Raw genomic sequence first — 142247 nt, 5'->3', positions numbered from 1 at the left:
TGCTTGTGGATGGCTGGATGGCTACAATCCGCTCCCAAAGTGTCTCAGGCAGTACCACCTCTCCTGCAGGTACAGATCTACTTTTCTTTTTGGCATCAAAGTATCCTATAGGCATCAGATTTAAAGACTTTCTATATGTCTTTTTTAGATAAGAAAAAGAAGAAAGAGGAGACTAAGGTGCCTGTGCGTGACATGAAGGAAAAAGGTGGAGATGAGGAGAAGAAGGACAAACCCAAAGCTCATGCACCCAGCCACACTAAGATTCGCTCCATAGGTAAAGGTGGAGAGCTGTTTGGCTCTTTCTCCAATAGTGTGTCTTGTCCTGTCTCTTCGTCTTTCTTTGCCTCCCTCTGCTTTTGTCGTTTCCCTCACCAACTTTGCCCCTCCTTGAGCCTGGTTCGCCTAAGAGAATCTTCCTGTTAAAAGGGAGTTTATTCTTACCACTGTTGCCAAATGATTGCTCATAAATGTCTGTGTTATTGTTGGGGTTCTTTCTAAAACTGGGTTTCCTTACAGTATAAAGCACCTTAAGGGGACTGTTGTTCTGAAGTTGTGCTAAATAAATAAAATGGAATTGTTTAAGTTCTTTGTGAGCATCAGTGTTTTATGTTACTTAGGACTGGAAATCGGAGACCCTCCCAACCCAGCCCCTCCTAAGAAGACGCCAGCTGCCCCACAGCTGGGTAGCAAGTACAACATCAAGCCTCCAGTCCTCAAACGACACAGGTATTGCACCTCCACAACAGCCTGTTCTGTGAGAAAAGCATCATAGTCTTGTAGCTTTCTCACTGGTGCCCTCAGGTGGTACTAACACTGCAGTACTGACATTCTTCTTCTTGTGTTCATTTTTTCATCTACAGCTCTGGCTCAGGAGATGCTCCACCTCAGGAGAAAAAGTATAAACCTCTAAATACACCCTCCAATTCTGCCAAGGAGATCAAAGTCAAAATCATTCCCGCACAACGTGAGTTCACATATACCCACCGAAGAACTTTTGCTCTTAAATACAAGGACATGATGGTGACGTATCAGTAATCTTGTTTCTTTTCTTATTTTCTTCCTGCAGCAATGGAGTGCACTGGCTTCTTAGATGCTCTGAACTCTGCCCCAGTTCCCGGGATCAAGATCAAGAAAAAGAAACCTAGTGCTAACACTACAGCTAGTACCAAGGTGGTCTCCCCCACAACTAACAAGGTAGTGATGGATCTCAGGACAGTCTGACCTCAGATTTTATTCAAGATTTTGTTTCCTTGTTGTTGTTCTTCTTAATTAATTTAGTAATTTTGTCATTTTTAAAATTATTGTTGTATTTTATGTAAATGTCCCCAGAATTAGTCCGTTTTTGCTTGACAGAAAATTATAGACATTGTTTTGCTGTATTTCTGTTAAATTGTATAGAATTCTTTAGTCTGTTGTTGTGTGAGACACGGAAACTGTCCAGAATCGTTGGTTTTCTCACCAGATACTCACCACTGTTGCCTTCTCTCCTTTAGGCAAGCCCATTCGACAGCAAACCTGTATATTCTGCATCTTCTACAAAACCAGCATCTCCAGAAAGTGCTGCTTCCAGCACTCCTGCAGATGAAAACCAGGAACCTGAGCAGCCTGGGACCCCTGTTCCCTCTGAGGACCCAGAGCCCTCTGACAATGGTTAGTTATTGAAGATGATGATGAGGATGATGATTTGTAATGAGCACATGTTGCCTCCAGGGTGTTTTCTTGTTTTGTTGGAAACGAGCATAAAATATTTTCCTTGTTGGGTCTTGTTTACAGGCGAGAAACCAAATGCACTGGCAGAGCCACGTGGAGAAGAAGAAAGCTTGACCAAGAAAGGCAAGAAGAAGAAGACGGTTCACTGGGCTGAAGAGGAGCAGCTCAAACACTATTTTTACTTTGATCTGGATGAGACAGAAAGAGGTAAAGCTGGAGGGTTCAAATACCAAAGTGTTTGAGTTGACTTTTTACAGTTGGTCTGTAAATCATCAAAACAAACAACAACTATTAATGCTATTATACTTCATTCACAGTCAATGTCAACAAAATTAAGGACTTCGGTGAGGCGGCAAAACGAGAGCTAATGATGGACCGGCAGACATTTGAAATGGCTCGTCGGCTTTCCCATGATACCATGGAAGAAAGAGTCCCCTGGACACCCCCAAGACCCCTGACGCTGGCTGGCAGTCTTGTTACTTCAGGTGCAAACAGCACAGAGAAACTCACCCAAAGAGACCGTGAAATGGGCATTCTGCAAGAGATCTTTCTCAGCAAAGAGAGGTAGGGCATATGTATCCGTGGTGGTTAGTAAGTGCATTTTTCCAGGATCAAGCTGTGCATTACAGATGCCAAAAATGTAGAAGAAGACATTTAAACAGTATGTGTGCTGCTACGCCCTCAGTTGTGTGCCTGAGATTACCATTTCAAGCATTATTTACATACATTTCTTCATATTAGAAGCTTTGGTCTTGCTTAGTATGGGCATCCACCATTGTTGTGGTCTGAGAGAAAATGAGGAAAAGCCACTTTAGGTCACTCTAAGAAATGAGTCTTACCATGTTCATACCAAAAAACTAAATTATCCTTTTATTAAAACCAGAATTTGGTGTTTACAGTTTTCTATCCTTTCTCATCATCAGTGTGCCTGACAGTCCACACGAACCAGATCCAGAGCCGTATGAACCCATGCCCCCCCGTCTCATCCCACTCGATGAGGTTGGCTCACTAAAACACACACACACTCTCTACAGTTCTATTTCTTGTCATTTACATATTCTACATGTGTACTACCAGCCTACTAAGCTGTCAGTCTGATTTCCAATCCAGGACTCGTCAATGCAGGATGACGGCTACGTAGAACCTATGGACACGACGTCACAACCAGGCTCTGGCGAGAGCGCCAAACTGCCGCCTGTCTTGGCCAATCTCATTGGTAACCTGAACAACAGTTCCCGCAGCCCACAAGCCTCCAACATTGTCAGCAACACTGTGCCTCCCTCTGTCAATATACAGGAGCTGCTGTCATCCATAATGGTAAATATAGGACAATAATCACAAAGTAGCATCTTTTCTAATTATGGAACGTCTAAATCAGGTTTAATTATGGTAGTTTTTGTAAAATATCTCTGCACTTGGTTTAAGTTTTCTTTTTGTTGTTACTGGCAAGTGTAACTAATGACAACTGTCTATCATCAGGGGCCCTCTGGTAACCAGTCTACTGAAGAATTGATAAAGCAACCAGACTTCTCAGATAAAATTAAACAGCTGCTGGGCTCCCTCCAGCAGACTCAGAATCAGAACCAGAACCAGAGTGGACCTCCACCAGGTGAATTAACTGAATTAATTTTCATCTTTAACTGTTAAATTGTTATATTAAATATGTTACCGTAGGGTCATGTCCACTCACCTGATTTTGTTTCTTACTTCTTCTTCTTTTTCTCTGCAGTCAACCAGGGTCTGCTGGGACATGGTCCAGGCATGAACAGCATGAACACCATGCACATGCAGATGCCCATGAATGGTGGCTACCCGCCCAACAGTTCACCCGGTGGTCCTCGGTTTAACCACCCCCCGCCCCCTCACAACCACGGACCACCTTTCAGTGGCGGTGGAGGCCCACGCATGATGGGACCACCGCCAGGTCAGGGGAGAGGAGACGGCAACTACTGGGGAGATGACTCGATGAGAGGAGGGCCCCACAGAGGGGGGCACTTTCACCGAGGAGGCCGTGGTCGGGGGGGAGGGGACCCAGGATTTAGAGGCAGAGGGCGAGGAGGTCCCAGAGGAGGAGGACACAACAATATGAATGGTACCTTATTTTCAAGTCTTATTTTAAATGTGTTTGTATTCTGCAAAGTTTGCAGACTGTGCAGAAGTATTTAGAGTATGTTTCACTCAAATGTACTGACCTTGAATACAAGAGTCACCTTCTTTGTTTCACATACTTCACCCTTAAATCTATCATCCGTTTAATGCTGTTTTCTCCTGGCAGACATGTCCAAGAGGCCTGTTTGTCGTCACTTCATGATGAAAGGAAGCTGCAGGTATGAGGGCAGCTGTGCTTTCTACCACCCTGGTGTTAATGGACCACCACTGCCCCCCAAATACCCCGCTAACAACCAACATAATCAGCACCCACAGCATGGCCACTAGGTGATGTTGCCATCAGCCCGGGAATAACTGAAAGACACTAGAGTAGCCGTTAACGGCGATCCAATTAATGCAGGACTTCTGTCTTTAGACAATTATGGAAAGACCAGGATGGTCTGTCCTGAGCAGTAAGCTTGCTGCTGGTAACTGAAGAGTCTGTGACAGAACAAGAAGAGAGAAGACAAGAGATTGTAAATGAATGACTGGAAGGCTGTGAGATGATCACTGATGTGACTTTGTTTTTATCGTGTTCATTTTTAACAGTGAGATTGAGCTACCATGTGTCCCCACTACGTCTGAATTGCTGCAGCTCGGTGCCTGTCTGCTTTGTCACTTTCCAAATCATTAAGAGTTGGCCAAATGAAAACGTCCAACTCAGCACACCACTTCGTTTCCTTCTTATAGTGTTGCTCTCTAGTTTTGTTGCACCATCAGTAAGATTTGTACAGAAGAATTGGAAATGTTTTCCCTTCCTGCATGAGACAAAACTTTAGAAAACCAGCTGAACTTGGCTTCATCTATGATTTTTGAAAACTGGGCCTGTAAAGAAACATAACACTTAAACCGCCTGAGTTTGCCTACCCCTGAGAAAACTGCTGCTATGAACTCTGCTGATCTGAGTAGATCCTTTGCTTTGCTTTTGCTTTTCTCCAACAGCAGTGTGTCATATGTAAGCGCGTGGTGGGGCAATCACAACATGCTATGCTATTGTCAGAAGAGCCGCTGCCTGTCACCTCTGTACTCATCTAAATCCAGGAGGGGTTTGTGTTGTCAGTGTTAAAGATGGGAATGATGAGTCCCTCTGTGGGTCGCCTATATTATGTGTTTTCTGTGAAAACAGTCATTTGTGTCTCTTGTGGGACTGTAAGAGGTTTTTGTTTGTTTTTGTTTTTTAACTTTTCACCCTCTACATTTTTTTTATATAAATTTGACAGTGTGGTTCAGGATTTTTTTTGGTTTTGTTGTCTTTTTTTTTTTTTCGTGAAGGTATGAACTGTATGAATAAATTCATACACATTCATTTTCAGTTGAATTCTTTTGTACACAGTGTATTAAATAAATGTTTAAATACTGAGCAAGTGTTGCTGTGTTTTCCCTTGAAGGGTGACTGATGTGAGCAACAAGCAGTTTGAGTGAAATGTGCGTCTGTACTGCACAGAATGATGAACAACACCTTGGGAATATTTGTCAGTTTAGGTGTTTCATTTTAAATCAGGAAAACACATCCTGTTCAGGCAGGTCTATCCTCTGTGCGTGTGGAGACAGCTGACGTCAGATCCGTGTTATCAGGGCAGGGCTGAGTGCATCTGGTGAGTGAAGTGTTACGAGGAGTGGCCTTTAACCCTGCCCTTTAGTGCAAATATTGACCGTGGTGTATAGACCACACAAAGATAGAAAGACATAGGAGTGAAAGGCAATAGAGGGAGCTGAAGTAAGGACACCTCATCACTAAGCTGCTTCCACATCCTGTTGCAAGAAACACAGAAACATTTATTTAGTGCTGTGTCAAGGAACAGAAAATTTCAACAGGAAATTGCAGTCAGGGTAAAAGCAAAGAACAACACTGTAAACGAATGACGACCTCTCATGCAAGTGGAGTGTCACATAAAACAAAGCTGCAAAGCAGTAAAGGTGAATCAAAAGCTGAGTGACACTAAAGCATAAGAGCAATGCTTTTGAGGACAGCTTTAGCAGATAATCCTAGAAAACATGTTTGAGACAAAACTGAGGGAAACGAGGTCACAGTTTTCAGAAATGTACAACTTATAAATGACTATGTGGGAGCTATCATAATTAAAGACAGTTGGTGAATTTGGATTTGCGTTAGTGTTTATTTTCTAAACACTAATGCAATGTTGCACTTTCTGAAGTATCTACAGATCTGTATTTTGGGTCTATATTTGGAAATGTGGTCTGTGGGTCTACTTCCCTTCTTTCACTAAACTCACTTCCATGTATACTTTAATCAAGCCCTCTTTTTGTGTTATGTGACCTGGGTGGCTGTGGCTACAATGTAGCTGCCATCACCAGTGTGTGAATGTGTGGATGACTGAATGTGTAAAGCGCTTTGGGGTCCTTAGGGACTAGTAAAGCGCTATACAAATACAGGCCATTTACCCTGATTCCCTGTGCCTGAGGTCCTTGACCTGTCTTTAACTTGCCACCAACCTCACCCAGCTCCAATTCTACTCTGCCTCCAGCATCCTCACTTTTCTCACCCTTTCAACAACTGGTTCTCTTCACCACACTGTGCAGAGCCCATGTGGCTTAGTTCAGGCCATCTGCCTTGTCAAAGCACTTTCTACACCATCTGTCATTTACAGATTTTCTTTTCTGTGCTTTCTGTCTAACCTTCATACTCTGATGGATGCACCAGAGAGCAACTTGGGGTTAGTATCATGCCCGTATTTGGCATGCAGACTGGAGCAGCCAGGGATCGAACTGCCAACCTTCTGATCAGTAGATGATCTGAACTACCACCAGAGACTGAGAACACTGACACCGATAAGCTTGTTTGCTTCTGGATTGGGTGTCATAGGTCACATCAGTGAAGCCAAAGCATAGCTGAAGTTGACATTCCTTTTGTAATTTCATCCCTGTTTTGCAATATTACTTTCCCATCACTACATACTACTCCAATAGTTTACACTGTACTTACTTTGCAGCCACAGCAAGATTATTATGAACCAACCAATGGATTATTCATTTAACTGCATGCCTTAAAATTGTATGATTTAGCTGATCATTGCTATGATAATATACAAAGCGCAAAATAATCTCTGCCCAAAATGTATTCAGAGGTTGTTTGAAATTCAATAGACATAAGAAAAGGTGAGTTCAAAAAGCAGGGTCAGATATTTAAAAAAGAGGGAATCTTCTAAATGAGGGAAACATCTGGAATAGTGACGACAATGTATGTAAAAGTTAAAAAATTGTCAATTTTTGAGGCAAATCAATACAAAATGGAGGTATTTTCTCATATATTTCAGTTCTTCTCTCTATTTAATATTTATTCTTAATTAATAATTTTCTTTGGTCTTTGTTTTAGTGAAATCTCGTTAGATTGTTATTGCCATACGCTGTATGTTCAAAGGATAGTTGTCTGCACCTTTTCAGTCACTGATATGTGTTTTATCCCCTTTTAATTCAGTTCTTTGTTTTTCTTGTTGTCATTTTCAAAAACAAAATAAACAAATAACAAGAAAATGTTAAAAATGACCAAAAGGAAAAAAAAAATTAACTGTAGAAGACGTGGACAGAGAAATCAAATGGATGAAACCAGAACAAAGGTTTGAGTAGCCACCAAGGCCTTAAAATATCTGGCATTTAATATGTGGAAGGAATTTATATGTCTTCAGTATTTGTGTTGGGATCTAAGATGTGGAATTATTTAACCTACAATATAAAAGCCCCTTGAGGTGACTGTTGTCAGTACTATATTAATAAAAATGAATTGAATTTTATGAACTGAATATATGGAATGTATTTTGTGGAAATAGGCCCTGTTCACTTCTGGCATTACATCTGTCTTTGGTGAGTTGATGCAACTGGAAAGCTCTAAACTAGCATCCATTTCAATACAACAGATATGATGGTTTAAATGGGAAACTGAGGAACTGGAGTTTTTAGAAGATACTATGGCAAAAAAGCCATGATGATGATTATGAGGTTCAACTGGTCACAAAAAGAAATGTTAGTCTTTCTCACATTGGTGTGGTGAGAAAGGTGCAGGTCATGGACCTGAGGCACAGGGAAACAAGGAGTTACGAAAAAAGGTCGAATAACACGAAGAACCTCAGAGCGGCCAGAATGAGCCATTGTGTTAGTTCAATGGGTGGACTGGACAATGGAGCTGGAGAGCTAAGCTGAGACAGATGCTGCAGGTCACGATTAGCTGATGAGTCTCAGGTGTCCAGGTGAGTTGGCTGAAGGAGCAGAAAAGGAGCACCACACCCAGACAGAAGAACACACACAACAAAGACTGACACAAAGTGCACCAGCAACAAGAGACACCAGGGAAAACAGGGAAAACGTCAATTTCCTTTTCTTAATCACACCAAAAGTTGATGTACGTTACCAATAAAATCTGTTTGGTCAGTTCCTGTGTCATCTGTTGTTTTACCCCATTACAAAACAAACAAATAACTAAGTGTGTACATGTACATGTTATCGTGTAATGATTACAATTGTCAGTGCAGCGGGTCAGTGGGTCCTGATTGAATAAAGAGCACATCCTGGTAGAAGAGGATATTCATAAACCTGGAAACCCGTGAACTGTGTCTATTAATGACTTATGAATGTTATTAGCTTAGATAGAAACCATTTGTTTTAAGCTACACAAAAGCTGCTTAGATAAAAAGTTCCTGTGAGTGGAAAAGTTTTAGTATTCAGTATTTTGAAAAAAAAAACAAATATGTCTGTTACTGGAATATACAAATGTAAATTCAAATTTTCTCATATTATCTCATATCATATTATGATATGTTAGTGCCCATAAAGAAAAATGTTGCTCAACTCAAATGAATGTTTTACTCTACTTCCTGGAACTGAGCAGAGGAGAGCAAGTGTGTGTGGACTGTTAGAAACTGCAGGCAGATATGTGGTGAAAGGGCTGATTCAATCATAGAGGTAGAATGGCTGGAGCCTGAACAAAGCTGCTATTGACAGCAGCTAGGTGACCATGAGACCCCCGCTGCAGTGCTCTGAGATAAAAACCAGGCAGGATACAAACCTCTGTGCATCGTGAATTAGTTCTTGTCTGCTAACAAGTCCTAGTTTTGAAAAACTAAAGTCTCAGGTCATCATTTTGTTCATGCAAAGCATCATTCATGCTCTGCATGACTATAACAGCAGTGTACTTTGCAGCAAAGAGGATATCAAGTTGCTGCTTTGTGCTCTGAACCAATCACATGCAGACCAATCATCATTCAGTCTCTGATCGCTTTCCTACGTTTAATGCTGACTTGGCCATGGATCGAAGCCAAACAGCCCTCATCCTGATCACACCTGTGCAAAATGTGCATCAAACTAATTATTACTGTAGTAGCCAAACGAAACACAATAATTCAATTCAGTTTTTATTTAAATGCACCAAATTATGCCTTTATATTGTAAGGTAAAGACCCTACAACGATAACACAAACCGTGATTTGACAATAACTGAATCCCTATATCGTCTAGAAAATTCAGATATTGCTTACTGACAAATATGGCTACATGAATATCTTTTTTAATCTTAATTTGTAAATAGTTTCTCTTATTCCTTTTCAAATTATGATTTAATATTATTTAAAAAGGTGCTGCTCCATCAAGTTCTCTTCTGGTTGACAAGGGTGTGTTGAGTCCCAACATAAAATGTTTAAATCATGATCTTACAACAGGATGTCTTTGTTCATACACACGGAAAATGCAAATTATCCACTTTCACTATGCAGTTGGTTGGCAAACAAACTTTTGCGTCACTCTGGCATTCCTGCACAGAGAAGTGGGGGAGGGAAGAAGGTGGGCTCTCAGCCAACAGGTACTTAAATACAGGACAGGTGAAGCTAGAGACAGTGCAAGTCCACGATCTGCCCACATTTTCTACCTGACTATTCGGGAACAGGTAAGCTAAAGAACTTGTCGCCATAGCTTTGTACCTTTTTGTGTGTGAATACTCTACTATGTGAAATAATTCCATGTCATAGCTAAAACGTTACTGAGGAATGTTCATTACAGGAAAAGAAAAAGCACAAAAGTATCTGGATTTTTGTTAAAATAGTCTTCTCTATAAAAGTGTCTCTTCAGTTTTGCTTCCCTTTCTGTTACTGCAAGTTTTAACGGCTCATGTGCTGATAGAAGTGTGAATGCAGTTCCTTTAGCAAAAAGCTGATGCTTCAAGTCTAAAACTGGTTTGCATTTGTAGCTGGTTTGTGTTTGCTGTTTCAGGAAAACTCTAAAGATGGTTAAATCAGCGCTGTCTGTGCTCTTGGTCCTGGTAGCCATTTCCTCTACCTTTGCTGCAAAATATATCCCCAAGAGTGGGAAGAGGGTCCCACAGACTCTGTCCAGAGGTATTTGAGTCATTTCATTCACACATTAAGCCCAGTATTACTGAGGTAAAGGACGCACTTATCTCTAATGGTGTCTTTGTCTGTGCAGGATGGGGTGATCAGCTGATATGGGCTCAGACTTATGAGGAGGGTCTTTACTGGTCCAGGTCAAAGTAAGACATAGTTTCAAAATAAAAGTCCAAATTTTGGCTTAACTCTAAAATTTGCTGAAGCTTATGATGGGCTGGTTGGTATTTTAGGAACAAGCCCCTGTTGGTCATCTTTCACCTTGAAGACTGCCCACACAGCCAGGGTGAGTAGCTGCTATTGTTTCACTTATTAAGTTACTCACTGTGTTTGTTCGAGCGAGAAGTCTGTTCTGTTTGAAGACTGAGCCCTTGTGTGTTTGTTCATATGTGATGTCACCTTGGTCATCCTGGTGCTCTTCTCTACACACCCGAGTTATAAAACTTAAAGTCAATTTTCTCCCACAGCGCTGAAGAAAGTCTTCTCCGAGGATAACGAGGTCCAAAAAATCCTTGATGAGGACTTTATCGTCCTTAATCTGGTGGTAGGTTATAACACCTGACAAAATGAAGTATTTTAAGTCTGTATTACATTTTAAGGCACACTTAACATTATTACATTTTGTGGTTCAGCACTGGCGCGTAGGTTCATGGTGCCTGTAAAAAAACTGTTCTTTTGCTTCTCCTACAGTATGAAACCACAGACAAACATCTGTCCCCTGATGGCCAGTATGTTCCCAGGCTCCTTTTTGTTGGTAAGAGCTTGAGATTAGGACATATCTTTTATGTAGACTGGTAACTAGTATCACATCTATCAGTGTGTTTTATTGCACTGAATCCTTTTAATGTTTCTCAAGGAAATTACATTAACTATAATTAGCTGTATTGTATATCAGTTACAACCATGTCTCCAAAATATTGGTGCTGTGGAAAATCCTCACCCATCCTAACCTGTTATGTAAATGAATATACTACAGAGACAACAAATCAAATGTTAAAAATCTGATATTTTATAGCGAAATATTATGAAATTATAGTTTGATGCACACAACTGGCGTTTTTTCACTTACCCAGCGCCAATTTCTCCACAGACCCCTCAATGACAGTGAGGGCTGACGTCACTGGTCGCTACGCCAACCGCATGTATGCCTATGAACCAAGTGACATCAAACTCTGTAAGTGCTGCAGCCCATACGCTGTGACGCGTACTTGTATCACGATGCAGTTTTTGTCTGCTTGCATCCATTTACACTGTGTAATTAAACATTTCCTGTCTCTTCTTCAGTGGTTAGCAACATGCAGAAAGCTAAGAAGCTTCTGAAGTCTGAGCTGTGAGCACCAGGAAGACACACTGATGCTGATCCACAGCTGCTTTCTCCACAGTTTACATATGAGAAACAACGCACTGGAAAAATTCTTCTTTTCACCTTCACTTGAAATGTTTTCTCCCTGAATTCCGTCCTGATGCTTGTTATTATTACTGTACGACAGGAATATTGAGTAAATAAATGAAGCTGTTCTCACTCCTGCCTTCTTATTTGCCAGACTGTGTGGAATCAAATCTTTATGTTTAATCCATGTGTAATCATACTAACAACAAAATAATGAAATGACTGTTAACTTCAGTGCCTGCATCAGGTCTCCACTCACCCAGCTGTTAAATGTTTAACTTTTAAAGGCTGTGTGGGAGGGCTAGAAAAAAGCAGTTTTTACTGCATTCGGCCTGTATTGACCATAATGACCACTTTGTTATTTGTATCTATCTCAAAAGGCCAAAAGGTTTGTGCGGTCATTTTTCTCTTACACCACTATAGGAGGTTTTTTAAAATGTGATGGAAGTGCAGACTTTCACCTTTAATTATAGTAGATCAATAAAAGCGTGGCATTAAAAGTTTAATAATTACAGACATTTTTGCCCACAATTTTCCCAGCATTTAGTTTGCACACTAACCAGAGTTTAGTGTGTTCAAGTTTATGACAGTGCAATTAGAAAAACACAAATTACAAATATGTACTTCTAGAGACGTGTCAGGAGACAGACTCTTGTCTCTGAAAAGAACACGCAAAGTTCACTTATGAACAACTGATAAGATTGTTGAATCAGACCAAAGTGGTAATATCTGACCATAACACCCAGCACAGAGGCAGCCGTGGCCAAGGAGGCAGAGCAGGTCGTCTGCTAACCACAAGCTCGGTAATATAAACCCCGGCTCCTCCAACCTGCATATCAAACTTTCCTCTGGCAGGATACTGAACCTAAATGCATCAGTTGGAGTCTGTGAGTGTCAGGTTAAGCACTTGTGAACTGGAAAGTGCTGGTACTTTCAATCAGTGGATTTGGGGTCAGCTAATGTTTCTGTCACAACTCTGATTCAGTGATGTGCTGGTGACAATCAGCATGCAGAGACTGGCATGATTTGCTTACTCTGTTTGATAACAAGAAATAATCATAAATTATTATAAATTACTGAACTTCAATAACTTAGTGAAACTTAAAAGAGTGTGTTTAATATATAAAGTCTTACACTCCCTTGCTCCACCACCACTAAAGCAGTTCATTAGGCATAAAGAAAGCTCAGACAGGACCACTCGAGCTTCAATCCGAGGAGACTTGTTTATACCCCACAGACGGACAGCATTTGGGCAGAACGTCCTCTCTGTCAAGGGAGGCCATCTGTGGAACAGTCTTCCTCAACCCATTAGAGAATGCTCTACACTCAATTTGTTTAAGGCAAAGGTTAAAAACTGGTTATGGACAAATCAAGTGTGTGATCATGTATGAGTTGTATAGTTTTAATGTTTTATTTGGGAACAGAATGGTGTGTATGTGTAAGTTTGGTGATGGAGTTTTTATTATGAATGAATGATGAATTTTTATGTCTATTTTTTATGCTTAAGGACAACAGATGGAAATTAGCCCTTGGCTATAATCTGGTATGTTTACATTCATGTGATTTTTTTTTTACATTTATGTTCATTAACATGCACTGTCCTAAATAAATAAATAAATATAATGACCCCTGATCTGCAATCTGTAAGCACGATGTCTGTCAGTCAGACAGTTTCAGGTAAGGAATCGACTCAAGAAGTCTGTGTATTCAGTAAAGTTGAATTCTGGGTGGGCGGGTCCACACTGCCAGCACTGAAAGCTTTTTTGTGTTGCTGGGTAACCCAGTCTCAAGTCTTTTCAATTACAAAGAACCGGCGATGTTTGGAACCTGCAGATGTTTTGCATATTTGAAAGTTTGTGTGTGTATGTGTGTGCGCTGCGTACGGCTCAACAGAGTCAATCAGGCTTATCATGTTTTTTGTTAAGTCTGATTTTGTCCCTTCCTGACCTCTTACAGGAGGAAGCTGACTCAGAGGGTTTACCCCCCCATAACAAAAAACAAACAAAAAACACTCCCAGACCCTGAGGAGGTGCCACTTTTTTAGGGATTTAATGACTTGTGGGCTTGGTTATATTGAAGGAGCAAACCATGCCACTCCTAATTTAACTAGAACCAGACAGGCAAAGGAGGAATTAGAGAAGTCATTTAATATTCTGATCAGGTTGTGGTTGGTGCTCGGACAAAGAATTAATATGTCAGTCAATGAATGAATGAAAGAAGCAAAACAATTGCTATGAAGCTATGTTTGTACGTTTGTTTGACCAGGTGAGTTTGTTGTAGAGTTACAGACTATAAAGGAGATAAATATGTCTCCTAGCAGGCAGATAGATGTGAGGTATGTATTCAAATATGAAAAGAATCTATTAGTTTGAATGTAAGTGCTGAAACAGACTATATTTATGGCAATTTAAAAATCATGTTTATAATGCCTACAACATGAATAAATGTAAAAAGTTAGCCATGATTCCCTGTGATTGTACTAGTTTGGACTGCACATACTGTCAAATGCAGCTTCATCAGTTCATCATCTGATGTGTCGAGAAAAGGTGGGCGGAGAGAGATCGAAGCCCCCCCCCCCCCCCGGGTTTCTCCTGTCATCTCAACAAGAAAGGGTAAGAGAAGAGCTTAGAGAAGGTCTTCAGTGCTATAACAGAGCTTTTCCATTTTTTGCTAATAGTAAATCATCTTCATTTTTAATCAAAGATATAATCAAAAGACAAGTTTAATCAATATGTTAAATGAAAATATCTTTTCTAATGTCTACATTTCGTATGCAGAGACTTGAGCCAGCTTGGTTGGTCATCGGGTGATTAAATGTCAACAACTTGACTGGATGTCACCATTGGTGAGGCCAGATGTGACGTCCAGTAGGAGAGAGGGGAGAAAGAGAGAACAGGTGTAAAAAAGAGATTCAGGGTTCTTCCCTTTTGTCTTCTGGGAGACGAGCAGCTAAGAGGGACCTCAGACTTTCACAGTAGAAAATTCCAGCAGAGACACCAGGGGGATCAGTTGCTGCCCAGACTGTGAACCTGCATGTTGGTGTTTTTGTGGCTTTTTCTCTGCTCGTTTTTGTCGTGTTAGATTATAGAATCAAGAAGATTTGTATTTCCAGTCAGGACACAGAGATAAGTGCATCCTCGGATTCAGCCCCAACCTTTCTCTTCCCAAAGATAAGAATAAAACAGCATTAGCTCAGAATAGGTTAATTAGAGTTTAACCCACATAACCCTTTGCTCTTTATTAAATTTTCTGCAAAAAGTCTAAATTGTGGACATTTCCTTTTTCGCCCTTGGGAAACAGTACTGGTACAAATATGAGTATTAACCCATTTTAGGGTATATAGCTCTTTCAAGATACTCCAGCCCCGTTGAAACCTACTGCCCACAGCCCTCATCAACCCAAATATTCCAAGTGTTTTGATCTAGAGGGGAGAATCAGAGAGCCAACCCAGACGTCCTTCATTAGGCTGCTGGTCCTGCAGATCGGCAGATGAATATCAGCATCAACATACTTTGCAGTGGTGCATCGCTACTTATAGTTTTATGTATCAGACACAGAAAGCATGTGATGAAGACACTGATTCTCTTTATTAGATTAGTATCATAGTGTGGTTTCCAGTACAAAGGCTCAGAGGAACTGCTTACAGACTCATTGTTGCAGGTTTTTATACAGTAGCCCACATTTTAATGGACAAAGTCATGCAAAAGGGCAAATCCACAGCAAACAGAGAAAAGCTCATAGGCACACACTTACTTTCAAATATGCAAAACATCTGCAGGTTACAAACAAAGCCGCTCGTCACACATTCACATTTCTACACATGGTAAAAGATCAGAATCTGTAATATCAGTGTGCAGAGAAGTGGGTGATATTATTGCTTCCAGTGGAATCGACTGTTTTATAAAATAAACAAAATGACAAAAACGTGTTCAGTGTTAACTCTCAGGCAGGGTGTATAAATACGTCTGGATTATAGAGCAGATCAGTATTCCTTCTTTTTATTTCACAGTGTACTAACTGTATCCGTATTTTGCGGGACTGTCATGCTGAAGGCAGCATGTTCGCCGCTCCTCACACATAACTTAGCTCTTGAAAACGAAACACATCAGGTTTACTGCAGTGATCAGTCAAAATGCACAAGTCAGAACGTCCATAGAGGTCGTTTGGGGATGAGGTGATTGGATGTTGGTCAGTGGAGCTTTGGCTGTCTCACAGGAAAGCACTAGGGTTGGCTCGTGGGTCCTTCTGGTTCCTGTAGCAATATGTGAGCCACACTCCCAAGATCTGACACAAACACACAGCACTAAGTTAAACGTTTCCTTATGTCAGTCAATACTATGTAAGGAACTGTTTCAAAAACACTACGTCATGAGAATTATTTCAAATCCACAATTATTTATGTAGAAATGTTGCCATGTTTTCTGGACAAACTCACTGAAGGAGGTCTGAGTCAAAGTTGGTCTGACAATCAAAATGCTGTCAGGCTTCCATCCATGTGACCTTATTCATTAATTATTAGTGTGAATGCTGATTACACAGTATTGTTAGCCTAATCTTTATTATTATTTTATATTCTGTACATTTTTTGTACTCTACTTCAACACCGTTCTTCATCTTAGAAAAAACATTAACCAAGTCATTATTTTGTCATTTAAATTATTTTCTTATTTGTTCAAATGTTTTAAATACTTTCCCGTCATTAATGTACAAACAGCTGTTTTCCCTTCCACGCTGAAAATGAATCCTCTGTCTTTGTTGGTTCAAACAAGGGAAACAGTGAAGACCGTATTAAAAGTTTGCTATGTAATGATATCACCTGCGAAAAAGCCTCCTCTATGTTCTTCTTTTACAACACAAATCCCTTTGAATTCCTTTTTCTGTCTAATGACTCATTAGTAGTTAACAGAGCTGACTGTTTGTCAGCCTGGCTACAGTGAAGAGAAACCTGGGGTTGATCTTATTTCCTTTAATCAGCGATTGAAGAAAATAAGCTTTATAGAGGGTTTTTTTTAAAATAGAGCAACAAACTACTTCTCGAGGCTAAATGATGATCTTCTAAAGTAGTGACACGCCATTTCCTCTCCAGCTTACGAGTCATCTGCTTTAAGGTATGGGTTTGAGAGTTTTACACTAACTTACGCAGTAAGGTTGGGCGATATGTAAAAATTTTCCAACCGATAATCATCAGTCCAATAACCGCCGATATATTTGCGCAGGTGCAGAATTTTTGATGGGTGGAGCAATGCAATCATGCACGGACTGATTTGCACATTTAGAATTTATAAGTTTTGTTTGAGGGAATATTTTACCTTCTTTTCTTGTTTGTTTCAGTATTAATATAGCTACTTTTGGATTTTTCTTCAAATGTATTTATTTGAGATGTGCTAAATTACAAAGAAGACTTAACTTTACGATGGAGATTTTTTTAATGTTCGCTGGAAGAGACATTTTGATTTTTAACTTCGTTTTTGTTTAAGCTTGCATTTGTTGTTTGGTCGAGTGTGTGAGACAGATAAACACTGGAACAGCTTGTAAACAGGGTTATAGTGGAAAAAGAAGCCACTTTCTCTTTGTTTCCCATTTAAATCAAATGTTTTTATTTTTTTCTGAACATGGGCTTCTGCCTTTCTTTCTTTCATGAGTTTGAATAAATGAATCGCTACATTTGGGCGCACTCTGAGGTCGGTGCATTTGCTCACAGCTGGAAGACGGTGCCGTCAAAACAGCCCAATTATTTTTCCATTGACTGCTTCAATCAACATTATTAGCAAACTTACTCGTGGGCAAATAAAAAAATAAATGAATAAATCGCTCTTGTAAAAACGATTGGTGAAAGGCTCAGCCTACGTCGATAGTCGATATATTTGTCCAGTCGCCCAACCTTAAAGATAGGAATCACCATACAGAAAAATATGACTATTGTGGAAAAGATTAAATCACAGAAAATGAAATATGAAGCTGAAAGAAGATGACAGACTGAAAACCTTAGTAAAATTGAACTAAAACTGGATCTTATTGATATACTAGAGAAAGTCCAGAAGTGGAAGGCCAAATGACATTTTCTACAACAGACTAACTTTTAATATAATTTGAGTTTCTGGTTTGTATTCCATACAAGTTGGTGGTGGTACCATGGGACACGTGTAGGCAGCCTGCTGTAGGCACTGTTACCGGTCTGAAATATCAGCACGCTCTCATACCAACATACCAACATACCGACGCTATGTGACAAATCGGCGATATGTTACGCGTTGGGAGGTATGAGAGCCATTTGGAATGAATCTATACATATAAATGTGTTTTATGTTCTGATCATGAATCACTTTGGAAAACACCATCTGATAGGACCAACGTTATGGTTAAGGTTATGGTTAAGGTTATGGTTAAGGTTATGGTTAAGGTAATGGTTAGGGCTGGAATGGACGGCTGGAGCTTCTGCTCTAAGCGTGTGTTATTGCCACGACCAGCATTCTATTGGATTCAATTGAGATTCCGAAGCGTCTCATAAGGACGCGGAATGCTACCTTTCACCTTGGGACGTGACAAATCGTCGGTATGTTACGCGTTGGGAATGAGAATTCTCTGAAAACATAAGGCATGTCTGGGCTGTAATGGCTCACCTCAGTGAAGCTGAAAAAGAGGCCAATTCCTCCTACAAATCGGAGAATATCTCCAGCATGTTCCTTAATCTGGTCTGCACAAGGCGAACAGAAGCTGTTGGGGAAACAAGCCTGCAAGAGACACAGCACATGTTTAAAAATCGTACCAATGCTTCTGACAGTAGAGTCATTATTTCAAATTAATTTTACTGCTGTTACTTTTCAAACAAGACCAAGGGAGCTCACTCTCAACCAGTGATGGGAATAACGGCGTTACAAGTAACAGCGTTGCTAACAGCGTTACTTTTTTCAGTAACGAGTAATCTAACTAATTACTATTCCTATCATTACAACGCCGTTACCGTTACTAACAAGAAAATGCAGTGCGCTCGCGTTACTATTTTTCAACAAACAGATGGTTGAAGCTGTTTTCAGTTTACCGCAGTTTATATCAGTTACACGGAAGTAGCTGTAAGTAATCTGGGCGCTACTGCTTTAAGCATCTACGCGCTCCCGCGGACGGCACAACACCTGGAGCTAATGGGGCAAAACAGTCGCATTATCCACAACTGTTCCTTGGCTCTTGGACAACTCCTTTGATAATTCTTTTCACTCCTCTGTCTGAAACCTTGCAAGGAGCAAGGTTGTGGTCGTTGTCAGTTTATCATAAAATGATGTTCTTTCCACTTCTGGATTATGGTCCCAATGGTGCTCACTGGGATCTTCAGTAATATTCCTCTGTAGCCAGTGCCAGCAACATATTTTGCAACAATAAAGTTCCAAGGGTCTTGTGAGAGCTCACTGGTTTCACCCATCATGTTTTTTGAGACCCCTTTTAATAGACCATCAGCTGGGACTGAACCCTATTTGCACCTCCCTTTCTTCATTTTTTCAACAAAGTTTTTTATTATCACACATAATGTAATTACACAATTTATGTGTCTATGGGTTGATTTCGTTGCATGTGTGAAGTGGGTGGGTTGTTATCAACATATGGTGAGAATTTCTTTCAACCTAAACTTTAGAAATATATTTACTTGAAAATGTGTGATGTGTTCAATTTTATTGTACATTAAAAAAACAGAACCATCATCAGCCTCTTTGCACATACTGAGATATGTGACATGTAACGGGGAACAGGAAACACTTGGAAAAGACTGGATCCAAACTCACAGCATCACACATGCTGTTAGGGTCAACATGTTTGAAGCCACAGCAGTTGAGGCTCTTCTCCACATCTCTCTGGGTGCTCTCAGAGTTGTTCCAGCCCACCTCCAGCAGGTGATCCTTGAGCACAGTGTTAGAAGGAACATGAAGCATTACATCTGTCATCATCTGTCAGTATTTTCACATTAAGAGGTTCTGCTTAAATGACTTAATGAGCACATAGTCTGTGCAGCCTGACAAGTTTAGAGTTTTAATCGCAGAAGCCACACTGGTTCACTTTTATATTTAAGCTTATATTTTTTTTATTTATCAGTAATAATCCTTATAGTATCTCCACTTATATTAAAATGTAGTGGCCAAAAAATGGCATGCTGAAACAAAACTTTCAGAGAAAAAAAGATACGACCTTCGTTTAAGCTCTATGTTAGCTACTTTTGGAGAGGCAGGTTTTAGGTAAAATCTACTTTTAGATTTCACTTTTTATGTGTTATTTACTGATAATATCTATAAAATGTGATTCCCATTGAAGTAATATTATTAGTGTTTACTGACCACAATTTACACTTATTTTAATCTTTTTTTTATTTAATATAATTTGATTTCTTCCTCCTATTACACACACTTTCTTTCTTTTTTGGACGCGTTCCCATTCAAACGAATAGGGGAAAATTCTGTAGTTTTTTAGGAATTTTGCGAAAACTGTGCAACAAATTGCTACCAAACGTCACAGCACACTATTCCCAAACAAGCTGCACAAAACGATATATCATATGTGGGGTTTTCTCAAAGCTGCAAGGAGAGTTTTGTTTCAAACTGTCAGGTGGAAGAACGAGACGGTACTGTCTGACACTGCTGCCTGCTTGTTCAAGTCCTCCACCTTCCCTGCATCCACCTGTATGGATGTTTTCTCAACAGCTCTGATGAAACTTTTTAAAATGTGAGTTGTCTAACTGTACTGGATATAAAGTCAAGTAATAACAAATTAATGTGCAACAGAGAGCACAAACAGATGTAAGGATGTGAATATGTTGTAATGCGGACACAGAAACAATGATTTCAGTTTCCTGGAAAAAAACTGTTGTTCAAGCTGCATAGTTATCATTTGTGCTGCTCTGCACTCTGTGGAGAAACCAAAGCTCTTACCTGTTGCTCTCTGTTGACAGCCAGACAAGCGCTGGAAACAGAAAACTGTACAATAAATACCATGAACAGGATGATCATGTACTGAGCTTCACTGTCAAAGAACAACAACAGCGGACACATTGCAGACATTGGACATGCATAATACTGCTGATAGTCAGTGTTACTGAAGCACTACATAAACAGTTGAAAGAGCTCATTTATAGAAACATATCTGCTAATAGTAAGAAAATAGAGTCTGTGTGCAAGGTTGTCTGTGAAATACAATCCAGCTCGGTATCTTCTTCCACATAAATACATTAATATATAATGAATTTTCCAAAACAGTAATGTTAAGACAGCATATTGTAGGAGATAAACAGTGTGCTGGTCAGAAACAGGACAAAGATGCTCGGCACCAACAACGACAGCTCTAAACATTTTAACTGTAAATGTTCTTTTCTTTTATTCTGGGAACTTCTGGTCAATTACCAACTAATTAAACATCTGAATCTAAATATTACAGAATTATTTTGAGATTTTTTAATTAGCACAAATTCAATGATACCACAAAACAACGACCACAGAAGATAAACCAACAATATTATTATACATAGTTTTTATTTTGTCTTTGTTTCTTTATGCACCCCACCAACATGCCCCCGACCAGGTTCTGCTGGAGGTCTCCTGTCACCAAGAGCTTGGTTATACGGGATTGTTTGATTGTTGGGGTCCTCCCTTTATTGGAGGTCTTTACCTTACATTATCTTCAAGCATCTTGAGATGACTGTTGCTGTGAACTGGCACTACTGGAACTATATATGTAGAAAAAGGATTGAATTTGTATTACTGAATGTCATTTTATATAAGTTGTGAATGAAAGTACAGAAAGAACAGTCATAGCATGAGTTTGTGAAGGATACAAAGAAGAGCAGGACTTGGTGATGCTTCATTGCCCCAATGAGGCCAGCCAGAGCCACAAAGAAGAGAAAGACACCCACACCAATGATGCCTCCCACCACCTGGAAACTGGAGACCAGACCAAACCACTTTCCCCATGCTGCGATGCCAATCATCAGGAGACTGACCATCTGCAGGACAGACATACTGGCTGAGTGTGAAAATGACACTTTGTGCGAAAAGTTAAACATCATTTTTTTTTATCTATCAGCTGGCCAGGGCCGTTCTGTTTGCATGTTCTCCCCATGTCTACATGGTTTCTTTGCATGCTTCCTCCCACAGTCCAAAAACATGCAGTTACACAGGTTAGGTTAATTGCTGATTCTAAATTGCCCATAGGTGTGAATGTGAGGTTGAATGGTTGTCTGTCTCTCTGTGTTAGCTCTGCTACAGACTGGCAATCTGTCCAGGGTGCACCCTGCCAACTGCCCTATGGCAGCTGTGATAGGTCTTATTTGGATAAGTGGATTGAATATAGCTACTTCCACATCCGCTAAATTGAACATGTGAAATCAACTGCAGCAGGCAGCTTAAAAAACAAAAATCAGCCATATAAGTATCCACACTATCACACGTGGGTTAATTATTGAAATTCTGCTTTAGGTTATAAGAGAACTTTATTGTATTGTCCAGTATGTGCTGTCTGCATTGACTTTGACCACAAACAATCTGAGTGGCTCATGAACCAGCAGCCAAGGAATCTTTGTCTGAAGTGGTGACACACAGTGTCAGCAGTGAAGCATAACTCAAGTTCAGAATAGTTTAAATGTGCTTCTTCCTTCATCACATGCACATGGTAACTAATTTTAAAAAGTAAAAATATTCAGTCAGTAGCATAGAACGATTTATGTGGATGAGGAAAAATATCAATCCTTGATGTGATTTTGTGAGCAAATCCAGTAGCATTGTTATGTTTTAGGGACATTTTGCTGGGATGACTTGACTTGTCATCATACAAGAAGTTAGGGGGCTAGAATCAGCATACGACATGGTCCTACTTGCTCTGCTGGATGGCTTTACAAGCACTAGTTGTGGGAATGGATACATGTTGCTTCTTTATTACTTTAAAAAAAGAGTGATAATAAGAGCATTTTCGTCTTCTTTTTTAAATGTGAGCTTAAATGCATGTGAATATCTTATCCTCTCTACTTTTACATGATAAGCAACAATTTTGTACTACACTTACATAAAGAGAGATTCAACAAGGAGCAAAGGCCAACATGTCAGACTGATACGATGATATAATACGAAAGTTGCAGTGTCAGATACGGCAGATTACCTCACTGTGAAATCTGCCTTACAGAACCAAGGGTGCAGGAGGAACGCCACTGAATTGCAAAATCTATGGAGCGCCTTCTTTAAAGGACTGCAAGGCTCCAGGTCCAGTGTGTAGCTAAGCGTCATATACACACCTTAATTCAAAGCAGACATGATAAGAGCTATCAAAGCCTGCAGGAAAGGCTTCCACAGTAAGGGCGACCTCTAAAGTGACAACCCCCGCCCCAAAAAACAAGAGCACAGTTAAAGGTGGAAACTAGATCCTCCCATTTTAAAAAGAAAATCGGGCGCTTTTCTAAACTCCTCGTCTCTTATTCGGTTCATCCGATGGATGGAGCGGCCACCTGATCCTACCTACCACAGTGAATAATTGATTAGAACAGCGTCTGACCTCATCGGTGAATTTTGTAAAAGTGGTCGTGTCCTACACTCCATTTACACACTCTGAGGGTGATAAAATGCTATCTGTATTGATGAACACGGCACTTTAATTATCCATATGGTAAGCTGTGATGTGGATACTCACAACATAGAGGATGTTGAGCGCACACAGGGAGTGCTTGGAGCAGGTAAATCCAGCGCAGCTCATGTTCACCAGCAAATAAACACAATAAATCCTTGAAACTGATGTTTAAATAAATATCTCGACACAAGAAATAAAACCCGGACAAAGACCCACTGAGCTACTTATTCCGCTAGTCCGCAGCAATAGATGCTCGGTCCAACCTGCGAGGAAAAAAGAGGTTTACAACCAACACCTGAGTGCAGAGGAAGTCACATATTGACCCTTCAAAATAAAGTCAAATAAAGACCGACCGTGAGATAGATAGACATCGGTATTTTGAGGGAAATTTGGATGCAGCCTACAATCTAACTTCTTCTTCACCACAGCGGATCATCTACCTTCATCTGAAAATGCATCCTCCCCCGTCACACCAACCCTCTGCATCTTCTCCTTCACTACATCCACGAATCATCTCTGTGGTTTTCCTCTTTGCCTCCTGCCTTCAGTGTTACACCATGGCATATATTTGCACAAATATTTGTGTCCTTTTGTATTATATTTATACCTGTATCTCTATATGTATCTATATTTATCTATATCTCTGTTTCAACACGTTTGTTGTATGTATGCTCTGGTATTAATAAAGTCTCTTTGATTCTCTGATTCTGATTTTCTTCAGTGCACATTCATCAGGTCCTTAAAGTACTCCTTCCATCTTCTCAACACAGTCTTCACTTCACAGTTGGTACAGTTCAATCTGTCTTAACCTGCTGCACCCTTTACAACTCGAGCTCTCTCCCTAGCCAATGGGGAGCCAAATCCTTATCTCTTTTCTCAGTGTCCAGCCTCACCTACAAAACACTGTAAACCTTTGATGGACACCTGAAGTATCTTCATCTGGGGTATAAGCATCATGTAACAACGTCTCTAGTTACAATCAGTTGTGTGTTAATCGTATAATAAGGATGCACGTGGCCTGCTAATTCCAGGCTGAAATTACATGCTTTTATTATGAAGGATTAAAATTACACGGGAGTCCAGTTTGGGTGTAGTCTTATGTTTTCTTTTTTAACTTGACTCCTAGTCCACATGTGACTCAGTAAGGGACGGGGGGCAGGATATCCGATCCACTGATTGGCTAAAGAGAAGTCCTGCAATTTCCTCTGAAAATATTCCAGAAAGATTGTTGTCAGGAGCCATTTAGCTTCATAATTCACCAACGACTCTTCGCTTGAAAACAGCACAAGCGTTGTTGGGTCACACTGAGCCGTCCAATGCACGCACGCTAAACACACACAGCGTTCCGGCAGGACAACAACGGGAGAAAATGAAAATACACACGAGTGATGCCAGTAACAAGATCATCTGCTGACCGGCGAGCAGCAGCTACCAAACACTGACAAACTGTCCTATTAGATATTATAAGACTGAAGTCTGACATCAGATCTCATCACCTCAGAATGTAACACTCGCAGACACATGATACGTGGTTCTAGTCGTTCCGCACTTCCTCTGCAGGTGGCCCGAGCAGCCACTCAGCGACCATAAACTTATATGACCATCAGATGGCGCTCCAGGACCAGTCAAACTCAAATGACTCGCTGAAAACCTCACCGGGCAAGTACATCGTGATAGCACCGGTGTTGTGCCAAAAAGTGATCGTCTGCCAAAAACGGATTGCTCGGATTTAAACTGCTATACATAACTTGTTGGTCTATAATTTGTGAAACATATGTCAAATGTATCCCTCGTGAATGAAAAAGCCATCTTGAGCCACAAACAACATCCCTGTAACAGCGTAGAAGCCGTCAGTTTTTGGGAGTGACTTTTATACGTCCTTTATTTATGCAGTTAAAAAAGCTTGATGACATTAAAAATGTGTTTTTAGGAGTAATCTGGCCAAGAAGACAGCAAATATTGCAATAAATCTAACAATAGTTCTGTAAACATATTTTAAGTGGACAAAAAGGATGGATTTGGTTGTAATGTAAGTACAATAAGACAGAGTTGTAAAGATAGTTGAAAAAGATGTAATTTTAACATTTCATATCTAACCCCTTTGTAAAGTCTGTTGACCAAAGTCTGTTTGGGGTTCAGTATCTGAGGCAGTCAGGGATTAAACCACAGATTAGCAGGTGACTATGCCTGCACTACCTCCTGAGCCACCCCGTGGGTGTAAAGGGACAGACATAGTCAACAATAATACTCAAATAGACTGTGGCATTTAAACAATGCCTAGTTGGTACTAAGGGCCACCCACACCATTACACCACCAACATAAGCGTGAACCATTGATTAAAGGGGGGATGTATCCTCTACTTTCATATTGTTTAATGCCAAATTCTGACCCAACCATCCAAATAGTGCAGAACCAGCAACATTGTTCTACTGTCTATTTTTCTTAGTTTTTCTTTTTCCCCACCTTTCAAATGTTGGCCTTTGAGCCCAGAAATCCTTTTGTTTCCCTCTTTGTTTTATGTTTTTAAGATTAAATCATCCTTAAGAAGCATGATATTAAATAAATTCTTACAGAATGGTGGTGACAAGTGAAAATGTCTCTGTTAAATCCACTCTTAAAGGATTGCAGTTACAATGTATACAAGTATACAATGTGAACAAGTATACACGCAGGACGGAGTGCATTGCCAATAACCAAAGACAGTTATGCTCACTTGCTACTAAATGTCCTGAAATATGTCATATGTACAGAGGTCATGATAACATTCCTAAACACTCATACTCCTTTGGGTGGCGATCTCACTTGATGTTGGCTTTTTCTGGTATCACTTGCTGTTTCTGTTACAACACAGAGTGGTGTTATTAGCTGTGTCCAGGGGCTGCATCCTTCTTCTTTTTTTTAAACTTTAACAAAAGAACAAAGTACAAGAGCAGTAGCTACCTTAGCAGAACAAAGATTACATAAAACATATACTGTAGAAAATCGTTTCAGAACTTGAGAACAGAAGAAGGAAATCTAGATGTGTCAGGGAGGCAAGAGAGAAAATTAAAAAAAAAAAAGCAACCACGATTTATTTTCTTCTTCTTCTTCCTTTTGTATCAAGCACCCTTTTGAATATTTGATTGAGAGAATAACAATAATGTTCTAACTGCTTTATGATTAGAGGAAAGTCTGATAATGTCATAAGTCATATAGTTATGGAATTCCATCATGAAAGTAAGGAAGTGCGGTTTTCTGTTCAGAACATTTGTGAATATGAAATTTGGCCCATAAAAGAATTAAATTAATTACAAATATAGACGAGTTTATGTTGTTATCCTGATGTAGGATAAGACATCTTTCCAAAAAAAGCTGAAAATCCCCTTTGATAGTGTCTCTTACATAAAAAGAGACATTTTGCCAAAAATGTCAAGAGTGGGAGCCCAGGCGCTGCATTCGAAGGCCGATTACATCACAGCGAGATGACCAAGACTATCCTAATTCGAAGGCTCCTCCAAATGTGGCCTGCTTTTCCACAAATTTGAAGGATGGGTTAGGTGGAGAATGGGTGGAATCTTCCTCCAACTTCATCATTAGCTGATCACAATGGAAATTACAACTTACAGGGGTACAAAAGCCTCTGGGGGCATACTCACACTAGGTATAGCTGTCCAGTGCTGAAGCAAGTTAGTTCTAGGGTTAAAGAACCCTAATTTATTGTACCGCAAATGTTTCCCTCTGGCTTCTGTATGGGCTTCCGTTTAGTTAGCACACTGAGATTGGTTTTCTGCCATTGCACATGTGCTCCAAATCCAAACTACTCATTGCTGGAAAACTTGTGTCTTGCCTGACAAAGTGGAATAGACCAAAATATCCTCTAAAGCCAGACATCACATCGTGATCCAAGGAAAATCAGGAACAAATGAGAAACAAAGTAATTGAGATCGCTCAGTCTGGAAAAGGTTAGAAAGCCATTATCCACAAATAGTGAAAACAAGGAACAGTGGTGAACATTCCCAGGAGTAACCGGCTGACCAAAATTACCCCAAGAGTGCAGCGACGACTCATCAAAGACCCCAGAACAACATCCAGAACTGCAGGCCTCATCTGCCTCAGTTAAGGTCAGTGTTCATGACTCCACCATAAGAAAGAGGCTGGGCAAAAATGGCGTTAAAAGACAAAAACACTGCTGAGCAAAAGGAACATAAAGCCTCATCTCAGTTTTGGCAGTGAACACCTTAAAGATCCCCAAGACTTTTGGGAAATTACGCTGTGGACTGACGAGACAAAAGGTCCAGGTGTGGGGGATGGAGTCACAGGCCTTCAATCCAGGCGCTGCACAGGTCGGTCAGCTTGGTCTTGCAGTCTCGGGCGACTTCTCCGTCTACCAGTAGCTGGTGTTTCGCTCCTCTCCACCCTTACTGGATACAGACGCGGTCGGAAGTTGAACCCACGACAAAGGCATGATTCTTACACACACACACACACACACACACACACACACACACACACACACACACACACACACACACACACACACACACACACACACACACACACATATGATTTAAAAGGATACAGTTAAATTGGTTATTTGGTTGTTAATTCTGTTTACAATCACTCTTTGGGTAGCTGACAAAATGAAGCATGCTCTGAGAAATGCCTTCAGAGTCATCATCTAAATCTATTATGTTTAGCCAGTAGGTTAGATTAAAATTAACTATTACATTTACAAACTAAGCTTTGGTGTCAGAAATTCAACTGTCAAATGAATAAGAGTCAATAAGTGTTACATACCTTTGTCCTGTCTTATTTTTTCTATGTCCGATTTCCTTTTTTGTTGAGCACCACTCCTAAATATCATTTTAGAAGCCATTTATGCAACAATCAAAATTCTGTACTGAAATGTAATGTTATGATGGTGCTGTTACAATCCTGCCTAACCACGATGTCGATGCTGGTTCTAATCAAACGTTAGTGTCTCAAAGAGAAAAAGCACTCTCAGGATTTAAAATCTCCTTATGTGAACTGCAGACAGATTTATCTGGTGCTGATAGGCTAATTCAACATTGTGTGAACTAATCTGACGTGTAACAGCTCTACATTTACATGTAACATTTCTATAACTGCAGTGTGCGCTGCAAGCAACACAGAAAGTCATGTGGAGCTAACTACAATAAACGTGTTAGATACTGTAACTTGAGGCTGGTGTAGAGGTTCACCTTCTTTAAAAAAAATATTATTATACTCTTTATTTATTTATTTTATTTTCTCAAGTTTGAAGTTATTACAAACACAACATACATGACTGGGGGATAGGAAAGTAAGACAGGAGAAGTTCAAGAAAAACAGAGGGGAAGAGGGACAGTGAGAAAAGACACTACAGAGACACTAGAGGTTGACCTTCCAGCAGGACACTGACCCTAAACATACAGTCACAACTACACTGGAATTGTTTAGATTAAAGCATATTCATGTGTTAGAATGATGTATTCAAAGTCCAAAGCAAAGAAATAAAGAACTTTGTAGTGCTCTTGTGACACAGTGGCGAAAAATGTAGGAGTTTGAAACTCATGTTAAAGTCTTCTTCTTACCGTTGCTGATTATCTCCCTTTAGCAACTCTGTGTCTATTTTGTGCCTGCTGGCTACAGCGGAAATATGGCACCATTCAAACATAACTACTTATTTGTAGATTTTATATTTGGATTTCCTGCATATTTCTTCATGTCCTAAGTAATAGCACACTGTTCAGTAGCATCAAGACTGGTCCTCACTGGATGACAAATATCCAAAGTCCTTTTCCCAGGATGAGAGAGGTGCTTCATTAATGTCTCACTTAGTTCATTTTGTTGTTAAATCCTATTGTACTTGATTTCAATGGGTTTTTGGTTCTTGATAGAAAATGACTGAGGACAGTTTTCCCAAACGTCTGTGTTGCTGTACTTGCAGTCCATTAGCTAAATGTAAATGATGCTCTAGACTATTTAAAAAAACACAGTGTCAAAGTGTTACTTGGACTAAGAAGAGACCCCACTTTCTCATGCCTGTTCAGTTTACTCAGTTTCTTTAGAGCTCTGTATTCCCTGCTGCATTGTCTTCATTTTCCATGCCTCTGCTCCCATGGGAATACACTAAGCCCTGTCATAGTTCTCATAGACACAAGCAGCAAGCATGGCTGCTGTCAAGGACCCCACTACCCTCTCTTGGATTTCACACTTACTCTGGGCTGAAGAAAAGTATAAAAGATCAATCTCAAATTTCTAGTTTCTGAGATGCAAAATTTAGCAAATGGGCTTCCTTTAAGCCCTCCAGGTTCTTCTGTTTAGCCAACGATGTGATATTACCAACACGACGTTTTGGAGTAATTGGAGATCATTTTAGTGCAAAATGGATGGAAAAAAAACCTACTTCAGTAATGGCATGAACAGGACAGTTATGGAGTGGATTTTTCTTTTCAGTGGTATCAAAGAGGTACAAAAAAAGCTGGAGTAAAGTCACTGTCACAGATCCCTGGGAAAGGCTTGTAAGCAGACACCTTGATTCTTCAAGGCAAAATTTCATCAGGATGAAGGTGGAGAGGCTTTGTGTGGTGATAATGGATATACACATATGTCATGATGGTGAGGTCACCTACACAGCTCTGGCTGCATGAAACCCAGTGAAAACGTGTAAATTAAACATGACAAACACAATCATTACGAACAAACGTGTTTTTAGCCTGAAAAAGGTTTGGTCTCACTTTTCTGTCCCAGTTCTTGCAGGTATACAAATTTAGATTGTTTTGTTTTACTTCGTTTTTCTTGTTCCAGAATTTTGAGTATTAATTAATTAAATACTCATTTTGAACATTTTTATTTATTGAACAGGTACAGGTGTTTTATATTAGTTAAATGCAACAATTTAAAGTCACTGAAAATACATATTATTAATCACAGTAATCAAAATGCTGGAGATGACATTTTCTATCCTATTAAAAAATGCATGTTGGCAAAGCTGCAGGGACAAATTTGCATGCGATGGTGTCAGAGGGAGAATGATTTGGTGATTTGTTCCCAGGTCATGAACTGTGTTTCTGACTTGGTACACACTGTAACCTGTCACACTTTAAAAGTAAACTTTCTGATGCTTTTCAATGGAAGTCTCGTATCCAAGGTAAAATTCTCCTTGGGTCAAGTCATATATGGGACTGTTGGCGCTTTCTTTTCTTTCTTTTTTTATAATGTTGTTTAGTCTTTAAAGTATAACCTGCCTTCATATTGTAAGTTTTTTAAATTAGTGATAAAATCAAGAAAAGTTTTAAGATTCATCTCCTATGTGCACATTTGTGTACTGCCAAAGTTTGGTGAATGAAATGACAAACCACATCCTTGGTTACATATTTAGATCCTTTGGCGCTTGTTACATTCACCTCACCAGACTCAAAGTATGTCTTTGTTTAAACAGCCCAAGATATCAGTCAGTTCTCAAGAATTAAAGCAAGACAGTTCAGGTATACATTGGTGGAAAGTCAAATGTTCTCAGTTCTAGCGTCTTAAACTGTTTTAAGTACTGAAGCTTTTCTGGTGGTTATCTCAGATGAACAGATCGTTCAGGCAATAGTGTCTTGAGCTGTAGTTTAGGAGCATGTTAATTCTAAAGTAGTTTTTAGAGGGGGTGAGATCATCAAGATAGAAACAAGGCTATCAAATCCTCCTTGAGCATTCTGTGGAGTCACCTAATACCTGAAAAAGAACAACAGCACAGCTTTTATGTTCTTCTGACTGCAGGGGTTGTGCGTGTGTTACAATAAGACAGCTTTGTGTATAGGAAACTCTGTATTCTTAATGTGTATTCATAATAGGCCATCTTATCGTTTATCTGTCCATCTACTCCTAATCTAATTCAGTGTTGCATACATAGTTCTTGCTCTGAAGCGACAGTGATAACTACTGCATCACTGTGCGAGTCATTAATAAGATCTGTGATGCAACATGTAAGATAGAGCTCACAACTGTCCTTATGGAAGTTGTGAAATAGTCACTTCCAGGACACGTTAACCCCACATACATGAATATTTTTTTGCAGAACGTATAGAAACATCACAATCATTTTGTTATTTTTAGTGAAAAGCTGCCAACAGATAAACAGTCTGTGTGAAAGTGAGATAGGAATGCAATCATGTCCATTCTTGAAACTATCTATCTATCTATCTATCTATCTATCTATCTATCTATCTATCTATCTATCTATCTATCTATCTATCTATCTATCTATCTATCTATCTATCTATCTATCTATCTATCTATCTGTCTGTCTGTCTGTCTGTCTGTCTATACGTATTATTATTATTGGGTCTACTAGAGATAGAAGGCATGTCAAACACAGACATCTTTGTCTGGCCAGGGTTTTCTGAGTGTTGTGGCTATGAAGGAATGCTTAGATAACATTCTGGCTGAATGGAAAACAGGTGTGTCTGCAGTAGAGAGATTAACCTCTCTTTGACTATTCGAGGCTATTGAGTGCAGAACACGCAGACTTTCAGCAGCAGGTACCTTTCACAGCTTCAGGCTTCAGGACGCTCAATGAAACAGACCTTTGTATGATTCTATTTTGGTCTTTTTACTTTGCATGTTTGCAGAAGATGAATTTCTGCAGCTTTGATGTGGTTCTCACCCTCTCTTTGATGTATAGAACATATGAAAAAATGCCTCTGAAATGTAATAATATAGGAAAGAAGAAGATTAAGTCTTATGTTAGAGGGGGCTTAGTAAGCAATAGTGTCGCTAAGACCAAACTGATCATGAGACAATGTTTTCTTTTGATTAATTGCTGCTTGTTCTAGATTGTTTGGACACAGCTTCCTGACACCTAGGTAAAGGGGTTTGGCAGGATGTGGAATCTGTTCAAATAAAGTGTTATAATCCTGTGGTTAAGAGGTGGATCAATAGCCATGTAATTGTAGCTTCAGGGCATGTTTCGCTGCACTGTTTGAACTAACAGGAACATTTGTTTGTAGCGCCTCGAGTGACCTGGGTCATATAGCAAAGTGCCTTGTTTACAGGTACAGAGTGTCACTCATCTGTTCTACTTTGCCCACAGTTTCCTTACTCCCTGAACAACATCGGATGACGAGCTCTGCTACACTGCTCAAGCGTTTTTGGATATATATACCAAATTTTAGCAAGTACTTCTTCCTGGTGTTGCTATCACTTGATATAGCTGATCTATCACTACGACCTGAAATCAAAACGATTTCAAATGTAGTTGGTTTGGTGGTGTACTGGGGCTTCCTTTTAGGACTATGCGTCCTTCTCACCATCACCCAGCCCCCCTGGTTTCCTAGCTGTTCGGGACAATCTGCTGGGGGTGACCTAATATTGACTAAGCAACCTTTGCCTACACCACCTGGCCAACTGAAGGATTTTCCAGGCTATGGAGACAGGTCTCCAATTCATTGAGCCTGGCCTCCAGAGCTGCAGTTAGGCTACACTTCTTACAATCATCGGTATTACTAAAGGAGGCTGAGGAGTAGCTAAACATCTGACAAGACCTTACAATAATACATGTAGATAAGCTACACAAAACACCAATGTGTGTTGTAACAGGAACAGGAAGTTATACAATACCACAGCAAGAGCCAACACCAAAATGAACTGACTTAATCGAACATTGTTGAATGTGAACACTTGTTCAGTGAACTCATGTGATGTGAGAATGTAATCAAACCTTTCATCAGTGGGAAAGTGTACTATGTAGGACACTATCCTAGCATTTGCTGGCATAATGTTAGCTTATGTACTGGTAGTTTTTTGTTTAGCTGGCTGATTGTCAGACGTAGCGACAGGAAGTTTGCATGTCTAATATATACAATAAGTAACTGCGACAATATTGGGAATCAATAAGCATGTTTATGCACATTCTGTGTGTTAAACAGTGAGAAGATGCCTGAGGAATGGACAAGTATGATGTTTGCGGTGTTCAAAAACAAGGTGATGTGCAGAGCTGGGGTAACAATTGCAGGATGCTGAGATGAATTTACGTTAAGGTAAGGTGAGAGTCTGTGAACAGCAGTAAGGCTCTATGCTGGGGAAGATGGAGAAGGACTTGCACTTTGTGTTTGTGGATCCAGCGAAAGCATATGATAGGATGCGAAGAGAGGGACTCTGGTACTGCAACATATTGAATATTGCACGAGATTAGCTTTGAGCTCCTTCTTGCTTGAGATGATGATGGACAAGCTGACAGATGAAGTCAGGCAGGAGTGGACTATCATATTTGCAGATGATATTGTGATCTGTAGTGCGGGTTGGAGGCAGATGGAAGAGACCCTGGAGAGGAGGAGATATGCTTTGGAGGGAAAAGGAATAAAAGTCAGTAGAACATACTGACTTTATTTATACATCTGTATAAACGTATATGAGAGGGAGTCAGGTCTAACAGTGAAACCAAAAGGACAGACACTCACATTCACAACTATGGGCAATTTCGAAGCACCAGTTAAACCCGCTAATTGCATATCTTTGGACTTTGGCAAAGCTCGAGAGAACCCACGCAAACTGGGGAGGACATGAAAAGTCCACACCAAAAGGCACCGGCCAGATGTTGGAGTCAAGCTCAGGACCTTCTTGCTGTGAGGCAACAGTGCTAACCACCATGCTGCCTGTGAAAAAAGTAATTGCCCCCTTAACCCGATAACCTTAAACCTTGAAAGAACTGCAATCAACCAATCAGTTTGCAGAAACTGGCAATCGCTATTACGCTCAGGGTAAATTTTGAAAGACACAGAATTATTTTACAGTTTTTCTCAGTTGCTTTGGTGCATTTCTCACAACAGAATTAAACTTTGCACAATAGTTAGTTCAACCTCCACAACATGTAGTCGTTTTGGCACAACCTTGTGGCGGTTTCATGTTCAAAGGCAAATGCCTTTGGACATGAAGCAGTTGAGTAAGTACAAATATCTAAAGAATGGTCACTTTTGACTTGCTATTCATCACTATCTCCTTGCTTCTATCATGAATGTCACAATTATTTATACTTGTACCGGCTGAATAGTCATTGTCCTTACAACTAATAGTCTTCATTTCATTGCTTGTGTCAGTGCACTCAAAATTGTTGAACATCTTGTCAAACAATTTGTACACCCATTTTGAAAAACCTATTTTTAAGGAGTTTCCATGAAAATCTCCATAAATTACTTTTCTCAGGTGAACCTTATCTCACACTAATGAAAATTGGTGTGTGTTACTCTTACTTGCAACCAATGAAAAGCCTCTTCTACTCAGTCACAGGTGAATCGCATTACAGTATCCCCTACTCTACAAGTATATATATAATGTAAACCAACAGACAGGATTGGCATGAGGTGCATACTGAATCTACAAAACTGCAGAACATGGAACGTCAGCCTTGTGGAAGAGGGGTGAGGATCGGTGGAGGACGAGGACAAAACTGGGTAAGAAGAGGCCAACCACATAGACACGTTCCTGACGAAATCAGGGCAACACTTGTGGATCATGTGATAAACCATGGCCTCACAATGGCCGAGGCTGGTCGAAGGGTGCAGCCAAATGTTGGGAGAACTACTGTAAGTTCTATTATTCAGACATTTCGTCGGGAAAACAGGTGAGCATACTATAATGTAGTTATTCAGCACAAACTAATTTGCTCTGCACTTTCATAGTCATACAGGAGACTTGCATTAGGACATGACCTTATAGATCTTTACATATAGACGTACTGTAACTGAAGCGCAGACTTGGCCCAGGTGTGGCATTTATGTTTGTGTTTTGTCATCTGCATCTCAAAAAGGACTGCCAGACAACCTAGAAGAGGTGGAAGAGGTCCACTTTTGACTCCGCAGCAAGAGGAAAGAAAAGCAATGGTGGCTGCAAACAACGCTTTGAGACTGAGAGAAATACAAAGAACTGCCGTAGAAGATGACACCATCTTCGGAAATATTCAGTCAATATCAATTTCCACCATAGACAGAGTCCTCAGACGGAATGAAATGTCCATGAAGCAATTGTACAAAGTACCATTTGAACGGAACAGTGATCGAGTGAAGGAGCTCCGTCACCAGTATGTACAGGTAAAACATGTTTGCATATGTACCTCTGTTTACTGTAAAAGTTTAGGCCATGTACTGCACTTACATTTATGCATGTTACTGTAATCCTATTTACAATTCAAACTGTACAATCTGTTGTGCCAAATGCACCATTACAGACTTTTTTATTGTCATCCTTTGTATAGCGTATCCTGGAATTGGAGGCCAGGGAACCCCTGCACACGTTTGTATATGTTGACAAAGCGGGATTCAATCTCGCAAAAGGCAGACGGCGTGGACGAAATCACATTGGAGAAAGAGCCACCACTGATGTCCCAGGCCAACGAGGAGGAAATATTACAATGTGTGCAGCAATCTCAGAAAATGGCGTTCACACCCATATTCCTCGTATTGGTGCATACAATACACAACACCTGTTGGCTTTTCTGGGCGCTCTTTATAGGGACCTAATCCCAAAAAATGAAAGGGATGATCCTGGTGACAATCGGACAATGTATGTAGTGGTTTGGGATAATGTTAGCTTCCATCACTCTGCTGTAGTCAGGCAGTGGTTTGCAGCACACGACAGGATGCTTATGGAGTTTCTTCCTCCTTACACTCCATTCCTAAATCCAATTGAGGAGTTTTTCTCTTCCTGGAGGTGGAAGGTATATGACAGGCATCCACATACCCAAATGACCCTGCTAGCAGCTATGGATGCAGCTTGTGATGACATCACAGCAGAGTCCTGCAGAGGGTGGATTCGACACTCCAGAAGATACTTTCCCCGATGCATCGATAGAGCTGACATTCGCTGTGATGTTGATGCAAATATGTGGGCAGACAGATGGGAGCGTCTAGATATCAATGATTGATATGCAGCAATGTCTGTTTTTTCAGGGGTTTTTTTGTTTCATAACTACTGCAGTAAGGTTTACTGTCTAAGTGAGTTTATGTTTGCTGTAAAATGTTTGATTTACTGTATTTCCCCAGTTGCACAATGCTGTGAACAGTTTCAATTAAATATTATCAAGAGTGCATATGAAGTGTCTTGATTTTCCTTTACAATTTATGGTTTTCAACATGCCATGCATGCTGTCCAGACTTGACATGTCATTGGGAAGCACCTACAAAGAAATCCGTCACAATGAGAACATGTTCAAACCATTTGATTTTGTGACCAAAGGTGCTGGTGTAATGACTTGTAATTGTGACAGCCCTGAAACTTTGATTGATATAAGTACTTGCTTTTGATGGATATATTATCTGTTTTGATTAAGGGACTTGCTTTTGGAGCATTGACTACTTATTTTGAACAACTGACTTGCTTTTGAACAACTGACTTTTCTTTTTGATGAAGTGACTCACTTTTGCAAGTTATCCACCATGTTTTGCAGTTTGCACTAATTGTTTTGAGAAGAGCCTTAGTAGTGGTGCAGAGATCAATTCTGTTGTGAGAAATGCACCAAAGCAACTGAGAAAAACTGTAAATCAGTCATAGTCATGAACAACCGTTTTCTTCTTCTTCTTTGAGCTATTCAGAGGTAGCTGCTGTTTCTTGGATCATTGTCCTACTACATAACCTAAGTGCGATTAAGCAGCAGTGGACGGGCTAATGGTTCGAATTTAGCAGGGAGCAGAATTTATGGTTCTATCAATCACAGGTCATCCAGATGCTTCCATTTCAAATTTGAAACAATTTAAAAAACAAATTAAAAACAAGAAAAGTATAAACTCCACAGTATTTGAGTAAATGTATTTACAGTTAGTTTCTGCTACTAAATATTCAAATTCTGTTAAAAGATAACCTGAAAAAGGTTGCAAAGTGTTTTCCGCTGAGCTGCTGAACAACATTCCAGACGTGATCTGGTTTAAAAGTCTACCTACAGGATATAACAGACAAAGGGGCATCAATCCTTATCCCTGTGGGGAAAACACAAATGAAACATCCTGTTGTTGTCTAGTGCAGGTGATTCTTTTAACTGTCTTTCTTTGGCTACAGTTCTTATAGGGGAAAAAAAAATGAATGGATAGATGAGACAATAAAACACCAATAAAAATGTTTGCTACAGCTGTAAGAACCTCCACTAGCCTGGAGGGGAAGGTATCCCCTACACAATAAAGCAAAGTAAAGGCTGCTGTTTAAAATAGATATTCATCACTGACTAATGCCTCTGTTGTTAGGGAGTTCCTGTTTGCAGTAAACCTGACTATAAAATGGGAAGCCTTTAAAGCTTTCCTGAGAGGGCAAATGATCAGTTTTACAAGCTTTAAACATAAAGCATCCAGGATGGAACTGGTCCATTTGGAGAAAAAGATAAAAGATATCGAGGAAGAGATATTTATATCCAAATCGAAAGCTCTAATTCTAGAGTTAAATAAACTCAGAGCTAAATTTAATATTTTGTCATTAAATAAAGCTACTAAAAGTTTACTAAGACTGAAACAGTCATATTGACAGGGTGAAAAAGCAAGTAAAATACTGGCTTGGCGTATTAAACATGCTCAGGCTGGAAGAACAGATGAAGGACAGATCACAGCTGATCTTAAACATATTAATGACTATTTTTGTACTTTTTATAAACAGCTGTACAAAACTGAGCATTTAAAGTCATTTTCATCAAAACAAAATTTTTTTTTGGATCAGCTGCATTTTCCTAGACTACCAGAAAACGATATGGATGAACTAGAGCTTAATATAACAGTAGAAGAAATTACTAATGCTATAAGGAACATGAAAGGGGGCAAAACTCCTGGACCTGACGCATTACCAATAGAAATATTTAAAATATTTAAAGATAAATGAATCCAGCCTTTACTGGATATGTATCAGGAATCATTTGAATCTGGGTCTCCCCCCCCTTCACTTAATGTTGCAACAATTACTTTGTTACTGAAACCTAATAAGCCAGCAACACATTGTAGTTCTTATAGACCAATCTCACTGTTGAATTATGATTACAAGATACTTTGCAAACTATTAGCTATGAGATTAGAGACACTCTTGCCCAAAATGATTCATTCAGACCAGAATGGCTTTATCCAGGGGAGGCAGGGGTTTCACACTATACGGAGGGTCATGAATATCATTTATGAGAAAAAAGAGACAATGCATTAATCTCAATGGATGCGGAAAAAGCCTTCGACAGGATCAAATGGCCGTTCTTATTTGAAGTTTTGAAAAAGTTTGGTATTGGAAACAGATTTTTAAAATGGATTCAGTTGATATACTTCAACCCTCAAGCAGAGATTTTAACTAGTGGTCTTTTTTCTGCACCATTCAGATTATATCGTGGAACTAGACAAGGGTGCCCCTTGTCACCTCTCTTGTTCACCTTGGCAACTGAGCCTCTTGCGATGGAAATTCGGAATCATAAAAACATATCAGGAATTAAAGTAGGAAATGTTGACCACTAGGGATGGGTATCGAAAACCGGTTCTTGTTGAGAACCGGTTCCCACTGTTTCAATTCCTTGGAATTGTTTGCCATTTTTGCAAACGATTCCCTTATCGATTCCAGTCGCCCCGAATGACGTCACCACGTTGCGGAGCGTCATTTACCTGGCAGGAAACACGGCGGCTCAAACGCTCAAAAGTTTGGTTATACTTTACAAGAACGGATGACAACAGGGCAACTTGCAATACTTGCAAAGTAGATATTTCATTTAAGGGAGGAAACACTACGAATATGCAAAAGCATTTGCTCACAAAACACGCGATAACCTTAAATGAATGTCGTGTTTTTAATTCCGCTCCGGACTCGTGAATCTCAACCCAGCAGCAGCGGTAACGTTTGCACGTCCTCTCCCGTTAATGCGGCAGGTAAATAATCAACTAACAGTGCATATTATGTTAGCGCAATCTGCCTTATTACAAAACCTGCCATTACTGTGCATTTAGGTGACCATGATGAGAGAGACAGAGTCTGGTTGGCTCAGATGCTGGCAGTTCTTGCTGCAGTCTACCGGTAGCGTCTCCTTTCAGGCCAGGATAGATGAATGTCACCAAGCAGTGACTGAGTTTGTGGTAAAAGGCTTGCACCCATTTGCCACAGCAGATGCCCCCGATTGTAAGTGAATGTGTTTAATTGTAGGCAGGGACATTACTGGATATTCTTGTGTAATTGCTACAGAATAATTTATGTTATACTTTGTTATTGCTACAGAAGAATATTTATTTTATTATTTTACATTTACAATTTTTTTTCCTGGGGACCCTGTGACACCCCATTGAAGAGCCGTAGGTTGTGGATCTCTTAAGATCTCACTGTTGGGTTTGTAAGGCCATGTTACTCCTAAATTTCTATCTTGTTCAAAGAGAAGATATAAAACAAAGTTCTAAGCTAATCGACCTTAGTGTTCTCCTTTTTTAAAAATAAGAATCGATAGGAGAATCGATAAAGAATCGAATCGTTAAACAGAATCGAAAATGGAATCGGAATCGTGAAAATCTTATCAATACCCATCCCTATTGACCACCGTATTGCCCTATATGCAGATGATGTGATCCTGTTCTGCACTAATTTAAACAAATCAATAGCATCCATATTAACTCTCATTAATACATTTAGTACATTTTCGGGTTATAAAATAAATTTTGATAAATCCGAAATATTATTTTTGAATAAAAATGAACGACAAAATCCTCCAATCAATACTCCCTTTCTGCTATCTGAACATGGGTTTACTTATCTGGGTGTGAAATTAACTCACTCAATTGAAAATATTCTTGCATCCAATTATAATTCCTTAACGACGTCAGTTACTACACTTCTAAACAGATGGATGAAACTACCAATATCTTTAATTGGTCGTATTAATATACTAAAAATGTCAATTTTGCCAAAATATCTTTACCTTTTTCAATCAATACCTCTCTCTCCACCAAACTCTTTCTTCTTAGATTTGCAAAAACTATTCCGAAACTTTATTTGGAACAACAGAAGACCAAGACTCAGAATCTCATTATTATACCTTCCTTATGAAAGAGGGGGTTTACAACTTCCAAATTTAAAGTGGTACTTCTGGGCTGCTCAAATCAGAGCGGCAATGTTTTATTTTGCTAATGAGCAAATTCCAGTGTGGGTTTCTATGGAGTCCACAGAAATCAAAATCCCCCCTACCTTATATCTTTACTCAGCCGACAGGAAGACACTAAATAAGCAAACTAAGAACCCCTTTTTAAAAACACTATAATGATCTGGTTTGAAATACATAACTACTTGGGAGAAATGATCCAACTGTCTCGGTTTACTCCGATATTTGGAAATAACAGCTTTCCTCCTGGTAGGGCGGATGCAGGTTTTAAATTTTGGTTCGATCAAGGTATAAGAAAAGTGTCTGATATATTTAGGAATAATACTCTTATGTCTTTTGAACAACTTAGAAGTACTTTTTCTATTCCTGTCAAACATTTTTTTAAATTTCTTCAATTAATAAATTTTATCTTAACCACACAAGGTAACAGCTTAGAAATCCCCACCTACTCCTCTCTAGAGAACACAGTTATAAAGCATGTAAATGGGAGGGGCCAAGTTTCTGCATTGTACAAATTATTTATGGAAAATTCCAAAGAATCAACACAGTCTATTTTAGAGGCTTGGAGGAATGATTTGCAAATGGATATATCTGATGATGAGTGGTATAAATCATGCTCCTTGGCCCAGAGTCAGACAATTAATGTGCAATCTCGACTACTTCAATATAAATGGTTAACAAGACAATATCTTACTCCGTCAAAAATGCATTATTGTAATTCAAACATCCCAGACACCTGTGTGGAGTGGACAGGGGCTCTTTATTTCACTGTATATGGGAGTGTCCACATGTGAAAATCTTTTGGGAAAAGGTAATAAATCTGTTGAGTCTGTTGATTCCACTTCATCCTAAAATATGTATTTTAAATATATACCCGAATAATTTTGTACCTGCTGCAAACAATAGAGCTCTGTTAACGACTGGACTTTTGGAAGCCAAGCGCTGTATTGCTATGTGCTGGAAAAATCAAAAAATATGTGGACTGACATCTATACGATCTATGGAGAAAATAACTTATGCATTAAGAAATAAACTGGACACATTTTGGACTGTATGGTCAAAATTCTACAACTTGTAGAACTGCAGCGTGCACACTGTGGACTTAACAGCCTGAAACTCTAACTTGATTTGTATATCTGTCCTTCCCTTCTGTTATGGTTTGCTTTGTTTTTGTTTCTATTACTATGTTGTTTCTGTTGTTGTTGTGGTATTTTTTTATTTTATTTTATTTTTAATGTTCACGGTGCAACATGTAAAACCGGTTAAAACCAATAAATAAATGTTAAAAAAAACAAACCTGTCTAGCATTCCTGCAGCATTATATCAGAACCACAGCACTGAAACAAATTTTTATTATTTCAGAAAATGCAAAAAGAGATGTAAAACAGAACTGTTCTGGTACAAAATAGATGATATCTGTCTAACTGATTATTGTTTTCTATTTTTTAAAATAAAAAAAATCTTTATACATACTTCCAACATAAACCAAAACCCTGAACTGATAAACTATTTGATTACACTGTGCCTTCACTGCTAACAGAACATCCTTTACATTACAAACAATATCTGAGACTCTCAGGTGCTGCATGAAACGCTATAATCCTAGAATTACCACTTCTTTATTGATTACTTTTAAAATTTGTTTTTAACTTTATCACTTTTCATATCATTTTTGGACACAATGAGCAGTAATTCACAGTAAAGGCTGGAAACATTGTATAGAGGCACGTGTTTCAATTATTTGGTCGAGAATAGGTTGTTGACACCCCCTGTCCCTTTCTTATAAATAACCACTAACTACTAACAAAGTATGCTCTCCTCAAGAAGCATGACTTGCAGCCATCATGCCTCAATCACAACAACTTTCACAGGACAATACAAGAAGTGTTACAGAGATGCGCAGACATGGATGAGACTGCAAAACACTTTCCTGTTGCTTTTGGAACCTGATGTCCATCAATCCACACAAAGAAAGTTTCATACCAACACGACCCTTCCTAGGAGAGGCTCTCCTGCTAAGATAACACTAAATGCTACAATGAGGCAAAACCAAAGAAGGACAGCAAATCTAAATCTCTACATCTAGCTAAAATATATAACATGTACTCATATTCACGCTATACGAATAATAAGAATACTGTCAGTGTGACAAAATCACTGCTGTTCAAAAAATGTACGGAAAAAATAAGACAACACTTCTCTCCAGAAAGATTAGACAAATGTCACCAGCTGTAGCTCAGGTGTTAGACTGCTTTCTGAATAGTTGCAGCCAAGTTCTATGTTGCAGATGTCAAACATATTTCATGTGAACAAATGAGCTATATTTTGGTCTACAGACTAATTACTGTATTAAAGTAAATATGGAGATAACACTATACTATTCAACTTTGTTTATATCTATTCTGCCTCTTAAATTTTTAATTACTATTTGCACACTTATAGTTCATACAAAAACATTTATAGTGACAATATGAAGGTTTTTTCTTTGTAGCTGTGAAGTCAGGTTTCAGTTAGCAGACTCGCTCCCAGCATTCATCTCCAGCAGTCCAGGCCTCCCCTGATTCTTCCTCTGTTTACCAGTATTTCCAGATGTGTCCTTGTGTCGTGAATCGTTCTGCTGTCTGGTGTAGCGCTTGCATTTGCAGGAGGTCACCACAGTTATCTTGTAGGTCCTCGTGCTCCCATCGTGGCACTGCAGCTGGATCCGCTGGGTCCTGGTTCGATCGATAACACAGCGCCACTCCTGAGCATCGCGGCGGCTCCAGTACCTCCCAGTGTGAGTTCTACCAATCCAGTTGGGCAGCAGCTGAGCTGGCAGACACTCCCCAGCACACACCAGCTCCTTGATAGGGTTGACACTGGTGCACTGGCCATCAGAGATGTACTTCGTGGACCTCAGCTCCCTGCAGCCCACCTGGCTCTGGTCTGGCCCTAAGACATGAAAAGTGAGTTACATATATGTGTAGCTAGGATCAGTCTTCTTGTTATTCTAAAGTGTGTGTGTGTGTGTGTGTGTGTGTGTGTATATATATATATATTATTGTTTTTTGTTTTGTTTTAAGTGGGTAGTGCTGGCCCACATTCAGAACAGCATAGTTTGGACCCCCTGTCATATGCAGGCCCACCTCAGATGGTATTGCAATGTGCTACGTTCTTCTCTGTGTGACTTAGAGAATAAAGACGTCTGCGTCACAATGCTTTTTGCTGACAGTCATGATTGAGAGTGTCACTGTGTGGTATGGCAACACAAATGCTATGAACTGCAAATGCCTGCAGAGACTGGCGAATACAGCCAAGGCCACGCCCACACTAATACGTTTTCAAACGAAAACGCATCTTTTTCTCTTCGTTTTGGCGCGTCCACACTGAAACGGCGTTTTGGGACAAGGAAAACTGGGCTTTTTGAAAACGCTCTCCACAGTGGATAAATTTGAAAACTTTTTCGAAAAAAAAAAAAGGCTTTCGAAAATGGTGACGCATTTTAGTCATATGCTGCAGTCATGTGACCAATTCAACTAAGATGGCGGGAGGCTTTGTACAGGAGCTGTTTTGCTGGCTATCAGTTTTGACAGCCCTATTAAAGATTAATTTCAGTTTGTACATGCTCCAAATAGCTCCAGACAAAACTCGCCACTTTTCCTCAACATTTTGACTTTTCAAAGAGCTGGAAAGCAAATAAACGGCAGACGGAAATGACGCAGCTCAAACTACTTTTTACGCATGTGCAGTATAAGAACGCAGCGTTTTCAGTGTGGATGAAAAAGACTGAAAATGATAGTGTGGACGTGGAGCGTTTTTAGACTTTTATCAATTTATCCGGATTAGTGTAGACATAGCCCAAGAAGATCATTAAGATTGCACTGTCCTCTCACAGCTGAATGAAGGATGAAGGATAGCTGCCTTCATCCTCAACGACCCTACCCACCCCCAACAGCAAATTTCACACTTCTACTCTCAGGCCAGGGGTATAGAAGTGTGAAGTGTAGATTAAAGAACTCTTTCTTCTCCAATGCCATTAGACTTCTAAACACCCGGCAGGAGTTTATTGCCTTGGTCTACCTCAGTTTACGACTGTCTACATTTCTGAGTTTGCACACACATAATTGCACCCTCGCTGTGTCCGCTGCACATACAGTTGATGTAGCATTCAAAATGAACACATATATATATACACACACACACATCCTCAATATTAAATTTGGGTCAGTTTGAGTCGATCTGCACATTTGAGGTCCATGGTGAAATCAGTGAAATCAGTGAAATCAGTGTCAGGGGTCCTGCTGGTACTTTCAGGAAGCTAAAAATAGCATCAGAGCTGAATATGAATTTGTAAAATGACAACTGAAATATTTACAACGGTGATGATTTGTCATTAAACTGAAGGTGAAGAATTGGTTTAAACCCAGTTAAAGGAAAACAGCTACTGATATTTCTGTTGTAAAAGAATTTAACATGATTTAAAATTCACACCACTAACTGTCCCATGATACCAGTTTATGACGTGTTCATGTTAGTCTTATATTTCCACATCTCTGCACTTCATGACACAGTTTGTCTTTTTTAAATCAGTATCTACCAGTTTCATATCTGGACCAAGAGTCATGCACATGAAAAGCATTTTGTGATTTAATAATGTATTGTGCATTTCTGTATTTACAAACTGCTGCTGAATTTCTTTTCTTTATTTAGACATTAATAATTATAAATCAATAGTTATTTCATAATTTAACTGTTAATAAAAGAGAACTTTGAAATGAATGTTTCTAAATGGAAAAAGGCATTTACAGAAAAAGACACTCAGCTCTCAATTAAAAAAAAAGATTTATAACAAATAAGTAAATGGATTCAAACATCGAAATTAGGAAAACAGTTTTTTCCAACATTTAAAATGGCAATTGCATTCTCCTTTTCCCATTAGCTTGTCGTGGTCCTGAGTCTTTTCCTGGACTTATTCATTCCTTTGTAAATATAATTAATTATGAATATGTTGTTCTTCTAGAGCCTCTGAGACTGTTGTTTATAGTTCTTATTTTCATATTGGGAGTGCCCCGTTCATGTCCAGTCTGTCTTGCCTATGTTTTGTTATCATGTTTCCATGTCTGTTTCTCCCCACTGTCCTATCTTGTGTGTCATGTTTGTCCCTGAGTCCTGCAGTTGGGCCCAACTCTGCCTGTCACACGGCCATACTTGACACAGCTGCTGCTTTAACTATTATATGAGGTACAAGACAAGATTCAAAGATGACTCTTAGTCCTTGGAGAAAAGGCAACACAAATTAGCCATAATTTGGGGTTTGCCTTGAATTATAAAAGTCATGTTTTTAATACTTCTTCTTCCACTTATTGTAAGTGGGCATATGTCTCATGTATAGAAGAAAATATCCAGAGTCTCAGTATTGTTTTTGTTATAGATTGTGAAGCCTTATATATGCTCTCCATCCACTTAAACACAGGAATCCAGAGTTGAATTAAATAAATGTCATGTTATTCTGTTGTGATTATTAACAAGAGGGAGAGTGAGAAGAGACTGATGGGTGAACTCTCTTATATCAGGGCAGGGAGCAGCACTGTGCTATAAATTCATTAAACTATATAAATAGAGCCTGACTTCTTTCACAGAGAAATAAAACAGGCTTTTTTTCAGTTATAAGTTCCAACTTCAAAATATTTATTTGCTGCACTAAGTGACTTTACTCTGTCCTCATCACTCTGTCTACTTAGCTTTAGTATTATGAAACTTCTGAGGAGGTTTTTTAAGTGTTTGCTGCAGGATTCTAAAACATTTTTATTGTGATTTATGAGCCGTGAACTTGTGGAATTTACAGCTTTAGTAATGTAGCCTTTATTAAAGCCACAAAAACAAGTGAGAATTAATTCTACATTCCACGACTGTATTTTGAACTGATGTATCATTGATATCATTAAAAAAGCTCAAAGGTTCCTTATATTTTTTAAAAGACAGTCATTTTGTTCAGTGTTTTCCAACAGATAACTATGGCTATGTTGGTTGTTACATGTATGAGAACCAACCCGAACTTTATAAACATTTTAACCTAGCTATCACATGGCTTTAGCTACCTAGTGAAAAAAACGATTGAACCCGAAGGTATTACTTTCAGCTTTTTAATAATAGTCCACTTTTTAAGTGATTAATATTGGTGTGGTCTTATAATACAAAAACCACAACAACAACATTAAAATTTACTATCACCAGTGAAAATGACAAAATGTGGGATATCGACAGAATCCCACAGTTCCCTCTAATGTGAGAGTAATAAGCATGTGACAATCGACCCTACACTATACTGCTGAAAGTATTCCTTTGTCTGCCTTCACATGCATATGAACTTGAGTGATATTCTTCTCTTGATCCACAGGGTTTGAAATGATGCTGGCTCACCCGTTGCAGCTATAACAGTTTATGTTTATGTGCTTATGGAAGTTTTTGACCATTTTTCCAGAAGCTAATTTGTCAGATCAGATCCATGTTGAGAGAGAAGACCTGGCTCACAGTCTCCATTCTAATTCATCCCAAAGGTTTTCTGTCAGGTGTTATATAATCTACAACAGACAGACATTTACAGCATGCACCTGCAAAAATCTCAACACCAGCAGCTAGGATGTATATCTGTATTGACAATGGGCTTTGGGCTTCACTGTGGACCATGCACGGCACTGCATGTATTTTAATTACAGTTTTTTAATAAATCCTGCATTCCATGGATATCTTGTAGTTTTTTGTTTTGTAAGATTACTTTTTACCTAGGTTTAAACTGATTGCATCATCATAATACAATTAAATAAATACATAAATAAATAAATATTATTATTCCAAACTAGAATTTTTTCTTTTCAATTTTAGTTGTATTACTGTCACATAATACTTTATGATGTTTTCTATCACATTATTTAATTTTAGCCATTTGGACTCACCATCACGCAGAGAGTCAGAAGGCCGTCTCCCTGTATTCCTCGCCTGGTTTGTGTCTTCATCGGTCGGCGGGTCCTGAGTTTCAAGGACCAGCTGAGGACTGACGGACTCTGTGGCGTTATTTTCAACAGCTGAACTCATGCTCAGCAGCAACAGGAGCGCAAGGAGCCGGAGCGCGCTGACAGAACGAAGCATGACTGCACCTGACGGACCTGATGGATAAGTAACCTGCAGGGCTGTGCTTTATATATCCTCACTGGCAGCGACATTTTATGAATGAGCTGAACACACCTACTTGCGCAGCAAGAAAAAATGCAGGTCGGGAGCCAAAAACCACATGTATTTTTGCAAACTGAATTGGCGCATTTATTCATGATCACACAGGTGTTGGAAACACCAGGATTGCAGAGGTGTACTGTGTCATCGGAACTTACCGGACAACGTTTCATTATTCAGCAGAACAAAAATCCACAACATGGCCAAAACAAGCATAGAGCTTTTCAGGTTAATAGGCTGAAATATTCTGGAGTGAGTGAGGCAGTTCTGGCAATTATGTGTCCAAAGGACTATGTATGCCACGTGGTTCATTCTGTGAAATTTATTTTGAAATTTAATGTAGCCTAATCTACATGTTTTATGATAAACTAAATGCACAGATCTCTGGAAATGTCTCAGCTCATTTGATCTGGACTACAGAGCCATCCCACTGGCGACAAAGACATTTATCTCCACCTAGTGGTGGTAAAATTAGGTTTCATACAAATTTTCAAAGATGTGACAAAAAACCTGAACCCTCACCTCAACCACGAGTGGATCAGATCACTTTGTTATGCTACTGGCAATTTACTGCCATGGTTTGGATTCAATGAACGGTTACGGAATATCAGTATATTTGTTGTGAGTGATCACCTTTATATGGTGGGTGTGCTTTCTCCTTAGTTCGTTATACTTTGAATAAATGCCAAAAAAAGTTGTACATCTTCATGAGATCAAAAACAAGGGTGAATGAAGCTGCTCGTGTTGCTTTTTCCTGTCTATCCGATCTATAAATGTGATCTGTGTACTCAGTACTGAAACAGGAAGTAAGTGTTTCAGACTTGTTAGTGTAAAACAAAATCGTATTATTCCCTAATTTATGTCATTCAACCACAGTGTAGTTTAAGTAGAACATTTATATAAAGTGAGAAAGCGCTCTTACAGCAGCATTAGACTTTTTTTTGTTAACTTTAAAAAAAATTAAGGACAAATACAGCAAAGTGAGCTGTATTAATGTTGTTTTGCACCAGCATTATGAAATTATTATATAAAGTAAAGCTAATGTTTTATTAAGCTCAACTCTTTAATTATTCATATCCATCAGCAGGTACTTGATAAGATCTATTTAATTCATTTCAAATTTAAACAGTGCCAAATCACAACCAACAGTCACCTCTAAACTAGGTTGCAACAGTGGGAAGGAAAACCTCCAGCAGAACCAGGCACAAGGAGGCGCAACTTGTTGGGGGTGAAGGGAGGGAGACAGGACAAAAGACATGCTGGGGCAGACAGCCAGGGATTATTAATAACTCATTAAATCTAGAGTGGTCTAACACATGGTGAGAGAAAGAAGTGAGAAAAGGAGAAATGCAGCCTAAGTCTACTACAGCATAACTATATATTTAAGCAAAAAAAGAAGAAGGTTTTCAGCCTAATCTTAATCTTAAGTACCAAACATGTCTGTCTTCGGAATCCGAGCTGGGAGCTGGTTCCACAGAAGAGGGTCCTGAAAGCTGAACACTCTGCTTCCCATAAGAAAGCCTGCAGTCTGACAGCAAAGTTCTCTATTGATCTGTAATTCTGCAATTATTAGTATATTGTAATTACAATAACATTTTATGGATATCCTTAAAAGGGTTAATACATTAATTTAATGTAAGAATACATGTAAAAACTGATTATTCACTTGGTGTATCAAAAAATGTATTTTAAACCCAGTTACTAGTTTAATAAAAGTATTTTGACTTTTGTTGAATGGACGAGAAAACATTATTACATTAATTATGGAATAAAATTACAAGAATTTTCAAATAAACTCACATGATAAAGCCCAATATCATTTTTTCCATATTAGGCCTTGTGTTTGTCCATATTTTTTTTTTCACATGGAACTACATGTTGTTGTTTTTTTTGTAAACTACATACATACAAAATCTGATAAAATATACATGATTTCATTTTAATTTAAAACTAAAACAACTGTATTTTATTTTATTCTTGCATAAAACAGAGAAATTTTGCGTATTTCAAATTTCTGTATTTTTATGTAATGGAAAATTTGTAATTTGTGTACACTTATATATTTAGCATTACAGGCAGGGGACAAGATAGTTCTGGAAACCTTTGGTGGCATCTTTGAGTGTTACAGGAAATGCTGATACGGTATCAGATAAGCATCTGCTATCATCTGAAAATAGATGAAAGGAGAGTGGCTGGCAAGGAACATCTTGATGCGAATATTGACACTGAATTACCACCAGATTCTGTTGGCATGGTAGCACAGCAGAGCCCAAGTGATGATACAAAAATGAGAACATTTTCAAATGAATGAATTACATAAAAGTTTGACAAATAGAATCCAAAGGCAAACTGATGAATGGCTGCATTTGTTTTTGATTCATGTATAAAATACAACCAAAAATCATTTACAGCTGTTGAAGTCCTAGGATTAGAAATGCAAGTTTTGGGAGTATTTTCATTTTTCATTTCTATATGCAAATATAATGTAATGCATGTATTCATGGAGGGTCTTGTCTGTGAGCATTGTGTTGTTTGTGTTGCGTTGTGATGTGTCATATCGTGTCGTGTTGTGTTATATGTAGTGCCGACGTAGGACAGTTTTCCAATCTCATTGTACTATTGTACTATGTATGACTGTGCAATGACAATAAAGAGTTATCTTATTAAGATCAGAGAACCTGCAGTGAGAATTTTATTCTCAATGAATTATATTTTGTACATAAACTGTTTTATATGTATGAAAATTCAACTGATCAATAAGTACTTTTACAACAGGCAGTCCAGCTACTTCTGCATAATGAGCTACGTTCTTTTCGAATGACTCCTATCTCCCTCCCGAACACCAGGGGCGCTGCAGTTTGCAGGCTTCTTTAACTCCCCCTCGGTACACGTCATGTAAAAACAGGCTTTAAGCTTCTGAGCATGCGCTTGACTAGCTCCTTTACTTTCTGCCATTTGAAGAGAACTGGAGGAAGGTAAAAAATCTCTTCCTGTTTTTCTTTTAAAGCTTCAGAGTTATAATTTACTAATGTTTTATTTTAGGAACGGACATATTGTTATTATACAGCGAATCTATGAAACGCCTGTTAGACATAAAGCGTTGTTACTTACTATAATTTTCTTACTAACGCAAATGAAGATGTGACTCCTTTGGTCCACGTAAGCGTCTGCACCGGTTAGTGTTGAGCACTCTGACTTGAAGCCGGACACTTCATTAGTAACATATCGTAACAGCCTTTTAAAATTACCTCCCAGTCGCGATTTTTCTTTCGTCTTTTGAAAGTCAAACCTAAGATAAATAGGAAGTAGTCTCCGTTTAAAGACTGACTGCAGATTGTTTTTCCCTTTCTTTTTTGTTGTTTATGTTAAATTTAGTTGGATACCTGGACACTACCGCATATTGTTTTATTTCAAAACCATCCTGGACTCCTGGCTATAGTTTCACCATACTTTGTAGTCCATCGTCTTCTCCTCCTAACCCCAGTTTATTTTCCTTTTTTTGTTTTGTTGTTTGTTTTGACCAGATGACCAGGATGCTGCACGTGTTTGTAATCCTTTCTCTGCTGGGTCTGGGCTCAGGAGAAGAGGGCGCCCGTTTGTTGGCCTCCAAATCCCTCCTGAACCGCTATGCTGTGGAGGGCCGCGACCTGACCCTCCAGTACAGCATCTACAACGTGGGCTCCAGGTCAGATATCTGGACAGCCGCTGTAAATCAGATAACCGTACAAATGAATACACACAGAAAACCAAACGACACAGAATAATTTTATTCAGTTGTTTCTTAACAAACTGCTGTTTAATAATCACTTTATCAGTAAGTTTGAACATTATCAAGACGTTTTCAGAATTGTTGAAATGTGAACTGCATGAGAGCTTGTCAAGACCTGATAAAATGTTTAGTGCATACTGTGTGACTAAATGTCATCATCTGGTTTGTCTCCACAGTGCAGCTCTAGAGGTGGAGCTATCCGATGATTCTTTTCCTCCTGAAGATTTTGGAATTGTTTCCGGAATGCTGAATGTGAAATGGGACAGGATTGCACCGTATCCTTGCAGTAAAATGACTTCTCACTGGCACTATCAAACTTGAGCTATTTTTGATGCATTAATTGTGGCTTAATGGGAGTTTGATCTTAAATTCTTAATCAAACACAAGTTACTGGGTGTCTGTATGGCAGCCCATTTTTTTGCACCACAGTTATTTCATCTTACACGGTAGGACCAAATAGTGAAATGATAGCTTTTCAGGCCGCTGAACCTAAAGAAGTATTCACTCTTCATGGTTCATAAGACAGAGGCCTTAATGAACCAGGAATGCAGGAATTTGATTTAAGTTGGTTTAAATAACCATAGATGGGCTCTTTCTCCAAGTCATCATTCTTAACTCTGAAACTTTTAGAGCCAGCAACGTCTCTCACACAGTGGTGTTGCGCCCCTTGAAGGCTGGATACTTTAATTTTACCTCTGCTACCGTCAGCTACCTGGTTCAGGAGGGAGGACAAGTTGTGGTAAAAGCAGTTAAAGTCCTTAGTGAGTCAAAGCATTTACAGTCCATAGTGATGTGTTAGAAGCTAAAGTGTCCCCTCCTTCCCTTCCGCAGGTTGGCTACACCAGTGCTCCTGGACAGGGAGGAATCTTGGCTCAGAGAGAGTTTGACCGGCGCTTCTCTCCACACTATGTAAGTGTTAAAAACAGTTTGAGGCTCGCTCATTATGGCACCTGAGTGCACTGGCCTATGCTGATCAAAGTAAATTGAGGCTGGTGGAATTTTGTAAACCTCTAAGGATCTTTATTGGGTTGTTAATTTAGGCTAAAATTGGAATGTACTGTATCTACACTGACAATTTTTTGCATATAGCACAAGAAGTACTTTTTAGTACGACTAGTGCATGTTGATAAACTACATTAAAGTCTCCACAACAACAGAGTTCCTCGATACCACTGTTCACATAGTGTCTCGATTCATGGCTTATAGGCTGAAGTTTTTGCATTTGCATTTGCTAGAACAGTCCTCTAACACTTCACTCACTGCTCCGTGTGTCTGTCTTTAGTTGGACTGGGCTGCATTTGGTGTGATGACGCTACCCTCCATCGGCATCCCTCTGCTTCTCTGGTACTCCAGCAAGAGGAAATACGATTCGCCCAAGAGCAAGAAGAACTGAAACATCTTTGCTCTGTTCAAGAATGGGGTTGGGGGTGGGAAGGGAAATAAAAGGGTTTTGTAAAAAAAAAACCATTGCCCATACTTGGGGTGAAAACTAAAACTTGGTGACCAATGGACTTGATTGTGGTTTGATCGAACAGAATATTTAAGAGAACTTTGGAGCAAGAAGTAGAAGGTGAAAATCACGTGTGGCATCTCTTTATCTGCAAATGGTTCATGTGACGAAACAATTACATTATGCTGTTTTCCACCACAACTAATGAAATGATCTGAGTAACAGGACCTGCCAGGTGTCTTTCATGACCCTTTTTGGGAGGAAACAGTGGATTCTATTGTGGAGGGCTTGAGAGTAAGGCTGGTTGGTTACCGGTTTAATCATTCACAAGTTGGCTAAGTAATAATCTCTGTCAGATATTGCCTTCAGTAACATGAAATTCGCCAAATAGACTAAGACGAAAAAGAGCAATTCAGCAGTCAGCCTAAAGGAGACGACACAAACGTCATGGAATGATGTGCCCATGCTCCATTCCCTCCATTGCTGTAATTGCACTGCAACTCATGAGTCTGGTGAATCCTTCAGCACACATGTTCTAAACCCCTACAATGGGAACTGGCTAATGGGGGTTACTACTGTAAACAGCTGCTTGTATTTGCAGTGTGTGTTTCTAATGAGCTGATATGACATTTGGAGCCCGTTGTTTAAGTTCAAAATAAATGAAAACAAGGTACATGTTTTGTTTTGTTTTAAAGCTGAGCCTGATTCATTTCTGGGGGTTTGCATTCCCTATTTCCAGTTTATATCATTCCCATAAATAAATTACAAACTTAAGGTTATTTTTCTTTCTGTTGCATTCTGTTTTGTTACATCAAGCAAATATATAACAGGAAAAAAAAAATGAAAGTACAATTTTAAATATCAAATGTCAAAATTTAAGAGCAGATATTTCAATACTGGATAGCTGTATTATAAAACGTTATTGCACATAGTTAAAAAGATGTCAAATGTCCAATCTTGTGGCAGTGGAAGTAATCCACTGCCTTTGCAGAAAATGGTGCAGAGTGTAGTCAGGATTATGAAACATTTTGCTGCACATGCTGAAGTCCAGGGCTCGGCTGGTCATCTGGCATACCGGGCATTTTCCTGGTGGGCCAAGACACTTTTGGGTCGATGGACCAGCCTAAAAAAGTGGAGCTGAAAAACTGAGAGAAAACAAAAGCAGATCCAGCAAAATGTGTCAGATTAACGACACGATAGCTGTCAGGGCTGCTGCACTGTGAACAGTAGTACCAGCAACAGCCAGTAACAACTTGTAATCAGGCCTCACAGTCACAGGGGGCTGCTGCTGCACCATCTGTGGAAGAGAGGAAGATGAAAATAGATGGAGGGACATAATTAGGAAGGGAAAGATTCAAGGCTTCAGTAAAATGAATGGCTGCTTTGACCATGAGCCACTGCTGATAGCCAGAGTGTACAGTTAGGTCCAGATATATTTGGACACAGACACCAAGTTTAGGTTGTTTTTTTTTTTTACATGTTTACTGAAACATATTCTAAGTATAGTTATATAATGGACATTGACATAACGTGTAGACTCTCAGCTTAATTTGAGGGTATCTTCAAATTAGATGAGGGGTTTAGGAGTTTCAGCTGTGCCACCCTCTTTTTAAATGGACCAAAAGTAATTGGACAGTTGTCTTACAGGCTATTTCATGGGCAGTTGTGGGCAATTCCTTCATTATGTTATTATCAGTTAAGCAGATAAAAGGCCTGAGCTGATCTGAGGTGTGGTGCTTGCATTTGGAAGGCTTTGCTGACAGAATCTGTGATAGGTTGTGAACAGCAGTCAAAAGAACCTCTCCATGTGAGTGAAGCAAGCCATCCATAAGCTCCCAAAACAGAAAAAAAATCAATCCAAGAAAATTGCTACAATAGTAGCAGTGGCAAAATCTAAAGTTTGGGAAGAAAAAAATAATAAAGCACTGGTGAACTCGGCAATGCAAAAAGACCTGGACGTCCACAGAAGACAACAGCGGTGGATGATCACAGAATCATTTCCATGGTGAAGAGAAAACCCTTCACAACAGCCAACCAAGTGAACAACACTCTCCAGGAGGTAGGCATATCAATATCCAAGTCTACCATAAAGAGAAGACTGCATGAAAGGTAATACAGGGCTTACTTTCATGCAGGTTCACTGCAAGATTCTGTTCATCTGGACGTAGCGTTTTCAGTGGGAGAAACGTTTCATCACTCATCCAAGTGACTTCTTCAGTCTCAGCTGACTGCAGGTTTCCCCAATGAATGAAACCAGCACCACTGAAGGAACAATGGGCTGGGAGGTCAGTTCCTTGATCATTAATATGCAAATTCTCATGACCATTGATCAACAACCACTGATCAAAGCACATTGATCAAAGACCACTAATCAATGGCCATGAGTACCATTCACAGAGAGTTGGGGAATGGCTGCAATCACAGTACTGTAAGATTGCGAAAGATGTACCCTTAGGCCCCCTCCTCGATTCAGAGATGGTCTTTCCCTTTTCATGTAAATGGCCTCCTTGACTCCGTGCTCAAACCAGCGTTCCTCCCTGTCCAGAATGTGTGCATCCTCATCCTTGAAAGAGTGTCCACTGGCCTGTAGGTGTAAATAGACTGCGGAGTCCTGGCCTGCCAAGGTAGCTCTCCTGTGCTGTGCCATCCGCTTTGCCAGTGGTAGCTTGGTTTCCCCGATGTATAAATCCTGGCACTTAACAGTGTACTATATTATTCTGTTTGTGTTGGGGGATCCGATCCTTGGGGTGGACCAATTTTTGGTGCGGTGTGTTTTGGGGTTTAAAAGCCACAGAGACTCGGTATTTAGAAAAAATGCATCTCAACTGTTTGGACTGGGTAGGATAACAAAGCCCTCTTTTCCACTTTTTCCATGTACAATTTGGCCACGATAGGTGAAACTGGTGAACCCATGGCACACCCATATTTCTGCCTATAGTACTGACCCTTGTATTTGAAATAGGTGGAATTAAAACACAGTTCCAAAAGCAACTTGGAACTTAGTCGATGCTGAGAGTGGTCCTGTTGCTGAGGTTGGGGGTCATCCTGTAATCTCTTACGAACTACCTCCAACACGTCTGTGACTGGGATGCGAGTGAAGAGAGATGTAACATCGTACAAGACCATTGTTTCATCTGCTTCCATAATGACATTTCTCACCTTCTCAACAAAATCCAAGGTGTTCTGGATGTGGTGTTCAGGTTCTGAACACCACATCCTCAACCCTGCCTACCAGCGGGTTGAGGATCGAAGCCAGAAACTTAGAGATGTTATAGGTGACAGAGTTGATCATACAGACAATCAGTCTTAAAGGTGCACCCTGTTTATGTATCTTCGGTAAACCACACAGACTTGATGTAGATTCGTCTGGTTATAGCCTGTGGTACGAGGTCCCGTCAATAGCATTGTCTTGTTCTAACTGCTTCAGACAGTCTATCACCCTCTTCCTGTAACCACTTCCTGCTTTTAGGGGCTCATAAGTATTTTTGCCACTGAGCAGTGACAAAATTTTCTCATGATAGTCTTTCTGGTTTAGCAAAACCGTGCACCTACCCTTGTCTGCCGGAAGGATAATAATGTTGCTGTCATTGTGAGCGCTAATGTTGTTGTCATTGTGTGTGCCTTCCTCTCCTCCATGCTGATGTTGGATGCTTGGGGCTTCGCAGCTTCCATGTCTGCAATATTGTTGTTTCGAATTGCTGTTTCTGTGACTGAAAAGAGTTCCAATAGCGGGATTTGTCTCAGCGTCACAGCAAAATTCAACCCTTTAGCAAGGATGTTTGTTCTCTGTTTGGCTGAGCTGTCTGTCAGACAAATTCTCCACCCTCAAGTGTCTTCTTCAGTCTCAGCTGACTGCAGGTTTCCCTTCTTCAGCTGAGACTGAAGAAGTTACTTGGATGGACAATGGACAGATGGACAATGACCCAAAACATACAGCTAAAGCAAACCAGGCACGTAAATTTTACATGTGCACAGATGATGTTAAAGTGGCTCTTTTTCAAGCCTATTGTACCTCTTTCTATATGACTCATTTGGTGTAATTATAGTCAAGTCATAATGAAAAAACTGCAGGCGGCCTTTCAGGGTGCATTTAGAATTTTGCTTAGACTTCCAAGATGGACATTTGCAAATCAAATGTTTGTTACAAGTAATGTCCCAACTTTTCATGCCTTACCGAGGAGCTATATGTACAAATGTATCTTATGTGCCATTTGAATCAATAAATTCAGAAGTGAGAGCTTTGACAGAGATAACACATGGTGACAGAAGGTATATGTCAGGTTTTTATAAACATTTGATACAAAAAAAAAAAACTATTCTTTTTTTTGGTTCCGGTCCAGCCCTGCTGAAGCCTTTTACTCCACAGGTAACCTGCTTATCCACTTGTATACATTTGTGTTGGTCTTGTAACTAATCCTGACCCGGGATGGATCCGTCTTCTACCTTCTAAAGTCGATCACCAAAGCTTTGGTCTTATTCACATTCAGAAGCAGATGATTCCTCCCTGACTGCTCCACAAAACTGTGTTCTTTACACCTCCTGCCCATCATTTAATCACACTCTAAATCTTGTTCTGAGACATGGCATAGAAACTGAACATTTAACAGTATTTCTTGAAAATCCTCTTTTGTCTGATCATTTCCTAATGACATTTACATTTACAATAATGTATTACATAGCAGTGGGGAATAGATTTCATCACAGTAGATGCCTTTCTGAAATTGCTTTAACTAAGTTTAAGGATATAATTCATCCACTGTTATCTTCTTCATTGCCTTGTGCCAACACTGTGCAGCTGCCCTAACTCAGCTCTCACAGAGGTCGATTATCTTGTTAAGATAACAATAATCTTCTTTGCGTGTGACTCTGGTTACCGTAGTTCCTCTGAAAGAGGTCATTGTCGACTTCAGGAGGCACAGCACTGACTTAAACGGCCCTGTACATCAACAGTGAGTGTGACCCACACCTTCTGGTTTATTGGTGTCCTCATCTCTGCTGACATCTCCTGGACAGACATCACAGAGCGGTTGTCAACAAGGCTCAGCAGCGGCTGCAGTTTTTGAGGGTCCTCAGGAAACCCAACCAGAACTCCAAACTGCTGCTGACCTTCTACTGCTCGTCCAGAGCTTGCTGTCATACTGTATCACAGTATTGTACGGGAGCATCATGGCAGACAGGGAGAGGCTTCAAAGAGTAGTTAAGGATCGTGGCTCAAGAGTTGGGAGTTCGCCTTGTAATCGGAAGGTTGCCGGTTCGAGCCCCCCTTGGACAGTCTCGATCGTTGTGTCCTTGGGCAAGACACTTCACCCACTGGTGGTGGTCAGAGGGCCTGGTGTCGCCAGTGTCCGGCAGCCTCGCCTCTGTCAGTGCGCCCCAGGGTGGCTGTGGCTACAATGTAGCTTGCCATCACCAGTGTGTGAATGTGTGCGTGAATGGGTGGATGACTGGATATGTAAAGCGCTTTGGGGTCCTTAGGGACTAGTAAAGCGCTATACAAATACAGGCCATTTACCATTTACCAAGGCAGCACAGAAGATCATTTGCTGCCCTCCCCCCTCCCTGATGGACATTTATACCTCCCTGGCTTGCTCAGCAGAGAGCATCATCAAAGACAGCTCCCACCCTGGTTTTGACCTGTTCAAACTGCTGTCCTCAGGAAAGTGCTACAGGTGCATCAGTACTAACAGACTCAAGAACAGTTTCTTTCCAAAAGCCATAACCACCCTGAACTCACACGCACTGACCCCCAACCCTCTATACACAGACTATGCAAATTACCATCACTACTGTGCAATATTTAATACGTTCAATAACCCACACTGTAAATATATAATCCTTATTTATTTTTGATATTTGTATATAGCACAGCAGAACTGTGCATGTTACCATCTGTTCACATCTGCATCATAGAGTAATTGATTCATTGTACTGTAGTAGTTTCCTGATGCACAAAACCTTGAACTCCTCCAGAATGGATTTCAAGACGAGCCTTAATTTGCCGCTATTTCCATAGACAACTATGCTGGTCAAACTCTTCTTCTGAGACTGACCCTCAGTGGTGGATATGGGGCACTCATAAATCAGCAGGGGCCAAAGAATTCTTGGCAGGATGCCATGTTAGTATAACCATTCTAACATTTCTCAAAAGACCTTTTTTGCCAGTTTCTTCAGCCAATCCTCAAGCTTCTCACAAGGAACAGCTGCTCCATCTTTAAGTGTGCTCTAGAACATTTTCACCAAGCTCTTAACGGGTTTTCCCAAGATGGTTGGGATGGTAGACCGGAATCTATTGCTCAATTGACATTCCATAAGCTCCAACACCATTGTAATGTTTGCTGATGACACAGTGGTGTTGGGCGCCATCTCCAACAACGATGAGGCAGCCTACTTGGATGAGGTGAAGAATCTGGCATCGTGGTGCCAGGACAACCACCTCCAGCTGAACATCCGCAAGACCAAGGAGCTGGTGGTGGACTTCAGGAGTAAGCATAGAGTCTACAAGCCCCTTATCATCAACGGAGCTCTAGTGGAGAGGGTGTGGTCCTTCAAGTATCTCAGTGTCCACATCTCCTCAGACCTGACATGGTCTGCTCACATTCAGGTCCAGTCCAAATAGGCTAGGCAGCGCCTGTACCATCTCCGACAACTGAGGAAGTCCTGGGTCTCTCCAGTGATCCCCAGGACTTTCTATACAGGTGCTGTGGAGAGCATCCTTACACAGAACATCGCATCCTGGCATGGGAACAGCTGTGTTAAGGATCAGAAAGCTCTTCAGAGAGTGATCTGTGTGGCTGAACGCTGCTGCAGGACTGTTCTTCCCTCCCTACAGGACATCTACACCAGGAGATGCTGGTCTAGAGCAGCTATTGAAGGACCCATCCTATCCCAGCAACAATCTGTCCCAACTTCTGCAATCAGGCAGAAGGTTCTGCACCACCTGGGCAAAAACAGAGAAGCTCAGGAGGAGCTTCTACCCTCAGGCCCTCCGAGTCCTTAATCAGAACATGCGCACCCCCCTAAAAGCATCCATAAGTGACTGAGACAAGACTTATTCTTGCCACATTCCAGAACGTTCACGGTCATCTCATATCATGGCTGATTCTTCTTGGCCTCACTACTGTGTATATTATCTTGTACAGTAGCGGTTTTTGATACGGGCGACATGGGCGTTTGCCCAGGGCAGCATCGTGGTGGGGGGCGGCATCAGGGGCATCGTCAAAAAAATAAATAAAAAAATTTGTTCTTACTCATGCTGCCCCGACATCATGCCAGTGCATATTGGGAATGGCATAGGCACCAATCGGTTTTCTATCGCCCATTTGCTGGGAGTAAGGGCGCCCTCCGTTTGCGAGGTGCACCTGCTGCATGCGCAGTGTTGGGAAGGTTACTTTTAAAATGTATTCCATTACAGAATACAGAATACATGCCCCAAAATGTATTCTGTAACGTATTCCGTTACGTTACTCAATGACAGTAACGTATTCTGAATACTTTGGAATACTTAATATATTATCATGCTTTTTACAACAACGTGAATGTACTATTGCTGTGTGATTTATTACTATTACTGAAGGTCCGCGACTCCGAACTGTAGTAAAGGGACCTCTGACTAATACGGCGGGGTCCCTGTCGGCTCGTAGCCGAAAAATAGCTTTACTTTGTTGTGTGGGTCAACTTTTCTTGCGAGAGACAGAGAGAGGCGTTGAAAGACTGCTGCAACGGAACTTATTGTTTTCGGAGGAAAACACGAACACAGTGTACAGTCGAGTCTTAATAGCTTACTTACAGCTGGGCTCGTCAGGCTCTCTTCTTGGCTACAGTGGTTATTATTATATTTACATGCTTCCAGCTCCCGTTTTTGCTCGATGACAACTCGTACCTTTCCACTCCCCTTTTTCTCCCTCCTCGCGCTCACAGACCCATAACGTGTATGGCAGTCCATTCTCCCTGCAACACGGACTACACTGCCCATGATGCTACATTCTTTAGAGCTATGCTTGTAGCATTCTGCCTGTTAGCTTAGCACAACAACAACAACAACAACGAAAAGGCGCTCTCTCACCCAGGAAACACACAGTCGCAGAGAGAGAGAGAGCGTCGCCCTGTAACCATGGCAACCGTAACGCTGCCGCCTGGAACAACAGAACGTAGCTGTCAAACAAAACCCAAACAGTCCTGACCCGCGACAAAATGAAACAGGAAAGTACCGCAGTGTAATCCATTTATTTCAACAAAGTAACTGTATTCTGAATACCACCTTTTTAAACGGTAACTGTAACGGAATACAGTTACTCATATTTTGTATTTTAAATACGTAACGGCGGTACATGTATTCCGTTACTCCCCAACACTGTGCATGCGTCACAGGGAGGAGAGGGCGGGGCGGCGGGGGAGTCTCTGGCTGGCTGGAGCAGCATCTAATAACCAACCCGCAAAATAAAACAAAATAAAAACAAACCAACAAACATGAAAACACCAGACATTATGATACAGACTTATAATTTGCACCGATGTTTTTTTGAAATTCTATACACGAAAAGTGAGCGCGAGAGCCCTCGGTGCGCCTGCTCGCTGCTGAAGTCAAAGTAAACTTTATTGTCATCTCCGCTACATACAGTCCAGTATATAGAGAGATGAGACGACGAGGCTCCAGTTACAGCAGTGCAAGTAAACAAACAATAAAAAGAGTAAGAAAATAAATATACACTTTAGGACTCGGGGTAAAGGGATCAATAACAATTTAAAATTTATAATTCACAGTTTGATGATTTAAAGTCTCTCACACAACCTGTCGAAAGGGGAGGGGCCGGCTGCTTCCAGATAGAGCACATTTCAATCATAATGTTGTAAATCCAAGCCAATTATGTATTCGTGATTTGAATCCTGGGTTGTGCGAAATCCCAGAAATAAACCCTAGACAAAGTGAATCTGTGAACTAAGGTGTAGGTCTGTTAGGTTATGTTGTGGTGATCCTCGGGTTGGGGGATGGGTGTTCATACTGGAGTGCAAAATTAAAACCAATGGAAGATGGACAAGAAAAGTTCAAAGCCATCAGGTGCTCAGTTTAGAAAAAAAGATACAAGTAGAGGAGGAGAAACGAGCAAAAGATACAGGTAAGCAGATGTGTCATTGGATAATGGCAGGTCATCCTGAAAGAGAATAGAGAATATTCCAGAGTAGAAAAGAGCGTGTGTAAAAAGGATGTAACTATTGCAGTGTTTACAGTGTGTTAGATGGAGGAGTTGTACAGGGAGATGGCCACAGGCAGGAATGATTTCCTGTGTCATTCAGTGATGCTTTTTGGTAATCTCAGTCACCAACTGAACATGCTCCTGTGACTAGCCAGCATGTCATGTCATTGAGTGGGTGGGAGATATTATCCAACATTGTCTTTATCTTGGACAACATCTGCCTCTCAGACACCACCCTAACGGAGTCCAGCTCCACCCCCACAACATTACTGGCCTTGTGGATCAGTTAATTTAGTGTGTTGGCATCTGTGACCCTCAACCTGCTGCGCCAGCATGCAACAGCATAGAGGATAACACTGACCACAACAGAGATACAACAACATAACATTAATTAGTAGGGATAGTGAAAACGTCTGTTTACGTTTGTTAGTCACTTGGCTATGATAGTAAACAGTAGACACTGATGTAGCTGACTGAATCTTTTAGACTGTGTTCAGCACAAAATTAATTAGTCATTGCCGATTGTTGATTTGTCCTGTTCTCATTGTATGACAAATTATGATGTCTGTTTGGTAATCGCTTGCATACTGTGCATACTCTCTCTCTCTTCATATATATGTATGTGTGTGTGTTTCTTTGGTGAAATTCAATATAATGTACAATCCTTAATATGTTTTGTGTGTGTGTGTGTGTGTGTGTGGGGGGGGGGGGGGGGGGGGGGGTCTCCCAGGGCGCTAAATAGGCTAGGACCGCAACTGATCTTGTACATTACCGTTTGTACTACTCTGGTCACTATGTTGTATGTTGCACTGCTCTGTCAATACATTGCGGTGCTAATATGGCACAAGACACATTCCACTCGCACACATGTTCAGACTTTTAATTTCAAATTTCCAGATTGTTTTATTTAATTTACTTAATGTATATAATTCGCTACTTACTGTATATAATGTCCTCTTTATGCACAGTCGAGGTGTTTCAGGGCAGATTTCATTTCACTGTGTGTTGTTGCATGTGACAAATAAAGAATCTTGAATCTTGACGTCTGCCGCTTACATAGGTTAGGTCGTAGGCTCTATAGAGGTTCCCCATAGAACTCTAAATCAGTTGAATAAATGATTAAGAAACTAGATGAATGGATTGATATTTCGTTATTACTCTGCCCACTGAATAGTATTATAAAGCTGAAACACCTCAAAACTTAATTTGTAGTTTCCGCCTTTATTTTGAAGGTGTTTTCAAACCGGAAATGTTTCTCTTATTACCTGTTATGTGACGGGTGGACGTGAAATGTAGTTAAAAAAAAAAAGCTTTTTACTTTATTGACTCTTAGTAGGTGCCCTGAACGCCTCTCCAGGTCGCTAAACTCGTATTTACGGTAAATCGGACATGACATCAAAGTGTGGATAGTGGTGGTGTTTTCCGCATTCCCCAACTGCCTGCGAGCTTCAGGGCCAAGCACACGGCGAAACGGCATTTATGTTTCAGCCTTTCCAGGATCAGGGCAGGAACACATCCGCGAGATACACAGCTTTTCCTGGGAACGTCTTACCTGGAAGCCGAACGGTGAACCTGGGCAAGGAAGCGCTGTGTTGTTAAGGCTGCTTGCAATACGTGTCGATGGTTAGTGAGCCAACAAATTTCTCAGCTGATTTTTTTTCTTTTTTTGTTTTTTAGTGGCATCTGTCTTCTTTGAAATATTGAAAGCACCTGTAGTTATTTTTAAACTGTGCCATTTCGTGGGACAAGGAAGTTTTGTGTTTCCCTCCTTTAGAACGGATGGATTTTAGTCTGTTTTTCTACATAAAACATGTCCCAACAGGCTGAGGTCGTAGTGCCTTAGGCTGTGCAGTCTACACATTTTTTTTATACTGTTACTTGCAAAGAAGTTATTCTGTAAATTAACCAATGGATAGTTTTTATCGGTTAACTTCATACAAAATACATTTTTAGTACATTTAAAGGGCGTCAGATCTCTGTACCCACAGCGTTTCAAACTGTTTGGCAGGTATCGGGCGGGTTCTCCAAAACCAGCCTGATCTTATGTATGTTCATTATTTATTGCAGATTCTAGCTTGAAGGTTTGGTTATCGCAGGGTGGATTTAGGATGAACTAACGCCTCAAACGGATAGGATTCTAAATATGTGGCGTTCCCAAAACCACATAGGGTGTTCCCTTTCTTAAAAAAAAAATCTGATCTGCGGGAAAAACACTTAAACTTTTAAAAGCGGTGTTTTTTTTTTGGGGGGGGGGTGGGGTGTATACAATTTTTGGCTCTTAGACTGTTTGTCATTTGGTGACTTTGTTATTGTGGGAAAACTCATAGTGTACCTTTGGGAACGTTTGGACAAATCACATCCCTCGAACAAAGGAGTCAGAAGTCACATCACTTTAACAAATTACCAATCGACAGGAAAGAAAGATGTTGAGGAGATTCTTTAGGGATAACTGTCTTACAGTTAATGTGCGTTGATAGGTTTTTCATACTAGCATGATTTATAGCACCTATGCATTCAGGAACACCTGTGTAAAGTCATCTTTTATCTGTGGTAGCTGGCTCACCGTAAGAGGTATTTGGGTTTTAGATAAACACTTTACTGACTGTACTTTGTTTGCTTGTATTTGGTGGTGGTGTTTGCCTGCAGTGCACTACAGAACATGACCTCACATCAGTGTACTTCTAGCAGTAGATCAAGAAAATACTGTACATTTTCTTTCTGCGAAGTTGTGGATTATTATTTAGAAAACTGCAGATGTTTATGGCAGATGATGCATAGCGTCACTGTGGGGGAGCAGAGGATCATCTACATAGCGGTTTATCATATTGTTATTACTCTGACTCAGTGTGACAGTTGTCCACACTGTCTCTCTCAGCCACTCTCTGCATTGACTCAATGTCCCAACTCTTGCTCCACTTCACACTCTTTTAGCTAGCCGTAACTACAGGCGATTTGTGTGTGTGTGTGTGTCAGTTTGCAGTCCTCTTTTGCCTTTGTTGATGGATCGGGATCTCCTGACTGAGGTCCATATCTAAACCTCTATCTGGGGAACTTTTCCTTTATGTATGTCATCTAAGTAATCATCAGTGAATTGTGCTCTGAAAAAAGGGAAAAGAAAACAAATGAAATGATGAAACAATAATAACCACTTTGGTGTTTACCAGCTTGCTGAAATGCGCTGTCATTGTGGGAACTCCTAGAGCTTAACTTGCTGCTAAGTCATGTGCAGAGAGAGATGACTCAAGCAAATGCTCCAGAATTGCAACGGGTTGGACTAGTTCTGCTTGGTCAGTTTAGGCAAGGCGCAGTGCGACAGAAGCATCACTGACAAATGGCAGTCAGTCTGCTTAGATATCGGCTGAGTACCCAATCTATTTAATACCAAAGCTGTACAGCGTGAAACTGCTTTACTGCTTTGCTATGTTGCATCTGCCATAGATTGTTTGGAATTATTTACAGATCAGTTAACTAGCTTAATGAACTGAAATGTATGCATGTCTGTTCCTTTTTGCAAAATCGTCACTACATTTTCCACTTTTCTGCATCCAGTTAAATAAAATAACAAAATTGCTGTCATAGAATTTCTAACACTGTAGAAAAACAAAACAAGTTACAGCAACTTTCTTTAATTTTAGTTTAATTTTTCTTTTTCTTTTTTAAATAACATAGAGAATATCACAAAAACGACCATGATTCAGACCATGCGGATTGAGCCTGTTGGGACCATAAATGTATTTTCTGCAGTGAGTTTTGAATCTTGTGCCTGCAGTGACATTCCTGTAGCTATTACCGTTCTCGTCATGCTTGGTGAAATGACCAGGGTCGGACGACGTTTGAAAGATTGTGATTGTTTCTTTTAGCCAGGAGACATGATGCACAAACTGACATCCACATTTTATTCACCCTTCCCTGTATGTTTCTTTCATTCTGTATCATATGGGGAAGTACATCAAAGTGTGTAGAGAGAAGTTTGCGACATGCATCTGATGTCATGGTTTCTAGTACAGAGAGTTGTGAGAAGAGAATCAATGGAAGTGCCACAAGCAGACGCGAGAAGTCGTTATTATACAGCACCTAATAAGATAAAAATCCTCGGGTCCTCAAGCCCAGAAATCGAACCTGAAATGAGGAAGTGCCTCACGTGTGGCTTGTGTTTCTGTGGAAGCTGGTGATGCCACTAAGAGGCTTTCATTTTCTTCAGTCTTTTATCAGTTTAAGCTTCTACGTACGTAAAGTTATTGTGGGAAACTGCTAAATTGTTTCTTGCAGTGCTTCCATTTTATGTTAATACATTTTATTTTCTGAAATATTTTAAACATTTTTTAGAATTGCAAAAAGTATGATGGCAGTGTACTGAATGAACACGTAAAATACTAAAAATATACAGCTGTAACATTAAAACTACTGAGGGTGTGAGGTGAATGTCACTGAGCTCATTCTTCTACAACAATACAAAGAATTGTAATCCTACGAATCCATGGCATCTAGTATACTTGTCAATGTTATCACAACACATTCCACATATACAGATTGGCTCAAAACTGTCAAGAAAAGAGGGAGACACATGAGGTGGTAACTGAGAATATGCATATATTTTCTGAAAATGTCAGTAACACAATGGAGAAGTAAAATATTAATGTTTATATCTTTGTGTAGTTTTGTTGTAGTTTTCTTGTGACAGTCCATTATCCCTGAAAAAATTGTTAATGAGCTTAGAAACGCAGCTTGTTAATATATGAAACTGTATTAATAACAAACAAGCATAGCTGAATTAAAAGGCTTGAGCAGTGCACGACATGGTTAACTGTCTCCACTGGTTTAAATATGTAAATATTAGAGATGGCACGATACCACTTTTTTATGTCTGATACCGATATCATAAATTTGGATATCTGCCGATACCGATATGAATCCAATATAGTGTGTTTTTTATTCAATAAAACTGTTTTTTTAATATCTTGTTCATACTCAAGTTTTAAAAAACAAAACACTAAAGCTATTCTGTTAAACCTGTATGCAAGAAATACACTCCACCCAAAATATTTCATAGTTCAGCAATACTGAGCTAATAAACTTAAACCTGCACCGTCCTCCCTATTCTGGTATTTTAAAGAGTATTTAGCAGAAATATTAAACAACCTAACTAATAGGGTTGCAAACTCCCAGCAAAAATAATAGGAAACCACCCCCCACCCCCACCCCCGCCTCATGATGCTTAATTGACGTAATCAACTTTAATTTAATGCACTTGTTTACAAAAAAAAAAAAAAAGGACAGAAGTCAATTATTTTTCCACAATAATTAAATAGATTCAACATCTTTCTTCAACAGAATTGCAGACTGCACAGATGGAAAAAGTACTATAGCTTACTAGGGTGTGTATTAGACTTAACAGTTACTATATACAGTAATGAATTTCTATACATTTTACATCAGATTAAAACTTTGGTTGTATTATTCAGATAATTATTTATTAAAAGCTAGACATTTTAAATGAGAATAAGAAAGGAAAGTATGTCTTTGTGCCCCCTTTTCCCTGTTCATGCCCTATCGGCCCCCCTGGCTAAACTTTGCTAGATCCGCCCCTGCACAGTTACCAGCCGTGTAACTGTGTGGACCAAAAACAAACAAGAGAGACTCGCACAGAAAAGCCGATCAGCTGATCATTAATCAGTTTCACGATTGAAGTAGCAACAGGAGAGGGAGAGAGAGAGAGAGGCACTCGCTCCATATATGGTTGTTAAGCTTAACGTGGAATGCTTTGCAAACATTCAGAGTTGAACTTACACACTTGCTTTACTTCTCCCTTGGATAACTTTCTTGGAGATGAAATGCCGGTTTGGTAGAGAGGCTACAAATACTCAACTAGACCACCGACAGGTCTCGCACGCCACAGCCGCTCTATCACGTGAGCATACTGCTCCGAGGAGCTAAGGTTATGAGCTCAGTTACGCCGTGTTGCAAGTTTTGTGAGGTGCTTTTTTGATATTTAATGGATCGGAATACATTTTTTATTTCTCTCCGATATCTGATCCAGTCATTTAGGTCAGCATCGGACCGATACATAATATCGGATCGGTCCATCCCTAGTAAATATGTATGAAAAATGAAGGCGTCTTGACCAAACAGCTAGTTAAACTTACTAGTGATTTCTCAGATATACTAATCTTAATGTGCTGGTTGAGCCTGTGCCTGTTCCACTTGATGGTGCCATATTATCAGTGGCCTCACTGATTTTCCTTGCCGGGTTGACCTGTGTTTTAGCTCAGTGAAATGAGCATCCGTTCTCAGACTGGGAGGCCCGGGTTCAAATCCCGCTTATGGCAACATTTCTTTCAGTTAACAGTTAAACTTTTTTAACTCTTTTCAACACAAATTTCAGCTTTTTCACCCCTTTTCAGCAGAATTTTCAGTTTTTTCACCACTTTTCAGCACAAATCCCAGCTGTTTTCAGCAAAAACCTCTTTTCAGCAGAATTCTGCTCATTCACCTCTTTTCAGCAGAAATTCTGCTGATTGAACTCTTTTCAGCAGAAATTCTGCTGATTGAACTCTTTTCAGCAGAATTTTCACCTCTTTTATGCCCAAATTCTGCTTATTCACCTCTTCTGCAAAATTTTCAGCCTTTTCAGCTCTTATTAGCACAAATCTCAGCTGTTTTCAGAAAAAAACTCTTTTGAGCAGAAATTCTGCTGATTCACCTCTTTTCAGCGTATCTTTTTGCTTCTTTACCTCTTTTCAGCAGAAATTCTGCTGATTCACCTCTTTTTAGCGTATCTTTTTGCTTCTTTACCTCTTTTCAGCAGAAATTCTGCTGATTCACGTCTTTTCTGCAAAATTTTCAGCCTTTTCACCTCTTATCAGCACAATTCTCAGCAGCTTCTGCTCATTTCAGCAGAATTGTCAGTCTCTCCACCTCTTCTTTGTGAGAATGAGTTTGGCTCAGTGAGATGAGTAGCCGCCTTGAGACCAGAAGGGCCTGGTTCGAATCCTGCTCAGGGCAATGTTTTTTCAACTTTCAACTTTTTCAGCAGACATCTTCAGCGTTAAGGCATCCACACAGCATTTTCGCAGGAAATGCAAATTTTTTCTAGTTGTTTCTGATTTCTTGATTTGACCAGGCAGTCGCTGCTTAGACTGCTTGTCTGTTGGAACACCGCTGCGTTACAGTTTTATTTATGAGTAGATAAAGTATTCATCTTGAACTAGATGACTGGGAAAAGTTCAGCATAAACACATATTGAAGAACCCTGGAGAAATTATTATGTCTGATTTTTTTTTTTCTTTTCTTTTTCTTGCTAGCAAAATGTCGGCTGTATGTATCAGATGTATGCACTGTGTTTGTGTAGTTGTCACAGTACAAGACATTGTGTGGTCTTTTGGAGAACATAATTTTCTGTAATATTTTCTCTTACTCAAACTCAGGTCCAGCTTTGATGTTAGAGTTTGGAGGATCATGAACCACTTGAAGCTCCATATTAAGTAGTTGGCAGTAGGCAAACCTATAACCAAGGTGACCAGTGTGAACCAAAGGAACATGGCTGTCTTCAAACCTGAGAATGTGGAAGACTTCTATGAGATTGGGGAAGTTCTGGGAAGGTATGGATGCAACTGTTTTATGCTCTAGTGCAGCGGTCCCCAACCTTTTTTGCGCCACGGACCGGTTTATGCCCGACAATATTTTCACGGACCAGCCTTTAAGGTGTCGCGGATAAATACAACAAAATAAAACTAGTACCGGTACTGAAAAAAAGAAGATTTATTCATAACACACGTGAAAAGACCCAGGAAAACAGAGTAAACGATAAAAACGATAACAAAATAACACTGAAAACCGATAAAAACCCTGAAAACCATACATTTCACTCCTGAGCCTCAACTCTCACGGACCGGTACCGGTCCGAGGCCCGAGGCCTGGGGGTTGGGGACCGCTGCTCTAGTGTGTTCCAATAGGTGTTCCGCAGTACAGTGATGTATGGTGAGGACATGTACAGATTTCTGCTTCTTTTGAATACCAGCATATTGGATTTGAAATAAGCAGGATTTCAGCCTTAATTTGATGGTGCTGATACCCCAAAAAGCTCTCTGAGTAATATGGTAAAACAAAGAAGAAACGATAATCTTATGTTAACTCACAGTCATACAAAGTGAACGATTTACATGCATTTTATGCAACCTATACCAGACTATTGCAAAATGACCACAGAAACCTCTGTGCTTGCGTGCTTAACAAACTTCCCATTTTGAGCAATTATACTGCAATTCCACTATAAATTATTAACCACAATAGGAATAAAAACTCTCAGAGACATCAGTCTCCCAGTCATGCCCAGTATACTGTAACAAGAGCTGTGTCCTCTGCTTTTTTTTTAATGCCTGCCTACAATAACCTGCAGCCTTGTACCACGTATGGTTGGTCTGAAACCATATTAACGAGGTGATGCGTGTGAAAGTAAAATTCCCTGTTCCCATAGTAGCAATCACGGCAATATCGCACTATGGGATGCAATTCAACTCAGAATCATTTATCTCATTCCACCACTCCTGATTGGCTGGTGATTGCGACAACTACGTCAGGCAGAAACTCCCACCCTTCAGTAGCTTGTGCTATTACATAGCCATTATTGATACACCTCTTCAAGCTTTGGCGCATATCTCAACCTATATTAGGCTAGCTAGCTATCTTACCTGTCCATAGACAGGAGTGTTTAGCAAACTTCCTGTCGCTGGGTGCTTGATACCTTTTGCTCGTCTTTGCTGAAACCAAGTCTGCACCATAGATTTTGCGTCGTACTCTCCACTAAGGCGGTTTAGTTAGTACGGTTTACCACACTAGCTAACACTGTTTTCCTTTTCTGTTGAAGTTAGTAAACCAGCTAACTCGTTGTCCTTGTTGTTAGCACCATAGATAGTGAAGGTGGACAGAAACTTGCAGAAACTCCGGGGCTGGACTCTAAGCCCAACACTGTGACGAGGAGGAGGGCATACCAAAGCATGAATATGCAAAACATGTGCAAATACTCTGCGTCTCGGCTAAATATATCGTGGCTCAGCATCATAACAGAAACCACTGGATCACGTTATGCAGGGAAGAAATTGCCCCAGGCCACCTGAGCGGCAGAGCAGTTACTCAGAGTTTTTCCGAAGCTAATACTCTTGTGTAAGGACCACCTGTTCAGCAGCAGACGGCTGTGAGGATATGGTGATTTGGCCTGACCCAAATGTCTGGGAAGACTATTTGTTTTTACTTTAGCAAAAAAAAAAGTCATATTTTTCAGGACACAGGATTTTTGATGCATGCCAGGCTTGGTGTTTTTTGTGAATTCTGTCCTTCCCCTGTACAGTGGGCATTTTGGCCAGGTTCGCCAGGTTCGGGAGCGGACCTCTGGGAACTTTTGGGCAGGCAAATTCCTGAAGATTCGGAAGGTTGCATGCAGCCGTCTTGGCCTGGACAGGAGCAGCGTGGAGCGAGAGGTGGAGATCCTCCAGGCTGTCCAACATGCAAACATTGTGGCTCTCAAAGATGTTTTTGAAAGTCGCGCTGAAGTGGTGCTCATTCTGGAGCTGTGAGTTGACAAATATCTCCATAAAGCGTAAACACTTCACTGTTCTACCTACAAATTGAAACCTGTTTTCTGTTAATGAAAATCCCCCCCCCCCCCCCCCCCCCTCCACCATAACAGATAACAGATGGGAAACAAACCATAGTATGAGAAAATATATATTTGCTACCCTGTCCTGTTCTGTACAGGAAAAAAATGAAATGTTTAACAAGTGTCTCATTAAAACACTTCCTGCTTAGTGTCAGTGGAGGGGAGCTGTTTGACTTCATTGCTGAGAAAGAGAACCTGTTGGAAACTGAGGCCATTGAATTCATGAAGCAGATACTGGAGGGTCTGAAATTCATACACTGCAAAAACATTGCCCACTTTGACCTCAAGGTAAGTATACTTAGTTACATCTATCTTTTATATTGTGGAACAGAACATTTTCAAAGACATGGTTTCCAACATAACAATTTCTCCACATTCAGCCAGAAAATATCATGCTGTCAGACAAAGTGTCAAAACCTCCCAACATCAAACTCATAGACTTTGGCCTGGCTCACTTGTTTCATCCGGGAGAGGAGTACAAGAGCACAAGTGGTACTCCACAGTACATTGGTGAGTATTAAGCTGTATTAAAAAAATGGTATTTGGCATTATGTTTTGGTGAAATGTTAATTATCAGTTTAGTTTTATTTTACAATGCATAAAACATGTTTTTATTCTCTGACCAAAGATCATCCAAATCTTTCTTTAGTGTGATTCATGTTTGCTGTCACTGGTCTGGTATAGCCTCACAATTGTTTCAACTTTTGTTGGGCGTTTTGCTTTTTCCCACGTTTTAAGGTTTGTGCCTTTCATGAAACTGCTGTAAAGATGACCAAAATAAACTGTGTTTTAGTTCAAGTAATGTTATCTTAACCTACTAAGAACTATCCATGTGTGTTTTTGTGTAAGGAACACTAGATGCTTCCAATCAGTGACAGTCACAAGGTTTAGTTGGTCTTGTTGTTCATGATTACCTTTATCCACTGAAATAAATCGTTGTTTGTTCTGATAAGCTTTGGTGCAACTTCCAAACCAGTTCAGCAGTCTGATCACCCAGCATCCCAATATGCTGATGCAGCGACATCCATATCTTAAATATAGGCTGCGGTCAAGCATTGAAGAATTATGTTTAAAATGGGCCAAGACTCCATGTTCAATTCAATTTTATTTATATAGCGCCAAATCACAACAAAAGTCGCCTCAAGGCGCTTCATAGATACAGAGAAAAACCCAACAATCATATGACCCCCTATGAGCAAGCACTTTGGCGACAGTGGGAAGGAAAAACTCCCTTTTAACAGGAAGAAACCTCCGGCAGAACCAGGCTCAGGGAGGGGCGGGGCCATCTGCTGTGATTGGTTGGGGTGAGAGAAGGAAGACAGGATAAAGACATGCTGTGGAAGAGAGACAGAGGTTAATAACAGATATGATTCAATGCAGAGAGGTCTGTTAACACATAGTGAGTGAGAAAGGTGACTGGAAAGGAAAATCTCAATGCATCATGGGAATCCCCCAGCAGTCTACACCTATTGCAGCATAACTAAGGGAGGATTCAGGGTCACCTGGTCCAGCCCTAACTATATGCTTTAGCAAAAAGGAAAGTTTTAAGCCTAATCTTAAAAGTAGAGATAGTGTCTGTCTCCCGAATCCAAACTGGAAGCTGGTTCCACAGAAGAGGGGCCTGAAAACTGAAGGCTTTGCCTCCCATTCTACTTTTAAATACTCTAGGAACAACAAGTAAGCCTGCAGTGCGAGAGCGAAGTGCTCTAATAGGGTGATATGGTACTACAAGGTCATTAAGATAAGATGGGGCCTGATTATTTAAGACCTTGCATGTGAGGAGCAGGATTTTGAATTCAATTCTGGATTTAACAGGAAGCCAATGAAGGGAAGCCAAAACAGGAGAAATATGCTCTCTCTTTCTAGTCCCTGTCAGGACTCTTGCTGCAGCATTTTGGATTAACTGAAGGCTTTTCAGTGAGTTTTTTGGACATCCTGATAATAATGAATTACAGTCGTCCAGCCTGGAAGTAATAAATGCATGAACTAGTTTTCAGCGTCACTCTGAGACAGGATATTTCTAATTTTAGAGATGTTGCGCAAATGGAATAAAGCAGTCTTACATATTTGTTTAATATGTGCATTAAAGGACATATCCTGGTCAAAAATGACTCCAAGGTTCCTCACAGCGTTACTGGAGGCCAAGGTAATGCCATCCAGAGTAAGAATCTGGTTAGATACCATATTTCTAAGATTTTCAGGGCCGAGTACAATAACCTCAGTTTTATCTGAATTAAGAAGCAGAAAGTTAGCGGCCATCCAGGTCTTTATGTCTTTAAGACATTCCTGCAGTTTAACTAATTGGTGTGTGTTATCTGGCTTCATGGACAGATAGAGCTGGGTGTCATCTGCATAGAAGTGTAAATGTATGCTATGTCTTCTAATGATGCTGCCTAAGGTAAGCATGAATAATGTAAACAGAATTGGTCCTAGCACTATGATACATATGACAGACAGACTCGTTTAGACATCCAACAACATTCAGTCTGGGACCACACCAATGGACTTTATAATAAATGGAGGTGCTTTTCCTTGGCTGCCTTAGTGGAAACAATGCTGGAGGAAAAGGAGGGAAAAGAGCCAGGACCCTCTGAATTCACTGCACCACCCCTTCCTTGGAGCTGAGCCACACCCCACCATATACCCACCTCCGACCTCAGGCCGGGGATTTCCCATTCTGAGAGTTTGTGGCTTATGTAATCAACACCCTTTTTGAAAAAGCCAAATAAAAGTGTGTGGAATTGGTAAAATCTGTACAGAGTGGAAACTCTGGAGACAAGGGAATATGCCAGTAGCACTTAGTCAAATCCAGTGTCATGAAAAAATGAGCAGTACCAAACCAGTCCAGGAGTTCATTGACCCATGGCATGGAATGAGCGATATGCTGTGACCTCAATCATCTTGCGGTAGTCAACACAGAACCTAATAGACCCACCTTTCTTTACCACCACGGAACTATGGAGGTATACCATTCGCTGTGTGACGGAGAGGAACCACATTGAGCAACCAGATTTTCCAGGACATTTGTCTGGTACTTGGCCTGGTCCTGGGGCTTCCAAGTTGCTGTCGGTGCACTGTTGTCTGCTCCCGCTCCATGGCAGCCCGCTCTGCCACCGCACCGGCTGCATGGTTCGTGGGTCCGATATCTTGTCCTGGGTAGTTGGGCGCCACTGTAACACACATTTGTGTTATGTTAGGTTCCTGGCGTGCTGCTCAGATAGTGTAGGCGTGATCTGATGATGATGCCCAGCTGTGTTGGCCAGCCTGTCCTGGAACTGCCCTCTGTACCCACTGCACCAACCCTCTCCACAGCTGAGCCACAGACCACCCTGCGTGCTATAAGAACAGCAAAGCATGCCATGCTGGAAAGATTCTACATTTCTTCTGTGACCCTGGTAGCACTATATGGCAGAGGATTCAAAGATAACAGATTATAGGGCTGCTCCTCCGCTTTGTGACAACAACCTACACTGTCTAAATTAACTCAATAACATTTTCTGTAAATTTGCAACATATAATACCACCACTACACCAAAAGCCAGTCTTCGCCCTGATCAAAAAGAACTGAATCTCAGCGTTGCTAATATCTGTAAAACCCAGAAGAGAGTGAACGCACCAGGCATTCCAAGACGAGTACTGAGAGTGAGAGTGTGCTGACCAATGGGCAAATGCGTTAGGGACATCTGTAACACCTTGCTGGTCTGTCACTATCATTCCAGTGACACAAAATTCACTGTCACTTTTTTTAAATGACTACTGTCCTGTTACACTAATTCCCATAACGATGTGCTTCGAGAGACTGGTAAAGGACTAACTACATCATCTCCTCACAGCCCCCTGTATTTGAATCATTACAGTTTGCTTTCCAGCTGAACCCCTCCATTGAGGTCATTTCTTCTTTTCACATGGGCTTGGCACATCTGGAACGGTCACGTGCAAATGCTTTTTGTTGCATTAAAAAAAGTGCCTGGATGAATGGGGGTAAATGAATAGTGCCTTGAGGCAACTGTTGTTTGGCATTGTATAAATGACATTGAATTAAACTGAATTGAAAGTGGGTGAATGAAGCCAGTTGTTTAAAAAGCGCTTTGAGTGCTCAGAGTAGAAAAGTGCTATATAAGAATCAATCAGTTTACCATCATCAGAGACTCTGCCCAACCCCACCATGCACTGTTCACCCTTGATCATCAGGACCAAATTAGGCAGCATCTGCAATAGTTTCATGACGCAAGGGAGATGACCAGCAGAAGGTATATTTCAGCTGTCTGCCGCGGATTCTTAGCTACATCTGCACTGGACATCTGGCTGCTAAACCACACAAGTAGGATCACTTTCTGGCTGCAACAATAATCCACGGGGAAGAAATAATGCAAGAAATAATACCAATAATATACTTGGAACAATCAAGAAAAGAAAAATTTAATAAAAAACAAACAAAACTAAAACTCAACCTAGCAAATATAAAAAATTAAGAATATGAGAAAGTGAAAACGCACTGAAAACTCAAAATAACAGGAAACAGAATACACATTATAAAGACCATAGATCATCACAGGAATCGCTGGTTTACATAGTGTAGATGGTGCCACACTGAAGTTATTTATGTTTTGTGCTTAGATGTAGTTCCATATTGCTGTTTTTCTTTTTTTAGATATAAAACTTTTTGCATTCATTAAATGACAGAAACAAATCATAAGCTACATTGTTTTAGAGATGCTTGTGGTGGAGATGTCTGTTCATGACTCATTTTATCAGAATGTTGTTGACTTACAAAAGCAAACTTTTCAGTTTCCTGCTCATCTTTTACATTGCTGACATGCAGCATTGTTATGAGTTTTTGCAGTAAAGTTTCTAAAGATGGAAACACTTAACATCAAGTTGTTGGGAAACTATCCCTGTGATAAGATGATGAAGGCTAGATTCATATATATTTTAAAATCACTTGAGAAATTTTGACTTTTTTTGTGTGATGGACATTAATTACTTTCAAATGTTTATATAGGCTAATATTTTGTGATCACAGGCAGTCTGATTTTCAGTGAGGGAGATAAACGTACGTTTTGCAATTTCTTAGCAATGTTGTTGTTGTTGTTGTTGTTGTTTGCACGCACAATCATCCAGCTAAGAAAATTCCAAAAAGTTGATTCTGTTAATGTGGATGTGGCATACACATACCATTCTAAATTCATATGGTAGGTGACCAGTTGCTTAATCTGAATGGCATTACATTGGCTTCCAGTAATACTGCGAGGAATGTTGGAATCATTTTTGACCAGGATCTGTCCTTCAGTGGGCTTTCCTTCATTTGTGCAATATCTCTAAAATGAGAAACATCTTGTCTCAGATGGTTAAAATGCATTAAAATGTCTTGATGATGCACAATCATCCAGGTAAGTAAACCAAAAAAGTTGATTCAGTTCATCTGGACGCTACGTCCAGATGAACTGAAGAAACATTTGGAAGAAACATTTCGTCAGTCATCCAAGTGACTTCTGTCGTCTCTGCTGACTGGAGGTTTGCCCAACCGTATAACCAGTACATTTGCAAAATGACTGAACCTAACACCACTGATGAACAATGGGCTGTGAGGTCAGATCGTTGACATGCAAATTGTCATGTGAAAATAAACAACAGATTCCTTATAAGGCTATCACACAAACTTAAAAGTGGAGGATGAGAGATACTGTGTTTATATCTTACTTTACGTGCTTAAAAGCTGCCAACAAAAGTGTTTGTTGCAAGTTTAAGGAGCTTTACTTCTGCAAATATTCTACTAAAGTTATTTAGAATCGAATCATCTAAGTTAATAACCAACCCAACACGATTTCTCTATCTTTCTCCACCTCTGCAGCCCCTGAGGTCATCAGCTGCCAGCCTCTGAGTACAGCAGCAGATATGTGGTAAGCCTTCAGCTCCAGCGTGTTCAGGCCTGTCGTGAGCATTACTCTCTGCACAATATTTGAGTTGGTCACAGCAGAATAAACACAATTATACAGGGTTTAAACAAAACTGAATCACTGTGTTTTTCTTACATGTTGTCATACAGTAGAGTTTTTTTTTGTTTTTAATTTACGCTTCATGTCTGCCTGTGCCTTGTTTCATGTTTCTTCAGGAGCATTGGAGTTATTACCTACATATTGTAAGTTGTAAGTGTTTGTATGTTGGGTGGCTTCTAAAGTACATAATTTATGGATTGTATACAAACATCTTTTGATTGTATTTGGGCCTTCAAAAGTAAAGGTAAACTTTTTCACTTCTACTATATGGGATATTGAAGAAAAAAAAAGAAAGAAGGAAAAGAAAACTATTAATGTGTTTTAATGCTCAGATGAAGATGTCAGATGTTGACATGTTGTAGTTTCACTCCTAAAGTGTATTGTCTTTTCTCAGATTGAGTGGTTTGTCACCATTCCAAGGCGACACTGATGAAGAGACTCTGGGAAACGTCATTGCCATGAAATATGAGTTTAATGAGCACTACTTCAGCCTGACAAGCCCCATGGCGAAAGATTTCATCCAGAAACTGTTGATGAAGAATCCAGAGTATGTCATAAAAATATTTTACTTGGGCACATTAGTCTGAAATTTAATGTATTCCTCTGTTCAGTGATTAGGAATGTAATAGTGAACATCAAGATTAGGACTTCATGTCAACTAGTCCCTTCACAGTAAGCACCAGGTATCCATAGTGTAAATGTGGCTGTCGTTGGTGTGCACTGTACACCAACTAATGAGACACAGAATGACAAACGGAACAACGTTTGTCAGAAAGATTGGGGAAAATTTTCTTTAAGCAAACATCCCGGTGTACTTAAGACCCAGCCACACTGTCAGACAAAAACTGGTTCATCCTAAGGACAAAACTCCAAAACACAAACTAAACAACGTAGTGCATGCTGTGCAGTGCAGTAAGGAGTGCTCAGACCTCTACATTGGTGAAACTAAACAGCCGATCCATAAACACATGGCACAACATAGAAGAGCCACCTCGACAGTGCAAGGCTTATCTCTCCACCTAAAAGATAAAGATCACTCTTTCGAGGATGCCAATGTTTACAGTTTGGATGCAGAAGACAGATGGTTTGAAAGAGGAGTAAAAGTAATTTTACATTTTTATGACAAGACAAATGCATTCATCTACCAAAGGTCATGTGAAATGCACTTAAATCATTGTTATCTTAATATTCTTTAGTTTGTTTGACAGCATCCAGAAATCATGGAATGTTCTGCCAAACTTTGTTTTCCTGCTACTTTAGTTAGTAGTTTAGGTTGTAGCAAAATCTGCTTAAGGATTATTACAATATATTAACTAATAGTCCTTTTCTATTAGTACTTACTCGGATTAGATTGGCGTGACTTAGATTTTTTTTTTGGGTACCCGGTACCGGGTACATTATTAGTACCTACCTAAGTGATCCAAGGCAATCCAAAATTGTGACGTCAACAGACTGCATTGGCTAGTCAGTATGGTCACTCTATGAGTCATGCGAGCATCTCGTTTACAAAAATCAAAACCGCTGTTTTTGAAACCCGGCAATGAGAGAAATGGTTGCACAACAAAAACAACACTGGGACCCCCGGGCCTGATAAAAAGCCATACATCGAGCAGTAGGTACCGTTGCCTCCATGTCCTCCTTCGTTGTGGCGTTCATGTTGCATACAAATAACGTCATGGGATGTTCGACCGTGTTGTTTTAACTACCTCACGCCATTAGGTGAGGTTGTTAGTAATTTAAAACGGATCAATCCGAGTAGGTACTAATGGAAAAGGACTATGAAAATAAATAATGATCTCTCATCATTCCTTACGCGTCAATGCATATTGCAGAGACAGAATGACAGCTGAGGAGTGTCTGCTTCATCCATGGATTAAGGTTAGCACCAGTCTGTCATTTCTTCTGCACTACTTTTGTTGTTGTGTTACCGTGTTGTCAGCCATACATGTTGTCATTGTTTCAGCCCATCACACCTAAACAGGTTGCCAAAAGAAATCGATCCTCAATTAATATGAAGAACTTTAAGAAGTTCAATGCCCGAAGGAAGTGGAAGGTGAGTCTGGATTTTTATGTTAAGAGATATTTTAAAGCATATTTTTGTGCGTTAGACCAGCAGTAAAACCAAATTAATCCATGTATCCACTTTTAAAGTTCTGTAGCTGGTGTGAATAGCCACCTTTAGCTCTCTCCGAGCAGATTGTAACAAGCAGCCAGGAAAACAGACTGGGTGGGTTACCGTGAGGAGAAAGCGTAGTCCTAAACAGAAGGCCAGGGTACACTACCAACCTGTTCACGTCTCTAACAGTCTCGGTGGGTGTGTCCCAGAGTGGGACACACCCACCGAGAAGAATTCTCTGGTTCCTGGCGATACTGTTTTGAGACACGTGAAGTTAGAGACACAAGCAACCATAAGGAATTGTCTTCCAGAGGCCATTCATTGTTATCAGGATGAATTGTCCAGGACCTCTGCTACTCCTAGCGTACCCTCACTATATATTTGTGTGCATTAGCCCTGTCTGGCACCCTCCCTAGCAATGGTTAAATCCTTATGTAATAAAGAGGATATATGTTGTACCGTAAAATACTCCATCATGGTTACATGTTACAAAAAAGTATTAAAAAAATACCAGCAACTTACTTTTATAATTAACCTCCTAGGACCTGGTGTGTGGACATCACTTTTTGGGTTGTCCAAACCAAAATACTAAATTTTGCTCTACAAGGGCCTGATATCCACTTACGAGGACATTATTCTGCTACTTTTGTATCGAAATTTAAAACGAATGAATCAGGTAATTCTTTGTTTTTATATTCATCAGGTCCCAATCAGCCCAAATAGCAAAGAGAAATTAAAAATGCCATGAAAGAGTTTGGGTCTTAGGAGGTTAAAGTTCACATAATGGGTTAAAAATGAACGTTACCTTAGAAGATACTGAGCTGATGTTATTTGTGATGGATGTAAAACATTCTTCCCTGTCACCTTCTAGATGTCTTACAATATGGTGTCGGCATGTAATCGGCTCATAAATTTGAGACTGCCGCGTAAAGACACCTTGAGTCCAGATCCACTACAGGTGAGACATTATATTTAACTGAAAAGTGGAGTTAAATTAAATCTAAATGTGAGTGCGAGTGGTTGTCTGTCTCTGTGTTAGTCCTGTGTCAGGCTGGTGACCTGTCCAGCTGTTACCCTGCCTCTCACACTGGTAGCTGGGATAGCCCCCCCCCCCCCCAAACCCTCAGTCAGCCCTGTAGTCCATATGTCAAAGTGTCCTTGGGTGAAGTAATGAACTTCAAAACTGCTCAGATGTCATCAGTGTGTGTATGGTACTGTTCAATTACTGTATTTTTCTGACTATAAGGCGCAATATCAATGAACGGGTGTATTTTCATACATAAGGCGCATAAAGCGAAACAAAACTGTCAGACAAGTCAAACTTTATTCAACTCATTCACAATAACTCTCAACATTGTTCAGTTGTAACAAGAAAATACAGAACAATACACTTTTTCAGTTCATTCCTCTTCCTCAAATCCATCAAATTCTTCATCTTCAGGGTCTGAGTTTAACAGTTGGGTGATTTTGGCCCGTAAGCACGTCTCATTATGGGGTCCTTATACACACACCATAATGTTACGTTGAAGCAGAGTACGTATGACTCCGCGAGGCTCCTGACTACGGTAGCCGTAATGCTCCAACAAGCGGTGCAGCTTTATAGCTTAGCAAAGTCGTACTAAAACATTTTGACAGATTTCTGAGCGTCGTGTACAACATAAAGATGTTTCAAGGTCAGTAAGCACAACCAGAGTGTCGATTTCTGAGAAAATTAAAGGATTTTAAGTGTGCCTTATAGTCCGAAAAATATGGTAAGTACTTTATGAATAGGTGTATGTGGCTGTTATTGTTAAGTGCTTCGACGTATTGATAATGTGCATGAATACATTTCTGAGTTACAAAAGGTGGGAGTTGAAAATGTTAATACATGGATGGAGTCAAAGAAATAACAAAGACTGTTTTAGAAGTGTAATGTCAGAGTTGAAGTTAGGTACATGTTCAAATGGTATAATTCAAATCTGCAATGCAAGCTTCATGAGGCACAGTCACGTAGATTTGTAAGTGAAAAGTGCTGACAGCTGTAATGATGCTTTTCTGCAGAGGCAATGTGAAAGCGACGCAGAGGACACTGAGAGCAAGCCGGCCTCGCTGCTACGGCGAAGACTCAGCAGCAGTTCATAGAGTTGACCAGAGGAATGCAGAGAAGTCCAAGCTGAAGCTGAAGATGAGGTTCCCTGAAACCAAATGATTTCTGTTACCTTGTTCGAGTGTAATGGGTGACCTAATGTTGTTACACACTCGACATTTCAGAAGTGCCTGGAACAGAAGCGTGTCCTCATTTGAAGTGTGTTTCTTTACGAAAGACATTTAAAAAAAAAAAATCTGTTGGAAACTTTGGGTGGGCTGTGTAATAATGTCTTCAATGATGCTTTATCAGCTATAATGTATGTAGATGGTTACAGTTTTTGAAATGTCTCTGATAACAAAATGTGGCCAGAAAAGCTTTTTTCTGTGCAGAGCAACCTCAAACTCATTTTATACCCGTGTCTTCCACGCCTTTTCAATGACGGTAATGCTTCTTGTCATCAGCCAAATGGAAATGCTCGTTCCTGTTTTTAATGTTACCAAGTGATGTCCAACAACTATAGACTACAACATGACTTATACCTGATTTTGGACAGCTCATGGCAGCACTGGCAAACAATAATACCAATGTTTTCATTACCTGTTTGTTTATGTTTAAGCACTGAACCTGCTTGGCTAGTGTTAGGAAAGGATCCCCGTGTCTTTTCTAAAAGACTGCGTCACTTAATTAACAAAAATGTGAAAGTTAGAGTTTTTCCTGTTTTAGCAACTGCCTCCATTTTTCCGGTCGTTATATCACAGTTTTACACTCGCTCATAAACAGCTGTTGTTTTCACAGTTTTCAAAGTAACCACTACTGTCATTTTCATGTTTGTGTAAGGCTGAAAACATTGAAGGTTTTTAAAAATGTAATTTCTTACATCTCACCAACTACAACTACTCGAGATGAACAGACTTCAATCTACTGCTGCGCTCCAAACTATTGTTAGGTTGTAAGAGTTTAAGATTTTGTACTGCAGATGAAAATATACAATTATACTCTGTTCTTAATAACTTATAAGCACTGCATTACTTCTCTTGTGATGTATCATTTTGAAATGGCTCAATCATACATGTGCATGTAATTACATACAACAATTTGTATTTTTAATGTCATTAAATGTCTGTTTAATGACGTGTCTGCTGGCTTCATCTGAGACTTGAACAATTAGTATTTTTAAATACTGCCAAATTTCTCACTTTGTCTTTTTCTCAGCTGTGTCTGCCTATTTAGGAACTTTCTTTTAGCTGCTGACATTACCATTAATACCGTTTCATGACAGTAATGAGCTATATTTGGCTATGTAACCCTGTCTCAGTTCTTTTAACTAAGAAACAGGAAGTTGTCTTCTTCTGCGATGTTGTGTTTACAGACAGCATTTTAATCCTTTTTCTTTTCTGGGTGTAAATGTGACAGGGTTCGGTGCTGGTTCAAACTGTATAAGCTGCTTCAAGCATTATTTGTGAAGAGTCACATTAAATTACTAAAAACATTAACTAATAATGCTGAGATGTATTATTTTAACAAGCCTTAATTATTTTCTAAATAACTGAAAGGAGTTAAAATTGAATTCATACTGAATTTACTGATGCATAACCTCCAGAGACCCAGAAGAATTAGAGTTTTAGTTAGATATGTAAGAAAAACAATCTTCCTCAAAATTGTTTATTTTTTTTTTTTAAATCTTCTTTCTCTTGAAATGGGCACCAGGTCTTATTTTATCATAAAGTGATAAGATGGCTGAGTGAGACAGAAACACATTTTACTCAGAACTGTGGAAGTGAAATCAGGAGTTGACGTGGGGGAGGACTGTACCAGGATATACGGGTAAAATAAATACAGAACATGTCACCAAGGGGGAGAAGAAACGTTTTGAACACGCTTACTGAAATGTATTTAATATTTGGTACAAAAGTCTTTGTTGACAGCGTCAAAACACCTACTGTGTGGAGAAACTAGTCAGATGCTCAGGTGTGATTTTAGCCCATTCTTTGTGGAAGAATGGGCTAAAATCACACTTCTTCTTCTATGAACTATGAGTTTTAGTTCTTTCCATAGATTTCATTTGGATTGAGGTCAGTTGATTGGCTGGGTCATTCCAGGAGCTTTATTTTCTTATTCTGAAACCAATGGAGAGTTTCCTTGGCTGCGTTTGGGATCATCCACCCTTATTTTATCTTCATCATTCTGGCAGCAGAATTTTCCCGATTTTTCTTCTTTCACTTCCAAATCATGAAGTTCCCACCTCCATTGGTAGGGTGTTTTTTGGGGGTGATTTGCAGTGACATGGTGGGTATTATGCTATCCAAGGAGTTCAATTTTGGTTTCATCTGACCAGTTGATATTCTCCCAGTATCTCCCAGGCTTGCGTACCGGCCATGGTAGTTGAGTGCGTGACATACTGTTTGCTTTGAAACATTTGTTCCTGTTGATTCCAGGTCTTTCTGTAGCTCTCCCCAGGTGGTCCTTGGACAACTCTTCTGATAATTAGTTTCATTTCTCTGTCTGAAACCTTGCAGGGAGCACCTGGTCGTGGGCGATTTCTGGTGAAATTATGTTTTTTCCACTTCCAGATTATGGCCCCAGTAGTAATGTGACACACTGTACTGTACTGTACTGTATGTGTTGAGAAATCCAGGAAGTCTTTTATGAAGCACTTCTTGAGGGCGAGTGAAATTACTGATGACGTTTCAGAAAGAGGTTTGGGTGCTGGTGTGATTTATGAACATGTAAAGCACAATGCATTCCTGCAAAATTTGCATATTAGCGCTAGTTTCACCTGTGATACAGAGGAACTTGTTTTTATGAAAACTGCTGAAAGGAGAAGGGTTTCCTACTGTATGACAACACTGTCAACTCATCTCTCTCGATAACATACTACCCATACTATTCACAAGTCTGTTCTTTTTTTTATTCCAAGGTGAAGTTGTAATGTGCCAAGCAACGTGGGTACAACATCATGTGATCTATGGGAGTCACTAGGCAGAGGTGCATATAGTCAAAAATAATCATGTCAAAGGATTTACTTAAACATTGAGTGAAATCTTACTATAAGTGTCCAAAAACCTTCGACATTGATAGACCTCTATTACCATCGCTTACACATCAATCACAAAAATTCGATGAAAAAAAAATCAAGTTTCGTTTATTACATTTCAATTTGCCCTGTGAATATTGTGGGTCAACTGTAATCAGAGCACCACCTGTTTGGTGGTTGTGGTTGGTTGTTGGCATTGTCCTGTTTTCATGTTTCATTCTAAAAACTCAATTTCAGTTTGGGTGAAATTCAGTTGACAAAGACATTAGACACACAGTTTATTCCACGTTAGGTATATATGTTGTTAATTACATAAAGGATAAAAGAAGCACTCAAACTATTAGCATGTGAGTTAATTTAACTGAAAAGGTTCTTATGTCCCCATCTAGATCCTGTCATACCTTAAAACTTCAGATCCCTGCATTAAAAGGTTCTTCATATTATGGATGGTACGAGCAATCGGTCACACTGTCCCTCCTCAAGCTCCTGATATGTGCTCCTCTGAGTTTTCTCTGAGTGACTCCGCTTCCACAGTTCTGCTTCCTGAAGTGTAGACAATGGTTGAAAGTGTGAGGTAGAAAACCCTGCTGCTACTAAGGACAGTGAATAAAAGTTTTGTTCTGGAAGGGATAAAATTCCTGTGCATTTCTGAAATCCTACAAAATCAATGTTAAGACTCTCAAACTGAAGAAATATTATAATTTATAATTGTGGCATCAATAGAAAGCCCAGGAGTGCAGCAGGAGTCATATCAGTCATATTTTCTGTTGGAAAATAATAATATGATATAATGTGTATGAGAAATGTATTTTACACAATACATGGGAGCGCACACTCGTGTGTGTTTGTATTTAGAGCCCATTGAAAAGACAAACATGACAAACATGTGACACTGATCCTCTATACTAAGGCACACTTAATCTTTTAACACTTAAGAAAAAAATAAAATAGCCCTTTATTGTTATTATATATAATAACAATAAAGGGCTATTCAGAAAGAAATTGTCGGTGCTCCACACTGACTGTGCTGGATTCAAGAAAAACACAGAATTCAGAACAGAGGGCGAGAAGATCGGACGGAGAGATAGCAGCCACATACGGAGAGAAAGAATACCAGATGGAATAGATCAGTGGTTCTCAAATTTTTCACAATAAGTACCACCTCATAAAATATATGGCTCTTAACCCTTATGACTAACATTAAAGTACAGTAGTATAGGCCTATTTAACACCACATACAGTTTACACGAGAAAACTTTATTTGTTATATGAATGTTATTTATTTTAACTGTCATAAACAGGATGCGACAAGTGATAATAACACCAAGTGTACTGCATTAAAACATTCACAGCAGGTAGGATATCCGGTCTTTAAGTGATGGTGTGATAAACCCTGCTTCCTGTTTTTAACATGTTTTAATCTTGTTCTATTTAATCTCAACAAGCCCCTAAAGAAAGTCAGTGATCACTGTCGGCCTCTCTCAGTTTTTATTACAACTATTACAACCATGCAGCAGTATATTAATGAATAACCTCGTATTGTGGATGGATTATCTCAGTTGTTCTCCTGACTGAAGTTTGGTCCGTTTACAGCATCCTGCCATGCGATTGCATTTGTCCCTGACCATCAGGAACCTTCACGTTAACTTTTATCCAGTGGAAAAAAGTTAGCGTTCATTGTCCAGCCTCACTGTTTTTGTATTATGCTAACCATGGCTGTGTAGCTAGCCACCACGTAGCACATCATTATAGCTGTGTCCCAAAACGTAGGCTGCATCCTTTGGAGGCTGCATTTGTAGACCAATTACGTCACAGCAACGAGACAAAGGCTGTCCCAATTCGTAGACTCCTCCAAATGCGGCCGACAGATGCGTCCTCCTTTTCCCCAGATTTGAATGATGGGTCGGGCATATACTTTGTGGTCCACCATATCCCAGGATTCATAGCGCGGCCCAGCCAATTACAGTTTCCAACAATGGCGGCAGCTGCTTAGTTTTAATATTACTCTTATTACACTTTCTGGGACACAAAATAAACTTTGAAGATATTTTCAGGCGAGAATGTAGCTGTGTAAACTTCAAATATCTGCTCAGTTTAAATATCTGCTTGGTTTATCAAGACATCACATATTTGCAAAAGTGCTCCGATGTTTTCAGAGACATCTGTCACCCACCAGCTCGATAGCTAGCTGGGGGTTCAAGGGTCACTAGAGCCGGTGAGAACAGCGGACTCCCAGCTTCATCGTTTTCAGACCCCCCCCCGGTCTTTCGCTACTCAGGTTAAACATGATATATAAGTCACTCAGATAACTTTTGGTTGGTTTTATTTGTTCCGGAGTAAATCGGTTCGACTGAGATCACATTTATTAGATTATTAGATTAAATAAAATTTTATTAATCCCTCGGGTGGGTTCCTCCGGGGTTTTTATACAGCTGAATAAACGTCAAACTGAAAACTGATTAAACAGAAGTTTGAGATGGTCGAGAATTTATGGCAGTGTCCTGTTATATTTTAGATAGCGAGGATCAAACGGCTGACTTTATTAAACTCCACGGAGACGGCGGTGACGCAAATCTGAAGGCTAGACCGTCCCATTTCTTTCTTTTTTCTTTTTTTTTGTGTCCCGTTTGGATCTTTAGCCGTCAGAATTGTTGTCTGAAGGCCAAGAAAGATGCCAAGCGGATTTACTTTACCAATTGGATCATCATGGCCTTGCCATATTGGTCCATTTGATTGACCTTTATTATAATTATGTATTTGTATTATTTGATTTTCGGTTGTTACAGACGGGACAGACATGACTGGGGGATAGGACGGAGAAAGAATGAAAGAGAGGGAGAGAAAGAAAAATTGAGGGGAGAAGAGACGGTGAGAAAGGGGGGAAGAAAAAAAAGAAAAACAAACAAAACACCTGGACCACCTGTATGTAGATAAGAAAAAAAACAGAAGAGAAAACAAACAAGAAAGAGCAACATAATAAATACAACATCATCACAATAAACTAGCTAACAGTAGATAACAGTAGATACTAAATATTACATGTTATTGTGCAGTACGCAAGATCGACAGCGCACAGTGTGCTTTGAGGTAGCAGCCAAGAAAGGTGTAGTTTGTGTCTGTGCACACCTGTGTGGATCAGCATGCTTGTATTCAAAAGGTTTCTCCATGTAACAATCTGCTAGGGAGTGTGGGGAGCCATAGCCCCGTCCCCCAGGGCATGAAGCAGGTATGGAGGAGATCCAGGCCCCAGACATCCAGAGGCCCCAGAATACAAGGACCCAAGGAGGACCACACCACAGGGGCAACCGTGCCACCCTCCTGGGAAGAGCTGAGGAGAGCCCCAAACGAGAGGTCACCCAGCAGCCACGGAGCAGAGGCCAGAGGGGGTTGCAGTGACGTACACGCGGGCTCTGCCGGCAGCCAGCTGTGCCAGAGAGGACCGGGCCAGAGGCCAGAGGCCTGAGGGCACCCCGCCCCCCGGAAGGGGCCCAGCCGGGCCACATGCGCCAGGCCCTGTACCCGGACCCAGGAGATGTAACCCTTCTCTCTGGGGTGGAGGAAAGCAGACCGCCTCCTTATCTGCAGTAGCAGGGAGGCCCCGCATCCCAGAGCCCAGTCCGATGGCCAGCACCTCCTCCCAGCCCCCCAGCCCCGACGGTTAACAGAACGGGGGTGAGTGAAGACCCCAAACCTCCCTCCACCCGCTCATATGTAGTGTTGCTGTGTGCTGTTCTAGACCGTCCCATTTCACAGCCTCGCACCAGCCTTCTTGGTCTTCGAAGGACCCGGCCCATGTAGACTGCAAAGGCCGGATCCTCTGAAGGATGCGGCCTAGGTTTTGGGACACAGCTTATATACCAGCTAGTCCAACTTCAGTAACCCTACAAACGTCACTGCTGTTTAGTTTTCTGTCTTCATTTATGTCAGAAGTGATAGCAGAGCTGTACGTTTGAATTTTTCAGAAATCCCTCAATCAGAAATGGTATATTATTTAGTCTTAAATTTTTTTTGAGACTTCCTGCGTACCACTAGAGGGAGTCCATGTACCACCAGTGGTACACATACCACAGTTTGAGAATGACTGGAATAGATAACCAGACGGTCAAAGGAAAGAAGTATTTATACGTGTGTTCTTTGCTTATTCACAGGTCATAAATCATATGTGCTATAACAATATTGTCATGTTCTTGCATTAACAATGTTTGATATATTTGAACATTTTTCCAGCCTGCTTTCACACTGTGAATTTAAGTCTGATAACTAGATGGAGATAATAACTAGATATCTTGTGCTCCACGTAAGCTGCACATATTCTTTCTTATTATAATTGCCATTTGTTCTGTTCCAGCTGTATGGTGAGTCAGAGTTGTGCAGTTTAAAGGATAATTCAAATCATTTTCAACATGCTTCTCTAAAGGCTATACTCGGTTCAGGTAGAGTTTTACTCTTCAATATCAAATTCTCCAGCGAGTCCTATACAGTTAATATTTTGTTTGTTTGTTTTTGTTTAAAACATTTTGTTTAGTGCTTGTATGAATTTGCCAGGTGAAAAGGTGATCGCAGCTGTTCCCAGTTATGGTAACATTATATATACTTATATATTTATTTTACAAAACAAACTGCTTATGACAGCTACTGAAGAAACAAACAAACAAAAAAGCCCCAAAACATAAACATTTACTTGCAGCAAGCATAGAATAAAGCTGTTTGTCTTCACTGTCCACTTTTAACTTTACAACCCATTTTTTGTTTTTCTTTCTGTCCCAGCCAGATTTACTTTTTCTTTTCTTTTTTTAGTTTGTGTTTTAGTTATTTGACTTTTTTAATTTGTTTGTTTTAGTTATGTTTTATGTATTTTTATTATTTAGCTTAATTGTACAGCACTTTATGTCAGCTTTGGTGGTTTTACAGTTTTTCTCGATTGGTTTGGCTCATTTCTTGAAACCGAGATGACATTCTCAAAACCATAAGGTCATTTGGCCAAACAGTCTTACAGTCCTGCCCAACATTATAGCTCACTAGCAAAATCAAATATCTTTCCCCAAACTCTTCATCCATGCTTCAAAAGCAGATTCCTTTCCCATATAAAAGGTCAGTACAGTCAAAATAGCACAGATCCTTCTCAATTGCCTTGGCACATGTGCATTCATTTAGTGCTTTTGTCAAAATAACCTGGATGGTTTAGCACAACACCATGGATCCCCTGCAAAAGCTCATATCTCTCCCAAAAGAGTTTATCCATGTGTCAAAACTAAATATCCTTCTCATATAAATAGTCAATGCCCCCAAAATGCATTATACCTTCGGCATTGTTTAAGCACTGCAAGTCAAAATGCTTAGACGTTTTGTCACTGAGGCACAGGTCTAGCAACAGAATACCACTATGAATAAAACTAAAAGATTTTACAGTAAAATCAGCCTCCAATAAACCACTCATACTCAAGGAAACTGTAAACATTTTTATTCGTACAAAGAAATGTTAACATTAGAGAACATACTGTGAAAAGAAAACATATACAGGATTCTGTAAATGTGAACAGTTATAAACACAAACAAAAAACAAAAAAAACAAAAAAAACTCTAGCCTACCATACTGTAAATAAAGTTTCAGAACTATAGTACAGTAATATTTTCAGTGGTCGCCATTGTCACCCTCTCTTTCCTGGCCACCATCCTCATCCCCCTGGCCATCGACACGCTGCTCTCTGTCAGGCCATAAATTCTCATCCACATCGCAACGGATATTTTCTCTTGCGATGCAGCGAGGGAAGAAACGGCGTGAATGTCTCAACCATCCCCTACATTGATCCCCTGTGATGTCCTCACATGCAGCATCCATTGCATGCAGCAGGGCCCTCTGGTCTTGAGCCTGATGCTCATACACCCTCCACCTCCAAGCTGAAAAAAACTCCTCAATTGTATTTAGGAAAGGAGAGTAAGGTGGAAGAAACTCCATTAGCATCCGGGGATGGGTGGTGAACCAGGTTCTGATGCGTGGGCCGCGGTGGAAGTTCACATTATCCCACACAATGACATAATGTGGTAGCTGAGGTCCTTCTTCACCTCTCTCATTTTCTGGGATCAGATCAGTATAAAGGTGGTCCAAAAAATTGAGGAGCTTTTGTGTATTGTAGGGCCCTAAACTGGGAATGTGTGTGGCCACACCTCTTTCTGATATAGCGGCACACATTGTTATATTTGCTCCTCGCTGGCCTGGGACATCCACAGTGGCTCGGTGGCCAATGATGTTACGGCCACGCCTTCGACCTTTGGCCAGGTTGAAGCCAGCTTCATCAACGAACACTAGGATGTGAGGGGTTTCGTTGCCTTCTAATGCCATTATTCTCTACAATAGAATAGAAATATATCTAATCAGTCAAGTACAGACAGATACTGCAGGGAGGATCTAAAGTACTGTAAAAACAGGGAGTGGAAAACTGAAGACAATTTCTAGGCAAAATGCTCTAGTCACACAAAGCTGGATTCTGAAGGTAAAAAGGATAACGCAAAACAAAAAAACAGTGGTAACCATGTCTTACTGTAATAGTGTTACAGTGATAGACAACCAGTAGTTGACTTACATGCACATACTGGTACCGCAGCCCTTTCACTCTGTCAGAGTTTCTCTCAAATGGTACCCTGTAAATCTGTTTCATGGTCATCTGATGTTTCTTCAATACCCGGTCTATTGTGGAGATGCTGATAGAGTTTATATTTTGGAACATTACATTGTCTAGCAGGATTGCATTACGAATCTGTCTCAGTGTGATGGCATTATTTGCAATGACCATGTTGCATATTTCTCGTTCTTGTTGTTCATTTAGAAGTTTTCTTCTGCCACCCACTTGAGGCTGTCGTCCAATCCTAGACATACAAGTCAAAGGTCAACACTGTAAATTTGTTACAAAATGAGTTACCAATGTAATTGTACTGCTGTTTTATGGTACTAAAAGTGTGATGCACTGCACAGTGACTGGAATACTATTCACAGTATTTTCTCCATTTTTTTTTCTTTGTCATTTTTATAGTATCATATAACATCACATGAAGATATTACAGTACTCTAGGCCTACACACACACCAACACTGAATAGTTCAATAGCATAGTTCTGTACCTGTTTTCCCTGCGAAAGGTTTGGATGATGGAGGAGACTGTAGACCGAGGCACATTAGGCTGCACTCGGCGACCTGCCTCTGCCATTGTGAGGCGATGGTTTATAACGTGGTCAATAAGGGTGGCCCGGATTTCATCTGGGACATCATGGTGCCTCCGTGCTCCTCGGCCTCTTCCCCCTATTCCTCCACGCATTCTCACTCCTCCTCTTCCTCTTCCTCCTCTTCCTCGAGCAGGAAGTTGCTGTTGTACTTGGCGAGGTGCTTCCATGTTCACACTGCAAATGAAACTGGCCCCGGGCCAAGCTCTGTCTATATACTTTTGGCAGCAGTCATAATCATAGACAACACCTGTCAGGTATCTAAACAACCTGTTTGATTGGTCATCTGAGATGTGGGAAACTGCTCCTTCGTTAGTTCTAATTTCACCTGATTGATTGTCAAGTACTGTCATAACTTTATCAAATGTTCCAAGATATTCTTTCATGGTATTATATCTTTGACTAATTTTGACAGTTGAACAGACAATTGTGCATATGATGACTTACACAATGAAACCATGCTGATATGTTTTGGAGTGAGTAACCATTTCACTGAAAAATCAACTAATCAGTTTAGATCGCCAAGATCTATTTATTTGGAAAATGTGCTAAATGTGGGCTCATTGTGCTAACTGTAGCTACTTGTACATAATCATTTGAAAAGAAGCACAGAGTCACTTGAGACATGTACTAAAGCATTTGCAATTTGATAAAACCAATGAAAAATGACATTCTGTTGTGAACAATTGCAAGGTGGTTTGGAGATTTGTCCATGTTATTTTGGGAATGTCATCTCGGTTTCAAGAAATGAGCCTAACCAATCGAGAAAAACTGTAAAGTACTTTATAAACAAAGATGCATTGATGGAAAGCGACTGTGGTCTGACGATCTCATCACTACCAGTCCAATGTCGCCACCTAGTGGTATGCAAGGAAATAGAGCCTGAGAGAACGCCTGAGCACTGCGTTTTTTGAAGCCAGTATTTCTGTACACATTATAAATTCCTTGTACCGATTTATTCACACATCTATAAATTTGATTACACACACATGACTATGAGTTCAATTCAATTGAGTTTATTCATATAAACTCCCTCAGTATTGGTGCCCCTCAAGGATGTGTCCTCTCACCACTACTGTTCTCTCTCTACATCAACGACTGCACCTCCAAGAACTCGGCTGTAAAACTCCTAAAGTTTGCAGATGACACCACCGTCATTGGCCTCATTCAGGATGGTGATGAGTCTGCATACCGGCAGGAAGTTGAGCGGCTGGTACTCTGGTGCAGTCAGCACAATCTGGAGCTGAACACGCTGATGACAGTGGACTTCAGGAGACAGCCCTCAACATTGCTCCCCCTCATCATATCAGACAGCCCTGTGTCGACTGTGGAGATCTTTAAGTTCCTGGGTACCACCATCTCCCAGGACCTGACATGGGAAACCAACATCTCCTCCACCCTCAAAAAGACACAGCAGAGGATGTACTTCCTGAGACAACTGGGGAAGTACAGTCTTGCACAGGAGCTGCTGATCCAGTTCCACACTGCAGTCATTGAGTCTGTCCTGTGCTCCTCCATCACAGTCTGGTATGGAGCAGCCACTAAACAGGACAGGCGCAGACTGCAGCGGACTGTACGGGCAGCAGAAAAGATCATCGGCGCCCCCCTGCCCTCCATCCAGGATCTGTACCTCTCAAGAACCAGCAAACGGGCAGGGAAAATCATCACAGATCTCTCACACCCTGGACACAGACTTTTTGACCTGCTGCCCTCTGGCAGACGGTATAGAGGCCTTAAGACCCGGACCACCCGACATAGGAACAGTTTCTTTCCCCTCGCCATCTCCCTCCTAAACAGTTGAACTGTCACACTGCTCACACTGCTAGACTGCAACTGCACTTCGCCTACATTCCGTGGTATTCATCTCATTTCATTTCTGTAATCCTGTATTTTATGTATATAAGATGATGTGACAGACTATAAATCTGTTCTCCACTGTTGGATTTGATGCTGCCACACACCCTTCTCGGTCTGTGCTTCGAGTACTCTGACAATTAGTATGACTCAGCCGTTGTTTCATGTAAACTAACATAATCATTCTGTTGTAAACAGGTTTCTGTAAGGTAGAGTAAATTAGTTTGTTTATCAATTATTAATTCATGTACTACTACTTAGAAGAGAGAGACCTAATGTTTAATAATTCCCATTTCACTGTTTTACTCTTTAGTGCAGTTGTGGAAACTCTTTTCTGTCAGTGGAAAGAAGTTACATATTTCCCTGTTTTTATATATGATAAAGAAAAAGCTCCTTTGACAAAGAAAGAACTCTATCAACATGAAACTTTGGACTTGAATTGTTAGAAATAAATGTGTAAGATTACATAAAAGGTTCTTGCAGCTCATTGCTCATCAAAACCTTTCCATAGTAGAAAGTGAAAGACAGTTTTCAAAAAAATGTTTCTCGGTCATTTGATTGATTATTACTTAATTACTTTGTGTAGTATGAATGGTCATAAGGGAGGTTTTTAATCAGTAGAAAAAGCTGTAAAACTTTACACTACAGTTAAAAGTCCAAAGTTTCTGCTTGTGCTTGTTTGTGGTGAGCAGCAGATGAAACAAGTTAAGAATTATAAATGGCTACAAGTGCACACTTAGGCCTGTGAGACTCATTAAGACACTCTGAGCCATGGCTGTGTGCTACATGCAGACATTTCTGAAAATCTGCCATTCAAAGACACTTTGTATATAGTTTCTTTTTTGTAATATTCAAAACTAAACTGTAAATTTAGTCTTTTTCAAGGGAGCAGTTTTTTGTTCAGTCTTTTCATAAAAAAAAAAGTATTTTTATGGATTCACTACTAGTGCTGGACAACTTTTATCCTCCACAATGGAAAATGGCTGGAAATAAAAACAGATATCACTTTAACCAGCTCCTAATTTTATGAATTCCACACATTTGTGGGCCTCGTTGCCTCACTGTGACCTAACTGGCCATCAAATATGGCCTTTGAAGGATGCAGCAGCTGAATTGGGACAGCTTCTGTCTCTCCTCCAGGTCCCAGTGTCCTGCTGAAATAGGGGAGGTGTGATTAGAAGATGAGTACTGTGTCAAACAACCTCCACCAACACCGCACCCTGAACCCACTGCTTCACCCTTCCCCTGCATCTGAGTCACAAACCACACACCACCAGATACCCCCACCACCCAGGCTTTTCCTGCCTGGCCTAGCCTACCCCCCATGTAAGCCTTTAGTGAAGGGCATCCCAGAAGCTAATAACAATGGGAGTAAACTGCCTGTGGCGGGTCTCACATTCTGATAGTTTCCAGCTTATGTACACCACCTGATGGGACAAGACGGCCCTCAGCCCTCTTTGAGGCATCAGTCTTCAGGATAAAAGAGAGGGAAAAGATCGGCATGTGGCGCAGGGGTTCACCACAGAGGGCCTTCTTCACCTGCACAAACACTGGCTGACACTGCTCTATCCACCGTACCAGATCTAGGGCACCTTTCCAGGTGAGATTGGTCAAGGGGCTGGTCAGGTCTGCCAAGTTCAAGATGAAACAGTGGTATTAGCCAGCCAGCCCCAGGAGGGTAAGGGTGCAATGGCTCACCTGCCTACCTCCCACCGAAGATGCCTCCTTGGTGAGGTGTTCCAGGCATGTCCCGCCGGGAGGAGGCCCAGGGTAGACCCAGGACACACTGGAGAGATTATATCTCTTGGCCAGTCTGGGAACGCCTTGGTGTTCCCCCAGACAAGCTGGAGAAGGTGTCTGGTGAAAGGGAGATCTGGGCTTCTCTGCTAAGGCTGCTGCCCCCCTGCCCCGGCCCCGGATAAGCAGAAGATGACGGATGGATAGGCAGTTTTGCTATTTCATGATATACCCAATGATAGTTGTGCTGGCTATATACCAAAACTGTGCTGAAGATTGACTGATCTTAGAAGTGTTTTTAGTCCCTCAGACTTTCGTGTGAATATAGAAATTAACATAAATTAATATTATTTATTGAGGGTTCCTTTGTCACTTTAATAGTCAAAGTTAATGCTCAATCACTTCCAAGATCTCAAATCTCAAACAGTTTATCCTCCTGAGACCCAGTAATTCATTTTTGTGCATTGTAGTACACATTTAGTTTTTGCTTGTACCTCTCATACTCTGCTTGCCACTCTTCTAAGTCCTGATGTTTCTTAGAGAGGACAACAGTACCTTTAAAATGATATCACATGTGTGGGGGTGTGGCCTTGCCAATTGTCTTTTTCCCACCTTTTCAAAATGGTTGGCATGCCCACAAGCACATTTTATGGAAGAAAGAAAGGTAAGCATGATATTTACATTTAAAATGTTTTTTAAAATCAGATTTTGATTAATTTTCAAAAATAAACATCTAGTAAATAATTTGAGGGGTTGTTAAGAATTAAGCTTATTTAGTTTCACAGAGGAAATGACTAATTTATTAATGTGTACTCTAGGTTCTGGTTCATCTGGTTCAAAACCAACATGTAGGAGAATCTGGAATTTTGGATTTTGAGTTAAAAATAAAATATAGGTAAAATGCAGAAATGTTTTCCACTAAAGTAAAAAAACAAGAGTTGCAATTATAGCTGAATCCATGACACCTGATTGTTTCTACAAGATCACGTCTTTGCTGAAAGTTGTCAATGATCTCAATGTGCCAAAAGAACACACAGTATCTGGAGTTCAAGCTCCTCTTGGCTGAGAAACCAGGGACAAACATGTGAACAAGACCTGAATAATACCAGTAATGAAGAGTTCCCTCCAAAAATCAAGAAAAGGAAGCCCCAACCAGATGAGAGTGTAACAAAATATGGTTTTGTTAACCATTGCCTGAAATGGTTAACAGTCCAAGGCATCTCAGTTGTAGAATGGTTGGGTGCAACAGTAAAACATATGTGAGATGTGGGAAGTGCCAAATGTTCCTTTGTGTCTCCAAATAAAAAAATCACATTACTTCCTCAGATATCATAAATGAATTTACTTTTGTGAAATAGAAAGCCCAGTGCAATCACTTGTTCCTGAACCAGTGGCTTACAGCTAGTGAAGTGTCAGTGACTTCTAAGTTGACCCATGATCTACATTTTTATGATATTGTTATATAAATAAGTTTTAATATCCTGCTTACAAAAAATTCAGTGGAGCATTTAATTTTCTTAAATAGCTCTTGAATTTTGTTAGTTTCACATTCGTGATCAATGAACTCCCCTTGTGCACTGTAGTGCACATGTTGTAAAATTTAAATAAAATTAGTTAAAAATAATTTTGTTTTTGTAATGTGTTTTTTACCATCCCAACACTTGATTTATCTGAAAAAAATCAAAATCAAAATACTTTTTTCGCCCTGGGTCTCAGGAGGATATTCCAATAAAGTGAAGTGCAATTTCAGAACAGAAGACAGCATCTGTGGTATATTTTAGAGAGGAGCCATTTTACAGCTTCTTTCTCAGAGCTTAATAAAACTTGTCAGGACAAAACCTGCAACGGTATTTGATTATATCACAATACAATTTTCAAGTATGATGCAACTTTGCATGCGGCTGCAGTGTCAAGCTAGAAAGGAACAAATGCACAGGATTTTGAACATGACCTTCAGAATGAAAGCCTTTGGAAAATAAACGCTATAAAAACCAAGGCTGTAGTGCGGATGGTATATGGAAGCAGCGTTTAGCTGCCTGCACTTTCATTACTTTATTAATTAATACATTTTGTTTGTTTTTATAGGTACAAGTGTTCATTATGAATCATACCACACAAGCATTCACAGCATGAGCTAGTTTCCATTGGAAATACATTTACAAAACTAGATCTGCAGGTAGATGGGATCTAAGCGGCGAAAAAGACCAACTTTGCTGCTGTGCCAAATCAGTTTCCCACCGTTTGTGACAGACTGCACATGAAGAGAAGCCATGTAGGTGGTGCAGAGCGCAGTTGTGGCTTTAGTGTTGCAGGCAGACACAACTTTGTCAGCTACTTCGTCAAACAACCCGTTGCTAGAAATAAATGAATAGGGAATTTATCAAAGTAAAACTCAAGATCTCTACCTAGTTTTCATTTTATCATTTTGAAATCGTCGAATTTTATGATTTAATAAATTGCCTACCATGTCTATCATATCTACCAAGCATCCATCCAATTATTATTTTTCTAGTTTGTGCTTTTCATAATACATTCTATTTTTCCACGTTTTTCCAACACCTTGATATCATTGTAGAGCCATTATTGTTCCGTGGCTCTTATTTTGAAGATGCGGTTACTTATCCGGTTATTAAATACCTTCGCCGTGTAGCTTTTTTTCTCCTTTTTTTTCATTGAAACGTTGCGTCATCTTAGCCACAAGTATTCAAACAGTCTATGCCTTTCTTTGCGGAAGTTTTTAGGTGAAAACGGTAAGTTGGATTGCGTTCTTTGTCTTTATCATAAGCTTGTGCCCAGGAATGAGGCTTTCCACTGGGAAGCGTTCACAGCAAAAACATGCTGGGAAAACTGCCATGTGTAATTTTACTTAGATATATTACAATTTTAAAAGTATATCTCATGTGCTATGTAAATGTTGACCACTGTCCAACTGTGTACAGTGTTAATAAAAATTCAGCGTATCCGAGGCACCCAGCAGACTGGTTGCTATCACCAGTTAATCTGGAACACCGGTCCGACTATAACACCGCAGCTGGAGCTCATGGCTGGGAATGGTTCGACTGAGCACGCGGCGTACGTTAGAAAGCCACAAATAGTTTCCGGATATTAGTTGTTGTAGCTGAGCATATTTTTAATTGGTAGGATTATGAATAGCGCTTGATGGTAGTTGTATTAACTGAAGGAAGACAGTTTCTATCACAGATAGGTCTATTGTTGTCTACTATCTAATTATCCAAAGCCCCCCAGTTATTTCGTAGTAACTGTTAAAGTTTATATTACAGATTGAGGCAGGAAAGGTGCGTCCGAAGCAACCAGAGACTTCAATTCGTGGCTTATTAACTCAAACGCTCCTAACGCACACAAACTGTGTTCAGCAGCACAGTCAGTTGTAGAGCGCGATCTTCGTCTACCTCACGTTTAGTTTAAAACGTGATTGGAGTCAAATTCGAAAATCAGTCTGCTGTGTTCATGGAGCGTGGGAATTCTGTAAAGCATGATGATCTGATGTCCTGTTACTTAAAACCCATTGTACTAGGAACAATGAAGGATATTTTGTTAGGGTTACGTTATTGTTAAGTTACTGTTTGAAGGATGGCTGTGTTAGAGATCCGAGGGGTAGACTCTGAACTTTTTGAAGTTTCATTTTGAAGCTGGTGACCAAATCCTCCAACTCACTGCGTTGTATTTGCATATCATCTCTTTTATGTAGGCATTTCTGGAAATCTAAACTCTGTGTAATCTCTTTGTAATCTACATGCCTCTTTGTTTTTGTCCACAGCTGCAAAATGTGTGGTATCTGGGCTTTGTTTGGCAGCGACGAGTGCATGTCAGTTCAGTGCACCTGTGCCATGAAAATTGCTCACAGAGGCCCTGATGCTTTCCGCTTTGAGAATGTTAATGGCTTCACCAACTGTTGCTTTGGCTTCCATCGCCTTGCCATTGTGGACCAGCTGTATGGCATGCAGCCGCTGCGCGTCAAGAAGTTTCCTTACATTTGGCTCTGCTACAATGGAGAGATTTACAACCACCAAACAGTAAGACTTCTGCTCCTTTCTGTTCTGAAACCTTAGTGGTTGTTTAAAGAAGTATTTTTCTCGAGCAGGGGATACATCCAGTTATCACATTACTGCAAACTAAAGTCTCTAGTAGAACATAATACGCTCTAATATAAATGATAAAAGGACTGATTCTTATTTAGCGCTTTTCTACTCTACCTGAGCACTGAAAGCGTTTTACACAACATGCCTCATTCACCAATTCACACAAGTACTTTTTTTCCCTATGCTTAAATGCTATCTGTCTGACATTCACACACACTGACAGTCTGATGAATGTACTGGAGAGGAACTTGGGGTTAGTATCTTGCCCAAAGATATTTGGCATGTAGATTGGAGCAGCCTGGGATTAAACCACCAACCTATCCAATTAGTAGATGACCTGCTCTACCTCCTGAGCTACAGCCACTGCATACATGAACATGTCATTTAACAAAGAATTGTCTGGGTGCATTTATAAGATTACACCCACTGTTCAAACCAGGTCCATGTTCATTCAGAAGATCGTGTTCACTAGAGTTTCTGGATTCAACAGCATATTGTCTCCAAATGGTGATAAATAGGGCTGGGTATCGTCACTGATTTCTAGAATCGATTCAATTCCGATTCACAAGGTCCCGAATCGATTCGATCCACGATTTGATTTAATTCGATTCGATTTGATTTAAATCTGGGAAATTTTGACAGTCAGAAATATAATTCAGATCAGTACATTTACATATTTTTGTATCAATAAAAAGGAAGCTGACACTCGCAAGACTTTATCACAGGTGTGAGCGTCACATCAGATGCCTTTGTGTCAAAGTAGCTGAAGATAAAACACAGAAAAACGTAAAGGTGATTTTCCTGGCCTGGGATTTTATAAAAAATATTCTGCAGTACATCAAAAACGAAAGAAAATCATTAATCAACATATGAACATTACCTCTGACGTTACAGCGGTTTTATTAGAGACACGGTTAAGCGTTTTGCCTTTTGAATAATTTTAAAAAGTTTAAATTTGTTCAGTATTAAACAGCAGAAATGAGGTTTTCTTTTCGGAAGGGTGTAAAAGGGAAAAAAAACAGCGGCCGACAGCGCTGTAAACAACGGTAGACTTGTGCGTAACAAGCAAGCGAATAATGCAGAAAACAGATTTTTAGACGGGGAAACTGTTCTTGAAGTACAGAGAGAGAGAGAGAGAGAGCTGTGCATCGTGGTGGAAGCAAAACAGCAAAAGTCAGAGTGAATTCATGACGATGTTTATGTGAAGGGTAGTTTGGATCTTCTTTTGCTGCTGGTTCTGTCAATATTGGTTGGAGAGAGATAAAACTAACAGCTTTAGAATCGGCGCATAAAGGGCGTAAACACAAAGCGCGAACCCGCCGACAGATCAGAATCAGCGAGCTGTCGGCTTTCAGCCCCGACCGTGAGAAAGGCGACATCTCACTGATTCTGATCCGCAGGTTGCGCTGTGTGTTTAAGTCTATGTGCAGAATCCGTGTTCCTGCTCTCATTTACTGTCTTAGCTGTTTGGTGGTTGTTGAAATTTTGTGAGATTTCACCAGAGATTCTGGCATTTCGGGCAAAATAAATTTATATTAAAAAATCGATTCAGGATTTTAATGAATCGATTTTACGTTATCCAAGCCAGAATCGATTTTAATCGATAAATCGATTATAAAAACCCACCCCTAGTGATAAAGGCCTAGGCTTTCTGTTCTTTAATGTGTCAGAAGTGTTACCCAATCATCAGTGAGAATATAGAAATTCCTTCAGGCTTATAATACTTCCAGTTCTTTACGTGTGTGACACATACAACAGGGATTTAAATGCTTGATTTTAAATACAAATTTTGCTCCATTTTCAGAAAACCTGTCTGATAACAGCTGGGTGGTATGGTTGCCACCAATAAATAAAACCAATCTCATCTTTTGTGCATGTTAGGAATGCAATGTAACTGCTGTTCTTTCTATAGGCTTTGAGTATACAGTGAAAAAGTATTTGCCTCTTTCCCTGTAGGGCTGGGCCATATCATGCCGTTCACGGTAATACCGGTATAATGTTGGGCAACGATAAGAAAATGAAATTTCGCGATAGAATATGGGGAAACCGCGCATGCGCAGTGCCTTTGTTTACATATGCACATGGTGGAAAAAGCATGGCAGCGACAGAGAATGAGAAGGGCGAAAGCGGATCATTGAATGAAACGGATGAACCAGAACTGGTTTGTAAAAATGCTGCAACTTCAGTGGTGTGGAACTGGTTTAGCTTTCATCTGTCAGATACACAACAAAGCACTATTTTTGGTAGTGCATGCTAGCGGGCCGTCATTATTACCGTGTTTTTTGGAAAATACAGCACACTTAAAATCAATCCTTTGATTTTTCTGAAAATCGACAGAGCCCCTTATAATCCCGTGTGCCTTATGTATGAATTCTGGTTGTGTTTACTGACCTCGAAACGATTTTATGTACACGGCGCTCAAAAATCTGTCAAATGTTTTAGTACGACTTTGCTAAGCTACGAAGCCGCACTGCTTGATGGATTGTCGGAGCATTACGGCTATCGTAGGCAGGAGCCTCGCGGAGTGATGCGTACTGTGCTTCAACATAATATTACCGTATTGTGTGTGTATAACCTCTTTTTAAGTTTTGTGGATATTATACATGGTTATGCTGAGGATATGTCGGCCAGTTTCCACTGGAAATGCCTTTTGGTTAAACTGTCAGCAAGGAATTAGCATTTGCACTGTAAAATTTTTATATAACTTTAATGCAGATAAACAGCTGCTTGTTTAAGTGAAAATACATTGTTTGGTTTTTTTGCACTAATAAAGTTGTGGAGTTGTAAAGTATTTTGTCTAGTGTCAATTATATCGTCAGTTATATCGTTATCGCAAATTTTCAAATATATATCGTGATAAATATTTTGGTCATATCGCCCTGCTCTATTTCCCAGTTTATTATTTGTTTTGCATATTTATCAAACTTGCATGTTTCAGATCATCAAACAAATTTTAATACTGGACAAAGAATAGAATGGAATAGTCTTTTATTGTTATTGTAATGAAATTGTGGGTGCTCCGCACCAACTATGCATGGTAAAGAGATAAAGTGTTATATACAGCAAGAATAAATAACAGACAAGAGGAATATATATAAAAACAGGAGAAAGGCACACATTAAAAGACAGGTTGCAAAGTGCTTGAAAGTAGTGCAATGGACTTGGTCTGACTAGAGTCCGTGTGCCACCGGGGGTGGCAGTTTCAATTACCCTCTGCGCAGCCTTCCTGTTCTGAGTTGTGGCCGCTGTGTACCAGACACGCAGGCAGTAGCAGAGCACACTCTCCAGTGAGGAGTGGTAGAAGGCCAGGACCAGCTTCTGGTCCAGGTTGTTCCTCCTCAGGACATTGAGGAAGTGCAGCCACTGCTGGACCTTCTTTACCAGGGCGAATGGTGTTGTGGGTCTAGATGAGATCACCAGAGATGTTTGTGCCCAGAAACCTGAAGGTGGTGAAACATTCTCCATTTGTAATGAGAGGGGAGTGGACCTGTCTATGCCAGCTACTGTCATGACAAGTTCTTTTGTTTTAAGGATGTTTAGTTTATTTTTGGGGAACCAGAGGTACAAATTCTTTATTTGGGTACAAATTCTTTATTTATAAGCCCAACCATTGTGGTGTCATCAACATACTTGATGATGACATTGGTTGGGTGAGTTGGTATGCAGTCAGAGGTGTGCAGGGCGTACAATAGGGGGCACCCCTGTGGGGATCTGGTGCTGAGTGACAGTGGGGGTGGGGGGTCTGACTGATTGAGGCCGGTTGGTGAGGAAAGCTTTGATCCAGTACCAGGTGGCAGGGGGAATCTGCGGGTGGGCCAGTTTGGTGGTAAGGATATCTGGAATTAAGGTCTTAAACGCTGATTGATTAAATGATTGGGGAGAAAAAAAAGTTATCCAAAACTATCTGGTCCTATGTGGAAAAACTGTGACCTATTCCTGTTTATGCCATCTTTGGCAGCAAGAATTGTAATCAAGTCTTTGAGATAGTGGGGCATTAAAGTGTTTGCACCCTTACCGATTTCTTATTTTTTTATGTTTGTCACACTTCAATGTTTCAGATCACCAAACAAATTTAAATATTAGACAAAGATAACACAAGTACACACCAAATGCAGTTTTAAAATGAAGGTGTTTATCATTGAGAGGGAAAAAATCAAAACCTACATGGACCTGTGTGAAAAAGTGATTTTCTCCCCTATAACATAAATAAAGTTGAGTTACATTTCTCCAGCCACACCGAGGCCTGATTACTATCATACCTTCTGAATAAAGAAATTACTTAAATAGGACCTGCCTGACAAAGTGGAGTAGACCTTAAAAGCCAGACATCATGCCATGAGCTAAGGAAATTCAGGAACAAATGAGAAACAAAGTAAATGAGATCTCTCAGTCTGGGAAAGGTTATAATACCATTTCTAAAGCTGTGGGACTCCAGCAAATCGCAGTGAGAGACATTATCCACAAATGGTGAAAACATTGGACAGTGGTGAACCTTCCCAGGAGTGGCCAGCCGACCAAAATTACCCCAAGAGTGCAGCACGACGAAGAGGTCACAAAAGACCCCAGAACAACATCCAAAGAACTGCAGCCTTCACTTGCCTCGGTTTATGTCAGTGTTCAGGATTACAATAAGAAACTAAGATAAAAGTGGCCTGAATGTCAGAGTCCAAAGACAAAAACCACTGCTGAGCAAAAGGGACAAAGGCTCATCTTAGTTTTGTCAGAAAACATCTTGAAGATGCCCAAGACTTGGGCCCAAGTTGGTTGTGGGCAGCAGGACGATGGTCCAAAACACACCTGCAAGTCCACCTCTGAATGGCTTAAGAAAAACAAAGACTTTGGAGTTTGGCCCAGTCAAAGTCCTGACATGAATCACATTGAGATGCTGTGGCATGACCTTAAAAAGGCGGTTCATGCTCGAAAAACCCTCCAATGTGGCTCAATTGCAATTCTGCAAAGATGAGTGGGCCAAAATTCCTCCATGGCGCTGTAAAAGACTCATTGCCAGTTATCGCAAATGCTTGATTGCAGTTGTTGCTGAACAGATTCTGTTCATCTGGACAGAGCGTATTCAGAAAATGCTACGTCCAAGTGAACAGAATCAACCTTTTGGGGTTACAAATGATCTTCTTGTGGATAGTGCACTCCTCTGTATTTGTCCTGTGAGACGTCACTGCAGTGTTCCATACTGTTGACCGTAATGTTGTTACAGACATTAGAGGATGCAGGAATTAGACACACTAATACTTACATCCTCTCATATGCTCCCATTTATTCATGTAAACGAGGAGTCTTCTTCAAACTCTAATTATGTTCAGCAGGGCTCCATGCTAAAACAAATTCTGTTAATTTTATACATGCTTTTAAGCAGTGTTATCAGAAGACATATCTTTGTCCTGATTATGTGTTAATTCTTGAGATAAATAAGTAGCCACTCTTTACCAATATTGTAATTTTGTCGTAGCCTGTGAGCTAATTATACAAGTGTATGCTTACCCATTACCTAATATCAGATTGTCTATTTAAATTATACTTATTTTGTACTCTGCTGTGTTAGTGTCTAACTCTACTCACCTGCGGATTATATGACAGTCTATTTCTAGTCTATTTAGGGCTGGGTATCGTCATTGATTTCTAGAATCGATTCGATTCTGATTCACAAGGTCCTGAATCAGTTCGATCCACGATTCGATTCAGTTCGATTTGTATCTGGGAAATTTTGCCTCAGACAGTCAGAAATATTATAATTCGGATCACATTTACATATTTTTGTATCTATAAAAAGGAAGCTGACACTCGCAAGACTTTATCAAAGGTGTGAGCATCACAGCAGATGTCTTTGTGTCAAAGTAGCTGAAGATAAAACACAGAAAAACATGAAGGTGGTTTTCCTGGCCTGAGATTTTATAAAAATATTCTGCAGTACATCAAAAACGAAAGAAAAACATTAATCAACATATGAACATTTCCTCTGAAGTTACAGCGGTTTTATTAGAGACACGGCGTTTTGCATTTTGCATAATTTTAAAAAGTTTAAATTTGTTCAGAAGCCTGTTGAACGGCAGAAACGAGGCTTTCTTTTCGGAAGTAAGTAAAAGGAAAGAAACAGCGGCCGACAGCGATGTAAATAACTAGACTTGTGCGTAACAAGCAAGCGAATAATGCAGAAAACAGATTTTTAGACGGGAAACTGTTCTTGAAGTACAGAGAGAGAGAGAGAGAGAAAGAGAGAGAGAGCTCTGCATGAAGTGTGATTTTTTTTTTTTTTTTTTTTTTTTTTTTTTTTTTTTTTTTTTTTTTTTAAATCGTTGTAGAAGCAAAACTGCAAAAGTAACAGGGAATGTTTATGTCTATGTGAAGCGTAGTTTGGATCTTCTTTTGCTGCTGGTTCGGTCAATATTGTTTGGAGAGAGATCAAACTAACAGCTTTAGAATCAGCGCAAAAAGGGCGTAAACACAAAGCGCAGTCCCGCCGAAACATCAGAATCAGCGAGCTGTCGGCTTTCAGCCCCGACCGTGTCCGTGCCGTCGGGTGAGAAAGGCGACAACTCACTGATTCTGATGTTTCGGCGGGTCCGCGCTGTGCGTTTACATTTATGTGCAGAATCCGTCTTCCTGCTCTCATTCACTGTTTTAGCTGTTTAGTGGTTGTTGAAATTTTGTGAGGTTTCACCTGAGATTCTGGCATTTCGGGCAAAATAAATTTATATTAAAAAATCGATTCAGGATTTTAATGAATCGATATCACGTTATCCAAGCCAGAATCGATTTTAATCGATAAATCGATAATCAAAACCCACCCCTAGTGCCAAGTCATTAAAGAAGCAAGCATGCTCACTTGCTCACTGTTCACGCTCAGGGAGTTCAACGCCCAGAACGTTACACATAGCATACATTTTTATTTCTGTGCAGATGATGCCCAGTTTTATCTATCCATGAATTATTGTTGTGTTTTTACCTTACATTATAAAGTGCCTTGAGGTGACTGCTGATATGATTTGATGCTATATAAATAAAGTTAAATTTAATGGAGCCAGATGACACAAACCAGGTACTAAAACTGCAGGAATGTTTTAACAACATAAAGACCTGGATGGCTTCTGATTTCCTGCTAGCAAATTCAGATAAAACACTGGTTATTGTACTTGGCCCTAAAAATCTTAGGTACATGGTATCTGTTGCAGCACATGGACTGATCCTAGTTTCATCCAGTTAAAAGGAAGTTTTCCTTTGCCCTGTTTCCAAGTGCTTGCTCATAGGCGTTATCTAATTTTGGGGGTTTTCTCTGTATTATTGTAAGGTCTGTCTTACAATATAAAGCACCTTGAGGTAACTGGTTCTGATTTGGTGCTATATAAACAAAACTGACAAGCCTTTCTGACTGTATCCTCATTTGAAGTCAGCAGCACTCTATTCCTGCTGACAAAGGTTTGCTTCATGGCCTCACTGTGTTCCTCCAATGCCTGCGTTTTTGCTTCAGCTTCAGCTAGAGCCACATCCGGCTTTGCCTTTTGCCATTAGCTTGATAGGATTCGTACTTCAGCTTAACTCCTCCCTTCACTTACGGTGTCTTCTATCTTGTTTGGCGATAACTGTCATAACAGGCACCAACCACCTTGTGGCTGCAGCACTGTACTGCAGCTCTGGCAGTGGGGGTGCAGAACATGACTCAATGTCCCTAGCCTCACTTGGGATGGAGCTCTGCCAGATCTGGGAATTAAAGATCGTGGCCTCACACTCCCATTGCACCCTCACTGCACAGACCTGGGTGTGCCAGGTACCACAATCCTTCCCCACCACCTGATCCAACTCGCCATCAGGTGGTAATCGGCTGACAGCAGTCGACTGTGTCACCAGAGTGTCTAAGGTAGCCACAGGTCTGATGAAAGCCACCATAACCATTTATTAATCTGCAACCTCGGGCATGCTGCTGCTAAGAGTACCTGTGGACACCCTTATGCTGGAACATGGTGCTTTGTCATTGATAGCCTCTTACCAGGGACTCCAAGAAGGATAACTGCGATTCGGTTCAGTGCAAATGACAGTCAGGACCTGTTTCTTAACCTAAAGAGACAGAGAAGCAGTTCTCATGGCCATCTGGGGAAATTCCAGAGTGGTAAAGGGTCTAGCCCTACTTGAGTTTGATGAAAGTTAAAATGATCATTTTGTTGCCATTTGTTCTTTCAGCTGAGGAAGCAATTTGAGTTTGATTGCCAGACTAACATGGATGGTGAGATTCTGCTCCACCTTTATGACCGCTTTGGCATTAAGAAGATGGCTTCTCTCCTGGATGGTGTATTTGCTTTCATTCTTCTGGACACTGCCAACAGAAAAGTGCTTGTGGGAAGAGATACGTATGGTGTTAGGCCTTTGTTCAAACTCCTCACAGACGATGGATTCCTTGCATTGTGCTCGGAGGCCAAAGGTAATGGGATGGTTTATATTGCCTGAATGTTGCTTCTTTATATGTTTGCATTACTAACCTTATTCTGATCACAGGCTTGATAGACATTACCCATGGCATGGGTACTCCTGCCAGCATTGTCCCCTTCCCCCCTGGGCACTTTGAGGTCTTTGATTTAAAGCCAAGTGGCAAAGTTCAGTCTATTCAGATGGAACAGTTTCACTGCTGCAAACAACAGCCTTCTCATGCCATCTATGATACAGTGGAGAAACTACCTATAAGTAAGAGTCTATTCACCACTTTAAACATCAAGCATTTCTAGTGGTAGATGGTATTTGTGAAGGACATTAAAGAGTTTGTCTCCCTAGGTTTGGATGAGGAACTGGTGAAGAGCAACATCAGAAATCTGTTTGAAAATGCTGTAAGGAAACGTCTCATGGCTCACAGGAGAATTGGTTGTCTTCTGTCAGGTAACATCTGCTATGTGGAGAACAACATGTTTGTTTGTGTGTGTGTGTGTGTGTGTGTGTGTGTGTGTTAATCTTATGTCCTTTTTGAAAGGGCTTGCATTTTCATTTGGCTTCTGGGAGTCTGTGCCTAAGAGTAGGCGTTCATACATAGACATATTCTGTGTGAGTAAGTCGACCTGTCTGACAGTAACATTAACTTCACTTACATGTGATGAGCTTTCTGTTCATTCACAAGTGAAGAAGTGTTTTATTTGCAATTCATCGCAATCCAATTTACATATAGAGTTGTGGTTAAAAGTTAATATACACTGATCATAAGCATTAATGTCATGTAGGGCTGCCACAAACGATTATTTTGATAGTCGACTAGTCACCGATTATTTTTGCGATTAGTCGACTAATCAGATCATCATCCATTGGACGTAAAACGTACAGCTTATTGCACCAGCAGCATCTGCTCTTATATAACTATCATCAGCTTACAGCTGTAAGTGTTTAAGGTTTGTGCTAACTAAAAATAAAGGCAAGATGATAGTTTATTAAATTTTAATGAAATCTGCAGATTGTTTCGGTGAAGTTTAATAAACTCCTTGCTATCTAACATATAACAGGACACCGGAGTATATTCTCGAGCATCTCACACTTCTGATAATCAGCTGTCTGCTTGACGTTTATTCAGCTGTGTAAAAACTATAACTTTAATCTCAGCCAAACCGATTTACTCAGGAACAAATAAAATACTAAAAAAAAAGCCAAACGATAACATTTTGAAGTTATCTAAGTGACTTATATATGTTTAACCTGAGTAGCGAAAGACGGCGGTGGGTTTGAAAACGATTTGCCGGGAGTCCGGTGTTCTCACGGCTCTAGTGAGCCTTGCCCCCGGCTAGCTATCGAGCTAGTGGGTAACAGACGTCTCCGAAAACGTCGGAGTGCTTTTGAAAATATGTGGTGTCTTGATAAACTGAGCAGATATTTGAGGTTTACACAGCTACATTCTCGCCTGAAAATATATTAAACGTTTATTTTGTGACCCAGAAAGAATAATAAGAGTAATATTAAAACTAACTAGTTGCCGCCATTGCTGGAAACTGAGCTGGGCTGCGCTGTGAATTCTGGGACACAGCTTCTTCTTCTTCGGGGTTTAACGGCAGCTGGCATCCTTGTACATGCAGTGCTGCCATCTTCTGTTTCAGTCCGTTATTACACTCTTAAATCCTACTACTTATTCCTGCGTCTTTTGGGATCTTACAAAGCTTCAAACGACTTGTCGACTATTAAATCAGTCGTCGACGATTTTGATAGTCGACGTAATCGTGACTAGTCGACTAATCGTGGCAGCCCTAATGTCATGGTCATTTTGTACATGCAGCTTCTCAGCTGCCCTCTCCAGCTTGCGCACAAACCACACAGCTCTCTCCTCTGGGCCCCGGCAGCTACTGAAATAGGGAAGGTGTAGTAGATGTGATGGATGACAGCTGTGACAGCCTCTTATGGCACTGCCCGCTGAAGTTAGAATCATCCCAAAAAAGTTGATTCTGTTCATCTGGACGTAGCGTTTTCAGTGGGAGAAACGTTTCGTCACTCATCCAAGTGACTGAATGCAGATTTCCTCAACATTATAAACAGGACATTTGCATAATGACTGAAACTACAGCCAATGGCAAACAGTGAGCTGGGAGGTCAGTTTCTTGATCATTAATATTCAAATTCTCATGACCATTGATCATCAACCACTGATCAAAGATCATTAATCAATGGCCATGAGTACCATTCACAGAGAGTTGGGGAATGGCTGCAATCACAGCATTGTAAGATGGCGAAAGATGTACCCTTAGGCCCCCTCCTCGATTCAGAGATGGTCTTTCCCTTTTCATGTAAATGACGTCCTTGGCTCCCCGCTCAAACCAGCGTTCCTCCCTGTCCAGGAAGTGTACATCCTCATCAAGAACTGTATAGTATGCTCAACTGCACCAAAGAGTAAAACAGTGAAATGTGGATTTGTAAACATCAGGTCTCTCCCTGCTAGTACACGAGTTTATAATTGATCAACATAGTTTACTTTGCTTTAGAAAAACCTGGATACAGCACAATGATTATGATCATTTAAATCAGGGGTGTGAAACATGTGGCCTGTGGGCCGAATACAATTACTTTTGGCTTGTGAGATAATTTCATATGTCAGTTATTAATGGCCCATCTCTAGGTGGGAGCCAAATCTTTCGGCATTTATTTTGATGGGCACACCATGCAGCCAATCACATGCAAAGACAGACCGAGATCGTGCCATTATGTGAAAGAAGGAAGTGGGGCAGACGTTCTGCAGACAGCAAGTGTAGCGGAAAGAAGCGAAAACGTAAAATGAGCAGCATCTGGCTGTACTTCAATGATACTGGAGACTGCAAAACTGAGTGCAGAATTTATAAAATTAGGAGCTGGCTAAAGTGATATCAGTTTATATTTTCAGCCATGTTCCATTGTTAATGAAAAAAGGCCTTAAACCTTATGTGTGTTCTCCCTAGTAGTGAATGCATACCACCCCCTCAAAACTGGATTCATTTTATACATTTATTTCTTACAATACAACTCCAAAGAGTTGTTGACAGATTTCTTTCCTTTGTCACAGCAGTTTTATCTGTATCATGTAGAAAAACTGTTCAATATGGAACTTCTTTACACTGACAGAAAGGTGTCAGTGGTCTGACCCACTTAAGGTCGAAGTGGGCTGAAATGACTTTGACACCCCTGGTTTAAATGAATCAACACCTCTGAGCCTTATTGTTAGAATCCTTGAAGCAGCTTCCATTCCATCGTATTAAACAACCAAAGACCAAACAGTTCCCAAACTATTGTGATTTTAACATCCATGTGGATACTGTAAATCAGCGGTCTATTTATTTATTTATTTTATTTAGGACAGTGCATGTTAATGAACATAAATGTAAAAAAAAAAAAAAATTACATGAATGTAAACATACCAGATTATAGCCAAGGGCTAATTTCGATCTGTTGTCCTTAAGCATAAAAAAAATAGACATAATAATTCATAAAAATTCATCATTCATTCATAATAAAAACTCCATCACCAAACTTACACATACACACCATTCTGTTCCCAAATAAAACATTAAAACTATACAACTCATACATGATCACACACTTGATTTGTCCATAACCAGTTTTTAACCTTTGCCTTAAACAAATTGAGTGTAGAGCATTCTCTAATGGGTTGAGGAAGACTGTTCCACAGATGGCCTCCCTTAACAGAGAGGACGTTCTGCCCAAATGCTGTCCGTCTGTGGGGTATAAACAAGTCTCCTCGGATTGAAGCTCGAGTGGTCCTGTCTGAGCTTTCTCCAACCTTTTTTGCGCCACGGACCGGTTTATGCCCGACAATATTTTCACGGACCGGCCTTTAAGGTGTCGCGGATAAATACAACAAAATAAAACTAGTACTGATACCGAAAAAAAGATTTATTCATAACACACGTGAAAAGACCCAGGAAAACCGAGTTAACGATAAAAACGATAACAAAATAACGCTGAAAACCGATAAAAACCCTGAAAACCAGACATTTCACACCTGAGCCTCAACTCTCGCGGCCCGGTACCAAACGACTCACGGACCCGGTCCGAGGCCCGGGGGTTGGGGACCGCTGCTGTAAATGACAGCCTCAGAATGGGATTTAAACTGTTATTAAACTCAATGGGCTTCTCTTAAAATGTAAAAAAAAAAAAAAAAAAAACACCCACTACTTTAATTACACTTTAATCACAGGGGCGAACCAATAATGACCTCTGTTTAACTATGCTTAATATTAATTTTCTCCAACTGTACAGAGCAGTAAATTATTTAATTTGGATTATGTTACTGGTAATCAAAAGATGAAGGATATTGTATTAAGATAAAGATATAAAATTGTGGAGTAAGTCAAAAATCAAAGTCATAAACAAGAAAACAATAATTATATCAGTACTTCATTTTATATTTAACACATGGCTAAAAAATACCGAATAGTTCTTTTACAAATGTAAGCATTTAATCAACTCCATAGAAAAACAATAAATGCTTTAGATGTGTTTCAGTTCACTTTTCTCATTCAGCAAAAAAGCTAAAGTCTGTTTTAGGCTCCAACAAGTGCACTGATTTATCCACCCAGCTCTCTTTAATAAGCTCTCCATCAGAAAACAGTTTGTGTGGGATATGAAACAACTTGCCTTGTCAGCTGCATCCCTGGATGTGTGTAGATTTGTAACAAAAATAAAAATAAATCATTGTTGGCTTTGCAGTGTAGCTAGCAAAGCATCCGACTCCTTGACCCACAATTCATCAGACAAGTTCTTGTATTTTTCTGCATGTTTGGTCACACAGTGATTTAAATCGTAGTCCTTAAAAAAACTAAGCTCACAGCTTTTTCTTTGACTTCTGTAAGTAAATCATTTTACAGTCCAAGCCTTGTTAGAAATGCAGCATTTGTTATTCAATCTCTTGCTTTTTAGTCTTGTTCTCCAATCGATCTTTTTGAGTTAACTTCACTGATCACTTTCTCCAAACTTTAAAAAACATATTTTTTTTGTACAAGTACTGCTCAAAGAAGACCTATTATTAAATAATGCTTCGAGCTTAAATGCAATCAACTTATCTCTGTTAACGGGCTACATACCACAGGCCTTCAAGCTTGCAGTAATTAAACCACTACATCACTTGATTCATCTTTAATTTTTTTCTCAAAAATTCTTGAAAGAGTGGTTATAAAACAGCTTTCTGATCATCTGGAGAGGAATGGTTTAGCACTAATCTCTGCTTGTCCTCCTAATCCTCAACCAGGCATTCGATACTGTTGACTATCGTATTTTATCACAGCGATTAGACATTCTGTAGGTATTAAAGGTACCGTACTGTGTTTGAATCATATCTAGATATGACGTAGATATAGATTCCAATTGTTCACATAAACGAGGAGTCCTCTTCACACACACACAGGTTAATTTTGGAGTTCCACAGGCTTCTGTGCTAGGTCCTTCTGTTTACATTATAGTAGCTTTTCTTAGATGGTATCATTAAAACACACTGCATGCATTTTTACTGCTATTCAGATGATGCCCAACTTTATCTATCCAATTGTTCTCAGCATAGAACCCTCTGGAACTCCAGATATAGAATATAAACGTATATTACTGTTGTTCAGGTGGTCTGGACTCCAGTTTGGTTGCTGCTACACTTGTGAAACTGGCCAAAGAGGAGAAGCTGCCATATCCCATTCAGACATTTGCAATCGGATCAGACGACAGTCCAGACGTCCTAGCTGCTCGCAAGGTTTGTCCCTCACTTATAAGACCTGTTTCTAACTTATAACTTAAGCTTATAACATTGGCGTGTGTGACCGATTCCTTAAAAAAAGGTCTTGCTGTGTTTTTAATCATCAATTGGTGTTTTGTCAGGTGGCCACTCATATTGGTAGTGAACACCATGAGGTGACATTCACTGTAGAAGAAGGTATTGAAGTTGTGAAGGATGTCATCTTCCACCTGGAGAGCTATGACATCACCACAATACGTGCCTCTGTGGGTGAGTGGAACACAAAGCACTTTATATACAGTGCTGTGAAAAAGTTTGTCCCTTCTTGATTTTAGTTTTTTGCTTATTTGTCATACTTAAATGTTTTACATTGTCAAACATGTTTTAAAATAGTTTTTTTAATTATTTTTTCACTTATTAAGGGAAAAAGTTATCAAAATTTACGTGGCCTTGTATCAGGGCACCACCAAATGGGCGTCAGAGGGGGCACTGGCCACCACATAAAATTTGCTGCCCCCCCTGGCAAGCCTGTCCTATGTTGGCAATAATGTGAATAAAGTTGCAGAAAAGCTGATGCCAATCCCTGGAGAGATGCATTGCACCTAAGGGCCAACATATAGACAGACAACAGTTCACGCTCTTACACGATCTAGTACTTATTTGTCTTTCCTGAACAAGTTTGCTCTTAAAGTTAACTCCATTCTGGGAAAGTGAACTGAACTCAGCTGATTTCAGTTGTTGGAGAAGGATATGAACATTAATTTTTATTGCACGAAAGGACGAGAGTGCAATGGTAAAGAGCAAACAGGTTCAAGGACAGAAACGGCTGCATTATGTGACTAAGATAACTTTAGCTCTTTACAAGCAGCTGGACAGACAGTATACAAACTCTAAGCTAAAAAAAATTACAATAGGTGAAAATCTGGCCTCACTGCAAAATATAGAAAAATGATTGGTGGCTCAAGGCTTTTGCACAGCATCAAAATCAAAGACATTTAAAGAATAAATGGTAAATGGACTTCTTATTCTTATATAGCACTTTTCTACTCTGAGCACTCAAAGCGCTTTACACAACTTGTCCTCTTCACCCATTCGCACAAGCACTTTTTTTTCTATGCTACTTATAAGTATGTGCTTTCTATCTAACGTTCACACACATTCTTACTCTGATGGATGCATTGGACAGCAACTTGGGGTTAGTATCTTGCCCAAGGATATTTGGCATGCAGACTGGAGCAGATGGAGGTCGAACCATCAACCTTCTGATTAGTAGGTGACCTGCTCTGCCTCCTGAGCTGCAGCCATCAAATATTAAGTTGTTACTTGACAGAAAAAGTGTAGGTCATGCTCATAATGCAAAGAGAAGTCTGAACAAGTAACAACCGAGCAAACGACACATGGAAAAATTAGGTTATACCAGTCTCAGAAATAACCTCTACATCTGGTTTTGGATGTGTGAGGAAGATGGTGTGCAGAATATTTCTCTGCATTTAATTTTCTTTTTATGTGATATTTATTGGTTTAGACTGAAATGAATGAATGAACGAAGAACTGTTTACTTTAAATGGTTTTGGTGGTTTGCAGTGTAAAAAAGTTTGATCTATTTAGAGTTTTAAGATAAGTTACGTTTTATTTGTATAGCGCCAAATCAAAACAAGTTGCTTGATGAATTGAAATGGCACTTGAGTCAGTTTGTTAAATGGTCAAAGAAGTGGGTGAAGGCGACATGTAGGATATTAACTGTGCTGTAATCAAACATAACAGCATTCTAGTTATATATTATACATTCAGTAGGTTGTGATTTGTTTTTATAAGGGTACATGAACAGGAATGCACTTTACTCTACACTCTTTTACTATTAACTGTACAGGCATGTACTTGATTTCAAAGTACATCAGACAGAAGACTGACAGTGTGGTGATCTTCTCTGGAGAGGGTTCTGATGAGCTGACGCAGGGATACATTTACTTCCACAAGGTGAGTTTGATGGTTTACCTTTGTTTTTTCAGGCTGATTTATCTTAAATGTAATAGAACTGTGACAACACATAAACTTAGTACAAGTACAATTAATGAAATTTGTGTAACAGTGCTTCACAAACCTTATACTATGGCCATCTCAAATCTTCTCTGCCAATGCCAAACTGCTTACTGGGCTACTGATAATTGAAGTCTGAAGAATATTGGCAGTTTAAAAATGTGTTCATTTAATAGAGAGTTGCTTTAGTAGAATGTAGAAGAGACATGCACAACACCCTGGCACCACCAGCATGGTCACACACTTCTGTGGGATGGCATCCCATTCTTTTTCACAAGTAAGCCAGTCTGGTTATGTCTGTCACTGATATGAGCAGCAAACCTAAGCACACCCACAAGTGTTCAGTGGGGTTGAGGTCAGAACTGCAGGCAGGCTATTTTATCGTTTCCACTTCCACATAAACCTCACTCTGTGGGATCATGTGTTGTCACTGGTCGTAGAATCTTATCTTGATAACTCGACGCATTGATATATCCTCCACTGGTGAAAAGCATTGTTTTTCCATTGAGGGAAATGCCACCCCATACACTTCATCCTCCACACTTGGACAGCATAGGCTGAATCTAGACTCATCATGTAGCATAACACTCTTTGTGGTCCCAGGGAAAACCAGAGCAACACAAACATGACTCCCACGGTCCCTGCTCCCAAGGAATGACTCCTGCTACCTCAAAGTTTGCATTCCCAAACAGAATAGTTAATATTAATATTATATTCAGAGATAGAAAACATCAGGTGAACACAGTCAAAACAACAAACACAACAATGATGCACTGGTTGTGATATTGTTTCCCCCTCTTAAAAATAAACTTTCCTAATAGCGACTATCACGACCACAACAGGCATAAGACAGGATTGTTTTCAGTGTTACATTTCTTGCAATTTGCAGCAAATTATATGCCACAGACTTTAAATAATGCAAATGTGAATTACAAATTTTCATCTCCTGAAAGTGAAACTCACAAAGCCACAAAAATACTTTGAGTCACAAAACTGATACTGAACCTCTTTAGTAAATCTAGCAGCCACTTTATTAGGTACACCTGTTTTCACTCTACAGCAATAAGCTATTTGCTGTATGTCATGAGGTTGCAGACTGAACTACTTTCCAGATCATTTTGATATTGGTTGCCTGATTTCATAATTATTTCTGTTATCTTTCTTTTGCCTGCTGTCAGTTCGAGTACAGCGCGGGGTATTCATCACCTTTACATTTCTTCTCTTTCTCACTTTGTTAGTTTGAACATACAGTAATGGGCATAGGTGGGAAGTAACAAAGTACAAATACTTCCTTATTGTACTTAAGTACAATTTTCAGGCATCTGTACTTTACTTATACTTTATTACAAGTTATTGTTTTGGGTTTTTTATTTTTACCCTCTACATTTAAAAAAAAAAAAAAAAAAAAAAAAAATCTGTATTTTCCACTCCTTACATTTTAAAGCAGGCTCATTAAGTTTAAGACATTTGAGGGAAGTTATTATTTCATGTTACTGCCGCCTTCACACATCAAACTGATTGGAGCGTGAATAGTAATGCATGAAAGGCAGGATGTAGCATAAAAAGAGATCAAAGAGGCACAATTGTGGGCCATTGTCAGTGGTTAAAGTGGATTGTTTTCTTTTTTCTTTCTTTCTTTCTTTTTTTATTCCTGTCACAAAACTGGAACGACTGCAGGTGTCCATAAGTTGCGGTTTGGGCACCTTGGCATCTAGCTTACCCTACAAAAGAGGGGCGAGCATAAAGGGAGTGACATTTTTTAAGTGACAGGTCATTTCAAATGCAGCGTTTGTATCAGCCCAACAAACATCAAACTGTTTGTGTGCAGTTTGTCGTACAGTGTGTTGCAGCTAAAGGTACAGCTGCTGTTTTTCACAGGGAGAGAAAAGAAAGAGCAAACTTTACTCAGAGATGGAGAAAGACAGGACAGGAAGAGAGATTGGATTTAAAGACAACAGCTGCTCAGTGGTGTTTGATAAACTAGAAGTTTAAATGTAAGTCCTCATGTTTTTAAATAATAATTTACACAATTTTTTTTGTACATGTGCAATGACAATAAAGGGCTATTCTGTTCCAAGTCAGATATTGGGTCTGTACATGTCACACTGTTTGTTTGTTTTTTTGTTTTTTTTTCGTGTTGTTTAATGTGCTGAAAAACAAACGGACTGTTATTTTGAGGCTCAATAGAAAATCCTCTGTAGGTTAGTGTAGGATAAACAGGTTTATTTGCTGTACTGTGATGCACAGTGGCCATCTAGTATTAAGTTAATATAAACAATACTGTCGGTGTAGAGGATGGAAATTGGCCAGGACAATTCATAAAACATCTGCTCACATCTGGTTGAATCCAGGTGTATAAATCCACAAAGAGCTGCAGGTCTGCTGAGCACAGCCTGCACACTAAGAAAATCTACTGGAGCTCTCAGTAGAAATTGTGAGTTGTGACTCTTTTCCCTGTGCTGAGCCATTAAAACTGACTTTAGGGTTTCCACCACCTGCTGAAAATCACTAACTTCTTCTGTAATAATTTTCCTGTTTAGAGGCAAAATCAGTCTCTACAGTCTACAGAGAATAGATATTTATTATTTCCTTTTTCTCTGCTCATGTTTTACTGATTCAAGCTGAGTACATTTATTAGAATTTAAGTATAGACTGAAATAAAGTTTTTATTCCCATCTACTGATATTATTTTCTTATTACATTAATATAGCAGAAGGTTCAGTGTGCCTTGCACAAAAATAGCTGGTATAAGCTAGAGATGGACCGATCCGATATTACGTATCGGTATCGGTCCGATACTGATGTAAATTAATGGATCGGATATCGGAGAGAAATAAAACATGTAATCCGATCCATTAAATATCAAAAAAGCACCTCACAAAACTTGCAACATGGCGTAACTCGGCTCATAACCGTAGCACGTTGCAGCAGTATGTGTCATGTGATAGAGCGGCTGTGTGTATTTGTAGCCTCGCTACCAATCCGGCATTTCATCTCCGAGAAAGTTACCCCAGAGAGAAGTAAAGCAAGAGTGTAAGTTCATCTCTGAATGTTTGTAAAGCATTCCAGCGTTAAGCTTAACAACCGATATGTGGAGCGACTGCCTCTTCCCTCCCTCTGCTGTTGCTACTTCAATCGTGAAACTGATCAATGATCAGCTGATCGGCTTTTCTGTCGCGAGTCTCTCTTGTTTGTTTATCGCCCACTTTGTGCCAGAAAGAGGAAACCAGCGGCTGAACAACAGCAGCACGTTTAAGCTTGATAATCTGTTGTTAGAATTTATTTAATATTACTTTCTACACCAGGATCTTTTTCTACGCAGCTGACGGCTGGTAACTGTGCAGGGGCGGATCTCGCAAAGTTTAGCCAGGGGGGCCGATAGGGCATGAACAGGGAAAAGGGGGCACAAAGACTACTTTTCTTTCTTATTCTCATTTAAAATGTCTAGCTTTTAATAAATAATTATCTTACACCCAAAGTTTTAATATGATGAAAAATGTATAGAAGTCCATTACTGTATATAGTAACTATTAAGTCTAATATACCCTAGTAAGCTATAGTACTTTTTCCATCTGTGCAGTCTGCAATTCTGTTGAAGAAAAATGTTGAATCTATTTAATTATTCTTGAAAAATTTATTTCTGTGCATTTTTTTCACACTGCATCAAATTGAAGTTGATTACGTCGATTAAGCATCATGAGGTGGAGGGTGGTTCCTGATTTTTTTTTATTTTATTTTTTTTTTGCTGGGAGTTTGCAACCCTATTAGTTAGGTTGCTTACTCGTTAAAATACCAGAATGAGGAGGATGGTGCAGGTTTAACTTTATTAGATTGATCAGTGTTGCTGAACTATGAAATATTTTGGGTGCAGTGTATGTTTTGCATACAGGTATAACAGAATAGCTTTAGTGTTTTGTTTTTTTTGTTTTTGTTTTTAACTTGAGTATGAACTTATACAAAAAGCAGCAAAATATAAAAAAAAAAAAAAGTTTTATTGATTAAAAAACACTATATTGGATTCATATTGGTATCAGCCGATATACAAATTTATGATATTGGTATCGGTCATAAAAAAGTGGTATCGTGCCATCTCTAGTATAAGCATCCCCCAAAGAGCTACTTTTTACTTTCTTACATTGAGTACATTTCAGAGTCTGTGCTTTTTAACTTTTACTTGAGTAGCATAGCATCTTTATTTATAATGCACTTTACATCCAACAAGTGCTACAAATATAAAACAAAGAGAAAAAAGTTTAAATTACATATAGAATATCTTAAAATTAAAAATAATATAATTAATAAGAAACATATTAAGAGACAACAACAAGTCCTGCTGTGCTGAAAGCCAAGGTAAATAGATATGTTTTAAGATGTGATTTAAAAACGGATAAGGAAGGTGCCTGTCTAACATGTAAAGGCAACTCATTCCACAGTTTTGGTGCTGCCACAGCAAACGCCCGATCCCCTCTGAGCTTACGATTAGTCCTGGGCACGCTCAGGAGGAGCCAGTCTACCGACCTGAGGGGCTGGGAAGGTATGTATGGATGAAGAAGCTCAGAGAGGTACAGACAGGCAGCATTGGACAAACATTTAAAAACAAATAAAAGCAGCTTAAAATGGATCCTAAAATGCACGGCAGCCAATGAAGTGAATATAAAACTGGGTGATGTGCTCGCATCTACGAGTGCCAGTTAGAAGACGTGCAGCAGCATTCTGAAGTAGCTGCAGTCGAAAAGCAGAAGATCGACTCACCACATAATAAAGAGAATTACAGTAATCCAGCCGAACGGTTACAAAGGCATGGATTACTGTTTCAAATTGCTGTCACGCAAGAAAGTGCTTAATTTTGGCCAGCTGCCTCAGATGAAAGAAACAAGACCTTACAACAGACCCGATCTGGCTTTCAAGCTTAAGTTCAGGCTCAATTTTAAAACCCAGATTTACAATCTCTGGTTTACCAAATGATTTCAGGGTTTGCAAATCAACACACTGAACACCAATGGAGGCAGGTCTGAACACCATTACTTCAGTCTTAGAATCATTAAAACAAAGAAAGTTTAGCGCCAACCACGACTTGACGTCCTCCAGACATGTTTGCAAATGATTTACAGACGACCCATCTTTCTTTTTAAGAGGAACATAAATCTGGCAGTCATCTGCATAACAGTGAAAAGAGAGTCCATGTTTCCTAAGAATTGAGCCCAAGGGAAGTAAATAAAGCAAAAGCAGGATAGGGCCCAGAATGGAACCCTGTGGTACTCCATGAGACAAGGGAGCACGGGAGGACTCAGTTTCCTAAGCGAACTGAAAAGGTTCGATTTGTTAAGTAAGACCTGAACCATTTCAGAGCCACACCTGTTATACTGACACACTGCTCCAAACGCGAGATTAAAATTTCATCTTCTACAGTGTCAAATGCAGCAGAATCACATGATAAAAATGTATCATTAAAAATTTAAAAAAAGTGCTGATTCAGTGCTATGCATTGCTTTAAAACCAGATTTGAAAATCTCCTGAACATTTTGTGCATTCAAGTATGGGATCAATTGGTCATATACTATTTTTTCCAAGACTTTATTTAAAAATGGCAGCTTAGATATTGGTCTAAAGTTTTCAACAGCGTTTGTATGTAGCCCAGGTTTCTTAAGAAGTGGTTGCACAATTGCATCTTTGAAATTCTTTGGAACCACACCTGAGGTAAGGCTGCTATTTAAAATGGTTAAAATAGTTTAACCTTTGGTAGAAAAAACTTCGTTTAGAAAACGGGGATGGAGAGCATCATAAGGTGAGCCTACAGGCTTTAAACGATCCACCACCTCCTGTAGCCGAGCAAGAGTAACCGACTCAAACTGTTGAAAGGCAGCCGAGCAAATTGGAGGATCAGAGGGGTCAGATGTGGGCAAAAGAATCCGTGCCCTAGCCGAGGCTACCTTGTTTATAAAGAAGTGCAGAAACGTTTCACAAATTTCATGTGACGGCTCAAAACTGAGAGCAGGAGGGCTTAAAATAGTCTCAATATATGTGGTTTCTGATAATTCACCATAATAATGTTTGCAAAGTATTTCCGCTTTGCTTCTTTTACTGTAAGCTGATAAAAGGCTCAGTGCTCTCTTAACTTACAGGTCTCTTTACAAAATTTATCTTTTTTCCATCTCTGCTCAGCCCTACGACATTCACGCCTTGCAGCACAGGTTTCATCGTTAAACCAGGGTTCAAACTTAGTCTTAGGATGCCTGATTTTTAGAGGGGCAACAATATCCAAGGCAGTCTGACAAGTGGTATTAAACCAAGAACTGAGTTCCTCTACGTTTTGAAGTGTCTCAGGAATGGAGAACTGATTATAGTAGGTGGAGAACTGTGCTGCAGTGAAAGAATTTAACAAACGAGATGGCTGAATTCATTTCTAGATAAAGAGATGTCAAACAGAACCGGCATATGGTCAGAGAAAACAGGGTCAGAGACTTTCAGATTAAAAACAGGCAACGCATGCGCTAAAACCAGATCGAGAGTGTGGCCACACTGTTGTGTGGGTGCAAACACACATCGAACTAAATTAAAAGAATCAGTAAGATTCAAAATTTCTTTAACCATGGGCTTTTCTGGACAGCACACATGAATATTAAAATCCCCGACAATAAGAAAGGAGTCATATTTTATCGTGACTTCAGTTAGAAATGCAGCAAATTCCTTACCCCAAAGTCCTTACTGTATTTTGGGGCCCTGTATATTATTGTGCACAGTACAGCGGAGAACAGGATATTTCAAACAGTAACAATTCAAAACTGGAAAAATAAAAGTCCAATAAAACCTGTTTACACCTGTAGCGATTTCTGAAGATGGTAGCAACTCCTCCACCTTGACCAGATGTGCGTGGGACATTAAAATAGCAGCAGTCTGAAGGCAAAAGTCCTGCAAAGGCACTGGAATCACCAGCAGTTGTCCACGTCCTAATTAAAATGAGTCCTCCCTCCAGCATCATCAGATTATTTTAAAAGTAAAACCAGGCCAGGTTAAAAAGTCATTCCTGTTAAAATGTGTACTCTTCATCCTGGAGTCTCCAAGGCTTCCCTGCTGCAACAGTGTCCTACTAAAACAACAGCAACCTTCCCCCTTCCTGTTTCCTCTCCCCTTTATGGAGAAGGGCTCCAGTCCTTCCCAATCAGCTGCTCCCTGTACTCAACTCCAAATAGCTGGCAGCTGGACTAGAGTTGAATCTCCACTCCCACATGGGTGTGGCCCAAACCTTACAAAGTACACGAAAAACACCAAAGCATGCAATTAGTACAAAAACAATCAAAAGTAATGCCAACCCAAAAGTTTAGTGGAGGATTCTCTCCATTCCTTTCCACCAAAAGGTATTCAAACCTAAAGGCTTCCCACCCATACAGCTACCATGTCTATTGTTTTAAAGAAGGATATTTACAATATGACAAAAATAACTAACCTAGCTTTTATAGATACAGAACATTTGGTCACACAACAATGTGAACTTAGCACACAAGATTGGTGTCACTCTCAAGTTCTGACATCCAAGTTCCAAAAAACTGAGCAAAAAACGGGATTTGTTTTGGGTCTTGCAAAATCAATAGCAAAACCTCACAATTCTTTTGTGCTCTTTATTTGTTTGCCTGCTTGTTTTTGTGCTTAAAAACACCACATTCATGGATGGATCATGGTCAGTGCTTGTGTGTATTATTATTTGACAAATCACAAATATACAAGAGTGGGAATATAGATTAAAAGTCTACTATTGTACTACTGCTTACATTCAGTGCTGCCATCTTGGATTGCTAACTTGGTATATCGTGCTGCTCTGACTCTCCAAGTGGAAAATTGGAGGTTGAGTGGACATTCCACAACAGATTTCCAACTGGGAACTCTGAATTCTGACTTATGCAGGAACACACCCTTATACACACGACACAGTCAGGTCCCAAATGGGCCTGACGGTGAGACTGGAAATTGGCTTTGTGTAGTCTGTTCCAGATTGTCTGGATGGAGAGCCATTGGCCGTATTGTCATGTGAACTTTGACTGCTAATCTGTAGAAGACTGCCAACAGTTCCTACATGGCAACAGGGCGAGTAAAGCATCTGCTTGTGGTACGGTCTTCTTGGCCAAGTTCCCTTTTATATGGAACATAGTTTTCAATTGGAGATGGTACCAGGGCTCACTTCAAATAATGCCGCGTCTTCAAGTTACCCTATGGTATGGGTTCTATCAAGATAAGTCAAATGTGGCATGCTTGGAGCAAGGATCCATGCTCACAGGTGTTGCTAATCAGCATTTGTAGTATGGGAAGCTCAAAACAAGAGTCAGTATACTAGAATGAGCTGTTTGACATTGGTAGAGAAGATTTGGCAGAGGTTTTTTTATGAATGCACCCCATATACTCTGTTCTTCAATGCAGAATTGCATGTATGAGATTTATCACAAAGAAGCATTTTTACAAAAAGAAAAATACATTTTCTTACTTTTTGTGCAAAGTTTGTTTGCACAAAAAGTTTCAAATAATTATGCAGATCAAAAGAATAAATGAGTAAAAACATAGGATTGTTGATTCAATTCAGTTTAATTGTATTTATACAATGGTCAAAGGAGCTTGTAAAGAAAAGTGTCTGGACTTCTTTAAGTTGCTTGAAGACGTTTCACCTTCATCCGAGAAGCTTCTTCAGTTCTAAGGTCAAATGGTGGGGAGTCCCAGATTTAAACCTAGTGGGAGTTTCCCCCCAAAGAGGGACAAAAGGACCCCCTGATGATCCTCTAAGAAGCCATCTGTGTCCACTGTGAGCGACCATCTTTGAACAGAGGCGGTGGTTTACGACACCAACTGTCTGCCATCTATAATCCAGTTTTGAGATCCCTTCCCAGACGCCTTAACGCCCACTCACATCCTGGGCCATCTGACCTCAGGAATTCGCATGATAAGGTGGGGCCAGGTTTCACAATGAACTCACCCGAAACTCTGGCTGATTGGGACCCACACCCAGTTTCACACCTTGGCTCAGGCGATTAGAGGATCATCAGGGGGTCCTTTTGTCCCTCTTTGGGGGGATACTCCCACTAGGTTTATATCTGGGACTCCCCACCATTTGACCTTAGAACTGAAGAAGCTTCTCGGATGAGAGGTGAAACGTCTTCAAGCAACTTAAAGAAGTCCAGACGCTTATCTTTGCAAGCTCCTTTGACTACGATGACCTGGATGACTGAGAACCTTCACAGACATATTTATACAATGCTAAATCACAACACCAGTTACCTCAAGGTGCTTTATATTGTAAAGACCCTACAAAAACCCCAACTGTCAGATGACCCCATATGAGAAAGCATTTGGCAACAGTAAGAAGGGAAAAGCAGGACAGAGGCTTAGCCTTAACCTTCAGCCTGTCAGACAGATCAGACACTGATGTTGGATGAACAGGTCTGGCTCGCAGTCTCCCCTCTAATTCATCCCAAAGGAATGCTGTCGGCTTGAGGTCAGGACTCTGTAGGTTAGTCAAGTTCTTTCACACCAAACTCACTCATCCATGTCTTGCTTTATGCACTGGTGCGCAGTCATGTTGGAGCAGGAGGGAGGCATCCCAAAACTCCCACAAACGTGGGAGCATGAAATTGTCCAAAATGTGTTGGTATGCTGAAGCCTTTAGAGGTCCTTTCACAGCAATTAAGGTGCCGAGCCCAACTGCAGAAAAACAACCCCAGACCATAATGCTCCCTTCACCAAACACTTGTGTGGCAGGTAGGAGGCATGACAGGACCACGATCCAGCATTCAGTGACTTTTTACTCTTTATGTAACTCGGCTGCTGTTACAACATGCCTCGGCTGCAGCTCCCTAGATGCCAGCCACAAGTATACACAAACAAAAACATGACGTGACCCAGTTCAGTCTATTAACCTGGCGAGGTGTGATTGTGGATGCCCTGCAGGTGCGTTCGCCTATCCTGCTGCTGCACCGGTTACCACGCCCTGCCACAACTTGGCACAGTGCAGGCAGACAAGTACTGTTCTCCTGGCAACTGCCAAACTGCTGACCCCGCTCTGTGATTTTAAACAGTCTACCACTTTGTGGATGAGCTGCTATCGTTCACAGTCGCTTCCACTTTTTATAACACCACTAACAGTTGGCTGTGGAATATTTAGTGGCAAGGAAATTTTGCAACTGGACTTGTTGCACAGTTGGAATCTTATTACGGTACCACAATGGAGCTCCTGAGTGCGACCAATTCTTTCACAAATATTTCTAGAAGCAGTCTGCATGCCTAGGTGCTTGATTTTATAGTGACTGGAGCACCTGAATTCATTGATTTGGATGGGTGAATGAATACTTTTGACATGCTTGGATCACTTCTCTGGAATTCCTGTTCTGACTGGCATGTGGCTTCTCAAACTTGTGCAGAAGACAGACTTCTTTTTTAAACTGATCTGAATACAGAAATCTTTATGCTTTGGGATGATTATACTTCTCAAAAAATCTGGACAACCTTACAAAGTAGAGCAAATCTAAGTTCATTGCATTTGTTTTTTTCTTTTGACGTTTCATTGCTTTAAATAAAAACGATTTTAAATGATAATTACAGACAAAATATATGAAACACTTTTGTTAGCCAGAATTGTCAGACTTGTGATCCAGAAATACTACAACGTCTGAAGGAAAACTTCAGACTGAACCTAAAGTTAGAATGCCAATCGAAAAGGATTCATCTAAAAATGGCTTTATTTCTCCTCTAGGCTCCAACACCCAAAGCTGCAGCAGAGGACAGCATTCGTCTGATGGAGGAGCTCTACATGTTTGATGTTCTCCGTGCTGATCGGACCACTGCTGCACATGGGTAGCCTTTCTTTGTTACTCACTAGCCCTGCCCAAAGAATTAAGACTGGTAACTGAAAGAATCTAGCAAAAAATAAAATAAAAATGGAACATTGCATTTTGCCTGTTGTTGGCGATAATTTTCTGCTGAAAAAATGTCCTGTAATTACAATTACTTCGTTCAGAATTGGCTGTAATTGTTTGTGCAACAGCTTTTCAGAGCGCATGTAGTGCTCATGAAGCATCTTTAATTTGACCATAAAAAGGGAGAAAAAGGATGGAGGGTAAAGTGGACAGCAGGAATTCAGCTGGAGAGCTTTGGTGGTAAAATAACTAATGCATTCATTTTAACCATTGCCAAAATGTCAGTGATTAACCAATAGTGGTCACCAAATAATGCAACCAACCAATAGGGTGACGCTGACTATTATTCAGATATAGTAATAAAAATTAATGACAGAGTTCTGATTAATAGCATAGACCTATTAGTAACCCTGTCCTATACTCACACAATTTGATAGAAATTGATTTTGCAATGGACTATTTCAGTTCAGGCTCATTTCGTGTCGCTCTGTCTTTCAGCCTGGAGCTGAGAGTGCCTTTCCTGGACCACAGATTCACAGCGTACTACCTCTCCTTGCCTGAGGAAATGAGGGTTCCTAGGGTGAGTCTGTACAATATTGGTGTCCACACTATCATGCAACTTTGCTTTGTAATAATAGTGTATTGTGTCCTGTGAAACCAGGATGGAGTGGAGAAGCACCTTCTGAGGGAGTCCTTCAAAGGTCTCGACTTGATACCTGATGAGATTCTCTGGAGGCGTAAAGAAGCCTTTAGTGATGGCCTGACATCTGTGAAGAAGTCCTGGTACACGTACCTGCAGGAGCATCTGGAGTCAATGGTAATATTTGGTAGAGAAACCTCTGACTCGGTCCCATTCACAGTAAAGTTTTTATGTTAACATTGATTTCGGCCTTCTCACAATCTAGTAAATCTCGACTGATTTCAGGCAGATTTCAGGTGGTGCAGACACCCAGGTTTGTGAATGCAATAACTCAAGAACAAGGCAACGTAGGAAATTTTCAAATTCATAACACAGGTGCACTTACTAAAAATCTGAGTTCCAAGCTCAGTGCAATGGCACCACTTTGACAGAATAAAAGATTTACTTTAACTTTAAATTTTGCATTTAAAGTAAATTTAAATTAGAACGGGCCAAGAATCCACAGAAAATTGATCAAATACACTAATCACGACAGCGTTAAAACCTTTAATTAAACCGCAGAGAGAGGTTCAGTAAATTGTAGGTGTTCCTCTTAGCTCTGTATTATGACATTGCTTGTTAGTTGATGTTGCTGCTTTGGTTGATTAAACAAAGTTTGCGAGTGACCCGTCTGTTTCTTTTTTTTTTTTTTTTTAGGTGAACGATGATGACATGGAGGAAGCTTCCAAGAGGTTCCCTCACAATCCCCCACGCACTAAAGAGGCCTACTACTATAGACAGGAGTTTGAGAAGCACTACCCAGACCGTGGTCAGTGGCTCTCCCATTACTGGATGCCGCGCTGGATTGATGCCATCGATCCATCAGCCCGTACCTTGTCCATCTATAAACCTGAGAAAGACCAATGATTTGTGTGTTTGTGTCTTTGAGGGTGTAATTACAGTTAAAATTTCTTCCACTGAGCTGAGAGAACGAAGACAAAGCTCTTCTGCTTTTAAGATTAGGCTTCAAACTTTCCTTCAGATTTTCCTTTCTGATACTGACTAGCTGGAGATGGATCAGGTGAACCTGAACCATCTGTTAGTTACCCTGCTATAAGCTCCAACTGCTAGTGGACTTTCATTGAGCACTTCCTCACTTTCCTGTTTTCACTTGCCTGGTGTTTATATGCCACTGTTGTGCATCAAACTGTCAAACTAGAGCCGCTACTCCACCACGTCGAAAGCAGCCAGTTCTGGTGGTTCGTGGATCCGACTAGAATGCCTCCTTGGTGGGACCCCGGACACGCTGGAGAGATGATATATCTTACCTGGCCTGGGACCGCTTTATTGTTCTCCAAAAGAGAGGTCTGGGTTTCTCTGCTTAGGCTGCTGCCCCTGCATCCCAGTAGAAGAAAATGGATGGATGGAATTGGATCTTTGGCGTGCATACTGGAGGATCAAACCGCCAACCTTCTGATTAGTAGTTGACCTGCTCGACCTCCTGAGCTACAGGGTGTAAGGGTGGTATCATCTTTACACTATAACTGACTGAGGTCAGTAAGTAGTGTTATCATGCTGCTACCTCCCAGCTTTTGACAGCTTTGGTTGATTTCTGGTAGTTTGAATTGGTTTGGTTTGCTTTGGTTTCAGTTTGTGTTTGGCTCTTAATCACCAAACTAGAACTGCAGCATTGTTGGCGCTAACTAGCATATTATACAAGTGTTTTGTAAAAGGACATTTTTCAAGTTTGGCAGAAGTGAGACATGTGTAAAAGATCTAATCATTTTTTTTCATGCTTGACTATGACTATGAATGACTATTCAAACAGTTTGGGAACTAGGAGTTAGACATTTCATATAACTGTCCCACCCATGGTCACATTTGAAAGTGGATTACAGGAAGAGATCACTAATATCTGCAGTCTAATGTAATTTAATAACCATATGCTACAGCAAGGAAATTGTATCCAACCTTAGTTTATTGAATCATGTTTGCACTAGGCAGCATTGCATTTGTATTTCTCTCTTAACTAATCTTTTATCTGTCTCTATTTTTCTGTGTTTTACATCAATTGACGCTAAAATAAAATTTCCTGTTGCAACAGAAACTGTTTACTTCATTTATATTTCATGCAGTACCACTGTTTACCATCAGAGTCTGCCCTAGCACCATCCATCTAGATTAACTGAGCACTGATTTGCACTGTACAAGCTTAAGACTGAACCAGTGATAAAATAATTTTAATACAATTTTTGACATTATTTTAATACATCACAACATATGCAGATGAAGAACAAGGCAGCTTCTATAAGTCACTCGAAAGCCAAAATGAGCACCTGTGCTATTTTGTTGTATTAGCAAAAAACAATCAAACAGTTATGAGGCACAATGAAGTGAAACTATCAGCACTGTTCAGAAAACTGACAGGTGGTGGAAATGAACATTTATAATGACACTTCCTCAAACTCCACTCTTTCTTCTACCGAAACAGATCAGACACAAATACAGAACTGCTATTTCACTACAGTATGAAAAATGTAATCTTTTAAATGAGCTAACCGCTATATGCGGTTTGGAGAAAAACAAAACCAACATCCGGTCCCCGTGCCGTGGCTGAAGAATATTTGATGAGAAGCAGAGAGGTGACAGCAGTTTAGCGGCGCTTGTCATACATCTCTATTGTGTTCCAGTTATAAGACTCTGCTGAAAAAGGGGAAAATGCCATCTTAAGGATTCAGTTTGTTTTTGAGAAAATGAAACCTCGTTAAGTGAACTGACCTGGCTCCTCTTGGCTCCTCTTCCCCATCAGTCCAACGAAGGAGTTCACTTTATGTCCTTCATAGGAAAGACATTGAGATAAGACAACACTGAATGTCTCATTCATCTAACTACAACAAGAAAATTGTAATGTCTCTTGAGCCATCGACAAAACAATGAATTATGTCTTTTTGGTTTCTTTCTGTTAGTATTAAAGACTTTCTGTTGAAACATGAACAGTTCAACTGAACGGCCACATGTCCACATGATTGTTTTACAGCAGGTCCTGCATTACAGGGATAAATTAGCTGTCTGCTTACTTACGCTGCACTGAGTGCATCACTGAGTAGGTGACTAATTCAGATGAAACGCAAACCATGACAGAGGAAAGAGAAAATCCCCTCCTCCTCATGGCTCTTTATCTTTTCCCTCTTTGTCTCACACAGGCGTCTCCTCTGGACCACCTTCTTTACTCACTAATTAATGAGTTCAAAGAACATTAGGAAAAAAAATCTTTGGTGGGTGTATGTTAATTAAACCCTGGGAAAGTGTATACTGCATTTCTTGCCCACAGACACAAACACGGTGGGCAAGTGGAATTTGTGCTTTTTCTGCTCCATGCTCTGTTTGTGGAACAAAGACCTTCCACTTTTGTGGAGCGAGCTGATATCTGTAGAGCTGTCACAGCTGTGTACACCTCTCCACCCACTGTCTCCGTTCATTTATTAACTCAATGTATTTTCTTTTGCCTTTAGTCTCAGTCAAAATGCACATTATTAGAGAAAAACACAAAAGTCCATCTGACCCTTGCACACTTGCCTTTGCTTGTGTGTCTGATATTAAAGAACCTCGTCCCTTCACACACTGAGGAAAGTTCCTGTTAAAGTTTAAACACTGACCCTCCCATAGTTTTCCTGGCAGTAAAAATGTATCTGGGCTTTTATGGGTTAATGTCCTGAATGCTTTTTAATGCCCTTCCATCCATTTAAAAGGGTTTATTTCATGGATGAGACACGAAGCAGAATCTGTGCGACCTGTATCTACTAAAAGGCTCAGGTCGTTACATTTGTAAGGCCTTGCTGTTTACATCACTTGCCATCACTCTGTGGTGGCAAGTGTGGTGTTCTATGCAGGAGTGTTCGGCAGGATGAAAGCTGCTAATGTCAACAAACTCAACAAATTAATCTTGAAGACTGATTCTGGGAGTAAAACTTGAAGACTCAGGTAGAGGTGTCTAAGAGGAGAATGCTGAAGAAATCCCTCAGCATTATGAGTAATACATCCCACCTAATGTATACGTCTCTGATTGGTCACCACAGAGCAGTCTCATTTTACCACATGGGAGGATTATTACATTATCACTAGTAATTTATTCTCTATTAAATTAAAAGTGATACTGTAACAGGATTACTTATAATTCACACAAGTGATATGGTGGTAAATTGAAAGTGATCGTTGATTTCTTGTTAACTTATCACTGTAATAGATGGTTGTAGCGATTCATCAATTTTATTTGGCAATAATATTCATATTTGCCTATTTCCACTACTGTACATACTGATATTTATATTTGTTTTAAAATCGTAATTTTTTATTTAGCTTTATTTTTACCTGAGCTTTATTTTGTTATGTTAAAATTCATTTTTGCTTTGTGCATGCTGATTTGTGCACAAATGAGCAGCGTACAAACCAGCTTGCGCCAGTCAAAGCTCTGAGGTAACTGGCCACATATCTCCAGCTATTGGCAAAGGGGTTAGGTCTTTTTGTTCCGAGCAGGAAATTTGCTCTAGCTATAAGGACTTCAGGACTTACTTTTGCGGGTGATCTGTGTGTTTGCTGTGGGAGGATGAAAGTAAAAATGAAAGGTTAGAATAACTGATGCATAGGAGAAGTACTTTTATTAAGAAATAGCTCTTACCCATAGAGCGCCTCCCCATCAGACCGATAAACTGATGTGGCTTTGGCTTTCTTGTCCTTCTCAGCAGGGCTTCTCTGAACGGGTTGTCGGAAATCCAGCCATTCTGAGTGGAGGGGGAGAAGGAATGCTTACACTGAGAGGCAGAGTGGAGTGAGAGTGGATCTTATCTTTATAAAAATTTTGCGTAATCAAACTATACCTCAACTGTGTTAATACCATATCTACCTGCTCATGTCATTATAACAAGAGAATAAAGCGGAATTCTGCCAGAACCTTATCTTAATCAATATTATCTGAAAGACCCACCCACCGGTCCACCCACATAAAATACACTGAGTAAAGCAGAATGTATTTGGATCTTTTCTTGCCATTTTCTGTTTCCATCTCAGGATTATATTCGTGCAGTATGCATCATTGTGACTGGCAATATGGATCTTTGCGCTACTAATGTCCCGCACAGAGTGACGATGCCCATTATGACAAAGTGCCGACATATCCAGTCGCTCCTAAAGTGTGATTAAGCTAATATATAAGCCTTTATATACACCTGTTCAGTAAATTTGTGTATACATGTAATTTTAATATCTTTTAAAATACAAATATGCAACCCTACAGTGTGACGCTGGGGTTTAACATACTTCTGTAAAGGGACGTCTTTGTTCTCACAAAAAGCAAGAAAAAAAAAAACTTAAGTCAAACTAATTTCCTTATGCCTGTTAGGCGGTATATAAATTTATTCTGCTTTCATCCACTGAAGGAGACTAAAAAATGAGCTACTTAAATAGTAGTATTTATGAATTATTAAGGAAAGAGTATAAGTCTGAATAAATACCTGGATTTGATTAGTGCTGGTCCAGTAATCGGTGTCCTCTTTTGGGTCATTTTCTTCGCCGGAAACTTGGGCGGCGGCGATGAGAACCATTAAAACTGCTACAAGCAGAGACTTCATGATCTCGCAGGTTTTCTCTCACTGTACAACAACAAGCACTCTAATACCCAATGTATCACGATAACAGTTATCAGTCAGCAGAAATAAAGCGAGGTGAATGAATCAGGTGTGTGAGCACCAGAAGGAGCTGGAGTGTGCGCTGTTTCTTCCTCAACAAATCAACAGTAGTCCATAGCGCGTAGCCTGTGTCACAGCACTATCTCCAGCGCTGTCTGCGCACTCAGCTTCTGGAGCTGTTTGTTTCGTACGGTCTCCGACCCGTACGCTCCTATATACCAGTGTGAATAGTGTTGCTAAGTAACGCCTTAGCAGTACTATGATTACTTGAGTGAAGTTTCGGTAAGCAGCCTGTTAAGCGCAGTGATCAGAACCTGTTGTGCGTCACCGGACTTCACCGTCACTATTATGAAGAATGACCGTGACGTCAGAAAGTACTGTTATCCAGCTTTCAGTCACGGTGAAAAGTCCGCTTTTCCTTGTCACAGAGCCAAAAACTTCAAAGTAGCTCCAACATGTCTGGGCCATTTGATTTAACGTTTTTGATGGAGGCCAGTGTTGCAGGGATATTTCTACCTAATGCTCAGTTTAAGAACATTTGTATTTAACATTTAATTTATCATTTATTCATGAATTTGTATTGCACCAAAGGAGGAGAGTGCGTGAGTGTAGTGCAAAAAACATCTGCATTATGCAATAGAACTCCTAGCAAGCATCTCCACAGACAGCATGCTAACGCTAAGCTAGCCAAGAAATGGGAGTAATGTAAAAGCTGAGTGTTTGTTAACCCAAGCCCAGCCGCCAGACCCTGAACTTCAGCAGGTAACAAATGGATGAACAGACAGACTGCAGCCTCCGTTTCTACAGTACAATCACCGTGGTGATCGTTTGAAGTCTTTCGGGGCTGGTTTTCATCTTTCCCAGAGAGCAAGATGAGATTGAATTAATGTTGATTTTTCATCTGAATCATCATTATGGCCAAAATATGCTAAAATCCATATTAAAACAGATGATACATGGCAGTGTAACAGCAATGACACTGGAATAACATTGATTCAAAGTTGTCGTGTTATAACTGAATGATTATTGATCTGTTTATAGTTGACCAGGCGACAACAAAGGCATTGAAAAGTAATGGATTCATAGTTGACCGGGAAATGAAAACTATTATCAACTGTTCCATTGGACCCCTCTCAAAGTCATTCATCTATGGCTGACTGGGAAATTATATTGAAATTAGGTGAATTTATAGTTGACTGGGAAAATGTATTGAAATGCCATTGACTTACACTTGAAAAGTTGCAAAACAAAAACAAGATGGCAGTGTGTACGGACATATTCAGCAGCACAGCGCACCCAACTACTGTGCACCTTTTGGGGTTTTTGTGTTTTTTATGCCTTTTCACTGCGTCCTCCTGCAATGCACTGATGACTTTGTATTGTTGCCTCTACTTTTAAGATTAGGCTTAAACTTTCCTTTTTGGTAAAGCATATAGTTATAGCACCAGTCCTGAAGCACATAAGCACAGAGCCAATTCAGACCTGATCCAGCTCTAGCAGAAAAATTATAGAAAGTCACTGCTCACCGGACTTAGACACCAGGTCCATTCAGTGCAGAAACTTCTATCTACCTTGGGAGTTAACGGTAGCCATAGTTGCCATTGTTTACATTCCCCCCAGTGCTAATGTTAGCTCAGCACTCAACCACATTCAACTTCTTATCAGTAAAACGCAGAGACAGCACCCGCAGGGTGTCCAAATTGTTGCTGCAGATTTTAATAAAGCATTTTTGAAATCTGTACTCCCCAAATTCCTCCATCATGTTATGTATCCTACCAGGGGGGACAGGGCACTGAACCACGTATACAGCAACATCCAGCATGCCTACAAAGCGACACCCCTCCCCCACCTGGGACAATCTGACCACCTTATTCTGCTTTCTATCCCTGCATACAACCCCTCAGGAAACAAACCCTTCCAAGCACCTGGGTCATTAAACATGGTCTGATGATGCTCTCCTCCAGCTACAGGACTGTTTTGATCTGACAGACTGGTCCATCTTCGAAACAGCAGGACCTAGAGACCTTCATTCACTCTGTCCTTTTCTACATTAAGTGCTGTGCAGAGCATGTGACAGTGACTAAAACCATTTGGGTTTTTCCTAAGCGAAAACCTTGGATGATGAGTGAAGTAGAGGCTCTGATCAGAAGTCATAACTAAGTCTTCAGGCTGACAGGGACAGTTCTCTGTACAGCCCTGCCAGAGCCAACCTGAAGAGGAGCATCAAACAGGCCAAGGAGGCCTACAGGAGGAGGTGTTCCCTCCAAGAACATGAGGTCAGGGGGAAACTGAGAGCGGTAAACTCCAGGAGAGCTGCCAGTCCCTGACAACATCCCAGGGGCTGTGTCTAAAGCCTGTGCGGACCAACTGGCAGGGATCCTCACGGGGCTTTTCAAGCGAAGAACAGGAAGACATCCTCACCACCAAACTGGACCACCTTCAGATCCCCCTGCTGACTGCTCCTCACCAACTGGCCCCAATCAGTCCCTTTGCACTGCTTCCAAGCACTTTGCTATCCAATGTGTGCTTTATATCACTCTTGATTGGATATATTTCTCTTGATGGTATATATATTTATTCTGTTTGCTATTTATTCCTGTATTTACTTTATATATATCTATATCTATCTATCTATCTCTCTCTCTATATATATATGTATATATATATATACATACATATATATATATGTATATATATACATACATACATATATATGTATATATATACATACATACATACATATATATACATATATATATATATATATATGTATATATATAAATATATATATATATTAGGGGTGCAACAATACTCGTATCGGTATTGAACTGTTCGATACAGTGCTTTTGGTTCGGTAAGCATATGTATTGAACAATACAAAATTTGTTATTTATTTTATCAACTTTTCTTTTCTGATGATGCTGTCCGTGTTGAGAGCTCAGTGGATCTGCGTTCGACTACTCTGCCTAGGCTGCACTGTCGAGCGCAGATCCACTGAGCACAGCGCAAGCTAGCGAGACAGAAGCTAATCTCGTTGCAACATGGCAACTGCCTCAACGCTAGCCGAAATTGAACGTCCCCCACCCTCATTCAGATCTGGCGTTTGGAACTATTTTGGTTTTCATGTGACGTATGACCCTGAAGGTAAGCCCGTCATGGACAAAAGTAAAACAGTATGTTGGATGTGCCACGCAATGCTCAATTACATTGGTGGGAACTAGTGCGTTAGCGCAGTTAGTTCGTTAACGTGTTGACGCCGTCCAGCCCCACGCACGGGGCGATCCGCGGTAGCTTGTTAACGGAGATTTGCCACGTTATGGCGTTAACGTCATTTTAATGAGATTAACGCTGACAGCATTAGTGGGAACACAACGAATATGACTGCACATTTACTCCGACATCATCCTAGTGCAAAGACAAGTGGAAGCAGACAAAAACAACAAGCATGCATGCTACAAACTTTACCCGAGTCATTTAGACAGCCTTAGCACATGATTCTCCTTATGGGGACCTGATATGTTGAATATGCTGCTGAGAATATAGCCCAGAAGAAGCGTATAGTATATCTTTTATTTTGGAAAGAGCTATTTCTCTGTAATAAACTCTTTTCCAAAGATGAGTGATTTCACGATCAGATAGATTTATTATTTTGTTGTTTCAGCAACCTTACATTTAAAAACTGTACTTTTCAGTTAAATATATATATATTTATAATTTTAATAAATGACAAATTAAAAAGACATGAACATTTTTTTGTATTGAAAAAATATCGAACCGTGACACCAAAGTATCGAACCGAACCGTGAATTTTGTGTATCGTTGCACCCCTAAAATATATATATCCTGCACAGTTGGCATGGAGCATATGCTCCATATATATCAAAGTGCCATTTATTTATAGTTGAAAAATCATGGATTTATAGTTAACTAGGAAATTAAAGCTATTATCGCTTGAACTATTTCCCTCTCACTTTGGTACACCCCAATTTCTTCAGTAGTCATTAAGTTGACCAACAGATGATATTTAAAAATCAAAACCAAAGAGGTGACTGCATTTTGAATACAAACCTTGAATGACAGAAATTATTACAACCACTCCAAGTAGCTGAACTTCAGCTCTTTGGAAAACACCTGCAACACACAGCATGTATACTTAGATAATCAAGAGTGGCATTACAGCTGAGTGAATGCCACCCCCAGCCCAGCAGCCACACTCTGAACACTCACTCTCAACATAAAACAAATGGATGATCAATCAGGCTGCAGCCTCTGTTTCTTCCTGTTCATGTTTCTAAAGTAGCGATCACTGTAACAATCAGTGTAAGTCTCTTTATGCTAGTTTTCGTCTTTGCTTTGTGCTGTGGGCTTTGTGTAATACCAAGAGAAAGCTCATATGTGTGGCCTCATAAGTACAGGGATAAATTATGAGACAATGCCTTTTAGGTCATTTTACGGCGTCACATTAAAGTAATTTAATGAGTAATATAAGGAATTACTTTCTCCTGGGAGTAATTAAGCACTGTGCTGCATTATTTTTGAGAAAAGTGTTCAATGTAATATGTGCAATAATTACTTTTTTGGCTAATGACTCCAACATCGATCACAACAAAGAGTGGAAATACCTCCAACACAGAGTCACTAAATTCTTATCAGTCCTCATCACTAGGTAACTCAAACATAACTCAATTTTAAGACCACTGCCACTTTACTAGGCACACCTGATGAGCCATCACATCATTAGTGAAGCTACAGACTGAATCTGCCAGTAGCAACAATCCCAATGCTATTTCTCTAATTGCATGTTCTACTTTGATTTGTAAAATTTGGTTTACTATGTAAGAAATGCATGTTGGTATACATATGTCAGAAGCAAGATTTTACAAGTTCAGAATGGGTATTAATTTAGAATTTACATAAATTACACATTGAGAAGGCAACTGACTGAGTCACATAGGTATGTATCGCAATTTTTAATTTATGCACCAGTGTTTCACACTTTATTTTTTTAGTTGTTCATATTTTTGTAGTTCAATATAAGAACCTTGTTCCTTACATTAATATCATAAACTTTTTTTTTTCAGGAGTGGATCCATTACCAGATCCCTGCATGTTCAGAATAACAGATTCATACACAAAATGTAATATTGAGGACACACCACTTGTGACCATGATGATGGCCGGGTGCAGGAGGTCATATGAGCTGGTAGCCTTGACCAGAGATGGCAGTATTTAAGACCAGTGCTAACAACTAGTCTTCGCCAGTTTGTCTGCTAACCCATTTTGGATTTTGGCCAACACATTTTAAGTTCCTGTTTTGCCTACCTTGTGTCTCCTTGTATTTTCTCCATTGCTCCAACCTGGCAAGAACCTCACTTACGTCGACGCTGGTCACTCCTGTGAATCTCACACCACTGGTTCATGCTCTATTTCCGTTGCTCTTCATCTGCTTACCCTCCTGCCACATTCACCTTGGATCACTGTATCTCTCAGGCTGGACTTTCACGTCTCATGTTCCCTGAACTTAAGTATTTACCTTGTGTTCGTAAACAAAGCTTTGCTGAAAATCTATTTGTTGTGCCTCCGCCTGAATCTGCATTCGGGTCCTCTTTTATGCACTGGCCCTTTCTGCTATGATGGTTTTGTGAGGTGTGTCATGTCAGAGGGCAGAGGTCTTCACTTGCAGAGTGCATCATGAAAGGAATAAGGTAGAAAGCAGACACGAGAAGAGTGCCGAAATAAAGCCCACAATAACCGCTGAGTATAGTAGGCTAAGGAATGTTAACTACTCACTCTGTGGTCTATTTGTTCACCCCACTGCCCCCATCAGTGGGATGCAGTGGTTGTGTGAGTGTGTGTGTAGGCACAGGAGAACTACTATGTGCAAAAATTATACACTGATACACGTGCAAAGACCAATCAGAGAAAAAGCTGACCATTTTTTTTCTGCATATTTATGCCAAGCTTCCTGTCTGGCTTATATAACAAAAAGTGTTTTATTTTATTATAATTTTGATTCATATTTTTTGCATAGTATGCATCTGCATAGTAATATAGTACATTAGTAACATTTCCAATGAATTAGAACTATCAATAGAACTCAACTATCAGCACTCAAGTATCAATTGTGCATTTAGGTTTTGTCAGCTGAGGGGTGGAAATGCTACAATATTGGCCTCAGCTGCAGGCCATGTGGTTTCACTAAACTAATTTTTTAAACCTATGCTGTGTTCTGGTAATTTGACAGCATATATGCAAGCAGTTGTTTATATTGTAGGCATGTGATAAGGCGACGATGTCATCCAAAACTTTGTTCTATTTTACCTTCAGAATGACTCTCTTCACATGTACTCTCAGTTTGACTATGGCAGGTGTATTCTTAACCTGGTATGCTGGCGTTTGCTCCTGTTTAAATAGAAAAGGTGGGCAGAGCACCTTGCATTTACAACAGCTACTGATTAGAAAGAAATTATCTAGCATCAGTGCCATGTCAACCTCTCAGCAATGCATGATTGTTTGGATAGCTCCTTATCACTAAGCGAACCACCATACAGATCAGAGATGAATGTCACTGTAGCTATGTCAAATAAGGCTTTCACGGTGCAGTGGGATTTGTATGAAAAGTACATTTCACTTGGTATGAGTGAATCAGATTGTGTTTGCCACCTCAGCTCTGTACAGTCTAGGATCACCTGGGTGTGTTGAGGTGCATAGTGCGCAGAGTTACTTTCGGCAGAGTCAATTGCTACAGACCTCCAAACTTCATATGACCTTTGATTAGCTCAAGAACAGTGCATAGAGAGGTTCATGGATCCAAGCCTTACATGACCAAGCACAATGCAAAATGTCAGATTATTTAAAGCACACCACCACTGGGCTCTAGAGCAGTGGTGGATGGAGATGTTATGGTGTGGGGCTGTTTTTCAGGAGTTGGACTCCGGCTTCTAGTTCCAGTTGAATTCTGAAGGCCTCAGGGTACCAACACATTTTGGACAATTTCTTCAGAACTGCTTCAGAACTGTCTTGTGAAAATTAGCTTTAGTGATGACGATGTAGCATCTTCTTGGTTTGAAACAAAGTGTTTTGTGAAAGCACTGGAAACTACCTAACATGGGTTCTATCAGACTCTATCAGACTCCAAATGTGCAAAACCAATCTTGTGGTTTCTGTATTCCTTAGCAGCCTTAGCATAATCTCCTTAAACATTAGAAAATGTTCTCTAAATCTAGTTTTGCCAAACTGGTGCAGCAGGTCTCTTGGTTGGTACTTATGCATTTCAATTTAACCAAAAGACTATGCTATAGATAGCTAATGAACTGGTTTAGATTATTGCCCATTAAAGTGATCACAGACCATACTTGGACTCCAGAAAGTCTCACACAATATTGTCTCATATTTTATAGGTTTGCTGAGCACACACAAACACACAGTTCCATAATCATCTACTGTGTGTTGCATTTAGTTCTGCTTCCTTTGTATTATTTCCTTTGTTCTTTTTCAGGTCATTTATTAACCTCCTCTTGTGTGCTCCCCGTTCTAAAGAAGTTTGGATTTTGTTGGGTTTTTCCCCCTCTGTGGATACTCTGCATACATCTTAATTAAAGGTTAGTTTTCAGTTTGACTGCTGGTTTCTAAGTAGTCACACCCAGGTCTGACTACTGCCACACCTGTTCTCAATAAAGAAATAAAAAAATCACTTTAAAAGGACATGCCTGACAAAGCGGGGTCGACCAAAAGATCCTCAAAAGACAGACATCATGCAGCGATCCAACGAAATTCAGGAACAAATGAGAAACAAAGTAATTGGGATCTCTCAGTCTGGAATGTATCATAAAGCCATCTCTAAAGCTATGGGAACTAGTAAAGCGCTATACAAATACAGGCCATTTACCATTTACCATTAGAAATATATTAAGGCAAAGCTGGCCTGCATGTCAGAGTTCCAAGACAAAAACCAGTTCTGAGCAAAAGGAACATAAAGGCTCGTCTCAGTTTTGCCAGAAAATATTTTGAAGATACCTAAGACCTTTGGGAAAATACTTTGTGGACTGATGAGACAAAAGTTGAACTTTTTGGAAGGTGTGTTCCATTACATCTGGTGTAAAAGCAACAGAGCATTTCAGAAAAGAAGCATATTTTACCAATAGTAAAATATGGTGGTGGTAGTCTGATGGTCTGGAGCTGTGTTGCTGCCTCAGAACCTGGAAGACTTGGTGTGGTAAATGGAGCCATGAATTCTGCTGCCTACCAAAACATCTTGAAGGAGACTGTCTGGCCATCTGTTCCTGACCAGAAGCTGAAGCACACTTGGGTTCTGCAGCAGGACAATGATCCAAAACAGACTTTGGAGGACTTAGTCAAAGTCCTGACCTGAATCCGATTGAGCTGCTATGGCATGACCATAAAAAGGCGGTTCATGCTCAAAAACCCTCCAATGTGGCTGAACTAATTGAATAATAAACCCCTTCATTTAGAAGCTGTGTTTTGTGCTTACTTGTTTTAGCTTTGTTTAGTTTTTAAATTTGTTTAAAAACTGTGACAAACATAAAAACATTTTCACACCACTATATTAATGTGAGCAGGCAGCTGCCAGTATTCTTCCCTAAAATTATGCAAACCTGTTCTCATCTGCATGCCAGTGGCAGACCAGCCAGTTTTGATTGGTGCTGAACAGTGAACACAAGTCACACCAAAGGACTGGCATTGTTTGTTCTGTTCTGTCCTGAATTGATGCCTTTCTACAGTCCTATCCTGATTTCCTCATGTCTCTTGTAAAGCCCAACTAATTATGGTACTTTTCTGCAATTTTAGGTCCAATTAATTGTATTATAACAGTGTTTGGCCATATTAGTAGGTCATTTCAATATTTTTCACATGTAACTATATTTAATGTCACAGTGTGTAGTAGGACTCAGGTGCAGAGCGGTGTTCAATACAAGGAACAACGTTTATTTATAAAGTCACCAGGCGCAGATATATACAGTGGGGGAATAGCGGGGGTCCAAAGCCCAAAGGGAAAGTCTGGGAAGGGAATCACATTCACTCTCACTCCTCTCTTCACACACGTTCACACGGGGAAAGTGTCTCGCACAATCATCCAGCGATTAGACTGTCTGCGTTCTCGAGAGAGAGAGAGATTAAGAATCTTTTTTGAAAGCGTGTGCATGATCATGACAGGCAGCAATAAACTAGAATATTTTCTGATGACAAAGAATAAGTCAAATTCCCAGACAAAAAT

At 40.1% G+C, this 142247-nt stretch overlaps 9 protein-coding genes and 1 long non-coding RNA gene across 16 annotated transcripts in view; 5 read left to right on the top strand and 5 right to left on the bottom strand.

Moving 5' to 3' along the window:
* Positions 1-5218, top strand: part of ppp1r10 (protein phosphatase 1, regulatory subunit 10) — a 9959-nt gene extending 4741 nt beyond the window's left edge. For all 3 annotated transcript variants that reach the window (XM_084919582.1, XM_084919581.1, XM_084919580.1), the window contains 13 exons: positions 1-69; positions 149-274; positions 618-726; positions 861-964; positions 1067-1194; positions 1494-1650; positions 1774-1917; positions 2028-2274; positions 2634-2709; positions 2821-3027; positions 3190-3319; positions 3440-3802; positions 3986-5218. The exon at positions 1-69 is cut by the window's left edge and continues 21 nt beyond it. In XM_084919582.1, the coding sequence (XP_084775708.1) occupies positions 1-69; positions 149-274; positions 618-726; positions 861-964; positions 1067-1194; positions 1494-1650; positions 1774-1917; positions 2028-2274; positions 2634-2709; positions 2821-3027; positions 3190-3319; positions 3440-3802; positions 3986-4146 (2021 nt within the window). In that variant the 3' untranslated portion in view covers positions 4147-5218. The remainder of the gene's footprint in view (positions 70-148; positions 275-617; positions 727-860; positions 965-1066; positions 1195-1493; positions 1651-1773; positions 1918-2027; positions 2275-2633; positions 2710-2820; positions 3028-3189; positions 3320-3439; positions 3803-3985) is intronic.
* Positions 5219-9677: 4459 nt separating this feature from the next.
* On the top strand, positions 9678-13074 carry agr2 (anterior gradient 2). Its single transcript, XM_084920089.1, has 8 exons — positions 9678-9748; positions 10072-10196; positions 10285-10348; positions 10436-10488; positions 10670-10746; positions 10893-10956; positions 11293-11376; positions 11487-13074. Exons 2-8 carry the CDS (start codon positions 10085-10087, stop codon positions 11534-11536), a joined length of 504 nt encoding a protein of 167 aa, XP_084776215.1. The 5' UTR covers positions 9678-9748; positions 10072-10084; the 3' UTR covers positions 11537-13074.
* Positions 13075-15157: 2083 nt separating this feature from the next.
* Positions 15158-23482, bottom strand: tspan13b (tetraspanin 13b). Its single transcript, XM_084919802.1, has 6 exons — positions 23242-23482; positions 21401-21568; positions 20502-20582; positions 19365-19478; positions 18213-18323; positions 15158-15876 (listed from the first exon to the last, which is right to left on the bottom strand). The coding sequence occupies exons 1-6, from the start codon at positions 23302-23304 to the stop codon at positions 15802-15804; spliced, it is 612 nt and encodes a 203-aa protein (XP_084775928.1). The 5' UTR covers positions 23305-23482; the 3' UTR covers positions 15158-15801.
* An 18145-nt stretch (positions 23483-41627) lies between these two features.
* LOC146362417 (sclerostin domain-containing protein 1-like) lies at positions 41628-47486 on the bottom strand. The gene is made up of 2 exons (XM_084919617.1): positions 47156-47486; positions 41628-43154 (listed from the first exon to the last, which is right to left on the bottom strand). The coding sequence occupies exons 1-2, from the start codon at positions 47346-47348 to the stop codon at positions 42730-42732; spliced, it is 618 nt and encodes a 205-aa protein (XP_084775743.1). The 5' UTR covers positions 47349-47486; the 3' UTR covers positions 41628-42729.
* Positions 47487-50319: 2833 nt separating this feature from the next.
* Positions 50320-53427, top strand: ssr2 (signal sequence receptor, beta). Its single transcript, XM_084919694.1, has 6 exons — positions 50320-50404; positions 50954-51114; positions 51375-51473; positions 51829-51937; positions 52030-52107; positions 52481-53427. Exons 2-6 carry the CDS (start codon positions 50954-50956, stop codon positions 52589-52591), a joined length of 558 nt encoding a protein of 185 aa, XP_084775820.1. The 5' UTR covers positions 50320-50404; the 3' UTR covers positions 52592-53427.
* Positions 52654-60995, bottom strand: LOC146362415 (uncharacterized). Its single transcript, XR_014799255.1, has 2 exons — positions 60435-60995; positions 52654-53945 (listed from the first exon to the last, which is right to left on the bottom strand). It is a non-coding gene; the product is annotated as an uncharacterized LOC146362415 (long non-coding RNA).
* A 2074-nt stretch (positions 60996-63069) lies between these two features.
* Positions 63070-83164, top strand: LOC146362414 (death-associated protein kinase 2). The gene is made up of 12 exons (XM_084919420.1): positions 63070-63462; positions 69264-69437; positions 71183-71404; positions 71641-71779; positions 71872-72001; positions 77343-77391; positions 77604-77630; positions 77882-78034; positions 79320-79365; positions 79451-79540; positions 80475-80561; positions 81644-83164. Exons 2-12 carry the CDS (start codon positions 69376-69378, stop codon positions 81722-81724), a joined length of 1086 nt encoding a protein of 361 aa, XP_084775546.1. The 5' UTR covers positions 63070-63462; positions 69264-69375; the 3' UTR covers positions 81725-83164.
* Positions 83165-90337: 7173 nt separating this feature from the next.
* On the bottom strand, positions 90338-92684 carry LOC146362413 (uncharacterized). Its single transcript, XM_084920132.1, has 3 exons — positions 91821-92684; positions 91287-91569; positions 90338-91051 (listed from the first exon to the last, which is right to left on the bottom strand). The coding sequence occupies exons 1-3, from the start codon at positions 92303-92305 to the stop codon at positions 90338-90340; spliced, it is 1482 nt and encodes a 493-aa protein (XP_084776258.1). The 5' UTR covers positions 92306-92684.
* Positions 92685-98135: 5451 nt separating this feature from the next.
* Positions 98136-129230, top strand: asns (asparagine synthetase). Of its 2 annotated transcripts, none has more exons than XM_084919311.1 (12): positions 98136-98260; positions 99289-99544; positions 107798-108035; positions 108110-108295; positions 108383-108484; positions 113674-113801; positions 113927-114053; positions 115654-115760; positions 126550-126650; positions 127211-127292; positions 127374-127529; positions 128049-129230. In XM_084919311.1, the coding sequence occupies exons 2-12, from the start codon at positions 99296-99298 to the stop codon at positions 128256-128258; spliced, it is 1686 nt and encodes a 561-aa protein (XP_084775437.1). In that variant the 5' UTR covers positions 98136-98260; positions 99289-99295; the 3' UTR covers positions 128259-129230. The 2 variants fall into 2 exon arrangements, with proteins under 2 accessions (XP_084775437.1, XP_084775436.1); XM_084919310.1 differs by lacking the exon at positions 98136-98260 and adding an exon at positions 98510-98582.
* A 325-nt stretch (positions 129231-129555) lies between these two features.
* On the bottom strand, positions 129556-133343 carry tac1 (tachykinin precursor 1). 4 transcript variants are annotated; one of them, XM_084919313.1, is made up of 5 exons: positions 132839-133342; positions 132007-132109; positions 131901-131924; positions 130110-130166; positions 129556-130031 (listed from the first exon to the last, which is right to left on the bottom strand). In XM_084919313.1, the coding sequence occupies exons 1-5, from the start codon at positions 132953-132955 to the stop codon at positions 129985-129987; spliced, it is 348 nt and encodes a 115-aa protein (XP_084775439.1). In that variant the 5' UTR covers positions 132956-133342; the 3' UTR covers positions 129556-129984. The 4 variants fall into 4 exon arrangements, with proteins under 4 accessions (XP_084775439.1, XP_084775438.1, XP_084775441.1 ...); XM_084919312.1 differs by having other exon boundaries at positions 129556-130034; positions 132839-133341; XM_084919315.1 differs by lacking the exon at positions 131901-131924 and having other exon boundaries at positions 132839-133343.
* Positions 133344-142247: the final 8904 nt, after the last annotated feature.

This window comes from Perissodus microlepis, chromosome 22 (assembly GCF_051167445.1).
Source record: "Perissodus microlepis isolate ML-2025 ecotype Zambia chromosome 22, ASM5116744v1, whole genome shotgun sequence".
NCBI lineage: Eukaryota > Metazoa > Chordata > Actinopteri > Cichliformes > Cichlidae > Perissodus > Perissodus microlepis.
The sequence above is the reverse complement of the archived record's forward strand: the minus strand, read 5'-3'. Positions and strand labels throughout refer to the sequence as shown.

Excerpts from the sequence above, each read along its gene's own strand:
- agr2 (XM_084920089.1), top strand. The coding sequence starts at position 10,085 with ATGGTTAAATCAGCGCTGTCTGTGCTCTTGGTCCTGGTAGCCATTTCC. Across the intron at positions 10,197-10,284 it reads CCCACAGACTCTGTCCAGAG|GATGGGGTGATCAGCTGATA; the intron begins GTATTTGAGTCA and ends TTGTCTGTGCAG. Across the intron at positions 10,489-10,669 it reads AGACTGCCCACACAGCCAGG|CGCTGAAGAAAGTCTTCTCC; the intron begins GTGAGTAGCTGC and ends TTTCTCCCACAG.
- tspan13b (XM_084919802.1), bottom strand. The coding sequence starts at position 23,304 with ATGAGCTGCGCTGGATTTACCTGCTCCAAGCACTCCCTGTGTGCGCTC. Across the intron at positions 21,569-23,241 it reads CGCTCAACATCCTCTATGTT|ATGGTCAGTCTCCTGATGAT; the intron begins GTGAGTATCCAC and ends TCTGTCCTGCAG. Across the intron at positions 20,583-21,400 it reads ACCAAGTCCTGCTCTTCTTT|TACATGATCATCCTGTTCAT; the intron begins GTATCCTTCACA and ends AGTGAAGCTCAG.
- LOC146362417 (XM_084919617.1), bottom strand. The coding sequence starts at position 47,348 with ATGCTTCGTTCTGTCAGCGCGCTCCGGCTCCTTGCGCTCCTGTTGCTG. Across the intron at positions 43,155-47,155 it reads TTCTGACTCTCTGCGTGATG|GGCCAGACCAGAGCCAGGTG; the intron begins GTGAGTCCAAAT and ends TTCATGTCTTAG.
- ssr2 (XM_084919694.1), top strand. The coding sequence starts at position 50,954 with ATGACCAGGATGCTGCACGTGTTTGTAATCCTTTCTCTGCTGGGTCTG. Across the intron at positions 51,115-51,374 it reads ATCTACAACGTGGGCTCCAG|TGCAGCTCTAGAGGTGGAGC; the intron begins GTCAGATATCTG and ends TTGTCTCCACAG. Across the intron at positions 51,938-52,029 it reads AGGAGGGAGGACAAGTTGTG|GTTGGCTACACCAGTGCTCC; the intron begins GTAAAAGCAGTT and ends TCCCTTCCGCAG.
- LOC146362414 (XM_084919420.1), top strand. The coding sequence starts at position 69,376 with ATGGCTGTCTTCAAACCTGAGAATGTGGAAGACTTCTATGAGATTGGG. Across the intron at positions 72,002-77,342 it reads TGGTACTCCACAGTACATTG|CCCCTGAGGTCATCAGCTGC; the intron begins GTGAGTATTAAG and ends CCACCTCTGCAG. Across the intron at positions 77,392-77,603 it reads AGTACAGCAGCAGATATGTG|GAGCATTGGAGTTATTACCT; the intron begins GTAAGCCTTCAG and ends ATGTTTCTTCAG.
- LOC146362413 (XM_084920132.1), bottom strand. The coding sequence starts at position 92,305 with ATGAAAGAATATCTTGGAACATTTGATAAAGTTATGACAGTACTTGAC. Across the intron at positions 91,570-91,820 it reads ACCTTTCGCAGGGAAAACAG|GATTGGACGACAGCCTCAAG; the intron begins GTACAGAACTAT and ends TTGTATGTCTAG. Across the intron at positions 91,052-91,286 it reads TGCGGTACCAGTATGTGCAT|AGAATAATGGCATTAGAAGG; the intron begins GTAAGTCAACTA and ends ATTCTATTGTAG.
- asns (XM_084919310.1), top strand. The coding sequence starts at position 98,551 with ATGGCTGGGAATGGTTCGACTGAGCACGCGGC. Across the intron at positions 108,485-113,673 it reads AATTGGTTGTCTTCTGTCAG|GTGGTCTGGACTCCAGTTTG; the intron begins GTAACATCTGCT and ends ACTGTTGTTCAG. Across the intron at positions 113,802-113,926 it reads ACGTCCTAGCTGCTCGCAAG|GTGGCCACTCATATTGGTAG; the intron begins GTTTGTCCCTCA and ends GTGTTTTGTCAG.
- tac1 (XM_084919312.1), bottom strand. The coding sequence starts at position 132,955 with ATGAAGTCTCTGCTTGTAGCAGTTTTAATGGTTCTCATCGCCGCCGCC. Across the intron at positions 130,167-131,900 it reads CACACAGATCACCCGCAAAA|GACATAAAGTGAACTCCTTC; the intron begins GTAAGTCCTGAA and ends TTTCCTATGAAG. Across the intron at positions 130,035-130,109 it reads GAGGAGCCAAGAGGAGCCAG|CAGAGTCTTATAACTGGAAC; the intron begins GTCAGTTCACTT and ends CCCCTTTTTCAG.